The sequence below is a fragment of the Tribolium castaneum genome, chromosome 7 (genome assembly GCF_031307605.1).
Source record: "Tribolium castaneum strain GA2 chromosome 7, icTriCast1.1, whole genome shotgun sequence".
NCBI lineage: Eukaryota > Metazoa > Arthropoda > Insecta > Coleoptera > Tenebrionidae > Tribolium > Tribolium castaneum.
The window spans coordinates 4,117,322-4,228,880 of record NC_087400.1 but is presented as its reverse complement, the minus strand read 5'-3'; the positions used below and the strand labels follow the sequence as shown (position 1 = coordinate 4,228,880).

Below are 111,559 nucleotides of genomic sequence, written 5' to 3'. Positions count from 1 at the left end.
TGTACTATTTTGCCCAGGACTGTACTCTTTTAGTAACAAAAAATACTGTTTTTTGAAAAAATACGTTGAAATATTATGGCAGACATCATAAAAAAGCAAGATTTTTTAAACCTATTCCGGAAATGCTTTCTGGTTGCATAATATTATTGAGGAAACAGACAAAAAAAGAGAAAGAATGAGAGAAGTAAGATTTAAAAGAGAATAAAAGACATAAATTTTAATAAAATTTTGACAAGAAATTATTAAATAAAAAGACAGAAAATTACAATGGAGAAATAAAGAAATAAAAAAACTGAGGTATAACAAATCAACAGCGATAACTTATTACTTGCAGTAACAAAACTATTTAAATGACGGCTTTCTTAAATTATAAAGTAATTTATTGGTCTATTCTTTTTAAAAATTTACCGCTTCTAATGTGATTTGATCAATTCTACGAAAAGCTTTTATAATTCTTTCTTGCATATTTTCTCTGGTAGTGTCGTCGTTTTTTTTTATTTTTATTTAACGATTTCTTATCAAAATTAAAGTTTTATCTCGATGAGATTTGTATGCATTTTACATGAAAAATTCATTTTCACAACAAAATCAAAACATCACGTACAAAAAACGCCAGTCTGATTGTGTTGTGTCAGAATTTATTGTTTTACATGGCACACTACGATGGTATCTAAGAGATTTTGTGGGCATTTTTCAGAAAAACCGAGTTATCTTCGAAACTATTAACTTTTGAAAAAAATTTAAGGTGTGAAAAAGATGTACAATAAGATGCTGAATAATACTTAGTAATAAAATACAGAGGATGCTATTTGAAAAAATTATGTTATGGTCCTTCAAAGTTTAACAAAATGAATGTGTCACAGTATGGTAATACTACAATGCAAATGGACAGTCTTGTCGCCGAAAAATACCCCCGACAGTTGTTTACACACGGACAAAATCCCAACTCAATATCTCAAAAACCAAGCGCACTGCGATTTTTTAATTATGGGCCTGCAGGCGCACAAAATTGTAGAAAAAATTAAACAACTTCTGAACGGTTAAAGCAAATTGCAAAAACTAAACTGATTTATAAAGCCTAAAAAGTGCACATTTAAGTATGTACAAATATACAGGGGGTGCCATTTAAAAAAACTATGTTGAAGGCTGCACTGTAAAAATGAAACACCCTGTATAGGGCAAAATAATTTTAGGACGTGCACTTTGACTTCCCATTTGCAGTGCCATTTAATTTATTTCGATATATTTGACAGTGTAGGAGATATCGCGAGCACGTCCTTATCAACGGTCACCCTGTATATGTAGGTATTCTTTACGTCTTAGCGTAATTTGGGTGTAATTCAAGACGCTCTTTGTACAATTTTGCCAGTTTCAAGGCCTACTTACGTAAATTTTAGAAAAGATATTAATGTTGATATAAAGAATATAAAGAAAAATGGAGGAAATTATTTCTGAAAATCATACTGAAAACAGTAATCCTTAGAAAAATTATTAAATTAGAAATTTATTTATTTTTTAAAGTTAAATCATTTAAAGCGAAACGACAATTTTCACAAAGTGAATTTTTTTTGGTTTTATGGAAACATTTCTTTTACATTAGTATTTTGAGGAGGTGATTTCAAGCGTAACGAAGCCAAAAATTTACAAAAATGGGTAAAAAAACGTCATAATTTTATTTCCGCATTCAATAAAACTTCAGAACAGAACACAAGAAATAGTTACAAGTCATTCCCTAGTGTTGAGTTACTGAAGTGATAAAAAGAAGTAAACACTCAAACAACACGTAAACCGCGATATGGTTAAAGAAAAACAATGATTTACGATAACAGATCGAAAGAACTTGAATTGCATATAAACATTATGCAAAAAACGAGTGTGTAATTAACGTGCAATTGCAATGTTTGTCTTTTTTGTGCTCTTTTCCTTATAGAATCGTGACCCCGGGGCTGATTCCAACAACCTTTCTTCTTGTTCAAATATTTTGGACCAGCTAACAAAGACAAACATTCCCATTATCAAGGTATTATGGGCTCGACCCACAAATTTTGAGAAAAACAACAAAATTTCTACGAGATCTATGACAAAAATTTGAAAGAATGCTCAAAAAATAAATTTTAAGTCATCCTGACGTCACAGGCCGTGAACCGCCCACTAGCTTTTTGATTGGTTCACTAACCTGACGTGCGCATTCTAGATGCAAGCGCAAATCAAAAGTTAGGTTCATATAATGTTTTTAGTGATGACAATAAGCAAACACAGCACAGAGAACATAAGAAATACAAAAATTAACCTAAATCAGTTGATACAAATCATGAAAACTGTCGCCCAGGCCTTCTTTGATCATTCAATTCGTCGAAATGTTCGAAATATGCGTTCACAGTGAATGCGCATGCGCGCTTTAAAGTGGGAGTGGCTCGGCCTACTACGTCACGCGATCGAAAATTGCTTTTTTGGCCTTAATACTGAAAATTTATAAAAATAAAAAAATAGGTGTAATCTAATTTTTTATGAATTTTCCAAAAATGCAGTTGAAAAAAGTTGCGGTACTGTAGTTTCTAGTGTCATCTCGAGAAGCAATGTTAAATTTGCTCGCTAATTGTAGTTTATTACATGGAATTCTTTGCAGAATACTTCACAAGATGCCAAGATGGCATCAGCCGACATTAACCACTCTTTGAAATCGCTTCAAACAAAGACTTTCGGCTTGTCGGTCGCGAATTTACAGCTTTCCTCCTTTTAATAATTCCTCAAAGGCCGCAATTTTGCGCTTTTTCCCCTTGTATCTAACGAACTAATGAATGTTGCATCGCTTGACTCCGCTGCAATAGCTCTAGCTCAGTAACGGCCTTCCTTACAAGTCCCGAAGAATGATGGCTAACGTGTATGCGCCGCAAACGCACATATAATTTTATATCGCATCCATACAAGAGCTAAACTGCGATGACATAAAAGTCTAGGCAAGTTTTTGCCGCGTCTTGAGCTATGCAGTCTGCAACCGCTTGCCAATCACCTTCAAACCAGATCTCGCAACGAAGAAGAAAAAAGCCACAATTAGCCGCGTGAGAAACGTTTTCCGTTAAGGGAAAAATCACAAAATGGCGGTTATTGGCCCGGCAACGGTTTTTTCCTCTTGTTTGTCTTATATTTAGCATCTATTAATTTATCGGCTAGGAGAGTTCAATGCTCGATACTAGTTTTGTGCTAACCGGTAATTTGTCGAATGCGTATTCTTGGTAGAGGTGTTTCAGTTTGCGAAAAAACCTACAAACAATGGAGCGACACGCGTGATGGCCGACCACTTTTCTATTCAACTAATTTTCTTACTTATTGGAAGTTTAGGTTGTTTCAGCGGCACAACTGAGGTCGTTGTTTCATTGAACTTGTCCACGATGATAATTGTTTACTTTGATCATTTCTAGACAGGTTCATGGCTCGACGGACAGCTAATGAAGTAACAAGCGCCATTTTGAAGGCTGCGGTTATCTAACAAGCATATTGAATCAGAAACTTTACGAAAATTTACTAAATATCGAGTTACACGCTTTACAGAGTCAATTATACCAAAATCTCTATAAAAATTTGGCCTTTTTTTGCTCATTTCTTCTAATTTTTCCCGAGCTCCCCTAATAATTTCATCGAGATTTCCTTCCATTATAAAGTTATCAAGACATTTATTCTCGTGTGTTAATAACAAAAAATTACGTAAAATAAAATAAATTCATAAACATTCTTCAAAATTTTTCTTAGACTCTTATTCGTGTCTTTTCAAAATACTTCTCTAGTTGCGTTCTCTTCTCAAGATTTTTCTCTGAGTCTGTTCTAAATAAGTCGTTTCTATTTTCTAGAACTGAAAACTAAACTTTTCTTCGTATTATAAGTAGAATTACTTTTTTAGAATTATTTTTTGACTTTCCCCAATATTTATTTATACTTTTACATTCTTTATAGTAGTTTATTATACAAGTAAAGAAAAGTTGTTCATTATCTTTGAGTGATAATGCATATAATGCCAACTTTTCTTTACGTGTATAATACGTTTTCTCTTATAGGTACATTGGGAAATTTTTGTAGAAAAAACTTGTAGAAAAAAGGTGTACTACTTCTACTTGTATCTATGGAACAAGCAACAACATATTAATACCTATAAGAGAAGTATATTAAAGTACAATGTGTTTTTAAATGATTGTCACCTAGTTAACTTTGAAATTGGTTTACATGTAAAAAAATTGTGCCGCTCTGGTTAATTGAATGCTCTGTCAATAAATGTCAAAACTGTCAGTTGTGAAATTTACAAATTGTCAATTAATTAATTTTAAAAATTTCGTTAAAATGCAACTAAATTGTTACACTGTGGAAGAAAACTTTTTATTGTCGAAACTTTTTTCTAAATTGGTGACTGAATGGTAATATTTGGTGTCTCAATGCCTGTCATTAATTCTTTAAAGCGGTATTTCTGACTTTACATAGGAAATTCACAGATGACTAGATGAGAATCATTTAAAAACACATTGTATAAATGGGTACTGAGGTCTTTAAAAAGCACAAGTGTTTTAAAGACCATTTATCCACGAACAATTTACGTTATTTTTTTATTGGTACACTTAGAAATCATAAATACAATGTGTTCAAAAATGATTGTTTATCAAGTCGACTATGGAATTCAAATTAAATGTGCCGCTTCGTTCAAAGGACTTTTGTAGTCTAAGTATTGTCATCTTTATCAAATTTTTGAAATAGCTTTTTACTCACTTTTTTTGCATTTTTTGGGCAAAGTTGTTTCAAGTGTAGGTTTTGTCTTCATTTGTGTCTTATATTTCCGTGATTTTTGGTGTTGTGTTCTCTTTAGTTTTCAGATTCGAAGCCTTTTTGTATTATTTTGTCGCTTTGACGACATTCACAATTAAATTAAGCGGCACATATTACATTAAAATTTCATAGATGACTTGATGAACAATCATTTTTGAACACATTGTACTAATCTTACAAAAATTTGAAATAATGTAATTTGAGATCAGTGTATCTTTCGTTGTGATGGAATTGATTGTCATTACAATAAAAAAATCTAATTATTATATCATTTGAAGCGGATTAAAAAAGCGGAATTTTTTGTTATTACGATTGGAAATTGCATTTAGACGACATGTTGAGCGAAATGTTTTGATAGTTGCATATAGCTAAAGCTTACCAAACGTAAAATTATTTTAAAATATTGTAACTATAATTTATTATATCAGTTTTATTTTTTTATAAAAAATTAAAAACATTACTATTAATATCGTTCTAAAACATTATTTTAAAACATAATATTTTTTAATTTTTTTACTTGAAGCAAACATCACTTTATAGTTTGCATTTATTTATAAAAAATTACATATAATTTGTTATAATAAATTATAGTTATATTGTTTTTAAATAATCTGACGTGTTGTAAGCTTTTGTTATATGCAACTTTTAAAACACCTCTCTCCACATCTCCTCTAATTGCTCTCAAACGAATGAGTTTTTAGCAAATTGTAATGGCTGGTTGGTAACGCTACGATTATTTTTTACGATATGCTGCCAACCCATTAGCAAAAAAAAAACAAATTATAAAAATATTGATTTTTAATTTTTTTTGAGAGATTCGCTACAAAAAATATTGTTCCTAACTTTTTTGAAAAACAACTTCCCACATTTGTATTTCATGCGACACGAGCGCAGCGAGTGCTCATGTGGCAAATAGTACTTTCCAAAATCGTTAAGTAAATAACTATTTTAAAACATTATTTTTATTTTGGAGTAAAAGAAAAACAAATTTTTGTAATTTGCCCTTTTATTTTTGATTAATAAAGTCTACAAAAAATTTCATGATGTCAGCATCGTCACAATCGTCTTCACCACTTTGGACAAAATCTTCCATAACATCCAGCTTGACCCTCAAATGCTCCAACAGTTTCATCACGATAGAGTGCAAAGTCTGCACACGTTGCTCATTTTTCAAAACGATTTCCCTCACAGCTGAATTGCAACTTTTCACTGACTGAACAGATTTTGCCTCCTTTAGAAACACCTTCCTCTCTTCCAACTCAATCGACTCTTGACTCAACTGTTCACTCAATTCGCTTTCCTCCTCGATAACAGTTTGCTTCACGGAAGGGAATTTTTTGACCAAATCGTCCAAAACCTCATCATTGATTTTAATCAATTTTAGAACGTGCTTTATCAAAAGTTCCGCACATTCAAGACAGTGAATCTCAACTTGTTTTCTAAACCCGTCGTAATTTTTCCCAACTTCTTCCACAAAATCGGCAAAAGTTGGCTGAATCTTCCCTTGGTTGATTATAGCTCCGTGCGTGGCATAGAAACCCTTAAAAACACAGCTTAAACAAATTTAATTGTTAGTTTAAATCTAATGGCGACTTTAACTCAAAACTATTTAACGATTGGAGATGATCCGCTATTCTTATAAATAATAAAATAAATATAATAATATAAATAATATTAATATATAATAAATGAAATAAATGTAATATAAAACATAATATAAATAAAACTATTTCATAATCACTTTAATTGTACATTTAAATACTGACTGAACTATAAATAACACAAAATTCATATCTCTGTTAATGACTTTTTTCAAAAAAATTTTCAAACAGGTCGATTTTATTTCTCCAAATAGTATATTTTGACATCATAGTCACATTTGTAATGTTATGCGTTTTTGAGTTGTTACGTCATTTTAATTTTTTTTTAATGTCAACCGACATTTTTGTTTACTGTTTTAAATACTACACATTTTTATCTTTCAGATAATAAGAAAAAAATTTATAAAAATTAATCATAAATAAAAAAATATTGACAATTAAACACAGAAGAATTTTTATTTTTATTTCTGCCTTATTTTACAAAAAACAATTTTTTTTTTATGTTTTTTTAATAATCAGTATAAAAACACTTAATATGAAACCTAAACACAAAAAATAAACAAAAAACAATCCTCTCTTATAAAATAAAGCAAGCAAAAAAGAAAAGCTCTTTGTATAAAACTTCCAATAACTTTATATAAATTTACGTAAATTAAAAATACATAGTTTTTTCAAAAAATCGTTTTGAAATTAAAGTCCCAAATTTTGAGAACCGCTGAACTAAGAGGTAAATTGACTTCATGGCCCACTACGTTATTCTTCTACTTCAACTTGTGTTTTGTTATTAAATTTTACAAAAAAAAATTTTTTGCCACCATCTCCATTTTGTTTAATAAAAAAATTAACTGCTAATAAACCACACAGTGGCTCTCAACAGGTGGGTTAATAAAAAAATCTAAAGAAAGTACGCACTTTTTGGAAAAATGATATAAGGATTTTGAACTCGTCTGATCATGACAAATTCACACACGAAATATTGCTAAGCCAGTTCTTAACAACCTGTATAATGGTTTTAAATATAGGGTGGTCAGCTCAACTTCCATCTTCTATAGCTCAGTTATTATTAAAGTTGGAGTTATGGTTTTCTCTAGCTGGTATTTATACTCTAGGACACATTTCAGGAAAATATTTTTGACTATACAGAGTGTCCCTAAAAAAGTATGACGTCATAATTATACATTTTTTTAATGGCAAGCTATTATTTTTTTGTACTCATTTTAATACCTTTTTAGTTTCTTACATGTCCCTAAAGTTTTTTTCAAATCGGTTCAGGGATTATAGTTAAAAAAATAAAAACAAAAAAAACACGATTTTCCACCTTGAGTTTTAAAAATTAATAAAAAATAAAAACAGTGCTTGTTTTTTAAGACTTATTAAGTAAGTTTGATTAATTTTAATTACTACAGAGTGTTTACAATTTATTTCCAAACTTTTTTAAGTCTTGTATTTTGCTTATTTTAAATTTTAAATTTGGGTTTAATCTGTTCCTAGTTTCTGAGCATGAATTTTTAAATGAATTGCTTCCACGATTCCTTGTCTGTTGTCCAATTAGTTAAAATGTCACCAAATCTGTCGTTTAAAGTGCCAAATTGACGGTGAAAAGTCAGTCTAAATTTTTGTGTGTGCAAAATGGACGAGAAAAAACGTACAATGAGAGGCATCCCTCTCGACAAACAACGCGTTTGGAGTTATTTCATCGAAATCGAGGAAAAACTCCGCTTGAAATGGTTCAAAAAAAACGAAGCCCGTTTGGACGAAATCGCCAATAAAGTCCACCTGAGACAAGTCCCTGACGAAGTCAAAGAAGAGCTCAAAGAACGCATGAACAACTACTTCAAAACCATCGAAAAACGACACACTGTGGTGCACGATAATGCACCTCCTCTTGTTGAGGAAGCAGCTCTTCATAGCATCATGCGACCTGTCGATAAACAAGTCAAGGATTTGCTGTATGCAAGTATGGATTTTGCTGTGTTTTTTTTGGCCAAATGGCTCTAAAAACCAGCTCCAGGTTCGATAAATCAGGGACGAAAGGCTTATTTACAAGAACGCTACAAGATAATACCGGAAAAACGATATTATTTTCCTGAAACGACCAGTTTTCAGTACGGATGGAATATGTATGAGTTTAGTAAAAATATAAGAGGGAGTCCGTTTGCCAGACAACAGATTATTAAGGAGTCGTTTTATCGGAGGAGGGGGGTGGCTCAGGACCCAGAATGGTACAAAGAACCGGCCAAACTCAGTCCGCAAGTTTGTGGAAGGATTTAGGGAAAAAGTGGGTGTTTTGTGTTGTTTTGGTGTTAATAAAAAATAATTGCTAAAATTTCCTTTTTTTTAACTTTCCCAACAGGATTTTTTACTATTAATGTTCTTATTTTGCAATTTTGTAGTTTTTGTGTATTGGTTTTTTATTTAAAATCTAATGTTTCAATTTATTTTTGTTTCTTTTTTCCAGTTCTAATTTTAAACAATTTTTGCATCGGATTTGACAATTTTGGAATTATTAATTTTGGTTTTAAAAATGTATTTATTTTAATAATTGATTATAATTGTAATTATTTATTAATTTTTCCAAACTGACTATTGATTTTAATTAATTGTGCGAAAGTCCTACTTTTCTAGGATTATCAGTTTTGTGTAATAAATTAAAATAAAGTGTGTTTTATCAAAAAATCAAATTATTACAAAAACTCATCAGTATCGACCATTTTATTTGCATCGTGAGAAAGACCGGCCCTTAAACTGGTTCTCTCACTAGACTCTCATTTGTTCCAGGAATGAGTAATTGACCAATAAAAATGTAAACATCACCTCCTACTTGTTTATCTGGTGCACAAAAAATTGCAAGACGATTGAAGCGTTTGTCATTGGATATCGGGTGGGAGATTGCACTCCCAATTGTAAAACGGACCAATCATTAGGCGATTATACTGAGCAAAAAACTGTTGTTTGATTATTTTGTAAATGTCGGTCAAATCATCTGGAATTTCGCTGTTTTCGTGTTCAAGCTAAAACATTTCGCAAGTTTTTCATCAAAAACTCACAAATGTATCAAACTAGGTCAAAAATCTTTATGTCTTTTTAGTTATTAATTTGGGAATTTGAAATTTATGATCTTTAAGAAGCAAAAAAACTGGTGTTCCATTTAATTTTATTTTCAGTATTTCTGCTTTTCATTAGTTTCTTAGCTTCCCATATTTCACATTCATTTCCTAATTTTTTTATTTTTCGTTGCTTTGATTGGTACTATTTTACTTTTGATAATTTTTATATTAATTTAAAAAAATTTACGTTATTTTGACTTCTTTCGTTGGATTTATAAGATTTTTGAACAAATTTCCTTCTGCTAAGACGAACTGCAATCTCTTTTGTCATGTATGTAATTTATTTATTTATTTATTTTAATTTTTATTATTTGTCATTTATTTCTGGTCGCTTGTTAGATTATTTAGAATTTTCCAAACGTTGTGGCACGTTTTTTAACAAAAACTCGGTTAGTTTCATTTCAATAATTTTGCTAAAAACAGGCCAAAAAGTCACAAAAAAGTCGAACTGATAATATTCTGGCTTTTGTTTTTAAGTGAGATTACCTACTTATTTTGTAATATTTGGTTAAAACTACGGAGAACTATGAGTTAGGAGACGAAACGAGATACAAAATCGCACCCAAAGATGTAGTACGGCACTGTAAAAATGAGGGCGCTTCGAACGTTGTCTCGGTTTAAATTAATTTAAATTGAACCAATTCACTAATTACTTGGAAAAAAATGGAGAAATGTGGAGCTTTGCATTCTCAACAAACTGAAAAAAGCTAACGACTAAAATTTTTATAAGAAACATGACAAAAAAATATTTAAAATTTAAAATTTGCTATTTGTTCTGTATTTTTTAAAACGCTGCGAATACGGTTAAAGATATAATAAAAATGTTTAGAAAAAAGTTGTAGAGAATTAAATTTCCTTTAAAAAAATCAGAAGATTAGATCTTTATCTTCAACGGTTTAGGCCCTAGCAACGCTCAAAGACGCTCAAACGACGGATTTCCTTCAACTTGCCAGTGGTTAAGTATTGGGAAGTGAATTTGTACCTAAACCCTTGAAGATAGAAATATGATGTCAAGGACTTTTTTCTAGGAAATTTAATTCTCTACAACTTTGTTTCTTACATTTTTTTTATATCTTCAACCGTATTCCCAGCGTTTTGATAAAAATGCGACGGTGCGCAAAGAATTATCGCTTAGATTTATTAATTTGCGTTCCACCTCATATTTTTGCAAACGCTGCAAATACGGTTGAAGGTACAAAAAAAGTGTAAGAAACAAAATTGTAGAGAATTAAATTTTCTACAAAAAAGTCTGCGACGCCATATATTTATCTTCAACGGTTTAGGAATAAATTAACTTTGCAATACTTGACCACCGGCCACATGACACAAATCAGTCGCTTAAGCGTCTTTGGGGCCTAAACCGTTGACGATAGAGATATGGTCTCGCGGACTTTTTTGTAGAAAAATTAATTCTCTACAACTTTCTTCCTAACATTTTTCTTGCAACTGTAACCGTATTCGCAGCGTTTTGAAAAATAGGGGGCAGAGTACAAATTGGTAAAAGTTTGACATTTTTTTAAATATAGTTTGGGATATAATTTTGCATTATTTTTACCTCTTACTATTGAGAATTTAATGTTTTATCAGTGTGTATTTTTTTTATTCGCATTGTGCTAACCGTTATTTAATTACAACTATTTTTATAAATTCATTGCTCTGAAAACTTGAACAATAATGCAACAAGAGCGCCTCTGGTGATAATAACGGAACTATCAAGGACGGGGACATTTTATTTGTACGTCGTTTTAGATATCTGACCAAATTTCTCTATCAAATGTGACGTCCATTTCGGTAAAATTTCAATGAATCAGTCTTGACATTAAATGGAAAACGTCATTTCGAGCTAAAAACTTATTACTTTTTCGTCTGACTGTTATTGATTTAAGAATTAACCAGGTACTAGGTACTACGCTACTAATACCACGTAATATCATTCTATTATTGAATCATTTATTAACAGTTACTGTTGAAATATGTGGATTTTTAATGATATAGTGCAGATTTTTCTTTTCTTTTGTTAATAAAATTTCCAATTTTTTAATTATTTAATAATTTTTACTAATGTTCTGCTACTTTTGTTGAAATAATAAAATAATTTCCACGTAATGTCTCATTAACTCATTATGTTTGAATTATTTTTTATTTTTTTTTATTCTTTCATATATGGGAGAGGTAAGTGTTTAGGAATAAACTGAAACAACAGTCTTTTCTGTGTCACTATATTGAAAAATTTACAACTTTACATTCGAAATTACCACCAACATACTTAATTAAGTATAAAAAATTCTGTCTATGTTAGCGACTTTCTTTTATTGCTTCGTCATACGTTGGCAACAGCCCACTCCTATCAGGCTCTACTTTCGGGGAACCCCTCACAATGTCACTTCCTAAAAACGAATTTGTCATATTTACGCAAATGAAACAACTTGTTTTCTTTACTTTGACAACGTGGTATTTCTTGCAAAGGCGGATCCACAACTTGCATTCTGATCCGACTAATTCTGCGAACTTCTCTTTGCCGTTTCGCATACATTCTCAAAAAGTAACAAAAAATGACAATGGAGAGTACAATTACCGTAACAATGGCAAAAATGAACCTAAAATTGGGAAGCTAATTAATTGTGCGACTAATTGATGGACTTTTGTACCAAGGGTCACTGAAAATCGAGCAACAGCCCTCGGGACAACAGTTTTCCCAACGTGCTTTGCAATAATACATGTCTTTGCCGAGGGTTTGCTCCATAATTTCTGGACTGTAATTGACATTTTTGCGTTTGTTGCAAATAATACGAGAAAAAGCCTAAAACAATTATCATTTTTTAACAACTAATTCAATATTTAAGTACTCACTTGGTCAAAATTACACAGAAAAAACAGCACGAAAGGGAGCTTGTTTCGGTGCATTGCGCATTTGTTTGTACCTATTTACTGAACGCAAATGCAGCTCCGTTGACCGAACGTGCCCATATCTGATAAGTGATAAGATAATGGACTGCAATAAAAAAATGCACTTTATTAAATTAGGATTAAACTGTACTTTTTAATTTTTTTGGTGGCATTTTGGGGCCGTTTTTGGTTTTTGCGTCTTGGGTCACTCGAGTGACCGCTAGTGTTGATTTAATTAAAGTCATCGCCTTGGCGAGAAATGACCTCGAAACATTGCAGTTTTATGAATTGCATAAGTATTATGGCAAATTTTAATTTTGGACGTCGTTTGAAATCTATTACCCAAATTTTGGTAATACCTACTTACGGTACTCTCACAATGTGCCCCTTAAACTTACGTAACAGGGAACACAGTGTTGCCACAACTAGAAATAAATTCACCAAGATACTCAAGTTGGCAACAAATTTAATCTGATAATGTTTTTTTGGTAAAATTATTTTCGGCTTTTATTTTTTATAACATTCAAGAAAAATCAATACAATGATCTTGTGGGAAATTTCTGCAGACTAGAAAAAATTGTGTCATTTTAGATTTTCGCTAAAAAAAATTTCGAGAAAACTGAGTTTTTAATTCAAAAACAAAACCGTTACTTTTGATCTTTTTTTTGAAAATTTTTACCTATTTGGAAGGAAAATTTTCTGACGATTCCAAATCTGTTTTCATTTTTGTTCTACGATTGGTAGTTTTGGAAATATTACGAGTTATTAAACGAAATACCGTTGATTCAAATTTTTCCAATCAACTAAAAATTAATAAAAACCAACTTGTAGTCCTTTTAACTACGTGATTATCTATTTCTGAGTGAAACTATAGCAATAAGTCAAAATTATTGTTCAAATATTTCGAAAAAATCACTGGCTCAAAATTTTGATTAACTTTATACCAATAAAAAAATCATCAAGATTACAGTAACCAAAAATTTATATCAAAAGTATGGCTATTTGATGTAAAACTGAGTAAGAATTTCAAATCTCGCCGTACTTTTGTTATACGATTTTTAGTTTTAAAAATATTAGACGAAATATGGTCGTTTTTAATTTTTCCAATCAACCACAAGTAAGTAATATAAAAAATTATTAAGATGACAATAATCAAAAATTCATATAAAAAATGTGTTTGTTTACCGTAAAATTGTCTGAGGATTCCAAATCTGTTCCTACTTTTGTAATACGATTTTTAGTTTTAAAAATATTGAACGAAATATGATCGTTTTTAATTTTTCCAATCTACCACAAGTAAGTAATAAAAAATCATCAAGATGACAATAACCAAACATTTATATCAAAAATGTGTTTGTTTACCGTAAAATTGTCTGAGGATTCCAAATCTGTTCTTATTTTTGTTATACGAGTTTTAGTTTTAAAAATATTGAACGAAATATGATCGTTTTTAATTTTTCCAATCTACCACAAGTAAGTAATAAAAAATCATCAAGATGACAATAACCAAAACTTTATATAAAAAATGTGTTTATTTACCATAAAATTATCTGAGGATTCTAAATCTGTCCTTATTTTTGTTGTACGATTTTTAGTTTTGAAAATATTACACGAAATATGGTGGTTTTTAATTTTTCCAAACTACTACAAGTAAATAAAAAAAAATCATCAAGATGACAATAACCAAAAATTTATATAAAAAATGTGTTTGTTTACCGTAAAATTGTCTGAGGATTCCAAATCTGCCTTTACTTTTGTTGTGCGATTTTTAGTTTTGAAGATATTGAACGAAATATGGTCGTTTTTAATTTTTCCAATCTACCACAAGTAAGTAATAAAAAATCATCAAGATGACAATAATCAAAAATTCATATAAAAAAAGTGTTTGTTTACCGTAAAATTGTCTGAAGTTTCTAAATCTGTCTCTACTTTTGTTAAAAGATTTTTAGTTTTGAAGATATTAGACGAAATATTGTCGTTTTTAATTTTTCCAATCTACCTCAAGTAAGTAATAAAAAATCATAAAGGTGACAATAACCAAAAATTTACATAAAAAATATGCTTGTTTACCGTAAAATTGTCTGAGGATTCCATATCTGTCTTTACTTTTGTTGTACGATTTTTAGTTTTGAAGATATTGAACGAAATATGGTCGTTTTTAATTTTTTCAATCTAGCACAAGTAAGTAATAAAAAATTATCAAGATGGCAATAATCAAAAATTCATATAAAAAATGTGTTTGTTTACCGTAAAATTGTCTGAAGTTTCTAAATCTGTCTCTACTTTTGTTAAAAGATTTTTAGTTTTGAAGATATTAGACGAAATATTGTCGTTTTTAATTTTTCCAGTCTACCTCAAGTAAGTAATAAAAAATCATAAAGGTGACAATAACCAAAAATTTACATAAAAAATATGCTTGTTTACCGTAAAATTGTCTGAGGATTCCATATCTGTCTTTACTTTTGTTGTACGATTTTTAGTTTTGAAGATATTGAACGAAATATGGTCGTTTTTAATTTTTTCAATCTAGCACAAGTAAGTAATAAAAAATTATCAAGATGGCAATAATAAAAAATTCATATAAAAAATGTGTTTGTTTACCATAAAATTGTCTGAGGATTCCAAATCTGCGTTTACTTTTGTTGTGCGATTTTTTGTTTTGAAGATATTGAACGAAATATGGTCGTTTTTAATTTTTCAAATCTATCACAAGTAAGTAATAAAAAATCATCAAGATGACAATAATCAAAACTCCATATAAAAAATGTGTTTGTTTACCATAAAATTGTCTGAGGATTCCAAATCTGTGTTTACTTTTGTTGTGCGATTTTTTGTTTTGAAGATATTAGACGAAATATTGTCGTTTTTAATTTTTCCAATCTACCTCAAGTAAGTAATAAAAAATCATAAAGGTGACAATAACAAAAAATTTACATAAAAAATATGCTTGTTTACCGTAAAATTGTCTGAGGATTCCATATCTGTCTTTACTTTTGTTGTACGATTTTTAGTTTTGAAGATATTGAACGAAATATGGTCGTTTTTAATTTTTCAAATCTATCACAAGTAAGTAATAAAAAATCATCAAGATGACAATAATCAAAACTTCATATAAAAAATGTGTTTGTTTACCATAAAATTGTCTGAGGATTCCAAATCTGCGTTTACTTTTGTTGTGCGATTTTTTGTTTTAAAGATATTGAACGAAATATGGTCGTTTTTAATTTTTCAAATCTACCACAAGTAAGTAATAAAAAATCATCAAGATGACAATAAACAAAACTTCATATAAAAAATGTGTTTGTGTACCATAAAATTGTCTGAGGATTCCAAATCTGTCCCTATTTTTGTTGTACGATTTATAATTTTAAAAATATTAGACGAAATATGGTCGATTTTAATTTTTCCAATCTATCACAAGTAAGTAATAAAAAATCATCAAGATGACAATAACCAAAAATTTATATAAAAAATGTGTTCGTTTACTGTAAAATTGTCTGAGGATTCCAAATCTGGCCTTACTTTTGTTATACGATTTTTAGTTTTAAAGATATTGGACGAAATATGGTCGTTTTTAATTTTTCCAAACTACACAAATAAACAACAAATAAAAATTAAAAATGACCAAAAACGACTTTTTCCTAGTCAATTATCTATTTTCAAGTATATTTCTGAGCAAAATTTTACAGCAATCTTGTTAAAATTGTACAAGATAACCTAAATAAAACATCTTCGTCAAAAATTTTTTTTCTATCTACCATAAAAAAATAAGTCGTCATGATCACAAAACCAAAAATTTGTTCAAAAATTATCTTTCCTAGACAAAAAAATATTTGAGGATTTGGAATCTGTTTTAATTTTTGTTTCACCATGAGATATTTTCTGGAGAACTTTATTAGAAATCATAGAAAAACTTGGCAAAATGAGGTAAGTTTTGAGAATTTTTCGTCATTTTAACAAAATTAAAAAAAGTAAGTTTTTCATCAATTTCGTTGTAATTTTTAACGAAATTTCGTTTAAAAAAAAGAGCCAACTAAGACCTCCATTTAATTTTTGTTTGCTCTAGCGATTTTATGCAAAATAGGACAGAAAAAATAGTTAATTTTTGGCTAAAAGATGTGCTAGAACGTTTCAAAAAAAAGACAAAAACTAGGTTTTAGAACTTCATAGATAATTTTTTGGTCTGGTTAAGCAAAATTATTTGAGCATAATAAGCATAGGCATATTATTTACCTTTTTTTAGAAAATTTCGCAAAATTATTTATTTTCACCCACAAAATGACCATTTCAATTTTCAATCTCAAATTTGGACATTATTTTCCGTAAAATAAGTGAGGTTTTTATCAAAAAAAGAAAATTTTTGGGACTGTTTTTAACGAGGTTTTGTTCATATGCTCGTGATATTGCAATTGTTGTGGCAATATTTTAAGTATTTTAAGAAGCATTTAAGCTTACCTGTGCCGACTGTTCAATTTCTTCAAACGAGGAATCAATCAATTGACTCAATTGAAAAATGTAACTCTTCCCAATATTCTCACCATCGCCAATCACAAAATTCCCAATTTCGACGATTTTTTCAATACACTCCTGCAGCGCATTTCTCATAATATCAAAATGTTTGCGTTTCCAAATTTCAATTTTGGACATATCTCTAAAATAATCAATGCAGGCATCGATTCGGTGAACTTTAAATTTCGTCTCGTAAGCCAACTTGCGGATATTTTCACGAAGTTGCCTAATCTTGTCACATGTTTTTTCATTATGTTCGAACTCTTGCAAAGACTTATTCAATCTTCAATTACAATTACAAAAAAACAATTAAAAAATATTGTAAATAGTAAATACCGATCCAAAATCGCAATCTCAGTTCGTCGAAAAGTGTTCAAAATCGGGGGCTTGGAAGCCTCAAACTCCGCATAAACCTTTTTGAATTTTTTCGGAACGCTTTTTTGGATTTTCTGGAAGCGTTTCTTGTAGATTTTGGCTTCGTCACGGCTAAAATCGCCCCCTTCTGAAAATAATCTGAGAGAGATGTTTACGTAAAGTCGGAAAAAGTTCACTTGATGCTAGTGCCAAAGTGGCAAATCATTGCATTGATGTTTTTGCGGTTTTGTTCAATTTCACTGTAGTTTTCGTGAAACGTTTCGTCAAATTTTCGCCTCACTTCGCCCGAAAGCGTCTTCGTTTGTTCAATACAAGCCGCCACTTGGAATGATTTTGTTGCATTTTTTAATTTTTCTTCAATTTCTTTCATCTCTGATTCGAAATTTTCGACAATTTTGACTCGTTTTTCCTTGGAAAGTTCGACCGATTGGTGAGAGTCAGCCACGTATTTTTGTACCTTCTACAAGTACATACTATTCAGAAATGATTGTTCATCAAGTCATCTATGAAAATTGAAATAACGTGCCGCTTAATTTGAATTGCGAATGCCGTCAAGGTGAGTTAGTCATTTTAATGAAGCGGCACATTGAATTTGAATTCCATAGGCGACTTGATGAACAATCATTTTTGAACACTTTGTATTTACGAAGTTAATAGACACACACATTTTCAAGTTTTTGCATAAATGTTTGATGATTTTCGAGTTCTTTCAACCTAACGTCATAGATCATTGTTTTGACTCGAGAATATCTTGGTCTGAGAGTGGCTTCTCTGATTTCGAGCCTTTTTCGAAGTTTAGTTTTGACTTTTTCCATCCATTGTTCAGCCTGATTTAATAATTCGGAACGACATGTGACCATGTACGACTTAATCGCTTCCCAAAGGCTAAAATTTTTTGGTTTTTTTTTCTGCATACGGATATCTAAAGGTTAGGATGTGAAACGACATACAAATAAAACGTTCCCGTCCTTGATAGTTCTCTTAATGGCTCCAGAGAGCGCAGTTACCGTCTAAGTTTGAAAAAATAGTTGTATTTGTGTAACGGTTAGCACAAGGCAAACAAAAAAGTACAGACGCATAAATTTTATCGTAAACTATATTTAAAATAATGTCAAATTTTACCAGTTTGCACTCTGCCCCATATTTTTCAAAACGCTGCTAATATGGTTACAGATGCAAGAAAAATGTAAGGAAGAAAGTTGTAGAGAATTAATTTTTCTACAAAAAAGTCCGCGAGACCATATCTCTATTTTCAACGGTTTAGGCCCCAAAGTCTTTCAAAGACGCTCAAGCGACTGATTTGCGTCATTTTGGTGGTGGTCAAGTTTTTCAAAGTTAATTTATTCCTAAACCGTTGAAGATAAATATATGATGTCGCGGACTTTTTTGTAGAAAATTTAATTCTCTACAACTTTGTTCTTTACACTTTTTTTGTATCTTCAACCGTGTTCACAGCATTCGCAAAAATATAAGGTGGAACGCAAATTAATAAATTTAAGCAGTAATTCTTTGGGCACTGACGCATATTTATCAAAACGCTGGGAATACGGTTGAAGATACAAAAAAAATGTAAGGAACAAAGTTGTAGAGAATTAAATTTCCTATAAAAAAGTCTGCGACACCATATTTCTATCTTCAACGGTTTAGGTATAAATTAACTTTTCGTTACTTGACCACCGGAAAAATGACGCTTTAGCGCCTTTGAACGACTTTAGGGGCTAAACCGTTAAAGATAAAGATATGGTCTTGGGGACTTTTTTAAAGAAAATTTAGTTCTCTACAACTATCTTCCTAACACTTTTTTTATATCTTTAACCGTATTCGCAGCGTTTTGAAAAATACGCGCCGCCGCACACATTTCAAAATACATGTTACTTATGAAAATTTTAATCAGTTTTTTCAGTCTGTTAAGAGTGAAAACTCAACATTTCTGCTTTTTTTTCCGAATAATTAGTAATTTTTTTTACTTTGCTGTATTTTTTTGGGTCGCGATTTTGTATCTCATTTCGTCTCCTAACTCATAGTCCTCCGTAGTTTACTTCATTGTTACCCAAACATCCAATTATTGACAGCGTCCACTTGATACTGGCAACTTTTCATCTGATAAGGAATCAAATCGTCTTCAGAATTAGTCGGCGAAACTTGTTCATGTTCTTGCAGACCATTAATATTTTGCCAACTCTTCCTCTCAAGTATCGGCTCCTTATCAGCGTTTTCGCTCAGAAACCGGTCAAGTTCGCTTATCAACAATTCACATTCTTGCTCAGTCAAGTCGTAATATTTCTTCAACAATTTAATCTCAGCTGCGCATTGGCTCGAATACCTAATTTTTTTTTTACAAAATAAAAACATTTGGGTTCATAAAAATAAATTACAAATTTCCAGTTGCGTCCAAGAATTTATTCACTTCTTTGAGATGTTTATTGAGTTTGGCTGTGGACGAACCTTCTCGTAACTTATCCAGAGCATTGTACATCTTTTTTTCAAAATTTTGGGCCAATTTGTGGTGTTTTTCGATCAAGTTTGTCATTTCTTTTAAAACCAATTTTTTTATTTCGTCGGTACGTGCGAAGTGGTTGTCCCACAAGTGGGCCGAGTTTTTCAGAAATATGTTAGTGTTGTTAATGTTTGATTCCATGTAAGTCGTAATGTTGGTCCATAAATTCTAAAATTATGTACAAATGTATAATTTTTGGCGAAATTTCTCAAAATTTTCAACCCAAATTAATAAAAAAAATGTTTTTTTTGGTGTTAGATTAAAATTTAGAAAATTACTTGAAGTTCCGCAATATCACAAGTGTAGAGCTCTGCAACATCCACAAGCAGGGATTTATAATAAGGCTCAGAAGAAATAGCTTCCAAGTTGAGATGATTACTCGCCTGATCACTCTCATCAGTTAGAGTATTTGTGATAACTTTCATATCGTCGAAAAATCGGTTAAAAATTTGAAGCACTGCCATTTTATACAAACTGATCAGTTTTTTGGCATTTGCGTCCAAACTTTCCAAAGTCGTTTGAATTCCTTGCTCCCACTGTGCCAAATCTGTCGCAGTCATTGGAAGAGTAACATCGGCATAATTCGGGTCCCCAAAGCCCAAAAATGGTAATTTTGTAGTCTCGATTACGTGCTCTCGGGGGACGCTAATTAGGCAAAATTATTCAAAAAAATATCAAACTTTGGCAAAACTACGGATATCTAAAGGGTAGGATACGAAACGGCGTACAAATAAAACGTTCCCAGCTTTGATAGTTCCGTTAATGTCGCCAGAGAGCGCAGTTGTTCAACCGTCTAAGTTTTCAGAGCAATAAATTTGAAAAAATTGTTGTATTTGTAAAACGGTTAGCACAAGGCTAACAAAAAAATACTAGCAGATAGAGCATTAAATTCTCAATAGTTGGAAACAAAAATTATGAAAAAATTTAATCGTAAACTATATTTAAAAAAATGTCAAACTTTTACCAACTTGCACTCTACCCTATATTTTTCAAAACGCTGCGAATATGGTTTAAGATACTAAAAAAATGTTAGGAAAAAAGTTGTAGAGAATTAAATTATCTTTAAAAAAGTTCGCGAGACTACATTTCTATTGTCAACGGTTTAGGCCCTAAAGTTGTTCAAAGACGCGAAAGCGACGGATTTGCTTCATTTTGCCAGTGGTCAAGTATTAGAAAGTTAATTTATACCTAAACCGTGAAAGATAGAAATATGGTGTCGCGGACTTCTTTATAGAAAATTTAATTCTCTACAACTTTGTCCTTTACATTTTTTTTCTATCTTCAACCGTATTCGCAGCGTTCGCAAAAATATAAAGTGGAACGAAAATTGATCATTCTTTACGCATCGTCGCATATTTAACAAAACGCTGGAAATACGGTTAAAGCTACAAAAAAAAGGTAAGGAGCAAAGTTGTAGAGAACAAAATTTTCTATACAAAAGTCTACGACACTATATTTCTATCTTGTACAGTTTAGGTTTAAATTAACTTTCCAATACTTTACCACCGGAAAAATCGGACGAATATGTGGCTTTAGCGTCTTTGAACGCCTTTAAGGCCTAAACCGTTGACAATAGAAATGTGGTCTCGCGAACTTTTTTGTAGAAAATTTAATTCTCTACAACTTTCTTTTTTACATTTTTCTTGTATCTTTAACCGTGTTTGCAGCGTCTTGAAAAATACGGAACAAAGGGCAAATATTATACTTTAAATAATGTTTTTCTCATATTTCTCACGAAAATTTTCGTTAGTTAAGAGTGCAAACCTCAACATTTCTGCAGTTTTTTGCCACGTAATTAGTGAATTGGTTGGACTTTAAATTTTTTGGGTACAGAATTTGTGTCTCGTTTCGCCTCCTAACCTATAGTCCTCCGTAGAAAAAACCTACATAACTTCTTTCCATCTCATGTTGGTAACAGCCACTTTGTGTCTTTCTTTAAGATCGTGCAAATTTAGAAAAAACACACGAATTTCTTCCTGTATTTGTAGTTTCAAATCAGTGTGTATTTGAGCATAGTGTCCATAATTGCTCAATGAAATTTCGTTAGTTTTCTAGAAGTGAGAATTAGTTAGGAAAACAAATTGTGATTCAGTCCGACTGTGATTTCCTGGTCAAAAAAATAGGCCAAGTCATAGGGCAACAAGTGGTTGATTTTTCCAGTTTTCCGGTACGCTTCATTGAAAACACGTTTGAAAAACCTCAGTCTTTTTTTCTCCAAATCTTGAAGTTTATCGTAAAACTGGTCAATAATCGCCAATCGGCGATTATTCAAATCTTGCACCGACGTTTCAAACGTTCCAATGCACAAATTAGCGAGCTACGAAACTCATAATTTTTTTTATATTATTTTAACCAACCTCTTCCTCCCCCGAGTCTTTAAAAACACTAGTTTCGCGATCTAGTTGTGCTTTAATTTTGCCCAAACTTTCCTTCAGACTGTTTCCCTCATTCCTGATTTCGTCCTCGATTTGTAAGTTAATTTTGCGGCATTCACGTCGTAAGAAATCCAAAGTGGATTTGTGTTCGTTTTGGCGTTTTGTGAGAAGTCTTTCGATGGCTTTGGACGAGCCTGGTACAGGGGCTAGACCAAAAGTTTTAGGAGAAAGGTTGGTCCAAAAATGAACTATTTTTACCAACATTAGCAGGAATTGTAGCCACGTTGGCGTATTCTTCAGTTAAGGGCCGAAAATTCATTTTAACTCAATTTTTTGACAATTTGTCAGATAACTGAGTGTCACTGACACAAAATGGCAAAACAAAATTTTTTTCGAAAAAATAACTAGTACATTATCAACCCGGTATACATTGCTTTCGACAACATATTTTCGCCCGGCGCCTCCACCATTTTTAAGCACATAAAAAATTCTTTTTCGTTCTATTCGAGATCATGTCTTTAGAATAGTGTGTTTCTAACGTAGAATGACCGTCGGAATTCAAATTTGCAAAAATGAAGTCGCTACGACTAACCGTTCGGAAAATATCGGCAAAAATTTAGCCTTGTCAAAATTTATCGAAACCAAATAGTCTTTATTATTTTTCAACTATTCGGGGTTATGTCTTTAGAATTGAGTGCTTCTAACGTAGAATGACCAGCGGAATCCAAATTTGCAAGAATCAACTCGCTACGACTAACCGTTCGGAAAATATCGGCAAAAATTTAGCTTTGTCAAAATTTATAGAAACCAAATAGTCTTCATTATTTTCGTTCTATTCGATGTCAAGTCCTTAGAATTAAGTGTTTCTGAGGTAGAATGACCAGCGAAATCCAAATTTGCAAGAATCAACTCGCTACGATTAAGCGTTCGGAAAATATCGGCAAAAATTTAGCTTTGTCAAAATTTATAGAAACCAAATAGTCTGCATTATTTTCGTTCTATTCGAAGTCATGTCCTTAGAATTAAGTGTTTCTATCGTAAAATGACCGTCGAAATCCAAATTTTCAAGAATCAAGTCGCTACGACTAACCGTTCGGAAAATATCGGCAAAAATTTAGCCTTGTCAAAATTTATCGAAACCAAATAGTCTTTATTATTTTTCAACTATTCAGGGTTATGTCTTTAGAATTGAGTGTTTCTTACGTAGAATAACCGGCGGAATCCAAATTTGCAAGAATCAACTCGCTACGATTAACCGTTCGGAAAATATCGGCAAAAATTTAGCCTTGTCAAAATTTATCGAAACCAAATAGTCTGCATTATTTTTGTTTTATTTGAAGTCACGTCCTTAGAATTAAGTGTTTCTATCGTAAAATGACCGTCGAAATCCAAATTTGCAAGAACCAAGTCGCTACGACTAACCGTTCGGAAAATATCGGCAAAAATTTAGCTTTGTCAAAATTTATCGAAACCAAATAGTCTTCATTATTTTCGTTCTGTTCGAGGTGATGTCCTTAGAATTAAATGTTTCTGAGGTAGAATGACCAGCGGAATTCAAATTTGCAAGAATCAACTCGCTACGATTAAGCGTTCGGAAAATATCGGCAAAAATTTAGCTTTGTCAAAATTTATAGAAACCAAATAGTCTGCATTATTTTCGTTCTGTTCAAAGTCATGTCCTTAGAATTAAGTGTTTCTATCGTAAAATGACCGTCGAAATCCAAATTTTCAAGAATCAAGTCACTACGACTAACCGTTCGGAAAATATCGGCAAAAATTTAGCCTTGTCAAAATTTATCGAAACCAAATAGTCTTTATTATTTTTCAACTATTCAGGGTTATGTCTTTAGAATTGAGTGTTTCTTACGTAGAATAACCGGCGGAATCCAAATTTGCAAAAATCAACTCGCTACGATTAAGCGTTCGGAAAATATCGGCAAAAATTTAGCTTTGTCAAAATTTATAGAAACCAAATAGTCTGCATTATTTTCGTCCTGTTCAAAGTCATGTCCTTAGAATTAAGTGTTTCTGAGGTGAAATGACCAGCGGAATCCAAATTTGCAAGAATCAACTCGCTACGATTAACCGTTCGGAAAATATCGGCAAAAATTTAGCCTTGTCAAAATTTATCGAAACCAAACATTCTTCATTATTTTCCAACTATTCGGGGTTATGTCCTTTGAATTAAGTGTTTCTAACGTAAAATGACCGGCGGAATCCAGATTTGTAAGAACCAAAGCGATTGGACCAACCGTTTGGAAAATATACTTTTTTTAAGGGTTGGGTAAAATTAAAAAAAAAACAACTTGAATGCAAAAATACTTTATTCAGTGCAAAACAACCACCACAACCTAACTCTGCTCATTCTTAACGTGCGTTTTAATATGCTGCAAAAGTCCATCCCTTCGATTAAACGTCGCCGCACACATCGTACACGAATGTTCCTTATTAACATCATGTATCCTCATATGTCGCACCAACTTATCCTTCCGCCCAAAACTCTTACTACACTTCACACACTTGAACGGCTTCATCCCAGTGTGCGTGGCAAAATGCCGGTCCAACTCCCTCTTCCTTATAAAAGTCTTCTTACACACAGAACACGCGTGCGGTCTAACCCCTGAATGAGTGGCATGATGATACCTCATATTCTCCGGATTGGAGAACGTCTTCGGACACGAATCACACGAATACCGTTTACGTTCTTCCCCGAAACTATCTCCAGTGATATGTGCTGGAATTTGCGGTAAGTCCCTCGGTACTTCCCCCAAATCGGTCTCCGACTGATTCTCGGTCTTGATATTGTGCTGGAACGGATCTACACTTATCACCATGTTCTCCTCCTCCTTGTAGTAATCCTCCATGGCATCACGCATCACTTGCAACTCCTGACTCTTATCCTCCATGTTCTCTTGCGGAAAATGGCGCTTTTCATGCCTGAGGAGTTTATCTTTACGTCCGAAACTCAGGTGGCAAAAGTTACAACTGAACGGTTTCTGGCCCGAATGTATGATCGCATGTCGCGTCAAGTCGCCTTTGGAGAAAAACGTTTTCGGACATTTCGGACAAACGAACGGTTTCTGTCCCGAATGAATGCGCATATGTTTCGATAAATTCGTGTTTCGTGAAAACGACTTCGAACACACTGTACAAGTGTACGGCTTGATCCCCGTATGTACTACAGTGTGTTTCCTCAAGTCCGACCGTCGGGCGAACGTCCGTTCACACTGTGGGCAATTATACGGCTTATCATTCTGATGGACCGACTTCAAGTGGGCCGAATATTGCATTCGGTCGGCAAAATTCATCTCGCACAGACTACAAGTGTACGGAACGTTTGTATCATGTGCGGTGTTCTCGTGTTCTTCACACTCCAGCTTGTCGGTAAAGGCGTGGTCACAGTACCGACACATTGATACGTTTTTCCCGCCCTCTTCGACATTTTCCGCATCGCTCATTCGCTCATTTTCGCTTTCGTACGACGATTCGTAGTCGAGGGCGGACGGATCGACCACCATGACAACATCCTCTTCGTTGCCATTGGCCAGTTGCTCGAGGTAGGGAAGTTGGGGGGCGGGACCACAGTCCGTTTCGGACGTTTCATTGGTTATGGCCGCCGTCAGCTGACGGAGGGTGGCGTCCGACATGAAACATAATTTACGGAATTCGAGACAGAATTCGATTTTGTAAAGGCAGCGGTGACAGATGACGTTTGGAAGGCCATCGTCATGGCTGATCTGCAAGAACAAAAAATCATGTATTGCTGGTTGCCTACTGATTCAAATCAAATTAAATGTAAAGAACTAAACTAATTGTTAAAAATTTAACAAAATTACGTCTGGGTCTGGAGTTTTGTTCTTACAGGATTAGGTGACTAATGAAAATCTACTTTATTTTCTTATTTTTTATTTATTTGAAAGTTATCTTCGATAGCGCCCGAAAATGGCGACTAAGACTGATCTTTGTAGAGTCGAAATCAAGAATAAATAACAAAAACAATTGAAAAAGCAACATGAAATTCGAGAAAAAACACAATTTATGTCAAAAATTAAACAAAATGGTACCTGAAAACTGTTTTTATACAAAAACAAACAATTGAAAATTTTTATTTTCCGATTTTTTTATTTCGAAATCTAACTTAAAAGACTTAACAAAAGAACATCGTCAAATTCGTTAAAAAAATTAAGAAAATGGCGCCTAAAAACAATTTTTTACAGAGTCGAAACTAACTATAGATAAAAAAAAACAATTAGAAATATATTTTATTTAATTAAGTTTTATTATTTTGTAACATACTTTAGAAGAATAACACAAAAACTTCATCAAACTCAATAAAAAAAGGAGTTTTATGAAATAAAAATATAAAAACAATTATCTAATTTTATTAATTTGAAATTGACTTTATAATTACAAAAGAACATCATTAAATTCGATAAAAAATATTAGCTATGTCAGAAATTAATCAAAATGGCACCAGAAACAGATCTCTATTGAATCGAAATTAATTATACCTATGTAAATAACTAAACAATTGAAAATTTTTATTTTTCCGTTTTTTTTTAATTCGAAACCTACCTTAGAAGACAAACAAAAAAACATCGTCAAATTCGTTAAAAAAATAAAGAAAATGGCGCCTAAAAACAATTTTTTATAGAGTCGAAACTAACTATAGATAAAAAATCAATTAAAAATGTATTTTCTTTAATTAAGTTTTATTATTTTGAGACTTACTTTAGAAGAATAACACAAAAACTTCATCAAATTCAATAATGAAAAGAAGTTTTATCAAATATTAAAGAAAATGGCGCCTAAAATTGGTTTTTATAGAGTCGAAATTAAATATAAATAAGAAAAACAAATGAAAATATAGATTATTTCTCTTTTTTCTTTGTATTCGGTAACTTTTAACTTAACCACAATTATCAAAAATTTTAGAAAACTGTGTTTAAAATTTGTTTTTATGGAATCAAAATTAAATTCAGCACATAACTATTAGTTAATCAAGATTTTTTTCTTTTATTTTTTATTTATTTGACAAGAATAACAAAAAAATATCGTCAAAATTTAAAAAAATTGCAAATTTAGCCAAATGTTAAACAAAATTGCGCCTGAAAATAGTTTTTACAGAACTGATATAGATAAAAAAAATCCGTATATTAGGAGAATAAACAAAAACATCACTAAATTAAATAAAAAAAGTTTTAATCAAAATGGCCCCTAAAATTTGTCTTTATGGACTCGAAATTAACTATAGAAAATAGAAGCAATTGTCCAATTTTTTATTAGTTTGAAAGCTATCGTACATGCAACGTTGTACAGTGTTGAAACAAACTTTACACCGAAACAATTGAATCAAAAAGTGAAAGCGTGCCAAGGCCACGCAATGAAATGTCCTTGACCCCATTATGTGGCAAAACTCCCTACGATCCCTCAAATATTTAAATTTCTCATCTCCTTTCACCATTCCTTCATCTCTGTCCAATTTTATCGATCGCATTACCACGTTTTCACTCAAGTTACTTTCAAATTTGGCGCCTCGTTGTGATTGGTTGCGTACGTAACGGTAACGATTTCCTTGCCGCGTTGCCACATCATCCCCAACAAATTAAAATTCGCCAAAATGCCCCAAAACCCGCGTTTGAGACACTTTTTCGTCAGAAATCGCGCCACTGAGTAAGTTTTCAACGCAATTGTGCGGTTTTTCGCGGTAGAAATGCCCAAAATGTGTGGATGCATGACGTGGCAACGCCGCCCTAACCCTCCCGAAAAAAGCAAATTTTGTGCAAATTTTGACACTTCCGGCGGCAAAAGGGCCCCCAGGGGGCTGCCGGGGGTCGGGTTGGGTGTCTGGAGACGTTGGGTGTGACTAACCTGCAAGGCGGTGCAATCGATGATCTTCTTGTAGATGCTCTTGTCTTTGCCTTGCACGTTGTTGAAGATGCCCAACATGAAGCCGTCCTTCTGGAGGCAGAGTCTGCAGATGGTGGCGTACGTGCGCCAGGTGTCGAAAGCGTCCATTTCGGTGGGCTTTTGATGGGTGTGAGTGCTCCTGGCAACGGCGCTTGGTGGCTGCGTGGGGCGCCGCCTCGCTTCACTCACAGGAGGTGGACTGAGGAGCGGACGAAGGGCGCTTGGGTTGACTTGCGCGTGGCCCCCTCGGAGCGCCCGGGTGCAGCTGCCGGTGCACGGTGGCGCCAACTTCAAAACGAAAAAAATTATACCTAATACGAAAATAAAAAACATGCGATTTTTTATGTGGTTTTATTCCCTAAACAACACAGTTTTGCCTAATAATTTCCGACAAAAAAATCTTTTCTGACAAAAATCTTCCCTTAATTTAAGTAGAGTCGTACGAAAACTGAAAAAAAATCAAGTGCCCTCATACTCCCATTAACAATAACTACTGTTAAAAAGAAAAGTTTTTTCAATAAATTCTTCAAATAATAATTTATGTTTTTTTGGCCGTGGTTTGTTGGAATAAATCATTTTTCTATTGATCTATATTTACGAGAAAAAGTCACAAAATCGTTAAAATTTTCACTTTTTACAATTTTTACCCCGATTACGGTGAAACCATAAGACTGAGAGCAAAACGGTTTGTGCCATTGAAAAGAGCAGATCAAAAACTATCAAACAGGATGAGCTTTAGCAAATTTTTTTTTAAAACTTTGAATTTTTTGAAAATACGAAGGAGGGGTGTTCACATTTTTTTCAATTGCTTTATTTTCTCAATTACGATAAAACTGTTCGAAAAAATGGAACTATTTTCATCCCTACCCATGTAAAATGATCCAGGGAATCGATTGCCATCGAGAAAACTACCACTTTCCTAATAGTTTTTTAGTTATGAATTTTTTTTTAATTTGACAAATTTTTGCTTTTATTTGCAATTTTCTCGAAAACTATTAGTTGAAGAACAATGATCTTTTTTGAAAAAGATAGATAATTTAAAGAGCTTTCCAACGATAATACACTTCATGGGGTTATCTCTAATAGTTCCGCAGCTATTGCTCGAGAAATGTTCAGGGTACCGAAAATCGACAAAAACTGCGACGAAAATTGAAAAAAATCAAACATCAAAAAATCGAACATATGGACTTTTTGTGGACTTTTAACAACTTTTGTGGATTGTTAAGACATGTAGAAGTCGATAAAAATTTACTGGAGTGAGTTTAAAAAAAAATTTTTTTTCACCTCTTTGAAGGTAAGTGTAATTACTCAGGGAAATTTTAAGCAAAAAAATTCAAAATTTTAAATCTCATGAAAAGTTGGTATAATACAGAAAATGAGCCGCTGAATTCAATGGAACAAACCGCATTGCTCTACGACTTTTAGTTTTCGAGTTATGAATTTTTTTAATGAATAAAATTTTTCACTATGACAAATGGCTACCCTAAATTTAGGCAAAAAAATTTAAATTTTTAATTCTTGTGAAAAATTGATATATTATGTAAATTGAGCCGTAGAATTCAATCGAACAAACCGCATTGCTCTACGACTTTTAGTTTTTTTTTTATGAATTTTTTTAGTGAAAAATTTTGATCGCCTCTGTCGCCGGAACCGTTGCCTGGAGCGGCTCCGGGTTTAGACGAAAAAATAGCTAAACTTAAGCGCTATCAGATGGTTTTTGTTCGTTGCTCTAAGTCTTACAGTTTCCGAGAAAAACGGAAAAAAAGGTTTCCATTTTAACTTTTTTTCAATTTTCAATCGCCAATTACGGCGAAACTATTAAAGTTATCAAGAAACGGAAAAATGGAGGACAACCGGAATAAAAAACTCTACAAAATGGCATAGGACTGAAGGCAATATCTCGCAAAAAAATTTTCAATTTTCAAACGCCGATTACGGCCAAACTACAAGAGCTAGGAGAAAACGCTTTTTTAGATCGGAAAGAGCACATCAAAATCTATAAGATAGAATCGGTTTTATATGATTTTGAAACACTTTAAAAATTGACCGATTTCTAAGGGGGGGGTGTTAACTTTTTTTTAATTATTTTTATTTTCTCATTTACGGCTAAACTATTCTAAAGAGTGGAACTATTTTGATTCATGCCTATGCAAAATGATCCGGGAAATCGATTGGAATCAAGAAAAGCGCCAAATTCCCAATAGTTTTTTCGTTATGAATTTTTTAAAATTTTACCTAATTTTGCTTTTATTTGCAATTTTCTCGAAAACTGTTAGTCGATGAACAATGACTTTTTTTGAAAAAGATAGATAATTTCAAGAGCTTTCCAACGATAATACATTTCGTAGGGTTATCTCTAATAGTTCCGGAGTTGTTGCTCGATAAATGTTCCGGGTACCCGAAATCGACCAAATTCGCGACAAAAATTGAAAAAATCAAACATGAAAAAATCGAACAAATGGATTTTTTTTAGACTTTTAACAACTGTAGTGGGTTGTTAAGACATATAAAAGTCCATAAAACTTTGCTAAACTGAATTTAAAAAATTGTTTTATCATTTTTGTAAAAATATATTTTCTTTATCTTTGACTAGTCAAAAGGGCATTTTAAAATACCATATAGTTACGAAAAAAATACAAAATTTAATAAAAAATCATTCGATTTAGAATGGTTTATTTCCTAAACGTGACAATTTTCACTGAAATTGTACAAGAAATTCATTTCATCCAAAAAGCGTCCACTGAGGAACTCGTTGGTTTGCTCCTGGTATTTAAACCTTCCCTCGTCATAAGTGTTTTTCTTAATCCCTGGTTTATGCACCAAGAATGCATTATCAAGTACCATGAAGTCGTAATCAAGCAGGCACATGACGTACCCTTGAGCCCTTTTATCACTCCCGCCCTCCCATGACAATCCCTCGTGAAAATAGGGCTCAGAATGAGTGCCAACATAAAACGGTTCCCACGACCGATACTCTCCCATCCTCTTCGTTGTCCGAAAAACCGCCAAATTTTTCGTTTCGTTCAGTTGCACCCATTCGTCCAAATCCGGGATGTTGTGACACATTGCACAAATATTTTCGTGGAAAGGAATTGCTAATTTTCTGGAGAGCAGTTCCCGGAGTTGGGTTTTATTTTCGGGGAGTTTTTGCCCGGATTCGATTTCGAAAACTGGCAAAGGGAAGACCCGGGGGTTGAGGGACGGTTGATTGCGGGCGATCATTGCCAGGAATTTCGGGATGAAGTCGGGAGTCGGGAACAGTTCGATGTCCAAGGGGAGGATGAAGTGGGTTTGGGCCATTTTTCGCGCTATATTTCGGGCCACGTTGATAGGATAAAGCAAGTTTTGGGAGGTTTTGTAAGTGGTTGTTTTGGTGTGATATGGGGGATTTTTTTTGTCACAATCGAAGCCTTCTTCCGGCTGGAAATTCTTGAAAAAAATCGAAAAGTCTTGAATTAATTTATTTCAATAGAACGTTATTAAATTTTTTAAACAGCCAAAAGGTCAATTAGAACTATTGCCTAGTTTCGAAATTACGCTTTTTTTAAAATTTGATTTTTTTAACGGAAGACGTAACTAATTTTTTTTACAACTACATCACATAATTCACAATTTTTTCACAGACGTACGGTGATATTTTCCTGTTGAAATTTTTACAATTGGTAGCACACTATTTGTTGCAAACATGACCAAAAGGGCATTTAGAAATATCCCCAAATTTAAAAATTATGATTTTTTTTTGAATTTATGAGCGCAATTCTCACAAAAAATTTATCATTTATTTACAACCAATCTAGTGGACTTTTTCTGGTGAAATTTGGGCAATTGATAGTCGACCACATGTTCGATAAATAGCCAAAAGGGCACAGAGCAGCCAAAACTATTTTCCAAAATAAAAATTTTTATTTTGAAAATTTTTACGAAAAAAATACAAAACAAAAAAATTAATTTTCTCTTAAAAATCCTTCAAATTGATAAACTTTTCTTGTATTTTGACCAGTCAAAAGGGCATTTGAAATTAACATGTAATTAATTTTTAGAATTTAATTAATTTTTGGAAATACACAATTCACAATTTTTTTGCACCTGTTTTAGTAATAATTCATTTACGAAATTTTCACAGTTGGTAGACCACTACTTGGTGCATAAATGGCCAAAAGATCATTAAGAAATATCTTCTAGTTTCGGAATTACGATTTTTTAACTCCCGACTGTGCTAATTTTATCAACTGTTACATTGCATTCATTATTTTTTTCCAACTGTTCTAGTGCACGTTTTCTTGTGAAATTTTGGCAATTGAGAGAACGTTATCTAAAGTATAAACCACCAAAAAGTCATAAACACATATCCTCGAGTTTTAAAATTAGAAATTTTTAAACGGTGACTTTGCCAATTCAATGGTCATCGGTTATTTGTTTTCTAAACATAAGGTTGCAGCCCAAAAATTGTAGCAAAAATTTCAAAATTGCTATTTTAAATGTGTTAAATAACGTGCCAAAAGAGCACAAAGCTAAAATGTTTGTTTGTAAAAATACGATTTTTTTTTAATTTCAAAAAAAAATTAAAATTCGGGAGTTACTACTAACTAATTTCTCATTTGAAATTTACACACTTAGTAGCCGATTATTTTCTGTAGAAATTGCTAAAAGGGCAGAAATATTTTCCCCCCACTTCTATTTTAACTCAAAAGAGCATAATTATGATTTTTTTTAATTTATGACCGCAATTCTCACAAAAATTTTATCATTTATTTACAACCAATCTATAGTGGACTTTTTCTGGTGAAATTTGGGCAATTGATAGACGACCACATATTCGATAAATAGCCAAAAGGGCACAGAGCAGCCAAAACTATTTTCCAAAATAAAAATTTTTATTTTGAAAATTTTTACGAAAAAAATACAAAACAAAAAAATTAATTTTCTCTTAAAAATCCTTTAAATTGATAAACTTTTCTTGTTTTTTGACCAGTCCAAAGGGCATTTGGACGTAACATGTAATTAATTTTTGGAATTGAATTAATTTTTAGTAACACACAATTCACAATTTTTGGCAGCTGTTTTAGTAATAATTCATTTTCGAAATTTTCACAGTTGGTAGATCACTACTTGGTGCATAAATGTCCAAAAGGTCATTAACATATATCTTCTAGTTTCGTAATTACGATTTTTTAACTTCCGACTGTGCTAATTTTGTCAACTGTTGCATAACATTCATTATTTTTTTCCAACTGTTCTACTGCACGTTTTCATTTGAAATTTTGGCAATTGAGAGAACGTTATCTAAAGTACAAACCACCAAAAAGTCATAAACACATATCCTCGAGTTTTGAAATTAGAAATTTTTAAACGGTGACTTTGCCAATTCAATGGTCATCGGTTATTTGTTTTCTAAAAATAAGGTTGCAGCCCAAAAATTGTAGCAAAATTTTCAAAATTGCTATTTTAAATGTATTAAATGTGCCAAAAGAGCACAAAGCTGAAATGTTTGTAAAAATACGATTTTTTTTTAATTTCAAAAAAAAAAAAAAAATTCGGGAGTTACTACTAATCCAATTTCTCATTTGAAATTTACACACTTAGTAGCCGATTATTTTCTGTAGAAATTGCTAAAAGGGCAGAAATATTTTCCCCCCACTTCTATTTTAACTGAAAAGAGCATAATTATGATTTTTTTTTTAATTTATGACCGCAATTCTCACAAAAATTTCATTATTTATTCACAACCAATCTAATGGACTTTTTCTGGTGAAATTTGGGCAATTGATAGACGACCACATATTCGATAAATAGCCAAAAGGGCACAGAGCAGCCAAAACTATTTTCCAAAATAAAAAATTTTATTTTGAAAATTTTTACGAAAAAAATACAAAACAAAAAAATTAATTTTCTCTTAAAAATCCTTCCAATTGATAAATTTTTCTCGTTTTTTAACTAGTCAAAAGGGCATTTGGACGTAACATGTAATTAATTTTTGGAATTTAATTAATTTTTAGTAACACACAATTCAAAATTTTTTTGCTGCTGTTTTAGTAATATTTCCTTTTCGAAATTTTCACAGTTGGTAGACCACTACTTGGTGCATAAATGGCCAAAAGATCATTAAGAAATATCTTCTAGTTTCGTTATTACGATTTTTAACAAAAAAAAACAAAAAATCGTAGAAAAAATTCAAGTTAAAACTCGTGTTGGTCGTGTCAAGTATCACAAAATTCGGGCCCAAAAATTTACCTTTTCTGGAACATGTTCCGCATCGAAAAAAATATGAAACGTGACAAACTTCGCAATAAGGGGGCTATCACAGTGGCGTAGATAGCGAATGGAGTCGATGGTGCGTTTAAAATCGCTTCCAGGGGCGTAGACGGCCACACTGATGGGTCCCTTCCATCTCTCCACCAAGATGGGCAAGTTTTCAAGGAACATGAAATCGCCTTGCGTTGTTATTGTGACACTTTCATGGCATTTGAACCGTTCTGAGGCCTTTATGTGGTTGTTCAAGACCCAAAATTGGCCGTTTTGCGTAATTTGGCTCACCATGGGCCGATCAAAACACTGGGTGATAGTCTTTATCCTTCGTAAAACCGAAACAGGGGGAGCACCGGACTCTTCAAAGTCAGTTTTTTTCATTCGGGCAATAATTTGATGAATTACAATTATTAAAACTAGAACTAATACAAGGAGCCACAAAAAATGCTGCTTTCTAAAACGGCACCTGAACACAGGCATCTAAATAGCTGTTTTTGGACAAGTTTTGACATTGGTGTCACTTTTTCGAACATTTTTTTATATACAGGGTGATTCAAAAGTGGCGGACAAACTCGTGGATTGTGAATCACTCTGTAGAGTGAGTCTGCAAAGTTTTTTTACTTAAAAAAAATCAGTGTTTGCTTTTAAATATATTTTTTTCATATATATGTGATTTTAAAAAAAAAATTTCTGTCAAATTCGAGAAACTTCATTATGCAATAAAAGTTGTTTAGCATCTTCATGATTAAGCATGAGACCTTGAGTAACAAATGAACATCGCGATGACAAGAGAAGATCTTAGTAGTATAGTTACCATGGAAACGATAAGTATTATTGTTACCATCGTTACCCTCATTGCCATACAAGGTACGCACTTGTTTTGTTTTAATAATTTGGTTATTATCAGTCAATATAATTATCATTATCTATAAATTTTAGTTAATTGAATAATATTTTTTTATTTTTTTTAAATCAAGTATGCGTCAATTTCCAAATAATGTCATTAAAATTTTCGTAGCCACCGTCGATTGTTATTTTTTTTAATATTAAAACCACGAACCGTCCCATAATGTCAAGGTTTAAAAACACCCATATGGTAGTCGTGGTACCTCTCCAAACCCATCGAGTGAAAGTGATGGTACTTTTAAATGTCACCCATCACTTCCAGGTCTGGCTCAGCGTAATTTAGGGCCCTCATCATGTCCCGAAAAAAACGGCCGTTATCCCACGTCAACTTGCGACGGCTATATCGAATGCAGGGACGGACTGGCCGAGGAGAAATTGTGCCCCGATGGGCTGCTTTTTAACCCAGCAAGTGGCCCTCAGGCCTTCCCCTGCCAGTACCCCCTTGACGTGGACTGCACTGGACGTGAACAGACCCGTAATGAATTAATTAATTACATCATTTAATTTTTTTAACAATGATAAAATAAAATTTTATCGTCTTGTATAATAAATAACTAAAATTGTCTGTCCAGAGCCGGCTCAAGCGACCGACGAGTGCCCGCACCAGTTCGGGTATTTCCGCATGGGCGACGCGACCTCTTGCGGCCAGTTTAAGAATTGCGTGGATGGGCGTGGCTTCATCTTTGACTGTCCGGAGGGTTTGGCTTTCAATGGTGACACCTACCGTTGCGATTGGCCGGATCAGGTGGCCACGTGTGACGCGGAGGCGTTTCTGGGGTTCACGTGTCCAAACGATGGGAGGAGTTTTGGGTTGGGAGAGGCGGAGTTTCGCTTTTTTAGGTCGCCGAATGATTGCCAACGATATTTTGTGTGTGTTAATGGACGCCCAAGGTTGTATAACTGTGGGGAGGGGAGGGCGTTCAATGATCTGATTGGTGCTTGTGACGGGGTGGAGAATGTCACGGGGTGTGTGGGTGGGGCGCAAGGCGGGGCTAACTTCCGGAATTATCGGATATGATTGAATAAATATTTTTGAATCGAAATATTTTTGCGTTTGTTTGCGGGAGAAGAAAAAACTCATTTTTTCCTGATATTTATTCGCATATACTGAGAGTATTCACGCTTGTGATAGTACAAAAGTAATATGTTTTATGATCACCACATCAACTCGATAAGGCACATGAACCGTACAAACGGCAAAAAATTACAATAAATTACTTAAAAATTAAGTACACAATGAGCAAAAAAAAAATAGTTACTTATGTATAATACACACGTACAAGGAATTAAAACCTATCTGAGAAATAAATAGTCAGACTTGAGACTTGCCATCAGTCGGAACAATAATAAATGAGACTAACCTAACGAAAAAAAAAACACAAAAAAATAAAATTTCGATAATTTCAAAGCAACAATTAATAACAAAAAATCCGTCCACTGTTTGAGTACATCGATACACACTAGATAATATTTCTTATGGCTTTTTGAAGCGTCGTTCGTTCATTTACACCACTAATTACACAGCACAGCCTTTTTTCACCCCATACAACACTTTCAGTTCTGGAAAAATTATCTTTTTGATGAGTTGATTGGTTTTTGCGGCCAACATTGCACGCTTTTGGTCTTTTTTGTAGACTTTTATGCCCGGTCGGTGGACGAGAAAGGCGTTGTTGAGGATGAGAAAGTCGTAATCCAACACGCACAGAGCGTATCCCTAAAAATTGAAAAAAAAAATCAAATTTTTGCTTATATCTCCGAAAGGAGTGCTCGGATCGGCGCCCTTCTTGCAAATTTGGCTTCCTCGGCTCATTTTACGTCAGATATACCTTTTTTCAAAAAAAATTGACCAAAAAAAGGACCAGAAACTTAATTGTTTCGAAATTTTTTGTCAAAATTTAAAGTCAACTGGAAAATGTCAATTTTTGGATAATTATGTGACTCAACAAAAGCTGAACCAGGCTTAACTGACGTAGAATTGTCTGACGATTCCAAATCTGTGACTATTTTTCAAGTACTTCTTGTACTTTTAGAGTTATCGCCCAGAAATTATGAATTTTAGAAAAAAAACTTAATTATCACAAATTTGGCTATAATTCCAAAACGGCACTTAGTAATTAACCAATTCTATTGTAGTAAAACGAACCTATCATTCTATATTAGCTGTCCAAATTTTATCAAAATTGTTTGAAAATTGGCCAAGAAAATAAATATTTTTGGAAATAATTATTGTCAAAATGTAAAATCAACTGGAAAATCAAATTTTTGGACCTATTTGGCACCTGAAACGACCGGAACCACTCTTATCTGACGTAAAATCGTCCCAGGATTCCAAATCTGTCACTATTTTTCAAGTACTTCTTGTACTTTTAGAGTTATCGCCCAAAAATTATGAATTTTAGAAAAAAAAACTCAATTATCGAAAATTCGGCAATAATTCCAAAACGGCACTAAGTAATTAACCAATTCTATTGTAGTAAAACGAACCTATCATTCTATATTACCTGTCCAAATTTGATCAAAATTGGTCAAAAATTGGCCGAGAAAATAAATATTTTCGAAAATAATTTTTGTCAAAATGTGAAATCAACTGGAAAATCTAATTTTTAAACATACTTGGCACCCGAAACGACCGGAACCACACTTATCTGACGTAAAATCGTCCCAGGATTCCAAATCTGTCACTATTTTTGACGTCCAATTGATATTTTTCTAGTTAATGGTAATGTAATACCCACCTGAGTCATCTTATCGCTTTTTCCCTCCCAACTCAACCTTTCGTCGTATAAAGGATCGGCATGCGTGCCTATAAAGATCGGCTCCCAATGTATATACCTTCCGTTTCGTTTCCCAACGTGAAACACCTTCAGGTCATCGGTTTCTTTCGCCATTTGCCACTCTTTCGCTTTTGGTATATTATGACAACCGGGACAAAGTTTTTTATGAAACGATACGGCAGTACCATTATTCAACATTTCAATCAACTTTGTCTTGCTTTCGGGTACTTGCTGATTGGCACTCACTTCGAACAAATGAAGAGGAAACACTTTGGGATTTTTACTGAGCAAAGGACCGCGATTTTCGGCAATCATTGCAAGAAATTGCGGAATGATATTAGGACTGGGATAGAGTTCGATGTCTGATGGAAGAATGTAGTGAGTTTGGGCCGTTTCGCGTGCAACGTTTCGACCCACATTGACCGGATACAGAAGCTTCTTCTGGTTTTTGTACATTTGACTCGAAGAAACGTTAAGAAAAGGTGGAGGAAGGGAGCAGTTGTAAAGCTCGGTGAAGACGTGGTTGTGGCGAGGAACCTGCAAAAAAAACATTTTTTGCAACTTTTGACACTGGAAATCGACTCAGAGGGCCCAAAAACCCAAATATACCGAAATTCAGAGCGATCAGAGCAAAAACACCAAAACCAAAATTTCGAAAATTTAGGTTTTTTGAATTTTCAAAATCGTCCAAACTTCATGAAACTTGCACAGTTGGTGTAGGCAGGCTTAGAGTGACTAAATATGTAATCGGTTTCAATTTTCCATTTCTAATTTAGACGCAATGGCCGAAATGTGAAAGTTTGGGTGCTAAGTTAGCACCACTACTTAGCACCATCAATAACTCGGCTCCGCCTTGGCCGAATTGTGCGAAATTTGGCAGATATGTTAGAAATATACCAACTAAGCCATGTGTGAAATTTAAATACTATAGATGAAGTAGAAGGGGGCAAAATGGAGCTCCAAACGTTGGAGATCGAGGCTACCGGTGATCCCTCAGACTCTACCAAATTTCCAACACCAGAAATGAAATTAGAAAGGGACAAAACCCCTAAAAACCTTTTTTTTTTTTCAAGAAACCATAGTCAAAAAATTTCCAATTTTTTTTTTAAATTTGGAAAAAAATCGAAAAAAATTGAGTCTCGATTACTGACTGGCCTAATTTTGCAGCCACAAAAAAAAATTTAATTGATTAAAATCACTCGATGAGTCTCTTAAAACCTGTTAAAGACAATCAATGACGTAAAACTCTTCGAAACCGCTTGATTAAGCAACAAATTTCAAGTACGAAAAATAAATTAGTCACTTCATTGTTCAAATCAAGGTAAAGATGTGCACATGACATCACACTTATCAAGAAAATCATAAAAAAATTAATTAAAAACCCACCTTTTGTGAATTCTATTTTTTATTTGAACAAAGATACTTTAATCGGCATTGCCTTGACCGATTTAACAGAAATTTACAAGATACCTTGTTACGGCCCTACATAACCACTGTGTAAAATTGGAATCTTGTATTTTTAAAACAAGCGGTCGAAAATCGGACATGGGGCTAGGGAGGCCCCCTAAAATTTTACAAAATTTTCAACTCTAAAAATCGATTCAGAAGGTCCCAAAACCCCCAAAAACCAAGTTTTGTTGCAAACGGGCCGGAAAAATTTTACGCCCAAATTTTCAAAAATCTAGTTTTTTGACTTTATTTTTGAGACTATTATAACGAAATTTAAACCAATCCTCAATATTGGGCCGCTTTGTCCAAATCTGTGGTCAAATTGTCTTAAAAATGTAAAGTTTTGACACAAAAGGTCAAGTTGTTGAAATCAGGGTGCTAAGTTAACACCCTTACTTGGTGGTGGTCATAACTCAGCTAGGCTTTGAGTGATTTGGATGAAATTTTTCGGGTATGTCTCGAGTAGGTTTAGTAGCCCGCGTATGAAATTTGAGCCCGTTCTGACGAATAGAAGGGGTTGAAAAAAATTAATAAAGTATGAACCTACTTCTTTCGGTACATGTTTCGTGCTAAAATACACATGAAACGTGACCAACTCCCGGACCAGCCCCTCCGTACAGTCCCTCAAATAGGCGATGGACTCTAACGTGTTTTTAAAATCCGTCCCTGGCGCATGCAGGGCCAGACTCACGGGCCCCCTCCACCTGTCCAGCAAAGGCAACAGATTGTCCATGAAGGAATAATCGGCATGCGTCGTATACGTCACACTCTCTTGACATTTAAACTTTTTTTCAGCCATGACGTAGTTGTAGAGCACCCAATAGTCGCCCCTTTGCTGCACCCTGGGGGCCATAGGCCGGTCCAGACACCTGGTGATCTCCTTCACCCTTTCAAACACGTTGACGACGCTCTGAGGTGTAGTGGAAGGTGCCTTGGTGGCTTCATCAAGCGGGTCCATGGGCTCGAGGGCTGCGAGATTACGCCCCGACTGTTGCAACTCGCGGATGGCCTCCGTGGCCCTACTGGTGGTCAACACATGGACGAAGAAGTAGATGGCGATGATGCCCAGTGTGCATTTAACGGCGAAAGCTTTGCGGTTGCTGTACATTTTACTTTTTGCGGCCTGGAGGTCGATGCCGGAGGTAAGAATGGAGGGACATGCCAGATGGTCAAAGGGCCGGAGAAGAGGCTGCAAAAAAAAATTGACATAATTCCCAACATTTATTTGTACAGGTGCCCCCTCACATTTTATCGAATTTTTAATACCGAAAACAGAACGAGAACGCCCCAAAACCCCCAAATACGAAATTTGGTAACAATCGGCCCAAAATAATTTTAGCGAAAATTTTCCAAAAAACCTATTTTTTGACTTTAGTTTTGATCAGATTGCGATGAAATTTGGACCACATATGGACTTTGAGCCGTTCTGAGCAAATGTAACGTTAGATTTTGATTAAATTGATTCGTTTGCGAGTAACAGAAGTGGTCGTAAAGACGCTCCAAATGATGCACGTGGGGCTACAATAGCCCCCTTTCATTTTATCGAATTTTTAGTACCGGAAATAGAACCAGAAGGCCCCAGAACCCCCAAATACCAAATTTGGTGACAATCGGCCTAAAATAATTTTAGCGCAAAAATTTCCAAAAAACCTATTTTTTGACTTTAGTTTTGATCAGATTGCGATGAAATTTGGACCACGTATGGACTTTGAGCCGATCTAAGCAAATGTAACGTTAGATTTTGATTAAATTGATTCGTTTGCGAGTAATACAAGTGGTCGTAAAGACGCTCCAAAGGATGCACGTGAGGCTACAATCGCCCCCTTTCATTTTATCAAATTTTTAATACCGGAAACAGAACCAGAAGGCCCCAAAACCCCCAAATACCAAATTTGGTAACAATCGGCCTAAAATAATTTTTGCAAAAAATTTCCAAAAAACCTATTTTTTGACTTTAGTTTTGATCAGATTGCGATGAAATTTAGACCACGTATGGATTTTGGGCCGTTTTGAACGAATCTAAAGTCAGATTAGGTTTACAATGGTTGGCTTGGTCGTAAACAGCAAATTTCGAAAATTTTGAAAATTGGGTGCTAACTTAGCACCCTACTGCCATAAATCGGCTCTGCCTCAACCGATTTGAATGAAATTTTCGCAAAACATTGCCACTATGATAGAAAGGTCGTGTTTAAAATTTGAACCCAATTAGATTATTAAGACCGGCCCAAATGGCTTTAGCACTGTTGAACTAGAAAATTTTCAAAATTTGCGTTTTCTGATCTTAGTTGTTAGATAATCGAAATTTCATAGAATTTGTCGCTAAATAAATAAATAATTATCAATATCTGCGGTTCCCAAACCCGACAGGAAATTAATTTCCTCCAAGATGAATCAATTTTTTTCCCTTTCGAGTCGACATCTAATTATTTTTCCGATTTCATCATCCGATTAATTGCTTTGCCAACAGAGTGAAACTCGTAATGTTGATCAATTTTTAATGATTCACTTTTCTAAAAATACCACTTCGGTCAAAAAAAAAAAAGATTATCAAACAACAAATTCCTCGTATGCGAATTAATTAAAAGAACAGGAATTTTCTCGAGTTTCTCTAATACTTTTCGTTGAAATGTTTGTTAATGAGCAAAAAACACGTCTTCGTTTATCTCATCAATTCGCTCAAGCACGATCGATCCAAATAATTAATCTGAATTAAGGCCAGTAACCTGTTCTTTTGAAACGAGATTTTGCAACGTTTCTTCCGTCAACAGAAAAATTTACTAATATTTTATCACAACTTCATTACCAAGAGCGTTTTTCCGCAAATGTTGACGCTGGACAATCGATTTTTACGCCGCCAAATGTTTACAATACAATACACGTTTGTTTACAAAAAACGTGACGATAAGACAAAATTTAAATTGTTGCGAAAATTTTTCAATATTTTTTTTGTCCATAGAATCACTTCTGATAATCAGATTTTGTTCAAACTTCAGACGCGAGTTACCAAGGGCCTTGGTAATGTCTAGCACAATTTTCGTGAAAATTGGACGAGGCGAAGCCGAGTTATTACATTTGTTGTCAAAAAATCGTTACATACCTGTTTTTTCACTCATTAAAATTCAAGACCATCACTTGGCTCGAGGCGTTTGGCAATCAAACCGTGAGCAAAATAAGAGAATTTCTAACACAGACTATTAGTAAAAACCCCTCTGGGATTAAAAATGACGTAGGTATTAGTGTAATCAATTAGTCATCGATAAAGTTCGGCAAGGACGAATTGGAGGACGTTCTTTTATTGAAGAGTTGTTTAAAAATTGACTAAAACAAGCCGAAGCTTCCTGTTCGAGTTCCTTGCGTATTTTTAGACCTTTTGGCTCTTCTCCAATCATTCCACCGCAACGTTTTATTAGTTTACTCAAGTCTAATTGCTCTCAGGAAATAAAATTCGAACGAAATTCGCATTTACCTGTCGGGATTGTTTCCTAACGTTATCTGCTTGATCTCAAGTCTTGTTATTTGTCAGATGGGAAATATTTATTAGAAAAAATGACTCAACAAAAGTAAAACTTTATTTTATGCATATTTTTTCCACATTGCTTTAAGTGGCGTAAAATTGGCGTTTATGGCAACATAAAATTGGCATCATGACACGCAATAATAATTTTCAAACGAAACCAAAATGAAATTTCACCACTTTCTACACGACGTTTCGACTTTCATTCATCACGTTTTTCGATGGCCAAAAATATGGTCGAGTCATCTTTGAAGAGGAAAAAAAACTCACCTTGAGCTAACACCTTGTCCATTCGTGGAAAGTCAACGAAACATCCGAAAAATTCGAAAAGGCGTGGTTTCTGCAACAAAAGAACGTCGATTATTCCAAACCGCAGGTCATTCCGAGGACATTTTCCATCTTCAAGGCGATTCAATCGATAAGAGGTTACGTCTAAAATTTAACTAATTTTTTATGTTTGTTTTGTTAATATTTGCAAGTTGTAAAAATCAAGCAATCTTCATGCTTCGGGGAGTTTTGGTCACTGAACTTTTGGGGAATCAAGGACAAGACACTTGGATGAAAGAATAAGATTGTGTTAGAATTGGCCAAAAATTTCAAACAAATTTTTTTCCGACTGTTGCAGCCAATATTTTTTAATGATGTTTTGGGAATTACTACACATTATCTAAGTCTACAATTACAAAATTTCATTGTTAAATTAAATCACGTTTGGAACATATAAATTTTTGAAATAAAATTGAAAAAAAAAATAGATTTTTGTCATCTTCCACCAAACATGAATTTTTTTCACAAAGTTCCGATAAATATTTTCGAACGATATTTTGGGAGCTCATAGTCATTGTCCAGGTCCGTAATTACTTAGAATCTCATTACGAAAAAAAGTCAGGTTCGGAAGATATGAATTTTTAAATGTAAATTGAGGGAAAATTAAATTTTTGACATCTCTCAATAACAAAAAATTTTTCAGACTTTTGCAGCCAATATTTTTTAATGATATTTTAGGAATTACTAGATATCATTTGGGTCTACAAATGTACAAAATTTCATTGTTAAATTAAGTCACGTTTACAAGATATAAATTTTTAAAATGGACTTGAAGGAAAATTAGATTTTTGCCACCTTGCACCAAACATGAATTTTTTTCACAAAGTTCCGATAAATATTTTCGAACGATATTGTGGGAGCTCATAGTCATGGTCCAGGTCCGTAATTGCTTAAAATCTCATTACGAAAAAAAGTCAGGTTTGGAAGATATGAATTTTTAAATGTAAGTTGAGGGAAAATTAAATTTTTGCCATCTCTCATAAACAATATTTTTTGCAGACTGTTGCAGCCAATATTTTTTAATAATATTTTGGAAATTACTAGACATTATTGAGGTCTACAATTGTGCAAAATTTCATTGTTAGATTAAATCACGTTTAGGAGATATGAATTTTTAAAATAAAATTGAAAAAAAAATAGATTTTTGCCATCTGGCACCAAACTTGAATTTTTTTCACAAAGTCCCAATAAATATTTTCGAACGATATTTTGGGAGCTCATAGTCATTGTCCAAGTCCGTAATTGCGAAGAATCTCATTACGAAAAAGAGTCGGGTACAGAAGATATGAATTTTTAAATTTGAGTCAAGGGAAAATGAAATTTTTGCCATCTCTCATAAACAAAATTTTTTTCAGACTGTTGGAGCCAATATTTTTTAATAATATTTTGGAAATTACTAGATATTATCAAGATCTACAAATGTACGAAATTTCATTGTTAAATTAATTTACGTTTAGAAGATATAAATTTTTAAAATAAAATTGAAAAAAAAAATAGATTTTTGCCATCTTGCACAAAACATGAATTTTTTTCACAAAGTTCCAATAAATATTTTCGAACGATATTTTGTGAGCTCACAGTCATTGTCCAGGTCCGTAATTGCTCAAAATCTCATTACGAAAAAAAATCGGGGACAGAAGATATGAATTTTTATATTTGAGTCAAGAGAAAATGAAATTTTTGCCATCTCTCATAAACAAAAATTTTTTCAGACTGTTGCAGGTAATATTTTTCAATAATATTTTGGGAATTAATAGATATTATTTAGGTCTACAACTGTACAAAATTTCATTGTTAAATTAATTTACGTTTAGAAGATATAAATTTTTGAAATAAAATTGAAAAAAAAATAGATTTTTGCCATCTTACACCAAACATGATTTTTTTTCACAAAGTTCTAATAAATATTTTCGAACGGTATTTTGGGAGCTCATAGTCATTGTCCAGGTCCGTAATTGCTCAAAATCTCATTACGAAAAAGAGTCGGATACAGAAGATATGAATTTTTAAATTTTAGTTAAGGGAAATTAAATTTTATCCATCTCTCATAAACAAAAATTTTTTCAGACTGTTCTCAATAAAATAAATTTTTAATTAGCTTTTTGCAACCTTACATAAAACATAATTTTTTCTATTTGTTATCGGTTTATCCTCGACCAAGTCACAGTGAATTTTTTCATCCAATTACCATTTTCTAACTCGATGTGTTTCAATGCACAAAACAGATGTCTCGGAGCGTTAAATGGAACAGGGAAGGTCGCCGATTGATTTAATTGACTTTCTAATTCGATTTAATTGATTCCATTACTTAATTTAGTTGAAACAAATAGGAAAATCAAATTTGTAACGGCGATAAATGCACCAACCTTGTCATTTTACTTTTACTCGACGATTTATCCCAGAAACTGAATACTTTCTAATTTGAGAAAATTTCGCAAAAGTTGATTATTATTTTTGCAGCAAAAAAACAATGCATCGCCGCTTCCTCTATTCTATTTAAATCCGGTTTTAATCTCGTTAAGACTTATTCTAGTGTTGCAAGGTCGTTTTCTGGTGTCAAGCAGATTAACTTGGCAATTGTAGAAATTTCGTTAACCTTCAGAGAACTAATTCGCTGAGCGTGTAATTGTTTGCCGATTTTCTTCGTTCAAAAACACCCCAAGAGGAAATTATTAAGGATTTTAGTTTTTCAAGTTTAGGTCACGTTTGCGACTAGTTTACACGATATGGTAATGAGATGGGACAGTTAGAATAGGTGGAAAGACTGGTTTAGATGACACGAAATTCGAGATCTGAAAACAGCAAAGATTCGAGGTTTCGAGGGTGATTCTTGATTTTTTTTCAAGGGTCTTTGGTGAATTTTTTTCCTAAAATTTCAGGAGTGAGCACAACTTGATCAGGCCTACCACCACACAAAATTTCATTCGAAACAAAAGAGTAGTGTCAAAGATACACATTTTCAAAATGTGCGTCACCACTAGTTTTGGTTATTTCAAAAACAAAGTTTTTGACAGTGTTCCGGTTCAAATTTTTTAATGAATTTTTGCCAGTTTGTAGATAACAACAAGGACTAAATCAGGCCAAAACGGCATTGTTGAATTTCGTTTACTGTCCGAATTAAAGACTTTAAAAACTTGTTATTCTAAGCGTATTTTTTTTCATTCAACTTAATTTAAAAATTCGTATCTTCCGAACCCGACACTTTTTCGTAATGAGATTTTAAGCAATGACGGACCTGGGCAATGACTATAGGCTCCCAAAATATCGCTCGAAAATATTTTTTGAAACTTTGTGAAAAAAATTCATGTTTGGTGCAAGATGGGAAAAATCAATTTTTTTTTTCAATTTCATTTCAAAAATTTATATCTTTTAAACGTAATTTCATTTAACAATGAAATTTTGTACAATTGTAGACCCAAATAATAACTAGTAATTCCTAAAATATAATTAAAAAATATGGGCTGCAACAGTCTGAAAAAATTTTTGTTTCTGAGAGATGGAATAAATTTAATTTTCGCTTAACTTAAATTTAAAAATTCATATCTTCCGAACCCAACACTTTTTCGTAATGAGATTTTAAGCAATTACGGACCTGGACAATGACTATAGGCTCCCAAAATATCGTTCAAAAATATTTATTGAAACTTTGTGAAAAAAATTCATGTTTGGTGCAAAATGGGAAAAATCTATTTTTTTTTCAATTTCATTTCAAAAATTTATATCTTTTAAACGTAATTTCATTTAACAATGAAATTTTGTACAATTGTAGACCTAAATAATGTCTAGTAATTTCCAAAATATCATTAAAAAATGTTGGCTGCAACAGTCTGGAAAAAATTTTTGTTTATGAGAGATGGCAAAAATTTAATTTTCCCTTGACTCAAATTTAAAAATTCATATCTTCGGTACCCGACTCTTTTTCGTAATGAGATTTTGCGCAATTATAGAACTCGACAATGACTATTATCTTCCAAAATTTCGTCTAAAAATATCGATCGCAACTTTCCGAAAAAAATTCATCTTTGGCGTCAGATGGCCAAAATCTAACTTCACTTCAAAAACTTCAAAAACTCATATCTTCCACACGAGACATATTTCAGTAATGAAATTTTGTGCAATTATAGCCCCATATAATGTGTATTAACTCCCAAAATATCATTAAAAAATATTAGTTACAACAGTTTGCAAAAAATTTTGTTTATGTGAGGAGGCAAAAATCTAATTTTCCCCCAACTTAAATTAAAAAATTCTTATCTCCGGAACCCGACGTTTTTTCAAAATGAAATTTTGGGCAATTATAGAGCTGGTCAATGGCTATCACCTCCCTAAATTTTGTTCGAAAATTTTAATCGTAACCTTGCGAAAAAAAATCATGCTTGGTCTCATGAACTGAAAACGTAATTTCGGCTTAACCCAAATTCAAACATTTATATCTTCCGAACTAGACATTTTTTCAAAATGAAATTTTGGGGTTTAGTATATCTGTAACAGACTCATCGGGGTCCAAAAGGGCATTTCCGTAGGTCGTTCCGTTTAGAAATTACGAATAAATCAAATCAAACACATCCTCAACCTCCCACACTTGCTCTTATCAAATAAAGCTCCCACGCATCACCGGAATTCGAAAAATCCATTTCACGAACCTCGTGCCAATTTCAAAATTGCGTCATCTATAATAAATATGTGATTTATTCTAAACGTGCGATGAATTATTTTAGCACAGTTTCGTGTCAAATATTATTTTCGCGATTTTGTTCCAAACCGCCGTTAGCTTTTCGAATTATTTACTTTTCTTATTCTTGATTTTGCTCTCTCGTGAACAGTTATAATAACGAACAATCCTCCTAATTGTCTCGAGAAGAAGTGGTCAAGTGGTTTTTTCAGCGCCTAATGGAAGAGAATTGACTCGATAAAAAAATTTCCGGTCATCTAATCTTCAAGAGTCAAGTGAAATCGATTCTTTTCAACTCCGAAATTATCGCAACAAATGCGCTTAACAATAAGCCATTAGCTCAATACAAGAAATGTCAATTATTGCGGAATCTCAACGGTTGGAAATCGACGATTTGGGTGAGTTTGGAATTTCAAAAGTTGCTAGAATTACTTCCAGTAATTGTTTTGTATGGAAGACATCTGCTTACGGGTGACTCACTCGATTTTAATGACCAGATGGGGTTCTGGGTTCAATTGCCTTGTCACACATTTATTTCATTAAACATTAACGAAAAAAATATTTTTTTAAATTCATATCTCCTACATCTTGTAATATTTTCAAACGAAATTTTGTGAGTTGGTGGGCCTGATCAAGTTGTGTACACCCCTGAAATTTGAGGGAAAAATCTCAAACCAAACGCTTGCAAAAAAATCAAATCTGAAATTTAAGTGGTCCAATTTTTTCCTGAATAAAATTTTTTTTATTTCAAAAATAAAACGTGAACATTAATGCCTTTTGAGAGGTTGGTAGGCCCCTGCCAGACCTGTAATTACCCCAAATCACGTTGCAAAAATGTTGACCATTCACAAGATATATTTTTTTTTAATTAAGTGAAGAAAAATCACCTTTTTAAACAACGTAACAAACAAGAATTTTTTTCGTAAACTTTCAATCAATATTTTTGAACGAAATTTTGTGTGGTGGTAGGCCTGGTCGAGTTGTGTACACCCCTGAAATTTCAGGAAAAAATCTCAAACCAAACGCTTGCAAAAAAATCAAGTCTGAAATTTAAGTGGTCCAATTTTTTCCTGAATAAAAATTTTTTTACTTCAAAAATAAAACGTGAACATTAATGCCTTTTGAGAGGTTGGTAGGCCCCTGCCAGACCTGTAATTACCCCAAATCACGTTGCAAAAATGTTGACCATTCACAAGATATATTTTTTTTTAATTAAGTGAAGAAAAATCACCTTTTTAAACAACGTAAAAAACAAGAATTTTTTTCGTAAACTTCCAATCAATATTTTTGAACGAAATTTTGTGTGGTGGTAGGCCTGGTCGAGTTGTGTACACCCCTGAAATTTCAGGAAAAAATCTCAAACCAAACGCTTGCAAAAAAATCAAGTCTGAAATTTAAGTGGTCCAATTTTTTCCTGAATAAAAATTTTTTTACTTCAAAAAAAAATAAAACGTAGACATTAATGCCTTTTGAGAGGTTGGTAGGCCCCTGCCAGACCTGTAATTACCCCAAATCACGTTGCAAAAATGTTGACCATTCACAAGATATATATTGTTTTTAATTAAGTGAAGAAAAATCACCTTTTTAAACAACGTAACAAACAAGAATTTTTTTCGTAAACTTCCAATCAATATTTTTGAACGAAATTTTGTGTGGTGGTAGGCCTGGTCGAGTTGTGTACACCCCTGAAATTTCAGGAAAAAATCTCAAACCAAACGCTTGGAAAAAAATTCAAGTCTAAAATTTAAGTGGTCCAATTTTTTCCTGAATAAAAATTTTTTTACTTCAAAAATAAAACGTGGACATTAATGCCTTTTGAGAAGTTGGTAGGCCCCTGCCAGACCTGTAATTACCCCAAATCACGTTGCAAAAACGTTGACGCTTCACAAGATATGTTTTTTTTTAAACTAAGTTGAAGAAAAATCACGTTTTTAAACAACGTAACAAACAAGAATTTTTTTCGTAAACTTCCAATCAATATTTTTGAACGAAATTTTGTGTGGTGGTAGGCCTGGTCGAGTTGTGTACACCTCTGAAATTTCAGGAAAAAATCTCAAACCAAACGCTTGGAAAAAAATTCAAGTCTAAAATTTAAGTGGTCCAATTTTTTCCTGAATAAAATTTTTTTTACTTCATAAATAAAAAGTGGACATTAGTGGCGTTTTGAGGGGTTGGTAGACCTGTGCCAAACCTGTAAGTACCCCCAATCACGTTGCAAAAACGTTGACGGTTCATAAGATATAATTTTTTAAATCAAGCTACAACAAAATTACGTTAATAATCATCTCCTAACAAAGAAGAATTTTTTTCATCAACTTCCAATCAATATTTCCGAATGAAATTTTAGCAGTCAATAGACGTTAACCAGGTCTGTAATTGTACCAAATCTCATTTTGAAAAAATATCAAGTTCGAAAGGTATGATTTTTTTATTTCATTTGAGGCGAGCTCAGGATTTTACGCGTAGTCATAAACAAGAATTTTTTTCGGTTAGTTCGAGCCAATATTTTTTAACGCAATTTTGAGGCCTAATAGCAACTAGAATGAACTGCAACGAGCCTTAATTGCATCATCGAAAAGTTTGCATTTTTCAAATTAAATATTTTCACGTTGGCTGAAGCAAGGTTAAAAAACAGCCACAAAACGATTAACAATTTATCCCAAATTAAACAACAAACACAAATGACATCAAATTCGTGTTATTTACCCGAAACTTAGCCTAATCTTTCCAATAATAAATTAATAAATTCCAAGAGGAAAACCACTCACTCAACAACAGAATTATCCCTTCCTCATAAATCACCCTTCACTAATCCCTCCCCAGCCATGGCGCCTCCTAATTACCCTCAACTTTCACGCAAATTCCTCAAAATTTAATGCAAGGCCCACCTTACCTCAATCAATCCCTCAATTCGAAAAAAAAACCTTTGAAATCGAACACACATTAAAAATTACATACCGGAAAAACCGATCGATGTCTCTCACTGCTATAAACACCTCTCGCGACAACGACCAACCAATGACTGAATTCAATTCTCCTCCTGCTTGAAACCCGACCACGTTTCTAACTGGTAAAAGCGCAAGACGGAGTTGATGTAATATGAAGCGAAACGGAGGAAAAATCACATAAACTACTTTACAACGCGGACTGGGGGCCTTTGAAGTGAAAAACAAGGCGAAAAATGGATTCAGAAGGGCCCAAAACCCCCAAATACCAAATTTTGTGGCGATCGAACCAGGTTGACTTTTAGACCAAATTTTGAAAAAAATCCAAAAATTGTCAAAATTTGGTTATTTCGAATGTAAAACACTAAAGTCGAGTCAATTATCGCGTTTCGTTTCATACTTCAAGTTTTAAATGTTTTTAACCGAAAAAATAAAATTTTGACTCTAACTCGGGTCCTAAATCCAAAACCAAGTCAAATTTGGGTAAATGATGACCGTTTTGGCTGAAATTTGTACCAGACGTTTTACCGTCATTGAGGAACGTGTTGCATAAATTTGGGCCCATTATAATGATTTGGGGCCTTTTTATGGTACCAAAATTAAGCTAGTGGACCAAAAAATTGAAAATTAACGAAAAATGGGGTTATGGGGACCTCCAAATTAAAAAATAAGTCGAAACATTAATTCAGAAGGTCCCAAAACCCCAAAATACCGAATTTTGGCGCAATCGGACCGAAATGACTTTAGCCCCAAAATTTCAAAAATCTCCAAAAATAATAAAAATTTTGCCATTTTGAGTGTAAAAAATATCGGGTAATGCATAATTTACCGATTTTTAGTGATTATTTCGTTTTAAATTAAAGTTATTTGTGATAACTTAAAAAATTAATAAAAAAAAAGTTTGTAATCTGTGACTTGAAATTAAAATTTAAAAATATTTGCTTTATTATAAGTTCAGTGTAACAAAAAACGTACAAAAAGCTATTAAACCAGTAATAATACATTGTTCAACGTGATTTCTTAATCGCCAATAAAGTCAATTGATCAGTTAGAAAAGAAATTAAAATCTAATACTAATAATTTATTACCAAATTTATTGCACAAAATTATACTTCCTCATGTGCACATAAATCCGGAAACAGCTAAGCAAATATTTCTGATGCGTTCGAATTTGTTTAGCAATCACAAACTCTAATTAAAAAATGATTGCAACGTCGCCTGCTTGTGATTGAAATTAATTAGATTGGATTTGAAAGTTTCCACTAGAACTGGACGAGGAGAAGTGTGAGAAAATCTGCGTTTTAAATAATGAGTAAACAATGAGAAACATAAATATTCGTTCGTTTACCTTCTCGGAATGGTATTAAAATTTAAATCCAAGTGTGCGTTGCGAGAATGACATAATGCGAATATGGGTGGAAAGTTTTACCACAAGATGGCTTTGGAAACTTTTGACCTAATTGATTACAATCATTTTTCAACTCTAAAATGACAAAATTTTCATTATTTTTGGAAGTTTTTGAAAATTTTGAACCAAAGTCATTTCGGTTCGATTGTTCCAAAATTCGCTATTTGAGGACTTTGAAGCCTTCTTAATCAATTTTTCGACTTATTTTTCAACTAGATGGCCCTTGTGACCGCATTTTGTATTGATTTTTGGATTTTTTGATCCAATATACCCAAATTAGGGGCTATCACAAGGCCCCAAATTGCTCAAATGGGCTCAAATTTATCAAATACGTTCCCTAAAGCCGACTAAATGTTTCGTCAAAATTTCGTCAAAATCGGGTAAGGTTTACCCAAATTACAGAACTTAGCGCCCTCACTAGCACCAAAAATTCGAAAAACTAATTTTCAGAGCGTAAGACTTGAAATAATGAGCTACAATCGACCAGTAGTTAAAATTTTATTATTGTCTGACGTTTTTTACACCAAAATTGCACAACTTTGATCATTTTTAGATTTTTTGGAAAATTGGGACTAAAGTCAAATTGCACCAGAATTCGGTAATTGGGGTTTTGGGACCTTCTGGAAGCCATTTTTCGACTTAATTTTCAAGTAGGAGACCCACTTAACCTAATTTTGCTTTGATAGTCAGTTTTTTGGTCCAATATATCCAAATTAAAAGCGGTAACAAGGCCTCAAGCCATTATAATAGGCCCAAATTTATACAGTATGTTCCTTAAAGACGGTTAAAAGTCTGGTAAAGATTTTTCCCAAAACGGTCTTTATTTACCCAAATTTGACAGAGTGCTAAATTTAGCACCCAAGTTAGCACCAAAATTTCGATTTTTTGAGCTAATCAACTTCAAAAAACTTGAAATCATAACGTACAAGCAATAATTAGCTCAAATTTATTTTAATCCTCCGTTTTGACACTCGAAATTGCCAAATTTTGCCAATTTTTGGAAATTGGGCCCAAAAGTCAACCTGGCGCAAATGTAACCAAAATTAATTTCTGGGGTTTTGGGGCCCTGTTGAGCTCATTTTTGGCCTTAATTTTGCAAAATTCGCACTGATTTTCGTTTTTTTATCGTGCAAAGCCACCTTGATCCAATCACCGCCTACTTCAATGAAAGTAAAGTACCCAAAATTCGGGTCAATTAGCGTAATAGGAATCCCTCAAGGTCAGGAAAAAATCCAACCAACCTAACCCACATCGTAATCCCATCTAACGGTGAAGTTGAAACGGTTATAAATTCGCAATTAAGTTATGATAATCGCGAATAATTATTACAACAAAACCCAAAAAAACACGGTTGGATTGTAACAGTACCGTTGCGTCTGTCCATATTTGATAAAAATGTGGTACGTCCAACGCCCATCTATGGACGAAATTAGAAACACGTGGTTCGACCCATATGGGTTCATCCGTAACTGATTCGTGGTAAATTTCAGTTTGCGTAAGTTGGCTTTGTAACAGGATATTGTTTCGGAGTTTGAAAAATGCCGCGAGCTCATTCCGAAGAAACGCTGACCTGTCATTAGTTTTTGGGAAATTAATTGAGAAAATTACTGCTTTCGAAGAAAAAATTCGGTGACTATTAGTTGCCATGTTGCCAGTCCTGTTTATAAAAAATACAGTAGGACCAACACAAGACAAAAAATTACCCAAAAACCAAGTACTTTTAAAACTTTTAGTTTTTTGGTTATGATTTTTTTTATTAATAATAAATAATTAATAATGAATTAAACGTTTCTCCCCCGAAATCTCAATTATTAAACCGTTCGGTCTTTCGGGAATTCAGGTAAATGTGCGTGCCGACATAATTTTTCAAATTTGGTATTTTGTTTAATGGCCCTCTTGATAATAAAAACATGACACGTCCGGGATTTATCAGGTCCGTACTCATTTAAACTGCATTTTTTTGATCGATAAAACATCAGTGTCCTTTTTTTGTGTCTGGGGTGTAATTATGGGCCCAGGTAAAATTTCGAAGTAGTGATTACACAAAGTCGTTGTTTTGTTGTCTAAATGCCAAACAAACGTTTCGAAATGTCAATTCGCTTGCATAATATGAAGACGAAAGCTGAACGGATTTTTGTTTGTAATTAGTTCATTGTGATGGAAATTTATGTATGAAATTGTGATTTAAGCCGAGCGTGTAATCGTTTTATACATCGTAGAGAAGCAGCTGGCAATCAATCGCGAGATAATTTTCAAATAAAATCAAACTTTTCAAACTACAAACTTACTACAAAATTACGTCTGGAATTTTTTACGATAATTATTTCTAATGGAATTTCTGATATAATTAGAGACAATTGGACGTACTTTCACCAGGAAAAATGATACGTAACCGTTTCAAAATTAGATATTTTTTCAACTACTACCAAGCTCAAAAAAATAAATCCCCAAGTTATCCAATTAATTTGGAATAACTCGGAAAATAAAAGACGCAAATGAATGATTTCTCCTACGTTGGCACTTCTGTTCAAGTCCTACGCTGTACCAGAAGTTCATCCAAAAATATACAGTGGGGCCAACTCAAAAAAAATTGTATGACTTTATCAAAGTTCTCAAAAACCAAAAAAAAATTTTGGTTATTCTCGATCTTTGGAGATTTTTTCGTTCTTGTTTAATGAAAACAAGGAAAAAACATGATTGTTGGTGTAAAAACATAATTAAATTCACAGAATTTCCAAAAATAATGTCATAATTTTGGAATTTATTGGTTTAATAATGTGCAATAATTGGGTTTTTGCTAAATTTTTGGTCATATTTGACAAAATTTGGAGATTTTTTTCATCCTTGTTTAATAAAAATAAGAAAAAAACTAAACGTTACAAATCAATAATTTTTCATACGTTGGTAATCCTGTCGGAGTCCATTGCTGTCCCAAAATTTCATCAAAAAATATAACAAAAATTGAAATGCAAAAAAAAACACTACAAAAGTCTAACATTTGCGTTGGCAGCCTTGTTCATGGCGTTTTGCGGTATCAAAATAATGCAGTCACTTCAACATAAAAAATAAAAATCCCCAATAAGCGTTCGAATAAATGGGAAAAAACTGCTAGATTCATCGAATAATTCTCTTCCAACCCTAAATTAGAGTTCCCTTAGATTCATTCACCCTTATTCTAATGAGAAACTCGTGTGTTATCGACCAAACAAACGCCGATGTAACCAACATTTTATGTTAATTAAATTGTGAACACGTCGAGACATTACTCAAACTAATCATAAATTATTCCGAACGGAAAACGGAAATGTAATAATGTTACGATAAGACAAAATGGCCGACTGAAACTATTTCACGAATTCGGAGCGAAAACGACTGACATTTAGCAATTTACATAGCCCACTTTGATGCTAATTAGCCCCCAAAATCGATAATTTTTACTTATGGCGAGGGTCAAGGTCGCCAAAAACGCCATCTAGTTCGAAGTATCGCCAAATAAAAAAATTATGTGACATTTCCAAATGTCAAACTTTTAATTTCGCTTTTGTTTATCCGACGCGCCATTGAGGCGCCATCTACGTGGTGGCGTTTTGCACTATTTAGCACAAATTTCTGGTACAGCTTGTATATTATTACGGAATTAAATTGTCGATTGATTAAAGTAATGAATTGCATTTTTTGTGTGAAATGTGGTAGATTGATGCAATTTCTTACCTCTCCTCCCCCCAAAAATCAAGTATCCTTGCGTTGTCGGATCAAAGCGAAAAAATAGACAATCACTGGGTCACTTGATTGATTTTGATTGCGTTTTTCACTTTTTTCGACATTGTGAGAAACGACGTTCAATTTTTTGCTGGTTTTCGACTGCTGTAACCGACACAAGATGCTTCTGGAGACTGAACCACTCACCAGCAGTCCAATAAGAACCGGCTGACAGGGACGGAGCAAGGGGGAGAAAACCCCAAGTCAAAAAATACTATTTGCAATTTAAAAAAGACGCTATCATAGCTTTGATCAAAAATTATTATTTTGAATATTTTTTGTTAAGTAATTTATTGTTTCTCACCTGTTACCGGAACCCAAAAATTAATTTTTCTTCACCTGAATTATCATGCAAGATTTGATTGACTTTTTCGGATTATTGACAGCTTGTAGAATAATTTGTTGCATGGCAATACTTGCAAATTGATTTTCCAAAAAAAAAAAAAATAAAAATTCTAGTCTGATTTTTTTTTAGTTATTCTTCCAATATCGAAGCGGTTTTTTAAAATCAAGTAAGTTTGTCGGATGTGCAAATAATCTCATATTTAAACGTTTCTTTTGACCTTTTTTACGTAGAGTGTAATTTTACAAATTAAAAATGTTAAATTTCCCTAAAGTTGTTTTTATATTTACTCTTGTTTCGCTGACACCATTAATAATGATAACATTTTTCGAGTAGTAAACATAATTCAATTATGCTAAATGCGCCATAAAAATTGATTACTAACAAACAATTGTTTACTCTGATAAGCAGTGATTGTTTTATAAACATTCCGGCCCTGGCCTAGCCCCACTCCAACCAACCACTAAAAAACCTCCCACAAAAATTGGCCGGTAATGCAGTTCTCTTCAGTGACAATTCACATAACCTGCAATGTCGTGACAAAAAAATGTTCCGTCGCAATGAAATCGCTGCTTTGGCGATTCTAGCAAGTGTGTGCCTCCTTTTGGTCGTTTTCAATCAAAAGGAGGCCCCCAGGTACCCCCCATTCGACGACGACCGCCCCAACGTGTCCCACATAACCTTAAAAGACGTTGTCAAGATGCAACAACAAAACAACGAACTGGCCCTCAGGGATTACCCCTTTCCGACAGGCAAGTCTTTAAGTGATTACACACCGGTGAGCGGCGGCAGCCCCCTTCGGACGATCATTGTGACGACTTGGCGCTCCGGGTCCACTTTTTTGGGGGATGTACTGAACGCAGTCCCGGGGAACTACTACCATTATGAGCCCCTTCTAGACTACGGGATTGTCCAAATCAGGGGGCCCCCGTACGCGGACTCCGCCCTCACCAACTTGAAAAATCTCCTCAACTGTGATTACTCGAACATGGAGAATTATCTCGAGTTCGGGAAAGAGCACACTTATTTATTTATCCATAATCGGAGGTTATGGAATTTGTGCGAAGCTTTTCCCCAGTATTGTTTCAACAGTCGATTTCTGAGCCAACTGTGTCAAGTTTTCCCCTTTCAGTCGATGAAAACAGTCAGGATGCGTTTGAGGCTCGTTGAGGAGCTCCTCAAGGACCCAAAGTAACCCCCTTGATGACCAAAATTAGCCCCAAAGTCACACTTTGTTGCAGGTTGAACGTCAAAGTGCTACTTTTGGTGAGGGACCCCAGGGGCACTCTTCAATCAAGGAAGCACCGAAATTGGTGTCCGGGGGCCCCAGATTGTGATAAACCCAACTTGGTGTGCGCTGATATGGTAGCTGATTATAGTGCTGCTATTCAGTTGAAAAAACTGTATCCGGATCGGTTCAGGTGAGTACTTTCACCGCGACATACATATCAATTTTTTTCTACAACCTTTCACTCTGATTGAATGGCAAAAAAAAAACAGACTACGGAAGACTATAGACTAGGGTACGAAATAGAACGTCCCCGTGTTTGTTAGTTCGGCCACTGGTGCACAGATGGCGCAATAAAAACATAGCTGTGTAAAAACAGCTTTCTGCATTACCAACATTTCAGGGCCATTCGTTACGAGGACCTTTGCGCCGATCCCTACGGCCACGTCCACAGCCTATTTGATTTTTTCGGTTTGTATTTCCATCCAGCTGTTCGAGATTTTCTCGATTCGCATACGAAACAAGACGCTGGTGGTGTCTCAAGTACGCATCGTGATACGAAAAACGCCCCGTTTCGGTGGCGCACCGAACTCAATTTTTCCGAAATCCAGTACATCGAAGACAGCTGTGATCAAGCGATGAAACTTTGGGGATATGTTCGTGTAAGTGACGAGGTACAAATGCGCGAGTTACAACCGCTTATTACCAACTATACGATACAGTAAAATTACAGGAAACTGTAATTTGATTTGATAGAATTAAGTACAAAAACAACGCTTTGGCGCGATCTCCCTTTTGGTAAATTTCGTTACCAAATTGTATTGCAATAATGACGTAATTTTTTGCTCCGAGCACTTTGTTCGTCTCCCTATTAGTCAATTGTTTGAACGAAATAATATCACGTAGATGCATATCTTTCGACTAATCATAGTGTGCCTTGTACACTGAGCACTCGATTTTTGCACATAATGAGCCTTTTTAGAATACGACACGCCACAATCACGTTTTGGGCTTCCAGATATTTCAAATTTGACCGGTTTTTGAAAAAAATGCTTAACAACATTGTGATTTATTTTGTTATTTTGTTACGTATTTATTTGTTAAGATAGGTATTAGCATTTGTTTTTTTATATGGATTATTTTACATAATCAAGTATACTGAGGTGGCCTACTGATCACGTGTTATATACATTCACGTAATTATAAATAAACAACCAATTATACTTTCAATTGTTTTATTAAACCTTCCAAATAAATAAACTTACAAAACACAAATAAATAACGAAATCAGTCGTTTACAATGGAATTAATTGGCAAGAAATAACAAATCCTATCCTCAAAAACTTAAGTCCTCATTCCAATCGTATCCTCGGAATACTTGCACTCCAAACTGCCACAAAGGCACGAAAACAACTTATATTTGGCCAACCAAAACTTTTCTCCATAATCGAAACTTAACTCCTCCTCGTTTGAAATATCCCGATTTGCAAAAAAAGCAATCCTTGGAAATCTCAAATCCTGATGATCGATAAAAACTTTGACAGATGTCAAATTGGGATTACAGGAATGATTGATAAAACGCGCAAAGTTACCGTAGAATTTTGCGTCGATACAATAGGAATCTACGTCCTGAAATGGCAAAATAAGCGCCATTTTTACACATAAATTGACACTTGCCTCATTCTTGCACACTCGATTCTCCAAATCGAATAAAAAACTGTCATCTTCACGCTTATCAGCTTCAGAATCCGTGATAATCTCACCAATGTATTCACATATGAAGCTACCACGTGATATGGGGCGGAGCGTACGTATGCCCCACCCTTTATCAAGTGTTTTAAACAATTCAAATCTTTGATTGGGCCCTTTTTGGACGACTCGATTATTACACGTGATTGCGTTACACTGACATCTGTCGTTACATTCGAAAATCATTGGAATATCTACGAATTTACACAAATGACCTCGACATTTCGCAATAAGATGTGAGAGTGAAATTACCGCCAAAATTAAATTCGGGAATCAATTTACCTTCCTCATCGTACCAACAACGCAACGATAATTTACCACATTGACAATCATCAGTGACACAACGTTCCTCACATTGGCAACACTGTAAATCTGTGATTTTCGCCTCGATTTTCACGTCATCTGACGTTATACAATTTTTAGTCACGTACTTAAAATCATTAGGGTTGGTGGCATTGTCAACACTATTGTAACACTGAATCGGGTTACTTTCCCGTCCTTTGGTAATATCACTGGAACGAAATTCCCCTAGATTGAATTTAATAACTTTTGGTTTTTTACTTGCACAAAACGACATTTTGACTATTGTAGGCGCCACCGAGTGTCACATTTAACGCAATCACACTGTATGTATCTCCACCAGCCGGTACACAATCCAATGGCGATTCGTTATTTTTATTTAAAAGTGTGACGTCAGCACCACGCGCCAATAAAACAACGTTACAATCGTACATATCTTGACGTGCACCGATATGTCTAAAAATGGTAAATTTGATTGGTTAAAATTACGAGGGGGCGTGGTTTAATACAAGGGGGTGTCACCATGTGCGTTAACCGCATTGACGTCACATCCCTTATCCAATAAGAGACCGGCAATATGACAACTTCCACTAAACGCAGCCCAATGAAGTGCAACATTATGTTCAACGTCACGTACAGACGGATCCGCCCCTTTGTTAATCAGAAATGTGGCAACGTCGCCGTAACCATGCTCACACGCCCATACAAGGGGTGTCCAACCGCCGTCATCTTGACAATTGACAGCTTTACGTGGCGAGTTGTCAACGAGTAGTTGACATGCGTGTAAATTACCACATTTTGCCGCTAGATGAAGTGCTGTCATGCCGTCAGTGCCCTGTATTACCGACTGTTTTTAAAAAAAATATTTTGTTTTGGCATTTTTTTTACTTTAAGATGGATGTCGGCGCCTGTTTTTATTAAATAACGGACAGTTTCGTTATTGGCGGCCATTACGGCCGCCATTAACGGTGTGTTTTGATCTTTGTCGTAAACATCGGTTTGTGTCCCGGCTACGACCAGCATATGGACAATTGAAACATTGCCTTTTTCGGCCGCTATATGGAGTATTGTACCGTCTTGGCATTCTGGGATTTTGCTGTTGACGTCCAATGTTTTCGAACCTACAATTGTCAAAAACAAAAACACTGTTGTCAAAAACAACAATATTTAAATCAAAAACAGAATTTGTGTTGTCAAAAACAAAGAATAAAAATAAGTACAATTGTCCAATTATTGTCAAAACCAATAAACACTAATACTATGTCAAAAACAAAAAATAGCTGTATCGGTTTAGTCTCACCTAAAATCGTGGCAATTTTTTCCAGTGCATTATTTTTAACAGCGACAATTAATTCGTTCATTTCGTACACTTCGTCGCCATATTCGAATGAATTGTCAAATTCAAACGATCCGATTGGGATCAAAGGTGGCGTCATACATTTGGATTCTTCTGTTTTTAAAGTCGAAAATGTCATTCTTGCCGTAATACTAAAAATTTTTCGAAAAAATTAAACTTTTTTAAGCTAGAAACATAAATTCTAGTACCACAAATCGTTTTATATTATACAAAAAGTGGCTCCATTTCTGGAAACAAAAAAAAACTATCTACCTAATATTAATTAACATTAAAAAAATTGGTTTTGTTGTTTCAAAATCAACTTACTATTGCGCTTTTTGTACGGGCAAAAAAACCGGTTTTTTCCCCAATTGCATTACGATATCAACTTGATACGAAATACCAGAAATACCACAATGTGGACAACAATCAACTTCACTTTGACAGTCTTTATGATACTGATGTTTGTTCTCACATTGGACGAAACGTCCCTTAAATCCAAACAAAAAATTCGGCGAGTTGCATACGTTATTTTTTCTACTACCTTACCTGTGTACAAAAAATACCACACGTTGGACAACAATTATGACGCAAGAGACGACTTTTATGCAAATCGCAAAAAATCGTGTATGGAACACGGGTTGAAGGTCGCAACAACATCAAGTCTTTCGTGGCTACAGTGCGACCACAACCAATCAATTTATCATCGATGCTGTCCACGGCGGCGCAGTAGGCCGTCTCTGAGAGGAAAACAATGAGTTGTCAAAAACTGTGACATAACTGTCAAAAACACTAAAGCTTTGTCATAAACAACAGTCAAAAAATACAAAAATTTAAATTTTTGTCAAAAACACCAATAAATATAATTTCTGTCAAAAACAAAGATGAAGTCAAAAAAAAAAATGAAAATAGTGTCAAAAACGCCCAGAGCCCCCTTTTACCTTCATTCGTTGCGAGAAAAAACTTCGTCCTTCTCCGACACAAGCACGTGTCTTTGGCCCCCTCCAACTCCTCCCCTTCGTCCACATTTTCGCTCCTCGGCCTCCGACAGCCCCCTTCATCCGAATCAGTCTCTTTCTCGCTGTCCCCTTGCCCCAATTTGGCCCTTTTCAGCCTCCGACACTTGTTATGCTTATGTTTGTGTTTTCTTACAAGTCTTTCGCTCTCCTCACATTCAAAAAACCGACTCTTTTCCATTTTAGCCAACGCTAAATTTTCTAAAATTTTCTGAGTCGGTTTCAATTGTCTTGTAAGTCTTTGGGGCTTATTTGACTCATTGTAGGACTTTTCTTTACGTGCAATAGCGCTCTGTAAAACCGACTCGGAGCAGTCTTTACTGCGCCTCCTTGCAGAACGTTTCAATTCGGGCTTTTCCTCCGGGTTTTTGTAACGGAGGGAGCGCCGCCCCCCAACTGGGGGCGACTCATCCGAAGCAGGTTTTTTAAAGGAGAGAATAATTCGGGGTTTTTCTTCGTCGTTGGTATTGGGGGCGTCGTCAGCTCGGGGGCTGTTGAATTCACTTTTCATTTCGCCAAGGATTTTGTGGATGATTGTTGACTTGTCCTCACTGCCGGAATTACTCGATTCGGACTCACTTTCACCACTGTTCATTATGGGGGCACTTAAATGGGGCTGATTACATTCTTTGGAAAATTGATTCGGAAAAGTGGAAATGTCAACAAATTGTTTGACAGATAAGGAAGTACGAGAAGTACAAGAAGAACGAAAGTTAAATAAATTAATAATTATTTTTACGTTCAAGTCTACAAAAAACAGCAACTGTTGGACTAGAAGCGCCTTTTAATTAGCTTAAAGTGTGTCGAGTGATTGTGGATATTGAAAAAAAGATAGCTAATCGGTAATTCGTTGTTGCTTAAATACGATACACTCCAATTGTGTATTACTGGTTGCATCAATTTAATTTATGATTATGCAACTATCAATACAAATTATTATAAATTTTGGTTTTTGTCAAATAATTTGACTATTTTTTGGTGATTTTAGTGCTGTTCCCACGACTTATCCATTTTTACAAAGTGTTGGCTATTTTTCATGTGTCAAAATTGTGTCAGTCTGTGTCAGTGTCAAAAAAATGTAAATCTCTCAAAATGTTCAACAACACGAAAACCGATCACTCCAAATCGATTTTCTCCAACGTGTACCGCACCAACAACCACCAAGCCCGCCCCCACCTCCGCACGCCACTCACCTTCAAGTCCTCCTCCCTCTCCTGCACCCAACGCCCAAAGGACCCCGAAATTCTCTATTTCAACGAGAAAATCCTTCGCCGAAAAACGAAAAACACAGTTACGGAATGTAGCACCCAAACCAGTAAAACAATCCTCCAGTTGGCACAGTTGGAAATCGTCAAAAACGGTACTTTTCTCTCGCCCTTCCCCCATTTCGAAACCCCGCCCCAGGACGGCCCTCTCAACCTATCCGTGCACCACGCGCAAATCGTGACTCCACCCCCCATGTCACCCGATAGTCTGGCGACCACGCCCCATAATACATCGATGTTTAATTGTCCATACTCTGTGACCAATCGCCTCTCGGATTACACACTTGACGGTTCGTGTACTGAACACGACTTGAAGAAAAACTCAGAAATACGCAGCCAATCATTTGTTGAGTGCTACTCCCACCCTAACTATATCCAAGACCCCGCCCCCAAATCCAAAATCCCTAAACCACGATTCGTCCAAAGACGCAGCTCCAAATCGTTGGACCTCCCCGATAATTCGTTTGTACGTCGAGTCTCCTCCCCCTTTTGCCACGCCCAGAGTAGTTTTATGTCACCCACCAAATCCAGTCAAATTAAGAGCAATATGGCGGATATAAAAAGCGCCAATTTTTTGATTCCGCCAATGAGGAGAGGCCGTTCGACCAGTCCTAAGCCAGTTTCAACAAAAAAATGGTTCGAAACGTCGAGGAAAATCCCTTATATTGATCAAAGTAGGTCTGATATGAGTAGTTCAACCACCTTGATCAACGCTACGAGGAATCCCGAACTTGTCCGATTGGAGGGGATCGAAAGGGATTTGTCAAAGAGTGACTTAAGTATTAAAATATCCGATGTGAGCGAGGGATTTAATATTGGGATTTTGAGGATTGAAAAAGTTTTTTTTAGGATGTTTTGAGTTTGATTACTAACGCACAAGTGTCAAATTCGTCCGTTGACACCACCATTTGTATGGCTGTCAATAAATTGAGGGAGCCAGACTGGTAAGTATTTGACACGATACTACTGTTTTTGACATAACACTACTGTTTTTGTCACGACACTACTATTTTTGACGATCAATTCCTACAATATTTCGTGTTTTGACAATTAATTAGTGTTTTTGACACTCAATAAATTGGTTTTTGTTTTTGACAATAAAATATGGTTTGACAATTATTATAAAAGGTATATGTGACCATGTATTGTTACATTTTGACACTGTAGCTACTAGCTTTGAAGGAGACAAACAATGGCTATATAATTGACTATAATATTTTTGGATAATTGACAATATTAATGTATTTTTGTCACAAAAATATTTATTCGTTGATAAATTGTTTGTTTTTAAAAAATAGTTTTAATCTGTTTTTTTAACGGGAGTTAACTATGTTTTTGACACAACATAGCCCTTTTTTATATTATTTTTTGTGTCTACAATTTTTTTGTAAACTTACACACACACGATTGAGGTCATGCCTTTGACAATAATTTTAACTGTTTTTGACAATTGTCATTATTGTTTTCTCTAATATTTTATCACATTTTAACAAAACAACCTTATCTAATGGAATGTCTTTGTTGCGTTTGCTAAAATATAGTCTAGTGAAATGTTTTTGGCATTTGTTTTTCTTGTTTTTGACAATTAATTCTACACAGGTTATGATTATATTTAACAAAGTTTCTTTACATTTTGCTAGATGTCTCAGTAGAGTGTTTTTGACAGTTTTTCCCTGTTTTTGACACTGTTTTTCCTGTTTTTGACACTGTTTTCCGTGTTTTTTTTAACACTGTTTTTCCTGTTTTTTCCTGTTTTTGACACTGTTTTCTCTGTTTTTGACACTGTTTTTCCCTGTTTTTTTAACACTGTTTTCCCTGTTTTTGACACTGTTTTTCCCTGTTTTTGACACCGTTTTCCCTGTTTTTGACACTGTTTTCCCGTTTTTGACAAGGAGGTTGGCCTTACGTGGCCTCGCCGACATTGTGGAGATCTGTCGCGTGATTGACATTGACCTTATCTACGACTACATGCCAAGCATTCATCAGCGACTCATCGAACTATTGAAAAGTCCACGTTCGCACGTTTGTCGAACAGCGTGTCAAGCAGCTGGACATCTCTTCGAATACGTCAAAGACACACGTCGGCCTGAATTTGACGATATCGTCGACATACTTCTACATAAAACAGCCGATTCAAATCGTTTTATACGACATGATGCTAATTTAGCACTCGACTGCATGGTTACACACATTTCCACATTCAATGCAGTTCGAGCTTTGTGTCAAAAAGGACCATTTCACAAAAATCCACTAGTGAGATGTGCAACGGTCAGGCTTCTGGTTTGCGCGATTGTAATTGCAGGAGCTGATTTTGTACTCAATCCGAATAATAACGAATATACGAGAAAAAGAGTGATTTTGAATATGGCGCGCTTTTTGGAGGACAAAAATCTCGAAACGAGGTGAATGCAAGGTTTGAGGAATTGAGAAAAATTGATTTTTTTTAACAGGAAGTTGGCCGAAAGGTTGTATAAAGTGTTGTCGAAAGATACGAGATTTGAAGTCTACTTGAAGAAATATCTAGAGAAGGAACAGATTACGAAGATTAAAAAAACTTTAAGGATTATACACAAGAAATGAGTGTTTTTTTATTATTATGTAAGGTACGGGTGTTTTAATAAAGCTCTATTGAGTTACGGGTGTTTTTCCCCCCAAATCGATTGAAAGTGTAATGTTGGTTGCATAACCGTGCATTGCCCAATTTTATGCGTTTTATTACGTGAAATTTTTTTCTTGAACGTTCACGTAATTCGGCCAATTAGGCGCCTTTCTGTGTGAAAATACGATTCATGTAGGCAGATGCGTCGTTTCAATGGGCAAATCAAACACATATTACATCACAAAATTTGTTTATTCTTTTGCAGAAATTTACACAAATGACCAACAACACAGCTTATACATTTTATTTTAGTTAGTTAGCATGCGAGTGTGACAATAAGGTGCGCAAGAAAACTAATCAAATTTATCATATCACACGTAAAACACTGGGGGTGGTGTATTTTACTTTTTTCTTTCTCTATGTTCATTACATAATTAAAAAAATACTCGAAAGGATAACAACGTCTTTTGAGTCTAGTAGATAAGTTCTAATAAGGTTCGTTTACTACAAATGTGGAGATCGGTGGCATTTTAACATTGCGATGCGTTTGGATTAATTAATTGGTTTCATGGTCGACCGCTTGAGCCATCATGAACGCTGCTTCCTGTAATTTGATAAATAACCACATTAAGGGGGTAATTAGGGGGCTAGGACAACACTCACTGGTCGATATGTACACACACCTGCTAAATATCAAAAAATTGCAAACTCCAATTCACACTAATAAAGGAATTTGTAACAAAAACTAGATATGCCAAAAAAAAATTAAACATTGGCCTAAAAACCTAGTTTTATTTGAAAAAAAAAAACAGTAAAAACCCGACATACAAGAAAAAAATTTAAAAAAACTTAACTTATATCCATTTCAGTTCATAGTAGAATTGCAACAGCGCATTTGAATTTTTCGGAGTGAAAAATAAAGCACAAAAAAACAACTTATACAGGGTGATTCAAAAATCTCAGACCATCACTTAGATGGTGATAAAGGAGATCAAACTGAGTCAAAAATTCTTATGGCAAAAAATTTTTTGAGCATTTTTTCATAAGTTATAGCACATCAAATTTCGATTTTTAGTGTAACCCTTTCATATGCTAACAAATATCATACATCAAAAATAAAACGGTTGCTTAGAAAAGCAAAAAATATATATATAATACTTAGTATATAATATATAATATATAATATATAATATATAATATATAATATATAATATATAATATATAATATATAATATATAATATATAATATATATATATATATATATATATATATATATATTATCCGTTCACGATTGTTTTAAATTCTCAGTAGGCGTAGATATATTTTTGTTAGGTTGGCCTCAGGTCCTGTCAGGTACTGTCTTTATGACGTTGTGTTGTAAAAAATTCGCTGTGTTGTCAGTTCTACTGCTTATTAATTTAAAATGCCGAAAGTAATTTCGGTTGATAAGAAAGCGTGTATAGAAAGATGCTTTGAAGAATGCAAGAAAGACAGACCGGACTTTGTTAACCATGATAATGAGTAGAGTAACAATAAAAACGTATTCAATTATTTGTTTAAAAAACGAAGCAACATGATAACAGTTCTTGGCTGTCATTAATTATAACCCAAATCAATTTCTTATTACAACTCACAGTACTGCCAAATAAAATGTCAGATTTTCATAGATAGTCAGAATTTAAAACAATCGTGAACGATGTATAATATATAATATATAATATATGATATATAATATATAATATATAATATATAATATATAATATATAATATATAATATATAATATATAATATATAATATATAATATATAATATATAATATATTGTATATATATTTTATATAATTATTTATTTATATTAAATAAAGTGACTTAAAGTGCATAAATAATTTATAGCAAATAATCTTGAGAGAAAATGCGTCGTTGACGTTTACATACATATTTTGGAAACTGCTAATAAATAATTAAAAAAAAAAATTACCGGCGTCATGCTTGCATCAGACCTCCTCCCAAACCTCAATCTTAACGATGGCGAACGTCCCGATTTCCTCACCATTTGGTGGGGTCCCCCAGGTGCAAATTTGTCGTCCATCGCCTCCTTCTGAAGCAGTATCTCCCACAAGTCCCTTATGTTATCTACAAGCACACAGAACGAAACGTCAAACCCCCGCCACCTTAAAAACCATCACAGCCATCTCATTTCAATATTTCAATCGGATTCGATGTAAATGCACTCGTTGTTTACACAAGGGATAAAGTAGCGAATTTTTCGTTCCTTGTCTTCATTTTTCATCATTCAACTCCTTGGAGATGCCGCCGATGAAAAATTATATTTTTTTTTCGTCTTATTTATTAAATCCGTGTGTTTAAAAATTGATCATCTCATCACATGGATGTGTGACAGAAATAGTTCGATATTCACACGGTGGAGTGGAGTGGAAGGAAATCGGTTTATTGCGGCATCGCCGAGCGTACAAAATCAACACGGCTAAGATTTTTGCGTCACGATGGCAATTTTTAAAACAACTGCTTTGGATACGAGTTTATACAAACGGTTTCAATTTTTAAGACGAAAACTTTATCGACATGGTTTATTTATTTTAAGTCGGGCGATTTTATCGATCTGGTACTTCTTTAATCATCTTTAAATATTTTTATGAATAGGTGGCCACGACAGACGGAAAATTGCGTAACTTTGAACGTGTCATAACCACGATTTTATCTATCATCAGGGGTTTAATTTTTTTGTGGTTAAATTTTTAAGCTTAGTCGGTTAAAGCAAATTTTTACTGTAACTCAAAAACTACTAAGCGCACAAAATTCAGCATTTGCCATTAAATGTTTCTTATTTTTTTCTGTATATATGATTTTTTTCAGATTTTTTTTAACAGTTCCTTGTAATGCTGGTCATGTACACGATTTTATCGATTCGGTTTAAATTTTCAGGCAAAAACTTTGTCGACATTGTTTATTTAATTTAAATCTTGCACAATTAATCGATTTTATCGATGTGATACTTCTATAATTATTACCTTAGAATATTTTTAAGAATAGGTGGTTGTGACAGACGGAAAATTGCATCTGCTGATCTAGATAGCTTTGGATGTGTCGTAACCACGACTTTATCAACAGTTTAATGTTTTTTGTTAATTAAAAAATTATACAAGGTTAATCGGTTAGAAATATTTTTTACTACAGTGTGAGTCTATTATAAGCATATTTTTAATATATTTCAAAAATTATTAAGCGTACAAAATTCAGCCTTTGCTATTAAATATTTCTCGTTTTTCTTTAAGTATGTGATTTTTTTCAGAATCTTTCTTTCTTACAATTAATTTTAATTATTTAGAAATATTATTAGCGGTAATTAATTGAACTGCTAAAATAATTACTCAGTGATAATTTAATTAAAATTTTGAAAAAATTCACGGGCATAGAATAAAATATAAAGTATCTAATACCCAACGTTGAATTTTGTGCCATTATTAGCTTTTAGAAGTATATGAAAAATATACTTTTTTAGACTAACCCTGTATGTATATTTCAAAAAATTCTGGAAAAATTCACGGACTTAGAGAAAAATATAGAGAATTTAATACCAAACGTTGAATTCTGTGCGAATATTAGTTTTTGAGATAGAGTGAAAAATACTTTTCACAGATTCAGTTTGTATACAGGTGTCCCACTAAAAGTCCACATTAAAAGTATTGTGACTTCTAGTAAAGATATTTGTCTGAAATTTTGTGAATAACCTTAAGTCGTTAAGTCGCGTTCAACGAAAATATATTCAAGATGGCGCCGCTTCCGATTATGCCGGAAGTCGCCATTAACTTTCTTATTTTAAATGAAAACAGTATTTTTATTATATTTTTGAATCACCCGAGTTATTCTAAGTGAGTTCATAATTTTTTTGCAAATTTTGAGTTAAAAATCGTAGCATATCTGTAGCGCATCGATAATATCATGGTCGTTAAAATGTGTTTTGTTGTGGTTGGTTGACATTTGTCCACCCTACCTGTCACTCACTCCAATTACTTATTAAGTAAACACATCTCCATAATAATAATAGTCGTCGTTGGTGTCCCACCTCATCCGGTTTAAGCACGTGATCAAAAAATAAAACAATTAACTTACTGTCATAATCTGCATAAGATGGCGCTGCTGAAGTAACTGTCGCCACCACAATCATAATGCAAGTGACGGCACACAAACATTTCATCGCTGAATATCTTTGCATCGTGTTCTGAAACAAATCATCAAAGCTCGGCTAAAGCCTTGTATTTTTGTTATTTTTTGTTTGGATTCTATCTCTTGATTTGTGGTTTTTATAACACAATAATCCTTAATGATTTAAACAAAATCACATCGTTGTTAAGTAAACAAACACGGAACAAAAGATTAGATTGGTAACACTGTATTGTATTATTATATTTGATTTGTTTCGTGAAAACGAAGCCGCAAAAATAAATCGCAAGGAATAAATATGTTTTGCAACGCAACAATGCCGCCATTATGTTGACCGGCTTCCATTTTGTCGTGTTTTGAAGGACTATTTTTAAACGGGTACTTTATTTTATCGACACGGTTTTGATTTACAATTTTTATTTATTGATTAGTTGTATGTAGGATAAAAGCGTCTCTAACTCTGGCTAATTTTTTCCCCAAACTTGCTAATAGCTTTCGCTAGTTTGCCGGCTTAGGCATTAAATACCTTATTCAACTTTGAGCCCGAAAATTCTCACTTTGAAAAAAAAACAAGATTAATCTCAATGACGAATATTTCATCGACATGGTTTTTGCTCTATTATTTTGTTTAAAAATTATCAAATAATGTTCATTTTCTGTTGTTTTTTAAAAGACTTATCACAACAATAAAGTAGTTTTAAGGCGTTTTGTTCAAATAATTAATTTGTTAGAGAATTATACAAGTCGTGACAGTCTTAAGACAATATTTTGGTAAATTCTAGACCCACCATGTTGATAAAGTCATTTCTGGCGAATGTTTTATCAACATGGTTTTGCTCTATTATTTTGATTAAAAATTGACCAAATAATTGTGATTTTCTGTTTTTTTTTTTTTCAATTTTTTAATAAAGATAATTTTGTATTTTCTAGTCTTATCACAACAATCAAGTAGTTTTGAGACGTTTTGCTTAAATAATTAATTTGTTTCAGAATTATACAAGTTGTAACAGTTTTAAGACACTTAGAAAATACATTACGATTTTTTTGTCGATATGGTACAACTATATTTCGGTAGATTTGAAGTCCCACCAAGTTGATAAAGTCATTCCTGGTGAATATTTTATCAACACGGTTTTGCTCTATTATTTTAATTGAAAATTGTCGAAATAATTTCGATTCTCTGTTTTTCTTAATTTTTTAATAAAGACAATTTTTATATTCTAGTCTTATCATAACAATAAAGTAGTTTTGAGGCGTTTTGTTCAAATAATTAATTAGTTTCAGAATTATACAAGTTGTGACAGTTTTAAGACACTTAAAAAATGCATTACGAATTTTTTTGTCGATGTGGCACAACTATATTTCGGTAAATTTGAAGTCGCACCATGTTGATAAAGTCATAGCTGACGAATAATTTATCAACATGGTTTTGCACTATTACTTTAATTAAAAATTGTCGAAATAATTTGTTTTTTTTAATTTTTTAATAAAGATAATTTTTTATTTTCTAGTCTTATCACAACAATAAAGTAGTTTTGAGGCGTTTTGTTCAAATAATTAATTTGTTTGAGAATTATACAAGTTGTGACAGTTTTAAGACACTTAAAAAATACATTACTATTTTTTTATCGATATGGTACAACTATATTTCGGTAAATTTAAAGTCCAACCATGTTGATCAAGTCATTCCTGGCGAATGTTTTATCAACATGGTTTTGCACTCTTATTTTTAATATGATTAAAAATTGTCGAAATAATTTTGATTTTCTGTTTTTTTTTTTAATTTCTTAATAAAGATAATTTTTTATTTTCTAGTCTTATCGCAACAATAAAGTAGTTTTGAAGCGTTTTGTTCAAATAATTAATTTGTTTGAGAATTATACAAGTTGTGACAGTTTTAAGACACTTAAAAAATACATTACGATTTTTTTATCGATATGGTACAACTATATTTCGGTAAATTTGAAGTCTCACCATGTTGATAAAGTCATTCCAGGCGAATATTTTATCAACATGTTTTTGCTCTATTACTTTGATTAAAAATTGTCGAAATAATTTGGTTTCTCTGTTTTTTTTTAAATTTTTTATTAAAGATAATTTTTTATTTTCTAGTCTTATCACAACAATAAAGTAGTTTTGAGGCGTTTTGTTCAAATAATTAATTTGTTTCAGAATTATTCAAGTTGTGACAGTTTTAAGTCACTTAAAAAATATACATTACAATTTTTTATCGATGTGGCACAACTATATTTCGGTAAATTTGAAGTCCTACCACGTTGATACAGTCATAGCTGACGAATATTTTATCAACATGGTTTTGCTCTATTACTTTGATTAAAAATTGTCGAAATAATTTGGATTCTCTGTTTCTTTATTTTTAATTTTTTAATAAAGATAATTTTTTATTTTCTAGTCTTATCACAACAATAAAGTAGTTTTGAGGCGTTTTCTTCAAATAATTAATTTGTTTCCGAATTATATAAGTTGTGACAGTTTTAAGGCACTTAAAAAATACATTACAATTTTTTTGTCGATATGGTACAACTATATTTCGGTAGATGAAGTCCCACCAAGTTGATAAAGTCATTCCTGGTGAATATTTTATCAACATGGTTTTGCTCTATTATTTTAATTGAAAATTATCGAAATAATTTTGATTCTCTGTTTTTTTTAATTTTTTAATAAAGACAATTTTTATATTCTAGTCTTATCACAACAATAAAGTAATTTTGAGACGTTTTACTTAAATAATTAATTTGTTTCAGAATTATACAAGTTGTGACAGTTTTAAGACACTTAAAAAATATACATTACAATTTTTTATCGATATGCCACAACTATATTTCGGTAAATTTAAAGTCCTACCACGTTGATAAAGTCATAGCTGACGAATATTTTATCGACATGGTTTTGCTCTATTATTAGATAATTTCAAATTTTCTTATCACAGCAAACTTGTTAAAAGCTTCCATTCCAACTTTGAGCCCGAAAAATCCCTAAAAATCCCCCCTTTGACAACGTCACGCATTAATCATTTTTTCGCTTCTTTGATACAAAAAAACCAAGATTAATCTCAATGTCGCTCTTTATGTGTTTAATGTGACAACATAGTAAAAGGTAAACCACCGGAAATAATTAATGACTTAAGTTAAACACTCGACACGACATTAACGATCGTTGGGGTGAAAAAAAAAATCACTAAAACTTGTCTTTAACAGAGATAAAAGTTGTCGAATTCAATAGACGCGAAATCGATCATGCTGTGCCCATCGGGCGCAATTTAGTGCTAAATGAAAAGTCACTAACACGATTTGATCGATTCTACAGCCGTACCGCATCGATTAAAAAAAAGGTTTTTTAAATGAAACAGAGGCGTCTCGTAACTAATTACTAATTGAATGAATCAATATAAGGGGAGAATTCCTTTGGGTTTTCGCATCGCGTGTGAAACCACCCTTAATTAAACATTTTTAACACAAATGAAAAAAGGACAGCCCTTTGTAATATGTAATGAAAGGGCACAATTAGGTAAACAACGATCAAAGAAAAATTTCGACAGTGGCGTAGTGAATATTTTGTGCTTTAGGGCGATAATTGCTCTCAGGCCACTCGATCCACTCGACAACGACAAAGCAAAATAGTTACAATAGATGCTAATAGCTGGACTTAGAGAGGAGGCCATTGTGTCTAATTGCCCTCACTACAGAGAGGTCGTTTAAACAAACATCGTAAAACGAGAAATTTATACGCGAAATGAGAGAATTTTTTACAATTTTATCACAGTGGTGAGGCTGGAATTGAGCGAAAATATGGCTAATTAAGACACTGCTTTATTGGTGGTGGTTCTACAAATAAAAAAGTAAAGTGTTTCTTTATCGATGTGATACGACTACCTATTACCAAACTGCAAATGACAGAAGAAATATATCTCGTAACAAAAATTTAAAAAAATACAAAATCAGTTTTGTAAGAAAATTATTTCTTTTGTAAAAAAATATAATATATAATAAATAATCTGTTGTGTAATCAAAATATAATATAGTTAGACAGTGCTGATAAAATTTTTTTGAAAATGCAGTCCTACCATTTCGATAAAAATATAATAAAGAAATTTTTGTCATGTTAGTCTTACCGTAGCAATAATTTAAAAAATAACTTCATAATTCTACAGTACATTTAAAAAGTCTTTGGATCAACCCTTGCTGTGAAATTTTGAATGTATGTTGTTTTCTTACGAAACAGAATACAAACAACAGAATAGATAATCTATCAAAAACAATAAAAATCTGTCAATCTAAATTCCACAGCAAGAGTTGATCTAATGACTTTTTGAACGCACCGTATAAATAAAGAAGTAAGTGATTGTTTATCGATGTGATAGGACTACTAAATAGCAAGTTTTGTGTAAAAAATGCCAGAAGAAATTATGATATATTGTAATAAAAATGCAAAAAATGCAAATGTTTGGTAGGTATGTAAATAATTTAAAAACAAAAAGAATTTTTGTTTATCGATGCGACAAGACTAGGAAATATTAATTATGTAATTTTTTGTCACACAAAATGAATACTACTTTATCAGAAAAAAATAATAATAATATGATAAAACAATGAAGTAAAATCATGTCGATAAAATATTTGCCTTAAAATTCACCTTTATCATAGTGGTACAATTACAAAAAGTACAAAAATATACTATTACCATACCGATAAAAAAAATAAATTATGTAATCAAAATGTAGTCATACCATGTTCATAAAAAATATAGCTCTACCAGTCCAATAAAACGTAATAAAGAAGTTTTTGTGAAGTTAGTCCTACCGTAGCAATAAATTTTTATTAGAAAAATGACTCATCAATTACGAAAAAAATGTAATAACGAAATTCTTGTTTAAACAATTTAAAAATTGGAATTTTTCCGTTGATGTAACAAGAAAAAAGTCCGACCAAATCGATAGAACAATTGCAATTTTTCTTATTTCTTTCAATTATAGAGATGAGCTTTTCTTTGAAGTTGCCACACTGTAATGTAATTCCACAATTCTCTCGTTTCAATTGAAAATTGCTGATTTAATTTATGTTGGTATGTGATAGCATATTTTTTTACGAATAAAAATATACATAGACTTACTTGTTTTAAGTCTTCGTCCGTTGAAGATGACACCACTAGGAAGAATGCTAATAACACGGCGTTATCCTTTATATAGTTGATCGGTTTTAGCGCTCCGACAAATGTGACGCCTGCGTCGCGACGCCTCTTCACACATCAAAAAGTATAACTAATCTACATCGTGTACTCATTTTTTATTCAGCAATGTTGCCTTTTATTACAATCACTTGAGGACGTGACCACTTTAACACCTTTCCAAGCAACAAGTTGTGACGGTTTTCAAGCAAAAAATTCATGGACGACAAAAAATTATTTCGTATTGTTCTTCTAACCCCACCATGACGAATATTTTATCGATGTGATTTACAATTTTTATTCAAAGAAAAATAAAGGAAATTTTGTTGTTTTTTTATTTTGAATTTATTTTTCTAATTTCACAGTTTGTTTAAAATTTTTCGAAGTAATGCTAATTTTTTTCAATTTTTCCTTTTGTAGTCTTATCACAATAATAAAGTAGTTTTGAGACGTTTTGTTCAAATAATTTATTTCTTTTTATCGATCTGGCACAACTATATTTTGGTAAATTTCTAGTTCCACCATGTTGATAAAGTCATGCCCAACAAATATTTTATTGACATGGTTTTGCTCTATTATTTTCATTAAAAATTATTAAAATAATGTTCATTTTTTGTTATTTTTTTTAACTTTCAATCAGGACAATTTCGTATTTTGTAGTCTTACCATAACAATAAAGTAGTTTTGAAGCGTTTTGTTAAATAATTAATTTGTTTCGGAAGTTGTTACAGTCTTCAGGCAATTAAAAAATAAGTTACGATTTTTTATCGATATGGCACAACTATACTTCGGTAAATTTCTAGTCCCACCATGTTGATGAAGTCATTCCTGACGAATATTTTATCGACATGGTTTTGCTTTATCATTTGATTAAAAATTATCAAAATTTTGTTAATTTTTTGTGTTATTTTTTAAACTTTCGAATAAGATACTTTTTTATTTTGTAGTCTTATCACTACAATAAAGTAGTTTTTATTTTTTTTAAGTAGTTCTACCACTTTGATAAAAATTCGAAAAACGTGTTGAGTTTCTCGCCCTAAAGTTTGCTAATTTCGATTCAGGACATGCCACAAGAGACATTTGTACCCGAACCGTCATAAAATTTTTCTACTTTATAGTTGGAATTAATGCAATTTTTATCGCTTTGAAACGATTACGCATGTGGGTGTGTGTTTGTACAAATCTTTGTAAAGACACGAGCAAATTCGTAAATCAATCATCCGATTAGTGTGTGATTTATGCCGTAAAAATAAATATTATTAGAGAATAAGAGAAGAGAGAAAAAATATGATAACTTGGGCGAATTTCAATTAAATCACCTTTCAGGTGCAATCGGCATTTATTAGGTGACAATTACATTTCTCCAATGAAACTTATTAAGTGAAAATGAGACGAGGAGACGAAGAGGGGATAAAATGACGTCATTGTTTAGTTAATTTTAGAGAAAAATCGAACGCAATGCAAATGTTATTTAATCAATTCGAGTGCGTTAATTGAATGATGACCACTTGATAAAGAGCCAACTACTTGACAAGTTTAGATTATTAACATTTACATATTCATCAACTTCATCGATGTTCCACTAAACCAACAAAGCGCCCTCTGATTCACTTTGTTATTAATTTGTAAAAAATATATAAAAAAAAATTACAGTCACACCTGTTGATAAAGTGATTTCTGGCGAATATTTTATCGATGTGGTTTTGCTTTATTATTTTTTTAACCGATTTTATTAGCAAAAATCAAACAAAATAACTTTTATTTTGCAAAAAACTTTATTATAAATGTAAAAAATACATAAAAAATTACAATTAATTTTTTAATCTAAACATTTCGCGTTCTATAGGTCTTGTAATCCAATTGCCCAAATCTGCGCTTCTAAAAGCCTCATTTATTGAATTTTTGGCATTCTGGGGAATAAAAAATAATAAAAAAAAAAACTATTACTTCTACCATGTCTCTTACGTTATATTCAAAAGCCGAAAATTTTGCCTCAATATACATAATCTCCAAATTTTTTCCCCAAATTTTCTCACTGAGGGCTCCAAATTTTTGCAAAAACCTTTGTTTTGAAACCTTAGACGGCCCCAGTTGTGTCATTCCGGTCCTGTAATTGATAATCTCACACTGTTGGTTGTTTTTCGACCACGTGATGGCAAAATTTGGGACTGAGGCAGGGCTTTGCCTAGTGGAGGGGAGAAAAAACGTGGAGGGGGTATTCAATTTATAAGGAGAGGGGAGATTGACAAGAGTGTCCTTGACACGTCCGTAAATTGCCCTAGAATCACATTTTTACGATTTTTTTTAATTATTGATGGTTGGCACCTCTGTAAATGTGATTCGTGAATGACATTACCCAAAATCACCGATTTGAGGTAAATCGGGTCGAGGAAATTGGACAAAAGGGCCCCCTGGAGCCCTAGGACGTTCCATCTGCAAATTTTATCCGAGCAAGACATTGTTAATAGTTTTTCTTCCCGGAAAATTCGTTCGTTTTTCGTGGAAACTGCGCCACCAACTGCTTCGACTTTTACGCGCAAAAATCCCTGCCTTCTAGGCACGTTCCGCGGACTAAAAACACTAGCATCGCCACAGGGGGTCGTATCAACAAACAAATGAAACTCAATTCCGTCTTTAAGTCGAAATTTCGGTCCATTTCGCTCAAAAATCGTTTCTTTTCGCCCTTCAAGACTTAACTCCAACTGGTCGTAGAAAAAATCAATTAAACACCTCCGTGTTAGGATTTCGGCGTGCATGTCGTTTAGGTTGGCGCCACTGTTGGTGATTTTCGCGCTCCGGATGCATTTCGTGCCGGTCGCCACTGCTACCACATCACAATCTAAAAAGTTACCATTTCGTGTCATCACAATTCCAGCGCCCACTTTATAACGACCGAATTGTGGCGTTTGGCTCATTAATGAAGCGATTTTCTCCTCGACTAGCCTAAAAACAACCAAAAGTTGGAGAAAAAATTCAGTATGTCATCAACACCTTCGGAAAAATTCCGGTTTTACGACGGTGTTTATTTGTGTTTTTGGGGGATCCCCCAGGCCAGTCAAGGCCGAAAACGCGGCCGCTTTTTTCGCGATTTTTTTACTCGGACCTGTAAATAATTCTCTCACTTTTGTATTTTTTTTTCGCGTGTTAATTACCGATTCCTACAAATTGTTGATTATTTACGGTGATAATGATAGTAAATTCGGTTCGAGTGTCAGTTCGTGTCTCAGTGCACGTGTAGATGGCGTTGGGGTAAAGTCGGTTGATAAAAGCCGCAGCTTTTGTTTCCGTTTCCGGTTGTTGACATTCATTTGTTTGAGTTAGTAGTGACGTATGGACTTGTGTGGCAACGTCTAATCTAGCCTTTGTTTTGGAAATTCCAAGGCCGGTGTAGATTTTGCCGTTGACCTTGGCCGCCATTTTGAACATGGCGCCGGTAGTTCCCAGAAAATTGTACTGCAGCGCCGATGTGACGTACTTTAGGGATTTTGACGTGTTTTGGACTTTTGTTGGTAGCAAATTCACGTTTTTGGTCTCAGAAAGTGACTTCACCTCTCCGTGTTGTTTTTGTTTTTGATTTTTGAGTAATTCCCCCAGAACCAGTTCAAGGACGTTCATTTGCGCCTTGACCTTGGAACCGCCTACTCCGTAATAAATTTTTTCATTCACTTTGGCGGCCATTTTGAATGTGGGTTTGTGGTCCGGTCCTGTTTGTTCGACAAGGCGATATTTGAGTAAGGAATATGTATTTTCGACATATTTTGGATCAGTTTTCACTGTCATTGGCTCGATTTGAACGTTTATTAAATTATCGTTAATTAGTTTTTGATTCAGTGATTGTAAAACCGATTGAGTGACACTGGTTTGAGCTTTTTGTTTGGAGCCGCCATTTCCGAAATACAATTTTCCATTCACTTTGGCTGCCATTTTGAATGTGGGCGCGTGTGAAGGCCCGATTTGTTCGATTAGAGTGAATTTTAATAAAGGTTTGAGATATTCCAGTTTGTTTTTTTTTAACTTCGACAAGTCGATTATAACATTCCGTGGCTCTAAAAATAAAATAAATATGAAAAAAATTGAATAGTAAACCGGTTTTTTTACCATTCTTTTCATCCTTAATTGTTGGTTTAACTTTATTTTTGCTAATTGAATTGTAAACAATTTGCGTTACGTCATCTCGCGCCTTTTGTTTAGAGCCCCCTTTCCCATAATAAATTTTTTCGTTCACTTTGACCGCCATTTTGAATGTGGGAGCATGTGAAGGCCCGATTTCTTCAACTAAAGTGTATTTTAACACCGATTTTAAATCATCAATTGATATTTCGCTCGTCTTCAAGTCAATATTATCAATTTCAGGTTCTAAAAATTGGCAAAAATATTATTTAATTGTTTTTTAGTTTATTTTACCAGTGTCTGTGACTCTATTGCATTTAGCCATTTCAAGATTTCCAGCATTCGCTGGCACCTCTTGTTTAGGCTTAGAATCATTTCCAGGTGAATTACCCGTTTTTGCGTCATTGTTGGCAAAATAACGATGAATATCACCAAAGATTCGGTCGATGTGTTGCTGGTTATCTAATCTGGCTTCCAACTTGTTGAGCTTTTGTTTGATTTCATTAGTTTCACTTAACAGTAATTCCAGTAGTTTTAACACTTTTGTTTCCATGTTTAACGAACACGACACTAAGACACAAATGAAACAATAACTCGGGGAATTACTCTACTTTGTCGCCGAGATAAAGAAAGTTGAGAATTCCTCAAACCGTCTTGTAGTGGGGATAAGTTGCGTTTGACCTTGAGTACAAAATACGGATGATTATTGATACAAATACCAATATGCATCTTGTTGTAAATACAATAAATGAATCATCTGAGTAATCGTAATGATGATAACAGTGATAAGGAACCGAATAGATTACATGACGCGTTACTGGTTGCCTATAATACAAATTGGCGTATTGCTAGTTGCCTCATCATGATCAAATAAATGCTAAAATTCCTGAATAAACCCATATTTTGATTTTTGAACGTTTTGAATACATTTAGTGACATAATTTGGAGTACCCTTTGTGTCTCTTGAGTGCAATTTTAAAGTTTAATTTGTGTGACCACATGTCAGTGTCACAGTAACCTCAAAATGCCAAAAGTGAAACCGGAGAAAAAATCGCGTATTCACGCCGCTGTGGCCAAACAAGGCATCACATTCAACAAGTCCTTCGGTCAGCACATCCTCAAGAACCCCCTTGTCATAACCTCAATGTTGGACAAGGCGGCCCTTAAGCCCTCCGACACCGTCCTTGAAATAGGCCCTGGGACCGGAAACTTGACTTTAAAGCTCCTCGAAAGTGTTAAACAGGTTGTCGCGTGTGAAATTGACCATCGACTGGTGGCAGAATTGCAAAAAAGGGTCCAGAATAGCCCTTTCAAGTCCAAACTCCAAATCCTGATTGGGGACGTTTTGAAGACAGAATTGCCCTTTTTTAGCGTTTGCGTGGCTAATATCCCTTATCAAATCTCGTCACCTTTAGTGTTTAAGCTACTTTTGCACCGTCCGTTTTTTCGGTGTGCTGTTTTAATGTTTCAAAAGGAATTTGCCGATCGGCTAGTTGCCGTCCCTGGAGACAAGCTCTACTGTCGGTTGTCTATCAACACGCAGCTTCTGGCCCGTGTTGATATGTTGATGAAAGTGGGGAAAAATAATTTTAGGCCCCCACCAAAGGTTGGTATTAATTGGCAAATTGGGGTGGCAACATTGGTATTGTTTAAGGTTGAGTCGGCTGTGGTTAGAATTGAACCAAGGAATCCACCGCCACCTATTTCTTACACGGAGTGGGATGGACTTACAAGAATCGCATTTTCGCGGAAAAATAAAACTTTGGGAGCTGCTTTTAGACAATCGGTGGTCTTGGCAACGCTTGAGAAGAATTACAAGTCGTTTTGTAGTGTTAATAATAAAGAAATACCCCCCGGTTTTAATATTAAGGAAAAAGTGGAGCAAGTCTTGAAACAAGTAGAAGGGGACCAAAAGCGGGCCCGCACAATGGACATTGATGATTTTATGGTGTTATTGCATGCTTTTAATAGTGAAGGAATACATTTTTCATGAAATAAAGTTTTTTATTCCTTTTATTATTGGTGTCGGTAAAGCAGGAATTGTGCGTTACAGATTTCTGTTCTCCCCATCATCAACTTCATGTAAATTAATTGATAATTGCGGTCGTAAAAATGCAAAATGAAACAAAAGCGCACTTAAATAAAATAATATGGGTCGTAATTTTTGAATTTTTTTGTTCCATTTGATTAAATCGTGACGTCAGTGTTGCCACCACCCACTCCACCTGTCAAACCAAACGTCAAAAAGTGGTGGGGCACTTTTTATGACACCGTGTCTCATGTTCTTTAATCTCGCACTCACTGAGATTTAAAAAAATCCTTAAAACGTGCTATTATGTGAATAAAAATCTGTGTAAAAATGGACCAAAAGTCCCCGTCTGTGATCCACCGCGCGTGTTACCTAACCTTGAACGTGATTTACACAATTTACGAAATAATTGCATCAATTTTTCGTCAGAAACTCCTCATTTTTCTGTGTCACGAGATCGACAGCCGCCCCAAAAAAATCACCAAAGTCCCTACACATCTAACCGTGTTGCTTGGCAACGAAGAGCCGGCTGTGAAAGACTTGGCCAACTTGATTTTGTGGTGTTTGTCGGCTCGGATCACATTTATCAGTTTCTACGATTATAAAGGTTCGATATTGTTATCTCAGTTAGTTGATAAGCACAAAGGTCGGTTTTAGGGTCGTTACGGCAATGCGAAGACAAGTTACGTCAACTTGTCGAAGAGAAAAAAAATGAAGAGGATCACGTGATTTGGCACAGCCGGCCTGACTTTGTCCATAAAAATGGCTACAAAGGGCGCAAAATTCACGTCAAACTGTTGGGGGAGGAAGACGGCCGTGGAACCATAGCCAACGTTACGAAAACACTCGCCAGTGCTGCCAACAGTGATTTGTTACAGTTTGAAACTGAACTTTTAAAACAGTTTGAGTTCCCTGACCCCGACTTGGGGGTGTGTTGTGGCAAAACTTTCAGTTTGTACGGTTACCCACCCTGGCAAATTCGAGTGACTGAATTTCTTACCTTGCAAACGCACCACAACATCACACTTGAGACTTTTATTCATTTGTTATATCGGTTTAATAAGTGTGAACAGAGATATGGCAAGTAAAATTGTAATAATTAAGGTGCAAAACTATTTATAAAACTGTCGGTTACCGACACTCAATAAAACAATAAATAAGGCTCGCAGATATTTATTCAGCAAATGAAAATCGTTACATTCACTTAAAACCTCAACTAAACACTTTAATAATTATTGCTAGGAAGACACTTATATACATAAAACAAAACAAAATCGAAACACTTCAGCGCCGGCGCGACCTCTTACCCCTACCACCACTCCGTGACCTTGACCGTCGGCTGCGCCGGTGGGACCTGGACCTGGACCTCGACCTCCGCCTCCGATACGAAGACGACCTTGACCTCGACCTACTTCTTCGAGAGTAGCGTTTTTTACGTCGGCTTTTTTCGGGTGTTGTCGACCGACTTCGCGACGAACTCGACGAAGATGAACGAACAACACGTTTTTTCGTCGTTTGTTTCCGTCCTGTGAACACCACATTAACAAAAACACAAAGTAGGCACGTGTAATTGTGCCGATAGTGTTTTGTTTCAATTACTGACCTTGAGATTTTGCGTCTACCTGTGTGTTGTGATTATCGTTTGTTTTTTCAGGAGTGGGGGAACGTGTGACCGGTGATTGTTTTCTTTCAGCAGCCACGGCCAACTTGTCCTCGATTTCGCGTTCGGTTTTACTGAATTCGGCTTTTTTGCGCTTAATACTGTCCTGAAAGTCGCACACAAAGTCAATAAATTGGCTCAATTTATTAAATAAACCTTTAGTTCCGTATCGGAATCTTTACGTTCTGGGGATTTGTCGTCGCCACTGTTGTCGCTACTGCTACTTCCGGAGCCGCCGTAAATGCCCAAACCTGTCACCGGATGAACTAATCATTTGCCTGTTTGTTTTTTTGAATCGACAAAAAATTATTCTCAAATTTGTTTTCGCTTATCACAGTTTGAGAATAAAATTGTGTTTTTTTGGGGGGAATTTAGTGACTTACCAAGTTTCGTCGTTACGTTGGCACCGCTGGGTGCAGAAACGCGACGATCTGAAGCTGAAGTTTACATTAAAACCCTGCTAACAGTCTTACAGAAAAAAAATTCGGGGAATCACAAAAAACAAATTTTTAGCAATTTTTTTTTATTCGATTGTTTACATAATGACCGCTGGATACCGATACCTTTGTGTTTTTTGTGGTAACGTTGCAATTCCTCGCGACAGATATTTTCAATTTCATGATTTGTCACTTTGAGAAGTATTTCAGTCATGGTCCTCCTCACATTCATCATCTGTAAACATTTGGTCAAGAAAAGTTGGCAACAATGGTTTGGTTACTTGTTCGGCAGGTGTCAGCACTGGTTCCACAGCCTTCTTATCATCGTCCTCCGATTCGTTATCACTCTCCTAATTAACAAAACACAATCACTTGAAACGTCAGAAATCCATAGCCAACTCACAAATTTAGACTTTTGTTGTTCTTTAATCGTCGATTTTAAAATCTCCATTGTTTCCTTCTCACTTTGTTTCATTTTTTCGTTATATTCCTCTCTCTCTTGTTTCTCCTTCTCGCGCTCCAATTGTTTCAATTTGTCACGTTCCATTTTCTCCAATCCTGGACGAGTATTTGTATCACGTGACCCAAACAACAACAAAAAATACAAACCTTCACGTATCCAAGCCGGCAATTGTTTACGTTTCGTGGCATCCAAAGTTGGCTGTGTTTCACTGATTAGGGGTTGTACCGGTCGTGGAACGTTAACTTTACTAAATCGTCGATTGTGTGGCTTTACTTGTTTTGAACTTCCGGCAGAAGTCCAATAACCCGACGAATAGTCGTTTTGGGGTACAGTAGAGTAGCTAAAACGCCAAAATTGGGGCGAAAATTCAAATTTCGCGCCGACAGTCGAACACGACCGAACGCACCCGAACGGTTGATTTAAGCCCAAAAATTGATTTTTCCAAAAAAAAAATTTTATTAAAGCGAGATTAATAAAACAATGAAAAATCCATGTTTCGAGTCGGTTTACGGTTAATTTTACCGAAAAATTCAAATGTCGCGCCACCGATTGACAGATCCGAAAACAGCCGATCGATTGATTTGTAAAAAAAATAATAAATAATTAATTACCCAGTGAAATTGGCGTTGTCGTTGACGCTCTCAGGGGGCGCATTATAGTTAAAGTTGGCGGGCGTGGGCAAAAGAGGGGGCTTTAGGGGCACCGGGGGTGGCACCCCCATGGGGGGCGTCCAGCCCCACGGCTGGTTCTGCGCATTCCAACTCCACTCATTCTGCGTGTGCCATTCAAGCGATTCGTCCTTGTCTTCGACGTCCATGGGGGCTTCGCCACCCTCATTTTTTGGGGCCTTTTCGCTCGAAATAACTGGTGGTGGCCCCGCTTCCTTCATTATGATCCACTGTTGGGCCAAAGCGGCCCAATCCACTTGCTCGTTGGACATGTTTTGGTACGTTGATGGGTTGAGTGCCCATTGAGGGTAGGTCTGAGATTCGGTCGAATCACTACCCGAGTACATTCCTACATCACTAACGACACGAAATCAACAATTTTCACTGCGATTGTCACTAGTTTTGGGCCAAATTCTATGGAAAATGAGCGAAAACCGGCTACATTTCCCACCAGATTGTCAAAACTAAACACCAACACGACCAACCAAAAAATACTACATTGCAACGCGAAAAATTAAATTTGGGCTTTCAAGCCCTAGACCGCGACCCACTTGTGCGTGAAATGGACCCCACGGGTCACAATTTATCCAAAAACGCCCAAAGTCGGGCTAAAAACAACAAAAACGGTGCTTATCTCTCAATTGGTACCACTGGTGGGGTAACAAATGTCAATAAAAAATCAGCAATAAAGCACGAAATTGACACAAAAAAGCGGAACAATCAATGAAAATATCCTTCCAGTGCCGTTTTAAACCCCCCAGTGTAGTAAAGTCGGGTTAAAAATTGCTTTTCGGGTGCCATCAAAACCTAACCCTAAAATGGCACGTCAGAGACGGACTCAGGGCGCCGCAGACCCCAATAAAGGTACAAACAGTAGCAGCAGCAATGGTAGCAACTCTACCAACAACCGATCTTCAAAATCCACTAGTCTCCTTTCATACTGGAAGCAAATCATCGGTTGTATTGTTCTGGGAATTGCGGTGTCTCTGGGCTACATGGGGTACTTGGAGACACGTGTCAATACCCCCTTCGACGATAAGAAGGTGCAATTGGTACACTTGTCCCCACTTTTGGTAAATTTTCATTTTAGATGGTTGTCAAAAGTGGGCTACAAGTCCCGGAACAATTTTGGGGGACGTACAGGCCGGGGCTTTATTTCGGGTTGAAAACACGTGACCCCACGTCACTTGTCACCGGTTTAATGTGGTATTTCCCCAAAAGGTTGCGTCCAGGGGGTGATGGGATACGTCATTGGTGTGAACAAGGTGATGGGTTGGAAAAATATGGGTGGGTTAAACATGATGGTAGTAATTTTGGGGTACAGGAAATTATCGATGGGGGCTATAATATCGATACGTCGTTTGTTAAGCGACTTGGGGGCAGCCATGGGGGCGATTGGACGGCTCGGATCAGTGTCACCAAAGTAAAAATTTGGAGATTTTTTGCGAATTTGGTAATTGGGTTTTGCAGCCTGGGGCAAGTGAGGATGTTTCACTCATCTGGTATACAGCGTTAGATGAGGAAACGAAAGGTTTTATCTCGCTTACTAATTCTGCTACGAAATTTACCGGAATTAAGGGGGAAACTACCGGTTTAGGGGAATTCACTATTAAGTTTACGAATAATTCCGGTGTTGTGAGTCATGAATCGTTTTTGAGTACGGTAGCCCCGGGACTTCACCTACTCAAGGAAACAGTGGTGGGGTCACTAAGACTGGCACAGGACAAACCAAATTCCCCCAGACGTATTGTTTTGGGCGGGGAAATACTCCCGGAAACGGGCACCGGAAAAGTACTACGTGTGCACAGAGAATAAGTGGCCCGTTATTTCGAAAGTTTAAAATTCCCGCCTGTCGGTAATACAGTAATCTTTATTTAATTATTGAAACTAGACGGCGCTGGTCTATTGGCATTGTTGACAACTTAATTTCGAAATCATAGGCCACTTGATCAGAATTGAGTGCACGGTAATAGAAAAAATATTGTAGGCACAACCAAACTTCGTCGCCGTACAATTAACGGGTAAAGTCCCGTTTTCGATCGATGTCGTTTTCGAATCGGGTAGTTTCGGTACAAGACAGGATACGCTGGTGGGGGAGACTTACAGCAAGGCTTTAGCTTGGCACGTGGCCAGGTTTGGACAAAGGTTTGAGGATACCTTTGGATTACACAAAAAAGGGTAATTATTTACTTGTTTTTGATCCGATTTTGAAATTTTTTTATACTTTCGACCACTAGACCGAGTGTAATCGTTGGTACTTGTTTTTGTCCAATTCCGCCAACTTTGACCTGACCGACTATTATCATAATTTTGTCGATAACTTTTTCGTTTGTGGTCAGATTTCGAAAATTTTTCATACTTTTGAGTCCTGCGCCGAGCGCGATCGTTAGCACTTGTTTTTATTCAAATCGGCCAATTTTGATTTTTTCTAGTTATGGTCCGAAAGAGGTGACCTTCGCCCAATCGGCCCTCAGTAACATGCTGGGAGGCATCGGCTATTTTTACGGCACTTCCAAAGTGCAAAGTTTCTACACCAAAGAACCGGTGCACTATTGGCACGCCCCCTTATACACAGCAGTCCCGTCTCGAAGTTTTTTCCCTCGTGGTTTTCTATGGGACGAAGGTTTCCATGGCTTTCTGATCGCAACGTGGGACCTTGACCTTGAACTTGACATTATCAGTCATTGGTTCGATTTGATGAACGTTGAAGGGTGGATCCCCCGTGAACAAATCCTGGGTGTTGAAGCTATAGCGAAAATACCCGAAGAATTTATCGTCCAACGAAATACTAACGCAAATCCGCCGACTTTCTTCCTCACGTTGCAATACATTTTGCGTAAATATTACGATAAGTTGAGCGAGGGACGTTTGGCAACACTGGAACGGTTGTATCCAAGGTTACAGGCGTGGTTTGCATGGTTTAATACCACGCAAAAAGGGGCGGGGCCTGGCATGTACCGGTGGAGGGGGCGTGACGCAACAACCAATCGTGAGCTGAATCCGAAAACTTTAACTTCGGGCCTTGACGATTATCCACGAGCGTCACATCCGACCGAAGCCGAATACCACGTCGATCTATACTGTTGGATCGCCATAGCTAGTGATACTTTAGCAAGGTTGGCAACACTGTTGGACCGTGATGGGTATAAATACGAACAAACTGCCGATTATTTGAAAGACAATTTCCTATTGGATAATTTACATTGGTCTAATTACGCATCGCGTTACGCCGATTATGGTTACCACACTGATTCTGTTAAATTAAAACGACCGAAACCGTTACCAAGGTCACAAAACCAAAACATGGAGATGGTGCGTGTGACCTTGAAAAATCCCGAATACCGATTGGTCGACTCGACTTTCGGTTACGTCAGTTTGTTTCCGTTTTTGTTACAAATGATTGATTCGGATTCGTTGAAATTGGGCCAGATTTTGGATGACCTTCGAAATCCTGACTTGTTATGGACGAAGTTTGGTCTAAGATCACTGTCCAAAAATTCACCCCTGTATATGAAACGCAACACCGAACATGATCCGCCATATTGGAGGGGCCAAATTTGGATAAATATCAATTTTCTAGCAGTCCGGTCCTTGTATTTCTACGCCAATACGGAGGGGCCCTATCGGGATAAAGCCAACGCGATTTATAAAGATTTGCGGGAAAATGTGATTAAAAACGTGATGACGCAATATTTCAAAACGGGTTATCTGTGGGAACAGTATAATGACGAAACGGGGGAGGGGAGTGGCTGTAGGCCTTTTACGGGCTGGACGGCCCTGGTTGTATTACTTATGGGCGAGCAATACTGAGTCAATAAAAATCTAAGTACGGTCCTGTGTTTTATTTAAAAATTAAAAATAAAACCCGCGCTATACGGAAGTTTAAGGGTCGGTTTACAGAAGCGTCATTAACTTAATCTGCAATTAAATGCGTCATTAATTTAATCTGCAATTAAATGCGTAATTTTTTGAAATTTGAAAATGAAGGTTATAGTAGGTTATTTGGGGCATGCGTGGTCAATTATCATCTGTCAAAAAGTTTGGTTATGATGGCTTCGAATTTGGCCAAAAATTTCGAAAATGTTACAATAGATGACCAAGAATTTGCCGAAAAATGCCACGAATTGGCCCAAGGTACGTACAAGTGGCCCCACATTGTGACATAACCTCAACTTTCAGCACTTGAATCGGGTCAAGTGACCTTGTTACGCCTTGTCGAGGACCTAGGGGGGCTCCTTATCGATACGAGCCCCAAGGGGCGCGAGCTGGGCATGTGGGTGTTGACACGTGTCGTCGAGACTTTGCCCCCCGATGTTTTGGACGAAAATCAATTAAAATTTTTAAATCAGTTTTACACGGACCGGCTTAAGGACAATCATTTTGTATGTCAGTCCAGGGGCTACTGTTTTTTAACTGAGGGCGATTTTAGGTGTTACCGGCCGTTTTGCGCGGTTTTCTCGCCTTAATTCGGTGCGAGGGGGCCCCGAAAGGGGGCCCTGGCCCTTTTCTCGTCCAACTCTTCCACAATGTCTCGTGCCAACAACAACAAGAAAACGACAGATTAGCAATTTATCAAATTTTCGAGACTTGTTTGGAGAAATTTTGGCCAGGTTTGGGCCCCCTTTTAAAATTCAATATCAGTCTTTTTTCCAGAATTGGATGAAATGGGGCCCGACTTTGTCTACGGTGTTATTTCGGCGGTTGATGGCGAACGCAGCCCCAAAAACCTGATTTTTCTCTTTGATTGGTTTCCGAAATTTTTACGAAAAGTCAAATTGGGGCACCTGGCTGAGGACGCTTTCGAAATCCTGGCGTGTTATTTCCCTGTTGATTTTAGGGCTCCGCCACAGGACGAAAACGTGCCCACTTTGTCCCCATTAAACGACAATCAATAATAATTTTTTACAGGGCATAACTCGAAATACCCTCGCTGAAAAGCTCGCCTTTTGCCTCGTTGCCGTTCCACAATTTGCCGAATTCTCCCTTCAATTAGCGTTAGAAAAATTCGATTCTTCGCTTGAAATTGCTAAATTGGATTCGTTACGACTTATTGTAAGTGGTTTTTTTTGTAGCGGACCGCAGACTAAACACCAAACTTGTAGGAACTATCATTTGTTACTTTTGATATTTCACCAACCACAGTATGGCCACTCATACAAAAAGAACTGTTCCAAACGACAAATCCAGCAATTGAAAAAGCCTGTTTAACAACAATGACAGCTGTTATTAAGCACACACGTGACCCAAATTTGACAGAAACGGTCAAAGATATCTGCGATACAATCAAAGGAAATTTTTTACCCGACTCAAAATTATTCCAACCGTCGGCACGTTTGATAATCAGTGTTGCCAACGCATCGGACAGCGTTGCCAACCTCGTAGCGCGTGAAACCGTCCCCATATTAACAAACATGTATAATATAGCCAACACAACGGCTGAAAAAACACCATTTTTGCGCCTACTAACCGACTTGTATGCACTTGCCAGCGATTTAGAAAATCTCGGGGAAGTACCGGTTTTACTTGTAAAATCTGACTCACCAATCGCTTTTGATTGTTTACGTGACATTTCGCCGAAACTACCCGAAAAAATCCGACTTTTACTTTACCAAAACTACGTCAAGTTGTTACAAGTGCCACAAGAAGGCGCTGTCTTACAATGTCTTGAAGCTTTAGCACGGGATTACCCGAACGAAGTGGCTACGCACGTGGTCGGTAATACAGAAAACTATACTCCATGTTTTCTAGACGCCTTGTGTGTGACTTTGGCAAATCAAAAATTTTTCACGGCCCATTTAATCGATTTAATTTTGAAAAATTGTGCAATAAAAACATTACAAAAAGTTTTAATCAAATTTGACGATTGTGACGCGATTTTTGACGTTTTAAACGCACAAAATATCACCCATGTGTTGATCGAGATGGCTTTGACTGGTGATACGTGTCACGAAACGATTGCATTTGTTTTGAAAATTGTGATTGGTCGAATGTCGAGCGAAAAACAAAATGAAATGATTCGAAACGAATTAAGTCGAATTAAGATTGAGGATATTTTTTTACTAAGCGGGATCTTGACTTGTTTAAGGCGCGATGTTGTAATTAATTACGAAATTTTAAGCGAATTAATTGAATTTATAATTAGGGAGAGGGATAATTTGAGACGTAACGCAGCTATAGAACTGGTTGCAAATATTTTGAACAAATGTCCCAATGGTAATTTAATTCCGTGTTTTAATTAATTATTACAATTAATTGTAGATGATGTAATTAGGGAATTTTTGGAACGGGTTGACACTAAAACCGACCCCATTCTTACGTCATGGCTCACCAAGGCCTTAATTATGCGTAATCACGAATTAGGCACATTCTGGACCACAAAAGTAGGCAATTAATTGCGTTAGCTCAGTCGTTAATTAATTAATTTTCCGCCTTAGTTAATCGATTATTTGGATAAAGATGAAAGTATAGCTCCGTGTTTTCGCACAATTATGTCCAATTCGGAGTCTTTAAGTACCAAAAGTCATTGCAATGTTGCGTAAGTTGATAATTTAGCACTTAAATAATTTTAATTAAATAACTTGTAGATTTTTGTACCAGCAGAAGTTTTTTACGATAGTTACGAATAAATTAAGTGCGAATTACAGTCCAGACAAGAATTCGTATTTATCAGGCCTTGGATATTTACTAGAGTTCGCACCAAAACCGGCCGTTTTAGTCCAATTTAGAAAAGTAATAATTTCAAATTGAATTTAACCAATTAATTTAATTTTGTAGATTTCGAAATTAATTATTTCGTGTCTTGACCACACCACCAATCATGAGATTCTCATTGTAATTTTGCGATTAATTCGCGATTTTATCACAACTAAGGAACAAGTTATTGAGGAAAATTTGGGGATTTTTTTGGCAAGATTTCTCAAATTAGCAACTTATGATAAATCTATGGTAATTAGTTAAAATAAAACAGGTTTTTTTGCTAATTTTTGTTTCAGAAAGTGCGAATTTTGGCCCTCCAGTGTTTACAAGAAGTCACTTCTAAGTTTCCAATTTTTATGCTTTTGCCTCACAAAAATGACGTTTTAAAGGTTTTAGGACAAGTAATCGATGATAAGAAACGAATTGTACGAAGGGAAGCAGTGGAGGCGCGCTCTATGTGGTTTTTGTTAGATTTTGATAAATAAATTTTATTACATTACAGGTTTCTGTAATTACCCTTTTCACCATTTTTTTTCCTCGAAATTTTTGCGCTCACTCGTTTTGGCAAACATTATGCTCGTTAAACGTTAAACCGACTTCTGTATAATGTTACTTACCCTCTTGCTTGTATCCGTTTTACTGGTTATAGAAAAATAGTGTGATCGTTTATTAATTTATCGTTTATTTGAAATACAATTCATAGATAATATAATAAAATACAATATTCAAAAATTTCATAATAAAACATGCACAGTTTTGATTGGTTTCCAACTCAAGAAAAAAAAAGTAATAACACCTGCAAAAAGCCTACTGCTGACATCAGTCTTTTTGCATTTCATTTATATAATTTCAGTCATGTATTTATACAATATATACTTATATATTACTTTTATTTAAAAATGGATGGATAACGTGAATTATCTAGCCAACACTAAAACTTTACGTAGATATTTACAAAAAACACTAGATTTTTAAAAAACAACTGTACAAATGGAATGTTATATATACAAAGTTTTTTTGCTTCCACACTTTGGCCGCTGAGTATTCTTCACTCACATGGCAAATCAGATCACTTTATTTCGCACTAAAATTATTATACATGGTGTTTATGATATAATTGAGCATTTTTTTAAAGTATCCCGTTTGTGAAATATTGAAAACCGTCGTAAAGTTTCGTTGATAGTGAGTGAATACTGACTTCCACCATACGATTCACTTCGAGTTGTAACTGCTCCTCGGTCATACTCATGTGGAAACGGTTCTTCAAATTCTGGACAGTCGCTGCGCCCGATTTAAAACACGGCAATTGCGAACCTGAAACAAGGTTAAAAACACACTGTACAGAGAAAATTTGACGGCTCTAGCGCCATTTTTAACCGAGATATGCAGGTGGCCGCAAAATTGTGGTCACCCGGTATGACAAGAAAATTCTTAGTTCAGCTATTTTTACCGTAAAAGAACCGAATTTTAAAGAAAAAAAAATGTGTACGTCGTAAAACAACCCACAAAAACTGAATTTAAAGTCAAAAAATAACATTTCCCAAAATTCAACAAACTACAGTCAAACCTACTTCACCCGAATAAACTTAAAACCGACATCTTTTCTTACGTAAAACGACCCGCTGAATCCAAAAATGAAAGAATTATTCACGTACGATGCACCGTTTGGAAAATATAAGTTTTTGAAAAAAAACCTACCTGATCTCATAATCTCGACCAATGGAACAATCATATCCATATGTTTCCTTGCAGCGACCAATCCTTGCAAAATTAAAATCTTAAAATACTCAAACATATCCGACTGATCACCACCCATGACTTCAACAAACTCAGCCGTTAATTTAAACGGCGACGTTTCGAATCCTAAATTTTTCGGTGACATACTCAGTATAAAACCGAAATCGATATGAATTAAATGACCATCACTTTTCAACAAAATATTTCCATTATGTCGATCTTTCACTTGTATCAAATAACAAAAGAGACAATAGGCGGCACAACTTTGTACGAAATTTTTCTGAGCTGTCAAAAATTCCTCACACGTTATTGGTCCATACTCATTGATAAAGTACTCCAACAGTGACAATTGTCGATGTTTTTTGATTTGATGGAGTGAGACAGTATTCAAAATGGGTTCAATCAACCCACTATCATTTGATAGACAAAGTATGCGATATGGGTGCACCCATAATGGTACATGTTCCATCTCCCATATTTTCTGGAACATTTGTAAAAGTTGCGATGCCATTAATTCCTGACGCAAATCATCGCCACATTTCACTATCACTGACAGTAGCGTCCATGATGTCAAATGCCCATATGGGCTACATTCACGAATACGTCTCTCCTTATCATGCCATGGTTCCTTCAGCACTGCGGCAGAAGGATCCTGAGGATCATGGGTGAACTGTTTATTTTTTTCCTCATGAATTGAATCAGACAAACGTCTGCGTATTTCCCCGGCTGCTATCCACATCGGGGGTTCCCTCGAATCACTCGATTCTTGTGACATTTGCGACAACGTATCGCGATCAGCTATACGTTTCAATTGCGTATACTGAAAAAAAATATATAGTTTGAGGCACTCACTTGCCTCGTGCTGTAAACCAAAAATTACCTGTTGCGATATTTCATCATCCTCCTGACTCCAATCGGGGTCAGTATCATCACACAAACCCCCACACATACTAAACGCCGATAATGAGGTCGTATCACCTAAATTTTCCTCAGATTTTGTGTGACGTAACGTTGGCCATATTTTTGGTGTAACAATTGACGTATGCAAATCATCAACTTCCACCACTTCGACATAGATAATATAAGGTGCCTTATCTTTGGAATTTAAGACGGCGCCAACTTGTGGCGGTATCCTAACAATGTGATGTGGGGTCGTTGCTAGGGGTAACCAAACACGAGCCGGCAAATTCAAATTAAGTGTCGTTAATTCCGCTACTAATCTTGTAGTTTTTGCTTCCTTGGTCGGTATAGAAGACAGTAATTTACCGATTGAAATCAGCGCTTTCATAAATTCAAGCTCGGGGGCGAGTCTAGGAGCCTAAAAACGCATTTTTAGAAAAGGGGTCGTCAGTTTCTAAAAGGGGTCGGGATTTTCTAAAAGGGGTCGGGATTTTCTAAAAGGGGTAGGACTTGTATTTTAAGCCTGGGGACCGAAATTAACATTTTCTGAAAAGGGGTACCCCTTACCGAGCACGTGCATTCAGTCTTTTTGCCTCGTAGGTCATTGACGACGCCTCTGCAACTGTCGAAACATGTGCATCCGTTGTCAAAGGCACGACCGGAGGTGAGGTCGCCCATACAGAGGCGTTTGTCGGTGGTTGAAGGGCGTCGTGTACCAAGGGCTGAAGCGTCGCTTTGTGAACGTTGATGTGATTTTTTCGTAGTTGTTGAATGTAGAGTGCTAAAGGTGGTAGAGACCATGATGGGTGTTTTATGGTCTTTGGGTCGAAGTTCGTCGGAAAGTATAAGATTACGAAGTTTGATGCCGAGTGGTTTCTTTTTCGATGGTACTGAAGCATCAGAACTATAGGCGTCCAAAAGCCAGGCACATTTTAGCGAAAAGTCGATCGATTTTCTACACCTGAAAGGGGTACACGGGGGTTTTTGGTCATTTTATCCAAAAAACTAAATCATAAATATCTCATTCCGACATTCAAACAGGGAAGAAGGGATAATTTTGGGCATTTTAGAATCGCAAAAAGGGGTATTTTAACAAGTTTTTGCAACAAAAGGCTCAAATATGTCTTTATTTCAACTAGCAGGAAGTCAAAAAAAATATAATAACAAATTTTTATCTCTTTTCCACATCTGAGAAAAGGGGTATAGGGGTACATAGTTAAAAAAAATCATAATTTGTATATATGAACCGTAAAATTGATGTAGAAAGGGTAGAAAAACATCAGATGTTCAACTTTTAACTTTGAGTCACTCACTACGCTCGTCCTTACCTATGTATAAGATACGGATGTATAACTTCAGCCACGTCGTGCATTTGTATATACATACAAACCAATTGTGGCAAATAAAAATCCACTTCTCCATCATCAAAACTAAACATCTTATTCGCTATATAACTTTGCACACCTGGTTCTTTACTTTTAAACAGATAATGCATTGCCATTGACACATCAAACACTTTACTCTCCAATAATCTCAACATTCCAAATCCTTTACTCGTTTCATTGGATTGTGATAGTGTTGTTGTTGGTGTTATACAACACTCGGCTTTCGTCTCGTCAACGCTTGATTCACGCGTTGTTGTACTTGTATCGCTTGAACCCGAATCACTTCCACACAATATACCCGAATCATCCGACCCCAAACTGGCAAGTTCATCACGTGTTGTTTTGGGGTCGACTATCGGTGGTACAACTACAACAACAGTCGGTTCACATTCGGGACTTGGTGTAACGTCCACTTCGGGAATACGCTGAAGGGCCGAATCAAGACTGCGATTGCGATGGTGAAGGGTGAGGTGGGGGGAGGTGGAAGACGTTATCTGGGCGACAGGAGGGAGCAAAATACCCATCGACCTAAAAAAAAACATTTTTCGTCTCTAAATTACAGAAAAAAAACTATAAAAAATAGTTGACTCACTCGCACCAACGCGTTTTTTTTTTTCGAAAAAAAAAAATAAATAAAAAAAATTGTTGGGTCACTCGTGCGTTTTTAAACGCCCCACAATCACTCGCTTAAGCACGATTTTTTCCTCGTTTTAATTAACTAATTAGGTTGTAATTAGGCAAACACTTTCGACAGACACACACACAAGTGAAATCTTATTTATTTACAAAATATATGTAGGTAGAGATTGTTGAGTAAATCGGAAACGAGTAGTAGGCCGCGCTCGAGAAAACAAATTATTAATATAATGCGCTTTTGTTTCACAGCTGGTTTGATTAAGTTTCTATTTCTGTTCAGTACTTTATTACCTAAAGTCCAAACTCAAATTCCTTTGATGATTGCTTAGTCTGATCTTGTTATTGAGATGGTTGTTGGGTCGTCCATGGACTGATGGTACTGTTGTATCTTTACACCCAACGAATTTTGGCCGTTTTACGTGGGCCGCCATGGGTTGTTGTTGTACTTCGCTCATTTCGAATACGTCATTCCATTGTCGGTATCACAGACCTGAAGAACCATTTCTTATCACAATGGTCGGAAAAATGTTTCATTTCCGCATAATTTGAGATAAAGAAGGCTCGGAGGTCAAGAATGTTTGAGAATTTATTTCAATCAATTATTTTTAACCGAATCCTGTTTTTCTATAAACACGTAATTGGTGACAGTTTTTTTTGGCCCATTGTGACATCAAATTTATTTTTAGCAAAATTTCAACCAAAAATAAGTGAATCACAAATGTCGTGACTACTTGATTCATTTTTTGAAACAGAATTTTTCCACATAATACAAAACCAGAGATAAGATAACGTGCAATAATTTGACAATTAATGCAACGATAAATACGAAATTTTAAATTTTTAAAGAACTTTTCAAACCTTTTCTTGCTAAATTTGTAATTGTTTTTTTAAAGAAAAATTAGTTGTTTTGCTCCTAAATTATCATTACCTTACACATCAGTTTTTTTTTTAAATTCAACAGTATTATTATCAGAAAATTAACATTAAAAACGCGTGACACAAACATCGCAAGTTTGTGATGACCTTAGCCACAATATAAATTAATTTGAATACTTTAAAAATAAAAACGTTTAAAAATAAAATAAAAACAGTCTCTAATTCTGGTTGGCATTTTATTTTTTAATTAAAAAACAGTTTTTTTTTACTTTTTGCCACTGTAAGGTAATGTCATGGTTTAATTAAAACAATTCATAAATCTTTTTGTTTTTATTTCATTTGAACACTCGTTTGAGTAGTTCCCCTTTAATTATTTCCATTATAGTTGAACTTCAGTATCTTACAATTTTTTGTAAATTTTTCATAGCCAATTAGGAAATCACTGCCTTTTTCAGATATTTTTTTAATTTGATTTCTTCTACTTAGGAATAGTTATAAAAAAAGACAAAACTAATTATTTAGATTTTAGAAGGTCGACTATTTTCAGATACTAACCGGCAATTAGCAGCCAACTGTGATTTAAAAAAAATATATATTTCAATATGTAATTCAATTTTTCATGGCCAACGGAGTACCAAATTGTTACCTAACCAAAAATAGAATCAAAAAACCATATAAATTTAGATAAATTCTGGAATTTATAACTAAAATTTTTGATAGGAATGTTAAACTTTTCATGGCCACGGAGATTTTTTACAAAACAAATTCATAGCCACCTAAACAAAACAGAAAAACACTGTTTCATCCAATTTTGAGCAAAAATAACAAACACACAGTTTAATTTGTTTGCCTTACTGTGACACCAAATTTATAGAAAAACGACTAAAAATTAGATTTTTTGTTTAGTTATAAAATTATAAAAATAGAAACAAAAACCATAAATTTTGATAAATTCTTCGGTATTTAAACCAAAACATTTGATAGAAATGTAAAATTTTTCATGGCCACGCAGATTTTTTTAAGACTAATTCATGGCCACCTAATTAATTTCGTTTTAGTGTCCAAAGATTAGTGAATCTTTTGTTAATTAAAAAATTAGACAAAAATGTATTATCCATCTAAAAACAGCTTGTTAGATCAAAAAATTTAGATGGAAATGCCAAATTTTCCTGGCCAAGCTGATTATTTATTATAACTTTTACGACAAAATTCCGGTTTTTACCAAATTTACCGCGCCCACTTGATTTTTATAACAGTTTATTCAATTGTTTTTGACACAATTTTTCATGGCTAACTATGTTAGAATAAAAAAAAACATAAACTTAGATAAATTCTTCAATTTTTAAACCAAAATAATTGATGGAAGCGTAGATTTCATGACAAATTCATGGCCACCTGATTAATTTTTGTTTTAACGCATTTTTAAGCGAAAATAATTCAATTATCAGCATTAAGTTATTTCACTTTCCCACAAACTAGAGCTTGTCAGATCAAAAAATTTAACAAAAACGTCAAATTTTTCATAGCCAAACTGATTATTAAAGTAATTGTATGTCTCAATCAATTGTTTTTGGCATAATTTTTCATGGCCACCTTAGGAACAATAATAAATTTTTGTTTTTTTATCCCCAGCCACTTTGATCGATTTGCATGTCAACAAACTTTCACCCTTTAAATTCGATCCTTGACCTCTCCAATCTTATCACGTTATCAATCCATTGTTTTGATACCCATTTTGTCACACCCTTCACCGCCGCCTTCGATATATTCCAACGCACGCCAAATCCGTGCCCTAGATTAATTTTGGGGACACAAGACCCCCGAAATGGGTGTGTCCCGACCCCAAAAACACCCCAAACAATAAATTGGACCTACGTTTGCGAATAAACTTTCTAATAAATTGTGGAGAAATCCGGACAAACGTCACACATACACCAAACACTGGAATATCCTCAAAGGGGGCGCACTTGCACACATGCACGCCACTTCCGGTCCCGGGACGCTTTTCCGCCGGAAATAACTCGATTTTAAGTGCAAAAAACGGGATTTTTAACGCAATCACAACACAACTGCCACGGTAAAGACGCCATGTTATGCACACTAGTGACGGGAGAGGGGGACGTGCGCTACCAACCACACACCAAAAACCCCCCATTCACACCAAAATTCCTGAGATAATTTTGAGGAATTTCGAGATAATTGGCACATTTTTCCGACAGTGAGTCACCAAATGACGCGAATGCGACGTTTCGCACTTCACAAAACACCCCCAAGCCTTTTTATTTACGTTCCAGATTGAGGCTTTGGGTGCAGGTGCACCCAAAAGGCCTTGAAACTATGCAAAATTAAAACGAGTGGAACTGTGGTTTGTGGAGGCGTTTTTGCCCCAAAAAAACTACGAATAATCGTAAAAGTGTTTTTTGTACTTACGGGTCTAGTGTGGCAACACTGACGTTTTTTTCGAAAAATTGACACACGATTGCTTGATGCATCAAGGGTTGATAACAAATTATGACCTTGCTGATGCAAAATTTACTTTTTCGAGGTCATTCAACCGGAAAAAAAATCGAGAAAAGTGTGTCATTGGAAATGAAAGTATCGGAAGTTGTAATTGCTAGAAATCCGTAAAAATCGAGTTATTAGATTATTAACCATCAGTGTTAACGCACTCGTTACGGTGATTTATGGCCGTTTTTTACAAAAAATGTGTTTAGTGAATTAGCGATTACTTAATACAATATCAAGGTCACACAACCGTACCATGCAGCGACAACAAATTATTCTTTTGTATTGTTTTTACCTCTCATCTCAATAATGTAAACAAGAAATTCCATTTGATGCGGCTTTGTTTTACGATATACTTGGGTTTTTTACGAGTGTCATGTAATAAGTTTTTATTGTAGCGATAAAATTTCGAGTGTTTGACCCAATTTATGGTTTTAGTGACCCTAAATGTGAATGGTTGGGGCAAAGGTTGCGAATTGATAAGGAACGTGCGTTTTAGAAACCCAAAAAATCGAAAAAAGCGATATCTAAACGGACATACTCGAAAAACGCGAGTTCGAATCCTGGCAAAATCAGTTTTTTTTTTCGTTTTTTTTTCCTTTACACAATCAAAATCAGTTTTTTTATTTTTTCTTCTTCCTTTATTTTACTAAGAATACGGCAAGTTAGACCCAAAGTATTTTGGTATTTTTATTTTATTTTTTTAATTTTTGGGTGACATGACAATAACCTCAAAATCAGTTCGAAACGTCAAAATTCCCGTCATGTGGCCCCTCCTCTTGCTCCTCCTCCTCCAGCACATCCGTCCCGCCCATCCCTCCGACGCGCACGTCCTCAGCCTATCCGACACCAACTTCCACCGCCAGCTCCGCCTCAACCCCACCCTGCTCGTCCAGTTCTTCATTCCGTGGAGCGGCATGTGCCAAAAGACCCGCCCCCATTTCGCACGCGCCGCCCACATTCTATCCACCAACCAAATCCCCGTAACTCTCGCAAAAATCGACTGTTCTGGAAGGGGTCGCACGACATGTACCCAAAAAAACATCACCTACCCCTTTCCCGTGTTCCACTTCTACCGTAACGGAAGCTTCGTCAAGGAGTACACCGGGTCTAGAGATGCCCGCAGTATTGTGAAATTTATGCGCGTTCAAGTGGTGCCAAATCCGGTCGAGTTGGTGGATTTTGAGCACTTTCGGCAGTTTATTGAAGGGCAGGATGATGTAATTGTTGTGGGTTTTTTCGAAGAGGAGACGAAGCTACGGAGGATTTTTTTCCGTGTCGCGGAGGAGATGAAAGAGAGTATGATTTTTGCGTACTCTAGTTGTGAGAAGGTGATTTTGAAGCAAGGTGTTAGTAATGGGATTGTGGTTTTTCGGCCAAAAAGTCTCCACAATCAGTATGAACCAGAACGGGTACTTTTCACAGGGAGGAGTATCATTGGGGAGATAAAAAATTTTATTACACGGAACTACCACGGTTTAATTGGCCACAGAACGCCCAACAATCGACACGATTTTCCCAACCCTTTGGTCATCGTCTACCACACAATCGACTATCACTCCGGTGGTACCGAATTAAATTACTGGCGCTATCGTTTGATTAAAATCGCCCATAAGTACCAAAACTTCGTCAAAATCGCCACAAGTGCTACCGACGATTTCGAAGACGAAATTTCCGACCTCCGGACCGATAACCTCACCCCCACTAACCCCCTGGTTGTGGCATTTGACCTCGAGAACCAAAAATACGTCATGGTGGAACCTTTCACCACCTCAACTTTTGATAACTTCGTCCAGAACTTCATCAACCGGAAACTGACTCCCTACTATCGCTCCAAACCCATCCCCAAGGAAAACGACGGTCCTGTGATCATTGCCGTCACCCAGAACTTCAACCACACGGTGACCAACAACGGCAAAGACACGCTTCTCGATTTGTACACTCCGTGGAGTCTCAAATGCCAGAAGTTTGTTCCGGTTTTGCGTGAAGTTGCCGAGCTTTTGGAGCACGAAGATGTGGCTTTTGTCCGAATGGATGCCGTGGAGAATCAAGTGCCTGAAGTGTTCAACGAGAAAGGGATACCGAATATTTTCTGGTTGGCCAAGAACAGGAAAAGGGGGCCGGTGGTGTACGAGGGGGAGAGGAGTGCCGAGGAAGTTGTCAAGTTTGTGGCGAAGAAGGCGACCAAAGAGTTGAAGAATTATGATAGGAAGGGGAATCCCAAGGATGATCGAGACGAGTTGTAATTAATTTTTGAGAATAAAAAATTTTTTTTTTATTGATTTTGTCAGGTCAGGATTTTTTTAAATAGATTAAATAACTGACTGCCCAATAATTTGTTCAAAATCTTAATCGTTTATATATTGTCATTTGCACATTAATTATTTCGACTTTCTAATTATTTCATCTGCCACACTGTCAGGAAGGAAAAAATAAATCAATTTGGCTCAAATTTTATGCCTTTTGTCTAATGCGTCGCATTAAAAGAAAAAAAAACAAGAAAAAAAACTGACTTTGCCGGGATTCGAACTCACGTTTTTCGGAATTCCAGTTAAATGAGTGGCTAAATATTTAACTCTGATCATCATTGTGTTTTACGTAAAATATCATCGCTATTCGAAAATGATACATTTTAGTATTTTCTCTCCCTCGTCAGTTTTTTGCCGTTTAAAATTAAAAAAAAAATTGGCTTGGGCGGGCTTTGAACTCATGTTTTTTGGTATTTTACTTGAATATTTGGAATTTTTTTTCATCTGGGACGAATAATTGTGTTTACATTTTTATTAAATGATGGAAATAAAAAATTGCGGCAATGACCTAATTAAAAGTTAACTTTTTGGATTAATAAATAAATCAAGGAATGGCTCGTTAGCTCAGGTGGTTAGAGCGCCGGCCTAAAAATTTGAACTTCGGAGGACGCAGGTTCGAATCCTGCACGAGCCCGGTTTATTTTTATTAATTTTATCTGGAAAACAGATCAACACAACACTAAGGCGTGTTTAAAATTAAAAAAAAAAAAGAATCGATAATCAAAATTTTTCAATAAATTCCAAAAAACGTGGATTGGAATCCACCAAAGCCTGTTTTTTATGTTACTTTTCAATTTTTTGACGCTTGCAAACAGAATATTCAAATTTTGGTTAAAAATCGCTGACATTTATTATGAAAATTGTAAGAAATGGTTTAAAAAAAACAAACAGAGTTAATTGAATTCTACAAGACCAGGGTTCACATCCCACTCCAGTTATCTTTTTTTTAATATAAACAAATTAAAATTATAAACACCGGAAGTCAAAATAGTCCCACATTCGTTATTTGCGCATTTAAATCAATAACATAAGCCAAAATTGCAAAAAATAACATCAAAGACCCAAAAATTGATATAGGCACAGGTTCAAACCCCGCCCCAGCCAATCTTTTTTTTTTATTTTTTTAACGTTTTAAAGCTGATTTCGATGTTGCATGTCAGTAAGAAACCTCCGGATGTTAGTAATAACCCTAATAATACCAAGTTCGTAGCGTAATAGCAAGACACTATTACACTCCTAATAACAGTATTTGTAACTGAGGAATGTTGGATAAAAATAAAACACAAAAAATCGATTTAATTTTTTTATTTCGTAAAAAATACTCAAGCCTTAAGCCACAAGCGCCGAAGCGGTGCTAGACTCATACTTCCAATTGGGGGCCAAAACATTTTTAGTTTTGTAATATCTGGCCAATCTGTGAATCCTCGACTCGACCAAAATCAGGCGAAACTTGCTGTCTTTATCCTTGCGATTTCTCTCCAAGTGTTTCCTGATCGCTACGGCTTTTTTAATCAAGTAGTACAAGTCTTCGGGTAAATCAGGCGCAAGCCCCATTGCTTTCATAATGCGCAGAATTTTATTACCAGTCACAAATCTGACCTGAGCCACGCCATGGGAATCCCTCAAGGTCACGCCGATTTGTGAGGGAGTTAGGCCTTTTTTACCCAACTTGAAAATGTAGTCTTTGACCTCATCGGGGGTCACTTTGAGCCACGTGGGCACACTGCGACGGTAAGGTAACGCCGATTGGGCGATACCTTTGCTAGAAAAACGAAAAAACTTGATAAACCACGAGGTGACATAACCTCATTTTTTTGGTGTTTTTTTTCCCAAATGGTCGAATTTTGTACATTAGAGGGTGGATCAAGGGTTGGAAAAGGGGGTACTTACCCAGGTGCGTGCATACGACCCATTTTAAGGCTAAATTATTCCTAAATCTGTGGGTAAACCAGCACACAAGCACTAGAAACGTAAAAGGGATTTTTGGTGACGTGGGTTGGTAACACCAATTGTACCAAAGGCGGCACATTTAAATAAATCATTGATTTTTTTTGTCGTAAGGCGTGTACGAAGGGTCGAGGGAATTTTCTCACAGTGTTGTCGGCAAGACAGGATGTGTATGTAACGCTTCAAGTGACTGAACACGGACTTAATCATTTGTAAGGGATTGTAACAAAGGAACGGAAACTACAGTTGAAAAGGTCTTCAAGGGGTCATTATCATTATAAGTGTCGGATTTTATTTATTACGTCTGTGAGACGGTTCAATTAATTAAAAGGGGACGAGATGGTCGTGAAAGTTTACTTTTACTTATAAATTGGGCAAAAAAGAAAGTTAAATAAGTGTTAGAGAATTAATTAATAATGATGGTTTTTCGTTTGTTCCACGGAATTCTTCCTCTCGTTCTACGTAGTGTACCAGCATTTCACGAGATTTAAAAGTTTTTTGCTTAAAATTTTCCGCTCCCACTTAAAAATGCTAAAACGGCCTCCAAAAACTTCAAAATTTTGAGAAAAAAAATTGATAAAATCCATCCATTTTGACAGATTAAAAAAAAGTTAAAATGTTTACATTTTTGTGACTTTTTTATTTTTTATTTTTTTATTTTTATTTATTTTTTTATTTTAAGACTAATAAAAAACGTTTTACTTCATTGAATTCTACAGTTCATTTTACGTATTTTACCAGATTTTTATAAAATTTAAAATTTTTATTTTTTTTACCTACAATTTTAGTGGTTAAAAATAAAAAAAAATCAAATTCGCTCTAACAAAGTTTTATGGACTTTTTTACACCTTAAAAATGCAAAACGTCAATTGTTTCGATTTTTTGATGTTTTATTTTTCCTGTCGTTACCATCCTTTTAATTTAATAATTTCTAGGGCTTTTCATTAAAAAAAAAACAAAACAAATTCCCATCAATCAAAGGTCACTGATAAGTATAATAACTCGCACAATCAACAATTTTAAAACGATTACAAACAACAGAACAATTTCATACATTTTATCAGTCATGTTTATCGAATCACGTGATTCATTTCACTATCAAATAATTTCTAGAAAAAACTACCAACAACAGACAAACCGATTTGAGTCCAATTGATTCACAATCGACGCAATTTCACCCGACAAAAAGGTAATTATCTAATTATTTTATCAACATTACGATAATTGTGCCATATTTTGCGAATTGTGATTGGTTTGTTGTGATTACGGGCCGTTTTAATTGAATCACCTTGTATACCTACATATTTTATGCGCCACCTGACGGCAGTCACCTCTAACTCATCTCAAGGTGAAAAAAGACAGTTGATTTGACAAGTGACAGTGACAGACGTCAAAAAAACACTTAAAAAGTGAAAAACACAACGAAATTAGGGCATTAGTGACGTCTTAATCGAACAAATAATTAATTAATTGCCAAATTTTCGTACAATTCTTTAAAACACCGTGCATTTGATTGGTGTAAAATATTGCGACAAAAACGCATCGTCCTCTAGCATAATGCCCCTGATTGATGGTATCGGCGATGAAGTGACGCATTTTTTTATCGCACTGTTGGTAATGTTAGTCGGTAAGGCGCCCCGATGCCGCCGACTGCCCCACTAGCCCCCCTGTTTCAGTGTCTTTAGCCTGGTGGACGACAAGCATTTCGGAGCAAAGACACGTCCAGACCGTGTGGCTGCTGGACCGCCGCCGGCACAGGCCGCCACGCAGGCTCACCAACCACACGCATGCCGTCACAATAGCCGAAGGTGCGCCCCCCAAAAAACCCAAACTATCTCAAATGCATTTGTAGGCACAACCAGTCCAGCGGAGCCCCCCAAGCCCCCCGAGCCAGGCTCGAGCTCCGAGGACGACCGCAGCCGCATTGTGGAGGCCATGGACGAGGGGGCCCCCGAAAGGGGCCCCGCGGGGCCCACCCCCAAAACCGACATCACAATCAAGCTTAAATACATCAACGACGACCTCAAATTGGTCGACGGCAAGTTGCAGGAACTATTAGGCGATTTTAAAAAGTAAGTGAGGCTAGGTTTACCTTTTGGCATTGTGGGGACTCACCTGATGGATTCTGGGACAATTGGGGGTCAGGGGCACCACAACACGCACAAAACTGTCGATTTATCACGTTTTTCACCCAAATTTTTTGATTTTTAAGTGATTAACACCAACACTTTCAATGTTGGTACCAACCTGACAAGATAAAAAAAACAGGTTTTGTTAAAAAATCGAAATTGGCCTTCCAGGCGCCACTTTCACGTGGAGTTGGCCTCCAATAAGCTCGTGCGCCTCATCTTCAACGGCCAGGTGCTCCAACAGGACACCAAAACGCTAGAAGGTTGCGGACTTTTTGACAACTGTGTCGTCCACTGTCTCATCCACCAGCGAAGACCAGCCCCCGGGGAAGAGTCGCAAGAATCCCGCAGCGAACAATCCCACAATCCCCGCCCAAATCTTAATAATAACAATAATCAAGGGCGGGATTGGGATCTAGGGAATTTTCTTTTTGCCATTATTAGTTTTACACTACTGTCAGCCTGGTATTTCAGGTAAAGTACACAAGTACACACAATTTTTACGTTTTACTTTAACTGGAGTTTACAGGTACGTTTATGCTCATTTGTATACGGTTACGGCCACAGTGGGGCTCATTTTAATGACGGGTGTTTTCACAATTGTACTTTTCGGGTTTTATTTCCCCGACCATGAGCACATACCGCAACGGGGCGGCGAGACGGCTCATTAATTGTTTGTAATTAATTAATTTATATGAATGTTCGAATAAATTTTATTAAATCATGTTTTGTACACTGTAGTTTTCTGTTTTACCCACACTCGTAATAACGTTCCCGCAAGTCTGCCACTTATTTTAGACACTCGTACAACAATTACGTAAGTCGCAAAGGGGCAAAAATCCCAATTATGTGTGGAATTTACATTTATTTTGCTCACAACGTCGCGACTTGTCCAGTTATCTGCATTACCGGCCGTTGGTATTGCCTGATTTTCCACACAGTGGGTGATTCCCGGTGATCGGGTGCCACGTCTCGCCCTTTTAACCCCATAACTGGACACAAAACGTGCCAAAAGGCCCGTTTAAGTGTGTAATTCCCCTTTGGGTAAATTTTTACTTTAGCTACTTCTGGATTTTTGAAAATTTTTTTTTTGCATTTTGCTTTAAAAAGCCTCTAGATCAAAGATATGACCATGAAAGTTTGTGCAAATGCCCCGTTTTCGAAAAATTCGACTTTGAATGACCTAAAAAATAAATTAAAAACACAACCAACAAAAAAATTAATTTGTAGGAAAGTTACAACAAGCGACTTTAACAAATATTATACAGAATAAAGAATACACAATACGGTATAATATATGGCACACAAGCTATTAAATCAACACATCACAAGATAAAACGCAAAAAAATGCACCTACCTTCATATGGCTTCTGCGTTGGCTACTGTTTGTAGCATTAAAAAAAATAATAATAAAAATGAAACCAAAAAAAATGTTTATTTGCATTAAATTTTGAGCAAGCCACTTTCATTCATTGAAATTAAAGGCAAAATTTCGTGGCAATAAATTATTTGAGTGGTTTATTTTATTTATAGTTACTGTATTTAAAATGTGTCACTCAAAATATCACTTTTCAATACCGCATTTAAAGATTTTAATTGCAATTAAGTTTTATGAAATTATTGGTTTTTTGAAATAAATAAATACGACACAGCAATAAAATACACCTACCTTCATATCGCTTCCACGTTGGCTACCGTTTGTAGCATTAAAAAAAATAATAATAAAAATGAAACCAAAAAAAATGTTTATTTGCATTAAATTTTGAGCAAGCCACTTTCATTCATTGAAATTAAAGGCAAAATTTCGTGGCAATAAATTATTTGAGTGGTTTATTTTATTTATAGTTACTGTATTTAAAATGTGTCACTCAAAATATCACTTTTCAATACCGCATTTAAAGATTTTAATTGCAATTAAGTTTTATGAAATTATTGGTTTTTTGAAATAAATAAATACGACACAGCAATAAAATACACCTACCTTCATATCGCTTCCACGTTGGCTACCGTTTGTAGCATTAAAAAAAATAATAATAAACATGAAACCAAAAAAAATGTTTATTTGCATTAAATTTTGAGCAAGCCACTTTCATTCATTGAAATTAAAGGCAAAATTTCGTGGCAATAAATTATTTGAGTGGTTTATTTTATTTATAGTTACTGTATTTAAAATGTGTCACTCAAAATATCACTTTTCAATACCGCATTTAAAGATTTTAATTGCAATTAAGTTTTATGAAATTATTGGTTTTTTGAAATAAATAAATACGACACAGCAATAAAATACACCTACCTTCATATCGCTTCCACGTTGGCTACCGTTTGTAGCATTAAAAAAAATAATAAAAATGAAACCAAAAAAAAATAATAAAAATGAAATAAAAAAAAATGTTTATTTGCATTAAATTTTGAGCAAGCCACTTTCATTCATTGAAATTAAAGGCAAAATTTCGTGGCAATAAATTATTTGAGTGGTTTATTTTATTTATAGTTACTGTATTTAAAATGTGTCACTCAAAATATCACTATTCAATACCGAATTTAAAGATTTTAATTGCATTTAAGTTTTATGAAATTATTGGTTTGTGAAATAAATAAATACGACACAGCAATAAAATACACCTACCTTCATATCGCTTCCACGTTGGCTACCGTTTGTAGCATTAAAAAAAATAATAATAAAAATGAAACCAAAAAAAAAATGTTTATTTGCATTAAATTTTGAGCAAGCCACTTTCATTCATTGAAATTAAAGGCAAAATTTCGTGGCAATAAATTATTTGAGTGGTTTATTTTATTTATAGTTACTGTATTTAAAATGTGTCACTCAAAATATCACTATTCAATACCGAATTTAAAGATTTTAATTGCATTTAAGTTTTATGAAATTATTGGTTTGTGAAATAAATAAATACGACACAGCAATAAAATACACCTACCTTCATATCGCTTCCACGTTGGCTACCGTTTGTAGCATTAAAAAAAATAATAATAAAAATGAAACCAAAAAAAATGTTTATTTGCATTAAATTTTGAGCAAGCCACTTTCATTCATTGAAATTAAAGGCAAAATTTCGTGGCAATAAATTATTTGAGTGGTTTATTTTATTTATAGTTACTGTATTTAAAATGTGTCACTCAAAATATCACTTTTCAATACCGCATTTAAAGATTTTAATTGCAATTAAGTTTTATGAAATTATTGGTTTTTTGAAATAAATAAATACGACACAGCAATAAAATACACCTACCTTCATATCGCTTCCACGTTGGCTACCGTTTGTAGCATTAAAAAAAATAATAATAAACATGAAACCAAAAAAAATGTTTATTTGCATTAAATTTTGAGCAAGCCACTTTCATTCATTGAAATTAAAGGCAAAATTTCGTGGCAATAAATTATTTGAGTGGTTTATTTTATTTATAGTTACTGTATTTAAAATGTGTCACTCAAAATATCACTTTTCAATACCGCATTTAAAGATTTTAATTGCAATTAAGTTTTATGAAATTATTGGTTTTTTGAAATAAATAAATACGACACAGCAATAAAATACACCTACCTTCATATCGCTTCCACGTTGGCTACCGTTTGTAGCATTAAAAAAAATAATAAAAATGAAACCAAAAAAAAATAATAAAAATGAAATAAAAAAAAATGTTTATTTGCATTAAATTTTGAGCAAGCCACTTTCATTCATTGAAATTAAAGGCAAAATTTCGTGGCAATAAATTATTTGAGTGGTTTATTTTATTTATAGTTACTGTATTTAAAATGTGTCACTCAAAATATCACTATTCAATACCGAATTTAAAGATTTTAATTGCATTTAAGTTTTATGAAATTATTGGTTTGTGAAATAAATAAATACGACACAGCAATAAAATAAACCTACCTTCATATCGCTTCCACGTTGGCTACCGTTTGTAGCATTAAAAAAAATAATAATAAAAATTAAACTAAAAAAAAATAATAATAAAAATGAAACCAAAAAAAATGTTTATTTGCATTAAATTTTGAGCAAGCCACTTTCATTCATTGAAATTAAAGGCAAAATTACGTGGCAATAAATTATTTGAGTTTTTATTTTATTTATAGTTACTGTATTTAAAATGTGTCACTCAAAATATCACTATTCAACACCGAATTTAAAGATTTTAATTGCATTTAAGTTTTATGAAATTATTGGTTTGTGAAATAAATAAATACGACACAGCAATAAAATACACCTACCTTCATATCGCTTCCACGTTGGCTACCGTTTGTAGCATTAAAAAAAATAATAATAAAAATTAAACTAAAAAAAAATAATAATAAAAATGAAACCAAAAAAAATGTTTATTTGCATTAAATTTTGAGCAAGCCACTTTCATTCATTGAAATTAAAGGCAAAATTACGTGGCAATAAACTATTTGAGTTTTTATTTTATTTATAGTTACTGTATTTAAAATGTGTCACTCAAAATATCACTATTCAACACCGCATTTAAAGATTTTAATTGCAATTAAGTTTTATGAAATTATTGGTTTGTGAAATAAATAAATACGACATAGCAATAAAATACACCTACCTTCATATCGCTTCCACGTTGGCTACCGTTTGTAGCATTAAAAAAAATAATAATAAAAATGAAACCAAAAAAAATGTTTATTTGCATTAAATTTTGAGCAAGCCACTTTCATTCATTGAAATTAAAGGCAAAATTACGTGGCAATAAACTATTTGAGTTTTTATTTTATTTATAGTTACTGTATTTAAAATGTGTCACTCAAAATATCACTATTCAACACCGCATTTAAAGATTTTAATTGCAATTAAGTTTTATGAAATTATTGGTTTGTGAAATAAATAAATACGACACAGCAATAAAATACACCTACCTTCATATCGCTTCCACGTTGGCTACCGTTTGTAGCATTAAAAAAAATAATAATAAAAATGAAACCAAAAAAAATGTTTATTTGCATTAAATTTTGAGCAAGCCACTTTCATTCATTGAAATTAAAGGCAAAATTACGTGGCAATAAATTATTTGAGTGTTTTATTTTATTTATAGTTACTGTATTTAAAATGTGTCACTCAAAATATCACTTTTCAATACCGCATTTAAAGATTTTAATTGCAATTAACTTTTATGAAATTATTGGTTTGTGAAATAAATAAATACGACATAGCAATAAAATAAACCTACCTTCATATCGCTTCCACGTTGGCTACCGTTTGTAGCATTAAAAAAAATAATAATAAAAATGAAACCAAAAAAAAATGTTTATTTGCATTAAATTTTGAGCAAGCCACTTTCATTCATTGAAATTAAAGGCAAAATTACGTGGCAATAAATTATTTGAGTGGTTTATTTTATTTATAGTTACTGTATTTAAAATGTGTCACTCAAAATATCACTATTTAACACCGCATTTAAAGATTTTAATTGCAATTAAGTTTTATGAAATTATTGGTTTGTGAAATAAATAAATACGACATAGCAATAAAATACACCTACCTTCATATCGCTTCCACGTTGGCTACTGTTTGTAGCATTAAAAAAAATAATAATAAAAATTAAACTAAAAAAAAATAATAATAAAAATGAAACCAAAAAAAATGTTTATTTGCATTAAATTTTGAGCAAGCCACTTTCATTCATTGAAATTAAAGGCAAAATTACGTGGCAATAAATTATTTGAGTGGTTTATTTTATTTATAGTTACTGTATTTAAAATGTGTCACTCAAAATATCACTATTCAACACCGAATTTAAAGATTTTAATTGCATTTAAGTTTTATGAAATTATTGGTTTT

At 34.5% G+C, this 111,559-nt stretch overlaps 20 protein-coding genes and 1 non-coding gene across 32 annotated transcripts; 11 read left to right on the top strand and 10 right to left on the bottom strand.

Annotated features, from left to right (window-relative positions):
• Positions 1-5,811: 5,811 nt before the first annotated feature.
• On the bottom strand, positions 5,812-22,536 carry LOC107398763 (uncharacterized). 4 transcript variants are annotated; one of them, XR_010334896.1, is made up of 15 exons: positions 22,415-22,536; positions 22,139-22,362; positions 21,880-22,098; positions 21,669-21,832; positions 20,060-20,426; positions 19,660-19,949; positions 19,335-19,607; positions 17,950-18,169; positions 17,461-17,744; positions 17,246-17,422; positions 16,856-17,192; positions 12,365-12,506; positions 12,163-12,314; positions 11,954-12,111; positions 11,720-11,901 (listed from the first exon to the last, which is right to left on the bottom strand). XR_010334896.1 is itself a non-coding variant. In XM_064357970.1 (12 exons), the coding sequence occupies exons 1-12, from the start codon at positions 22,473-22,475 to the stop codon at positions 5,813-5,815; spliced, it is 3,150 nt and encodes a 1,049-aa protein (XP_064214040.1). In that variant the 5' UTR covers positions 22,476-22,536; the 3' UTR covers position 5,812. The 4 variants fall into 4 exon arrangements, 2 of the variants coding, with proteins under 2 accessions (XP_064214040.1, XP_064214041.1); XM_064357970.1 differs by lacking the exons at positions 11,720-11,901; positions 11,954-12,111; positions 12,163-12,314; positions 12,365-12,506 and adding an exon at positions 5,812-6,346; XM_064357971.1 differs by lacking the exons at positions 11,720-11,901; positions 11,954-12,111; positions 12,163-12,314; positions 12,365-12,506 and adding an exon at positions 6,251-6,359.
• Positions 7,937-8,735, top strand: LOC103314427 (uncharacterized). The gene is made up of 2 exons (XM_008200503.3): positions 7,937-8,364; positions 8,419-8,735. Exons 1-2 carry the CDS (start codon positions 8,037-8,039, stop codon positions 8,676-8,678), a joined length of 588 nt encoding a protein of 195 aa, XP_008198725.1. The 5' UTR covers positions 7,937-8,036; the 3' UTR covers positions 8,679-8,735.
• A 1,926-nt stretch (positions 22,537-24,462) lies between the features above and the next one.
• On the bottom strand, positions 24,463-28,419 carry LOC660975 (zinc finger protein 883). The gene is made up of 2 exons (XM_008200477.3): positions 28,028-28,419; positions 24,463-25,893 (listed from the first exon to the last, which is right to left on the bottom strand). The coding sequence occupies exons 1-2, from the start codon at positions 28,397-28,399 to the stop codon at positions 24,508-24,510; spliced, it is 1,758 nt and encodes a 585-aa protein (XP_008198699.3). The 5' UTR covers positions 28,400-28,419; the 3' UTR covers positions 24,463-24,507.
• Positions 28,420-30,737: 2,318 nt separating this feature from the next.
• LOC100141524 (beta-1,4-glucuronyltransferase 1) lies at positions 30,738-34,864 on the bottom strand. The gene is made up of 2 exons (XM_001812844.3): positions 34,298-34,864; positions 30,738-31,495 (listed from the first exon to the last, which is right to left on the bottom strand). The coding sequence occupies exons 1-2, from the start codon at positions 34,790-34,792 to the stop codon at positions 30,746-30,748; spliced, it is 1,245 nt and encodes a 414-aa protein (XP_001812896.3). The 5' UTR covers positions 34,793-34,864; the 3' UTR covers positions 30,738-30,745.
• Positions 34,865-35,094: 230 nt separating this feature from the next.
• Cpap3-e (cuticular protein analogous to peritrophins 3-E) lies at positions 35,095-36,236 on the top strand. Its single transcript, NM_001168443.1, has 3 exons — positions 35,095-35,179; positions 35,481-35,693; positions 35,791-36,236. Exons 1-3 carry the CDS (start codon positions 35,095-35,097, stop codon positions 36,234-36,236), a joined length of 744 nt encoding a protein of 247 aa, NP_001161915.1.
• Positions 36,237-36,734: 498 nt separating this feature from the next.
• Positions 36,735-56,231, bottom strand: LOC661089 (beta-1,4-glucuronyltransferase 1). 5 transcript variants are annotated; one of them, XM_008200480.3, is made up of 5 exons: positions 56,019-56,231; positions 43,226-43,295; positions 39,989-40,630; positions 37,954-38,529; positions 36,735-36,932 (listed from the first exon to the last, which is right to left on the bottom strand). In XM_008200480.3, the coding sequence occupies exons 3-5, from the start codon at positions 40,547-40,549 to the stop codon at positions 36,735-36,737; spliced, it is 1,335 nt and encodes a 444-aa protein (XP_008198702.1). In that variant the 5' UTR covers positions 40,550-40,630; positions 43,226-43,295; positions 56,019-56,231. The 5 variants fall into 5 exon arrangements, with proteins under 5 accessions (XP_008198702.1, XP_008198701.1, XP_008198700.1 ...); XM_008200479.3 differs by lacking the exon at positions 56,019-56,231 and adding an exon at positions 50,913-51,063; XM_008200478.3 differs by lacking the exon at positions 56,019-56,231 and adding an exon at positions 50,848-51,005.
• A 646-nt stretch (positions 56,232-56,877) lies between these two features.
• On the top strand, positions 56,878-58,860 carry LOC661137 (carbohydrate sulfotransferase 5). The gene is made up of 3 exons (XM_967318.5): positions 56,878-57,600; positions 57,651-57,830; positions 58,041-58,860. The coding sequence occupies exons 1-3, from the start codon at positions 56,957-56,959 to the stop codon at positions 58,360-58,362; spliced, it is 1,146 nt and encodes a 381-aa protein (XP_972411.1). The 5' UTR covers positions 56,878-56,956; the 3' UTR covers positions 58,363-58,860.
• LOC661193 (histone-lysine N-methyltransferase EHMT2) lies at positions 58,856-62,784 on the bottom strand. Its single transcript, XM_008200482.3, has 10 exons — positions 61,964-62,784; positions 61,572-61,762; positions 61,350-61,513; positions 60,987-61,174; positions 60,575-60,807; positions 60,196-60,521; positions 59,948-60,142; positions 59,639-59,898; positions 59,315-59,580; positions 58,856-59,266 (listed from the first exon to the last, which is right to left on the bottom strand). The coding sequence occupies exons 1-10, from the start codon at positions 62,631-62,633 to the stop codon at positions 58,982-58,984; spliced, it is 2,778 nt and encodes a 925-aa protein (XP_008198704.1). The 5' UTR covers positions 62,634-62,784; the 3' UTR covers positions 58,856-58,981.
• Positions 62,785-63,030: 246 nt separating this feature from the next.
• LOC107398750 (uncharacterized) lies at positions 63,031-65,939 on the top strand. 2 transcript variants are annotated; one of them, XM_064358138.1, is made up of 4 exons: positions 63,031-64,099; positions 64,153-64,247; positions 65,199-65,705; positions 65,754-65,939. In XM_064358138.1, exons 1-4 carry the CDS (start codon positions 63,131-63,133, stop codon positions 65,881-65,883), a joined length of 1,701 nt encoding a protein of 566 aa, XP_064214208.1. In that variant the 5' UTR covers positions 63,031-63,130; the 3' UTR covers positions 65,884-65,939. The 2 variants fall into 2 exon arrangements, with proteins under 2 accessions (XP_064214208.1, XP_015839437.2); XM_015983951.2 differs by having other exon boundaries at positions 63,033-64,099; positions 65,196-65,705.
• A 196-nt stretch (positions 65,940-66,135) lies between these two features.
• Positions 66,136-75,352, bottom strand: LOC103314419 (short neuropeptide F). The gene is made up of 4 exons (XM_008200483.3): positions 75,215-75,352; positions 70,034-70,142; positions 67,881-68,035; positions 66,136-66,506 (listed from the first exon to the last, which is right to left on the bottom strand). Exons 2-4 carry the CDS (start codon positions 70,134-70,136, stop codon positions 66,459-66,461), a joined length of 306 nt encoding a protein of 101 aa, XP_008198705.1. The 5' UTR covers positions 70,137-70,142; positions 75,215-75,352; the 3' UTR covers positions 66,136-66,458.
• A 1,672-nt stretch (positions 75,353-77,024) lies between these two features.
• LOC661309 (double-stranded RNA-specific editase Adar) lies at positions 77,025-80,072 on the bottom strand. The gene is made up of 7 exons (XM_967474.5): positions 79,673-80,072; positions 79,367-79,624; positions 78,421-79,314; positions 78,260-78,371; positions 77,594-78,211; positions 77,234-77,546; positions 77,025-77,178 (listed from the first exon to the last, which is right to left on the bottom strand). The coding sequence occupies exons 1-7, from the start codon at positions 79,929-79,931 to the stop codon at positions 77,080-77,082; spliced, it is 2,553 nt and encodes an 850-aa protein (XP_972567.2). The 5' UTR covers positions 79,932-80,072; the 3' UTR covers positions 77,025-77,079.
• Positions 80,073-80,228: 156 nt separating this feature from the next.
• Positions 80,229-81,377, top strand: LOC661358 (uncharacterized protein). Its single transcript, XM_967519.4, has 2 exons — positions 80,229-80,984; positions 81,033-81,377. Exons 1-2 carry the CDS (start codon positions 80,403-80,405, stop codon positions 81,369-81,371), a joined length of 921 nt encoding a protein of 306 aa, XP_972612.1. The 5' UTR covers positions 80,229-80,402; the 3' UTR covers positions 81,372-81,377.
• Positions 81,378-81,591: 214 nt separating this feature from the next.
• On the top strand, positions 81,592-82,569 carry Tango14 (Transport and Golgi organization 14). Its single transcript, XM_967566.5, has 2 exons — positions 81,592-82,014; positions 82,065-82,569. The coding sequence occupies exons 1-2, from the start codon at positions 81,738-81,740 to the stop codon at positions 82,493-82,495; spliced, it is 708 nt and encodes a 235-aa protein (XP_972659.1). The 5' UTR covers positions 81,592-81,737; the 3' UTR covers positions 82,496-82,569.
• Positions 82,565-85,126, bottom strand: LOC661452 (arginine/serine-rich protein PNISR). The gene is made up of 9 exons (XM_008200486.2): positions 84,579-85,126; positions 84,114-84,307; positions 83,908-84,062; positions 83,786-83,854; positions 83,631-83,739; positions 83,451-83,504; positions 83,224-83,318; positions 83,011-83,173; positions 82,565-82,933 (listed from the first exon to the last, which is right to left on the bottom strand). The coding sequence occupies exons 1-9, from the start codon at positions 84,980-84,982 to the stop codon at positions 82,692-82,694; spliced, it is 1,485 nt and encodes a 494-aa protein (XP_008198708.1). The 5' UTR covers positions 84,983-85,126; the 3' UTR covers positions 82,565-82,691.
• Positions 85,127-85,280: 154 nt separating this feature from the next.
• GCS1 (Glucosidase 1) lies at positions 85,281-88,466 on the top strand. The gene is made up of 5 exons (XM_967647.3): positions 85,281-85,678; positions 85,726-86,058; positions 86,106-86,426; positions 86,623-86,813; positions 87,068-88,466. The coding sequence occupies exons 1-5, from the start codon at positions 85,454-85,456 to the stop codon at positions 88,443-88,445; spliced, it is 2,448 nt and encodes an 815-aa protein (XP_972740.1). The 5' UTR covers positions 85,281-85,453; the 3' UTR covers positions 88,446-88,466.
• Positions 88,467-88,612: 146 nt separating this feature from the next.
• Positions 88,613-91,830, top strand: Mms19. Its single transcript, XM_008200487.3, has 11 exons — positions 88,613-88,769; positions 88,815-89,017; positions 89,065-89,245; positions 89,289-89,494; positions 89,544-89,687; positions 89,738-90,848; positions 90,894-91,015; positions 91,070-91,170; positions 91,220-91,364; positions 91,410-91,580; positions 91,628-91,830. The coding sequence occupies exons 1-11, from the start codon at positions 88,682-88,684 to the stop codon at positions 91,814-91,816; spliced, it is 2,661 nt and encodes an 886-aa protein (XP_008198709.1). The 5' UTR covers positions 88,613-88,681; the 3' UTR covers positions 91,817-91,830.
• Positions 91,831-91,993: 163 nt separating this feature from the next.
• Positions 91,994-105,898, bottom strand: fwd (four wheel drive). Of its 3 annotated transcripts, XM_967728.4 has the most exons (7): positions 98,741-98,991; positions 96,281-96,479; positions 95,297-95,881; positions 94,536-94,929; positions 93,949-94,386; positions 93,030-93,888; positions 91,994-92,645 (listed from the first exon to the last, which is right to left on the bottom strand). In XM_967728.4, the coding sequence occupies exons 2-7, from the start codon at positions 96,442-96,444 to the stop codon at positions 92,461-92,463; spliced, it is 2,625 nt and encodes an 874-aa protein (XP_972821.1). In that variant the 5' UTR covers positions 96,445-96,479; positions 98,741-98,991; the 3' UTR covers positions 91,994-92,460. The 3 variants fall into 3 exon arrangements, with proteins under 3 accessions (XP_972821.1, XP_015839476.1, XP_064214134.1); XM_015983990.2 differs by having other exon boundaries at positions 93,030-94,386; positions 98,741-98,993; XM_064358064.1 differs by lacking the exons at positions 96,281-96,479; positions 98,741-98,991 and adding an exon at positions 105,742-105,898 and having other exon boundaries at positions 93,030-94,386.
• LOC661620 (protein disulfide-isomerase A3) lies at positions 100,069-101,652 on the top strand. Its single transcript, XM_967770.5, has one exon. The coding sequence runs from the start codon at positions 100,090-100,092 to the stop codon at positions 101,614-101,616; it is 1,527 nt and encodes a 508-aa protein (XP_972863.3). The 5' UTR covers positions 100,069-100,089; the 3' UTR covers positions 101,617-101,652.
• On the top strand, positions 102,233-102,313 carry TRNAF-AAA (transfer RNA phenylalanine (anticodon AAA)). The gene is given in 2 exon segments: positions 102,233-102,270; positions 102,278-102,313. It is a non-coding gene; the product is annotated as a tRNA-Phe (tRNA).
• Positions 102,970-103,730, bottom strand: LOC661667 (ribosomal protein S13). Its single transcript, XM_967816.4, has 2 exons — positions 103,570-103,730; positions 102,970-103,441 (listed from the first exon to the last, which is right to left on the bottom strand). The coding sequence occupies exons 1-2, from the start codon at positions 103,590-103,592 to the stop codon at positions 103,009-103,011; spliced, it is 456 nt and encodes a 151-aa protein (XP_972909.1). The 5' UTR covers positions 103,593-103,730; the 3' UTR covers positions 102,970-103,008.
• LOC659606 (transmembrane and ubiquitin-like domain-containing protein 1) lies at positions 104,694-106,488 on the top strand. Of its 2 annotated transcripts, XM_064358066.1 has the most exons (6): positions 104,694-104,815; positions 104,954-105,253; positions 105,303-105,434; positions 105,479-105,698; positions 105,927-106,229; positions 106,285-106,488. In XM_064358066.1, exons 2-6 carry the CDS (start codon positions 105,184-105,186, stop codon positions 106,424-106,426), a joined length of 867 nt encoding a protein of 288 aa, XP_064214136.1. In that variant the 5' UTR covers positions 104,694-104,815; positions 104,954-105,183; the 3' UTR covers positions 106,427-106,488. The 2 variants fall into 2 exon arrangements, with proteins under 2 accessions (XP_064214136.1, XP_064214135.1); XM_064358065.1 differs by lacking the exon at positions 104,694-104,815 and having other exon boundaries at positions 104,832-105,253.
• Positions 106,489-111,559: the final 5,071 nt, after the last annotated feature.

Coding starts and splice junctions, on each gene's coding strand:
- fwd (XM_015983990.2), bottom strand. CDS start 96,444: ATGAGCGAAGTACAACAACAACCCATGGCGGCCCACGTAAAACGGCCA. Junction 95,882..96,280: donor AATTTGAGTTTGGACTTTAG/GTAATAAAGTAC, acceptor GTTTTTTTTTAG/GTCGATGGGTATTTTGCTCC. Junction 94,387..94,535: donor AGACTGAATGCACGTGCTCG/GTAAGGGGTACC, acceptor ATGCGTTTTTAG/GCTCCTAGACTCGCCCCCGA.
- LOC661620 (XM_967770.5), top strand. CDS start 100,090: ATGACAATAACCTCAAAATCAGTTCGAAACGTCAAAATTCCCGTCATG.
- LOC661667 (XM_967816.4), bottom strand. CDS start 103,592: ATGGGTCGTATGCACGCACCTGG. Junction 103,442..103,569: donor GGTCGTATGCACGCACCTGG/GTAAGTACCCCC, acceptor TCGTTTTTCTAG/CAAAGGTATCGCCCAATCGG.
- LOC660975 (XM_008200477.3), bottom strand. CDS start 28,399: ATGTTTTTTATTTTCGTATTAGGTATAATTTTTTTCGTTTTGAAGTTG. Junction 25,894..28,027: donor TCGATTGCACCGCCTTGCAG/GTTAGTCACACC, acceptor TTGTTCTTGCAG/ATCAGCCATGACGATGGCCT.
- Cpap3-e (NM_001168443.1), top strand. CDS start 35,095: ATGACAAGAGAAGATCTTAGTAGTATAGTTACCATGGAAACGATAAGT. Junction 35,180..35,480: donor TACCCTCATTGCCATACAAG/GTACGCACTTGT, acceptor CATCACTTCCAG/GTCTGGCTCAGCGTAATTTA. Junction 35,694..35,790: donor CACTGGACGTGAACAGACCC/GTAATGAATTAA, acceptor TTGTCTGTCCAG/AGCCGGCTCAAGCGACCGAC.
- LOC661089 (XM_008200480.3), bottom strand. CDS start 40,549: ATGTACAGCAACCGCAAAGCTTTCGCCGTTAAATGCACACTGGGCATC. Junction 38,530..39,988: donor CGAAACATGTACCGAAAGAA/GTAGGTTCATAC, acceptor TTTTTTTTGCAG/GTTCCTCGCCACAACCACGT. Junction 36,933..37,953: donor AAAGCGATAAGATGACTCAG/GTGGGTATTACA, acceptor TTCAATTTTTAG/GGATACGCTCTGTGCGTGTT.
- LOC103314427 (XM_008200503.3), top strand. CDS start 8,037: ATGGACGAGAAAAAACGTACAATGAGAGGCATCCCTCTCGACAAACAA. Junction 8,365..8,418: donor CAAGGATTTGCTGTATGCAA/GTATGGATTTTG, acceptor AACCAGCTCCAG/GTTCGATAAATCAGGGACGA.
- GCS1 (XM_967647.3), top strand. CDS start 85,454: ATGGCACGTCAGAGACGGACTCAGGGCGCCGCAGACCCCAATAAAGGT. Junction 86,059..86,105: donor CTCGGATCAGTGTCACCAAA/GTAAAAATTTGG, acceptor TGGGTTTTGCAG/CCTGGGGCAAGTGAGGATGT. Junction 86,427..86,622: donor CGGAAACGGGCACCGGAAAA/GTACTACGTGTG, acceptor AAAATATTGTAG/GCACAACCAAACTTCGTCGC.
- LOC661137 (XM_967318.5), top strand. CDS start 56,957: ATGTTCCGTCGCAATGAAATCGCTGCTTTGGCGATTCTAGCAAGTGTG. Junction 57,601..57,650: donor GAGCTCCTCAAGGACCCAAA/GTAACCCCCTTG, acceptor ACTTTGTTGCAG/GTTGAACGTCAAAGTGCTAC. Junction 57,831..58,040: donor CTGTATCCGGATCGGTTCAG/GTGAGTACTTTC, acceptor CCAACATTTCAG/GGCCATTCGTTACGAGGACC.
- LOC103314419 (XM_008200483.3), bottom strand. CDS start 70,136: ATGCAAAGATATTCAGCGATGAAATGTTTGTGTGCCGTCACTTGCATT. Junction 68,036..70,033: donor ATCTTATGCAGATTATGACA/GTAAGTTAATTG, acceptor GTGTGCTTGTAG/ATAACATAAGGGACTTGTGG. Junction 66,507..67,880: donor CTGATGCAAGCATGACGCCG/GTAATTTTTTTT, acceptor ATCAAATTACAG/GAAGCAGCGTTCATGATGGC.
- LOC659606 (XM_064358066.1), top strand. CDS start 105,184: ATGCCCCTGATTGATGGTATCGGCGATGAAGTGACGCATTTTTTTATC. Junction 105,435..105,478: donor TGCCGTCACAATAGCCGAAG/GTGCGCCCCCCA, acceptor ATGCATTTGTAG/GCACAACCAGTCCAGCGGAG. Junction 105,699..105,926: donor CTATTAGGCGATTTTAAAAA/GTAAGTGAGGCT, acceptor TTGGCCTTCCAG/GCGCCACTTTCACGTGGAGT.
- LOC107398763 (XM_064357970.1), bottom strand. CDS start 22,475: ATGAATTTTCGGCCCTTAACTGAAGAATACGCCAACGTGGCTACAATT. Junction 20,427..21,668: donor ATGAGATGGAAAGAAGTTAT/GTAGGTTTTTTC, acceptor TTGCCTAATTAG/CGTCCCCCGAGAGCACGTAA. Junction 18,170..19,334: donor GTCAATAATTGGATGTTTGG/GTAACAATGAAG, acceptor AAAAAATTTTAG/CCTTTGGGAAGCGATTAAGT.
- Mms19 (XM_008200487.3), top strand. CDS start 88,682: ATGATGGCTTCGAATTTGGCCAAAAATTTCGAAAATGTTACAATAGAT. Junction 91,016..91,069: donor GCACATTCTGGACCACAAAA/GTAGGCAATTAA, acceptor TTTCCGCCTTAG/TTAATCGATTATTTGGATAA. Junction 91,365..91,409: donor TTTTAGTCCAATTTAGAAAA/GTAATAATTTCA, acceptor TTAATTTTGTAG/ATTTCGAAATTAATTATTTC.
- LOC661309 (XM_967474.5), bottom strand. CDS start 79,931: ATGGAAACAAAAGTGTTAAAACTACTGGAATTACTGTTAAGTGAAACT. Junction 79,315..79,366: donor AATTAAGGATGAAAAGAATG/GTAAAAAAACCG, acceptor TTTTATTTTTAG/AGCCACGGAATGTTATAATC. Junction 77,547..77,593: donor CACGAATCACATTTACAGAG/GTGCCAACCATC, acceptor ATGTGATTCTAG/GGCAATTTACGGACGTGTCA.
- LOC661193 (XM_008200482.3), bottom strand. CDS start 62,633: ATGAACAGTGGTGAAAGTGAGTCCGAATCGAGTAATTCCGGCAGTGAG. Junction 60,143..60,195: donor GCACATGGTGACACCCCCTT/GTATTAAACCAC, acceptor TACCATTTTTAG/ACATATCGGTGCACGTCAAG. Junction 59,267..59,314: donor ATCGAGTGTGCAAGAATGAG/GCAAGTGTCAAT, acceptor TTGCCATTTCAG/GACGTAGATTCCTATTGTAT.
- LOC100141524 (XM_001812844.3), bottom strand. CDS start 34,792: ATGCCTGTGTTCAGGTGCCGTTTTAGAAAGCAGCATTTTTTGTGGCTC. Junction 31,496..34,297: donor CGGAACATGTTCCAGAAAAG/GTAAATTTTTGG, acceptor ATTTTTTTCAAG/AATTTCCAGCCGGAAGAAGG.
- LOC107398750 (XM_015983951.2), top strand. CDS start 63,131: ATGTTCAACAACACGAAAACCGATCACTCCAAATCGATTTTCTCCAAC. Junction 64,100..64,152: donor TAAGTATTAAAATATCCGAT/GTGAGCGAGGGA, acceptor AGTTTTTTTTAG/GATGTTTTGAGTTTGATTAC. Junction 65,706..65,753: donor GACAAAAATCTCGAAACGAG/GTGAATGCAAGG, acceptor TTTTTTTAACAG/GAAGTTGGCCGAAAGGTTGT.
- Tango14 (XM_967566.5), top strand. CDS start 81,738: ATGGACCAAAAGTCCCCGTCTGTGATCCACCGCGCGTGTTACCTAACC. Junction 82,015..82,064: donor CAGTTTCTACGATTATAAAG/GTTCGATATTGT, acceptor GGTCGGTTTTAG/GGTCGTTACGGCAATGCGAA.
- LOC661358 (XM_967519.4), top strand. CDS start 80,403: ATGCCAAAAGTGAAACCGGAGAAAAAATCGCGTATTCACGCCGCTGTG. Junction 80,985..81,032: donor ATTTTAGGCCCCCACCAAAG/GTTGGTATTAAT, acceptor GTATTGTTTAAG/GTTGAGTCGGCTGTGGTTAG.
- LOC661452 (XM_008200486.2), bottom strand. CDS start 84,982: ATGTACTCGGGTAGTGATTCGACCGAATCTCAGACCTACCCTCAATGG. Junction 83,855..83,907: donor AACAACAAAAGTCTAAATTT/GTGAGTTGGCTA, acceptor TTTGTTAATTAG/GAGAGTGATAACGAATCGGA. Junction 83,740..83,785: donor TGCTGACACCTGCCGAACAA/GTAACCAAACCA, acceptor AAATGTTTACAG/ATGATGAATGTGAGGAGGAC.